The sequence below is a fragment of the Peromyscus maniculatus genome, chromosome 20 (genome assembly GCF_049852395.1).
Source record: "Peromyscus maniculatus bairdii isolate BWxNUB_F1_BW_parent chromosome 20, HU_Pman_BW_mat_3.1, whole genome shotgun sequence".
NCBI lineage: Eukaryota > Metazoa > Chordata > Mammalia > Rodentia > Cricetidae > Peromyscus > Peromyscus maniculatus.
In genome coordinates this window covers 29581686-29725864 of record NC_134871.1, presented here as the reverse complement: position 1 = coordinate 29725864, position 144179 = coordinate 29581686, and the positions used below count along the sequence as shown (strand labels likewise).

General features: G+C 40.4%; 1 protein-coding gene and 2 non-coding genes across 4 annotated transcripts; 1 reads left to right on the top strand and 2 right to left on the bottom strand.

Moving 5' to 3' along the window:
• Window positions 1-28242: 28242 nt before the first annotated feature.
• Sdc2 (syndecan 2) lies at window positions 28243-143851 on the top strand. 2 transcript variants are annotated; one of them, XM_006977623.4, is made up of 5 exons: window positions 28243-28887; window positions 121730-121841; window positions 135739-135872; window positions 140107-140242; window positions 141482-143851. In XM_006977623.4, exons 1-5 carry the CDS (start codon window positions 28828-28830, stop codon window positions 141643-141645), a joined length of 606 nt encoding a protein of 201 aa, XP_006977685.1. In that variant the 5' UTR covers window positions 28243-28827; the 3' UTR covers window positions 141646-143851. The 2 variants fall into 2 exon arrangements, with proteins under 2 accessions (XP_006977685.1, XP_076412068.1); XM_076555953.1 differs by lacking the exon at window positions 28243-28887 and adding an exon at window positions 119475-119571.
• On the bottom strand, window positions 99483-99601 carry LOC121824533 (5S ribosomal RNA). Its single transcript, XR_006066473.1, has one exon. It is a non-coding gene; the product is annotated as a 5S ribosomal RNA (ribosomal RNA).
• LOC121824583 (U6 spliceosomal RNA) lies at window positions 112967-113071 on the bottom strand. The gene has a single exon (XR_006066511.1). It is a non-coding gene; the product is annotated as a U6 spliceosomal RNA (small nuclear RNA).
• Window positions 143852-144179: the final 328 nt, after the last annotated feature.

Sequence of the window (144179 nt, the reverse complement as noted above, 5' to 3'; positions counted from 1 at the left end):
GGAGAACTTACCGACGTCGTAGCCGTTCCTGGCGAACTTACTACCGACGTCACTGTTCCTGAAGAAGAACTTACCGACGTCACCGTTCCTGGAGAACTTACCAACGTCACCGCTCCGTGTGTTGAGTTCTGAATCCTCTTCGACCCCTCACCTGGTGTCCGAAGTTTCCTTCCCGGGTTTCGGCACCAGCTGGTGTCTGAAGTTTCCTTCCCGGGTTTCGGCACCAGTTGCGGTGCATTCCTCGGCCAGCGAGGAAGAACGACCACCACGTGAGGATTCTTCTCAGATCACACTTTATTGAGCGCCTCTTGATTAAGGAAGAGCAGGAGGTGAGGGGCGGCCCGAGGACTAAACTGCAGCTGCTTATATAGGGAATCAGGCAAACGTGCCGTACTGTGATTGGGTCCCGCCAGAATGCTAGCACGGGGAGCCACAGGATAGGCTGAGGACATAAGGCCAATTACCATACTCGTGCATCATAGCCAAATATGGAGTTGTTTACAGCTAGGCTACCAGGAAGCCAACGCCATCTTAGAATGGCAGCTCCCTACATTTGGTTTCTGTTTTTTCTTTTAAATTTGGTTTTGCTTTGGGGGAGGTTGCAAGGGAAGAAGGTAGATGTTGGGGGGAATAGGAGGATGGGGAGATGGGCAGGATCGGGATGCATCATGTGAAAACCACAAAGAATAAATAAAAGTTGAATATGTACATAAAAGAACTGACAAAAACAGTTCAAAAAATCATATATCAAAAGAAAGAAAATGATTCAAATATTAATCATGCTACCTTTCATTTCTGGAGAAAGACTTAAATGTACATTCTGAAAGGTCCATCACAGAGCCCACATGCACACCTAACCCTGGATTCTAAGGCCTGTGTGTGTGTGTGTGTGTGTGTGTGTGTGTGTGTGTGACAGACAGACAGAGACAGAGAGAGACAGAGACAGAGACAGAGAGAGACAGAGACAGAGAGAGAGACAGAGACAGAGAGGATAGCAATAAAAGAACTTAAAATTTTACTTAATATTTTATGATTAATTTAAAAAATAAATAAGAATCAACAAGATAAAGGAGAAAGAAAATAAATAGTAAGGATGAGCAAATGCAAAGTATATTTAAAAATATATAATAAAAAATCTCAAGTTAAAGAAATTTAATAATATGAGTTTTAAAATCCCTCAGGATTCTCATGAAAAAAGAGAGTGAGAGCCAGAGATGAGAGACAGACACAGAAGAGACAGATGCGGGAGAGACAGATTCAAGGGAGACAGACTCGGGAGATAGATGCGGGGGAGACAGCTGCGGGGGAAACAGATGCGGGGGAGACAGACGCGGGGGAGACAGACGCGGGGGAGACAGACGCGGGGGAGACAGACGCGGGGGAGACAGCTGCGGGGGAGACAGCTGCGGGGGAGACAGATGCGGGGGAGACAGACACAGGGGAGACAGCTGCGGGGGAGACAGCTGCAGGGGAGACAGATGAGGGGGAGACAGACGCGGGGGAGACAGCTGCAGGGGAGACAGATGAGGGGGAGACAGACGCGGGGGAGACATGCGGGGGAGACAGATGCAGGGGAGAGAGATGCGGGGGAGACAGATGCAGGGGAGAGAGACTGGGGGAGACAGACTCGGGGGAGACAGACTGGGGGAGACAGACTCGGGGGAGACAGACTGGGGGAGACAGATGCAGAGGAGAGAAATGCAGGTGATATTGACAAGAGACTACTAATCTCTAGAAGTGAAGCTATAGGAAGAAATGTTAAAACCTGGCAGAGAACAGTAATTTTCTGGTAAAATTCAAATATCAAAAATTGACCCCAAAGAAAAACTAAATCTGAATAGACCAATTATGACAAAAGAAGGAACTAGGAAAGCTGTCATTGAAGAGATATCAGGACCAAATGAGTTTATAGAGTGTAAAAGTGGCCTTTTATTGCAACTCAAATTAGTCCAAGATAGAGAGGAAACACTCTCTGGTTGATTTTACATAGTCAACGTAACTTAAGGGCATGTCCTGTTCTAGCAGAAAGAGTTAGGGAAGAGAAATTATCAAGTTCTTGAAAAAAGTGCTCTAAGATCAAACAAATTTTATTCAGGGAACACAGGCGCTAAAAAATATCACCTGGGAACATCAGCACAATCTGTTATATCATCAAACCAAGGGTAAAATCCACAGGACACTGTCAGCAAGCCCTGAAAGGACATCAGTAAAATCAACCAAACTTTCTAATAAAAACACAACATAAACAAACATTTTGATGAAGGGATGACTATACCAAAGCCAAGCACAAACATCATTCTAAAACTATAAACTATGATTCATAAAATCATTTCCATGTAAACCAGGAATTCATTATACAAACTTCTGTTATTAAATAACTGGTCCAGAAGTCCAAGTCCTTTGTATATATATTGTAGCTTTCAGTTTAATACTTTTATGGGATTCTTGAATGTGTAAACAAATGGGTCTCTGATTCTTGTGCTTTCTCTTGGGACTCTTTTATTTTTCTATTGGTTTGTCTTATCCAACTTCTATATGATGGTTTTTCTCTTATCTTCTTTTTTAATGAGAGACAGAAAGGGAGTGGCTCCAGATGGGAGAGAAGGTAGGGAGGAACTGGGAGGAGCAGAGAAAGGGGAAACTGTATTCAGATTATTTTGTATGAGAACATAATCTATGTTTAATTAAAGGGGAAAATAACTGATGCAGATATCAGCAAAGGTTTAAACACCATTTTCAGCTTATGATAAAATTTATACCTAGAAATCCATGAGACTCTATTAGAAAAAAAGTGGGGGCTTCAGTAAAGAGTTTATTAAGATGCTAATATACAAAATAAATATTTACAGATAGATGTTTTTTTCTCTAATCTACAAGTAGATTGTTCAATGAAAATAGAAGTCCTTTATAATGACACAGTAAGTAATAGGGATTTAACAAGAACTTCATATGATCTACAGGAAAACTAATAAACCTGAACTGGGGCTGGGAATACAGCTCATTTGGTAGTGAGCTTAACTTTAATTCCAATTCCTAGCACCACATAAAGCCCACACATGGCAGTGCACACATGCAATCCCAGTAGTTAGAAGACAGTGGAAGAAGACCAGGAATTCAAGGTTATGTTCAACTATATTATGTGTTTGAAGCCTGCTTGGGTTGCATGAGACTGTGTTGGTTTGAGATGACTTAGTATCACAACAATGTTTATTTTTCCAGAACCAATGTATAAATTTAGTACAATTCCAAGTGGGATCCATTTGGTTACTTTAATTGTCTGAAGCACCCTTAGAGCTTATATGAATGAAAAAAGTTTCAAAATAGGAAGGAAGACACAGAATAAAACCAACCTAACTAAACCAAATGAAACAACCTACTAGTGTGTGGTCAGGAAGCACAGGGAGACAGTGATCAAAGGGACACACTATGACATGGGAAAAGATAGTAGATTAGTAGGTGAAATAGAGAATTGGAAATGGTTTCAGAATATATAAGAATTCATGTAAGATGGACCAATGAGATCAATGTCAATAACAGTCCTAGAAAAGCTAAGAAAAAGGTATATTACCTATAGAAAGAGAAAACAGGGAATACAGAAATCTCAGCTTACCAACTCCAGATAGAATAAACCCATGAGAAGATTCTCTGAAGCACTGGCCATCGGGAATCTGTGCATAACCTGAGCTGTCTGTCTTTTCATACTAAGCGTGCTTCCTCTGGGAGGAGAGAAACATCTCTCGCTGGCTGGTATGTGGGGCAAGAAGAAACAACTCTCAGAGTTCCTGGTGGGTGCATGAGAACATCTTGTCATAAAGTGGCCAAGAAACAGCTCATAAACTCAAAAATATTTTTACTTTTCAACTGAACAATCCTACTCTTGGGAATCTGATCCATAGAAAGAAAGTTACCAGTACTTAATGAAATATATGAAAGGTATTCCTGTAACATTGCTCTATTGGTGATGGTGGTGGAGGAACCAATTGGAATCAGAAGCATGGTATGAGGAAAGGGGTGGATCACATAGGAAACACCCTTGCCAAGGAGCCATGAGGAACATGAAAGGAAGTTCTGTCAAGAGACTTGGTGTTCAACAAGATGAGAAAAGCAAGAAAATGTACTCGCTGAAATCCTATTTTTGTAAAACAAGAAAAAAGACATAGAAAAACTTTTGTGTGTTTCATATATGTGAGTGTGTGTCATACAGGGTTAGAGGAGCAGCGAGAAAAAGGGTTAATGTTTCATGCTTGGCTGTTTACAAGGTTTACGGTTTGCCAGGCACTGTTCTGAACCTTTGGGGAGCAGGGATTGAGGGAGCTGTCTTTATTATAAAGAACCGCCCAAGCTTTGTCATTTGTGTTGCTACAAGGAAAAGAACAGAAAAGAGACACTTAACTTCTGACTGAAAGAGTGCAAATAGACATTTTCACTATTTTCCTCCTCTCTTCTTCACCACTTTGCAATACTGAGGGTTTAACCTAGGGCCTCATACAGACTAAGCTAGCTGTGTAGCCGAGAATTGCCATGCTCACTCCTAGTGAGAACAGCACTCACTCTTATTTTTACTTTCTATTTCAAGACAGGGTCTCACTAAGTAGCCCAGGCTGCATTTCACCTTAGTAGCCCAGACTAGACTTGGACTTGTGATCCTCCTGCCTCAGCCTCCCAAGTAGCTTTGCTTACAGATATGCTTCATCATTACCATGCAATGTCAAGGAGGGGATATTTTTAAACAATTTGATTTTTATACCTCTATTTCAAGACTTAGAGTTTTGGAATTTTATACTTTTTCTCTGAGGCCTTATTTAATTTTCAGTTTGCTTGTTATGGTACTTTCATTAAATGATATGGAGTATACTTCTGTTTCCTATTTGCTCCTAATGTCACTCAGTTGTCTATACTTTCAGCTAAACAGAATGGCTTTCTAAGAGCAAATTTTGCAATGACTCAAATTTTTAATGACTAAGTTACATTTAGTGGGTGATTATGGAAGGATTCTTGGAGGTGTGTGACTGGCAGCAGGAATTCAGATATTTGCTAATGGAGATGCTTCTAAACAGATGCTTAAGGGGCACTCACAATAGATTGCAAAGAGGGGTTAGAAGATAGGTTCTTCCAGGTAGAGAAAATAATAACCATATTGACGTTTTTGACAATGGACATGCATTGTAATAACACACTACTGGCATGTATAGAACATTTACCATGTGCTAAGTATTTAGTATTATTAGCTCATATACTCCTCACATTAACCCAAACATAGCCAACTTACAAATGACGAGAAAGAGGCTGTGAAGGGACTCTGGTCATCCTGAACATGGCAAACATGGCTCTGGCAGGCCTTGCCCTTCTCTTCCATTCCCTCTGACTTGCTAAAAACTGTTAGATTACATTCCTAAGGCTAGCCACCAAGATCTATTCCCTTATTTGTCTACTTTTTCTTGCTGACTTGTCAGGAAGTCAGATTATACCTGAAGCTGGGGTGCAGTGTGGGATGTAGCAATGCTGCTCCTCTCCTAGAGAGCCATTATAGCTGAGCTTTGTTCTGCCCCCCACTTATGGAGGCTTCCCAGCAGAGCTCTGCTTCTTTTTCGCTCCTACCCAAGATGTTGCTTCTGCTTAGTTCTGCTAATGGGCAACCCCTGCAGAAATATAGCAATCTCCTCTGGCTCCTGTAAAAAGTTGTTACTTTTTTTCTGCTCAGCCCCTCTAAGGGAATATCACAGAAAAGATGCTTCTGCTCTGAGCTGGTGAAAGATCTTCACCCAAGACTCTTAAGAAAGGGATTTATTTGGGAAAGAGGAGTCCAGAGAGTGCCTGCCACTGCCAGGGTGAAAAAGGACAGTCCACAAGTGAACTGGCAGAAGGGCTTATATATAAGTTCTTCTTAGGGGCAGAGTTTCTCCAGGGAGAAGATTTTCTGCTCAGGGATTGGTTGGTTTTCCTGCTCAGAGATTGATTGGTTTCATTGGTCAGGGATAGAGTTGGCTCTGGTTTTAGGGCCAAACTGTGTTTCTTTCACTGGTCCTTTTTAGCCTCTTGGCTCTAGTTTTAGGGCCAGGGTGTTATTTCTTTCACTGGCTGTGGTTCTAGGGACAAAGTGTGTTTCTTTGCTCTAGTTTCAGGGTCATGGTGTTTAGAGCTGAAGTGTTTCTTTCACTGGCTTTGGTTTCAGGGCCAGGGTGTGTTTCTTTCACTAGCTCTGATTTCAGAGCCAGGGTGGGATTCTTTGGCTAGCACTTTTGCCCTACAGTGAAAAGTGGAATGGGGAACTGGGAAGGTGACTTAGAGAGTAAGAGCACAAGTGTGAGGACCTGACTTTGGATCCCCAGGACCCATGCAAAAAGTTAGGCATGACCACACACATATCTACAACCTCAGATTTAGGGAATGGAGATAAAAGAATATCTGGGGTTGCTAGCCACCAGCCCAGCAGACAAACCATTACCTCCTTGAGTGACAAAGGATAGAGGAGGGAGTCTGATGCTTGGGGTGTGGGAGTATAGGAGAGATTGTGTATCTGCATCTCCCTCACATACATACCCCACAAATAATAATAATAATAAAAGCTGTGAAAATGTCATTCAAACTTTTGTTGCTTAAGTCCGAGGTTTTAACCTCGAAAGAGCATAGCCTGCCATTTCAAGCAAAGAATGATGTATTTATTTTCTTTCTTCCTTTCTCTTTTCTTCTTCTTTCCTTCCTTTTCTTTTCTTTTTTCCTTTTTTTAAAAAAGAGTATCTGAGATACCTAGCTCTACAAGAAAACATTTCTCCCAAGGTAATTCAATAATTATAACCTTTTCTGCTTTAAAATTTGTTCCTCCCAAATCTAAATAATGTTTTTGCACTGATGCAAACCTAATAATTTTAATAGGAGTCTGCCTTTATTTAGCTTGTTCTGGACCTATACATGCCTCATTGATCACTAAATGGCAAGAATTCCATAGTAGCTTGGAATGAAGATAAAGTAGTCACAATTCTGGCTCATTATTTGTTTACAGCAACAGAAGAAACACTCTTCTAATAGCTTTTTTTTTTTTTTAAAGGAAGAGGAATTTGCCAGATAATCTTGAAGATTCTAATGGAAGAAATGGATCTGGGTGGATAAGAAAACACAATGTGTATAAATAATGGGATGCTATTTATCCTTAAGAAGAAGGAACTCTCATTTATTTGTGATGATATATTTGAATCTGGAGAGCCTTCTGTTAAGTGAAAAAGAGGCACAGAAAGCCACTTGCTACACACCCTCACTGATATGTTGAAGCTATCGGTTGAAATCGCAGAGGCAGAATATACATCAGTGGTTACCAGAGGCCAGGGTGGATGTGTGTAGCTAGAGTTTTCCTGCCTTGTCCACAGTCAGGACAAATCTTTGTCACCCGCCAGTCCCACAGCCGCTCAGACCCAACCAAGTAAACACAGAGACTTATATTGCATACAAACGGTATGGCCGTGGCAGGCTTCTTGTTAACTGTTCTTATATCTTAAATTAACCCATTTTTATAAATCTACACCTTGCCACGTGGCTGGTGGCTTACCGGCATCTTTACATGCTGCTCCTCCTGGCCCTGGCTCCAGTATCTCTCCCTCCTTCTTCCTGTTTCCCCAATTCTCCTCTCTTTTTGTCCCGCCTATACTTCCTGCCTGGTCACTGGCCATCAGTGTTTTATTTATATAGAGTGATATCCACAGCAGATGTGAGCCAACTCATTCAAAATTCCAGTTAGACAAGAGGAATAAATTTAAGAGCTCTGCCATAACCATTTTAACTAGAGATAATAATAATTTATTGTATTTTTAAAAATAGCTAAGAATAAAATTTAGGTTTTTTTTTCATCACAAACAATAGATGACTAATTAGTTTGATTTTATCATTCTGCAATATGTGCACATTGCAAAACAATGTCTGTACAACACAACTATTGGGGGATTTATTAAGGCAACTCCACGTAGTTAAAAGGGAGGTTTATTTTAGGGTAACTTACAACAATTAAAAAATAAGTTACATATCTAGGAAAGGTGAAGTGCAGTCCAGCAGTGTTCTCTGGAGAGCTCTGCTCAGTCTGCATCCAGTATCCAGGATCACCAGGAACCAAGAGAGCCAGCACATTGAGATCTTGGGTCTTAAGGGCTCCCGTCTCAGCCCCACCTCCAGGACAAGCCATAAGTAGGCATGACAGTTACCAGAAGCCTCACTGGGGTAGTTCTTGCAGGTCAAAGCTGGAACAGCTACCCACTACATCTCCCCCTTTTATCTAAATAAGAAAGTTCTAACCTAATACAAAACTATATACAATAGGAATGATTATCAAATATTGTCTAGGAAGAATAAAGGATAACGACCTACACAAGATGGAACTACAACCAACACAAACAATATCAAACAAAAGAAACATACTAAAACCCAGAGAAGTATGAAGCATAGGTGAATGGCACTTTACAAAAATCATTCCAAAGGTGTCCTATCCTAAAGAACTAAATCTAATACTTAATATGGTCTAGCTAAGATACAAGAAGATTGTAATTATAACTGTTAGTCTTTGATCCCATCAAAGACCTGAGAAGGAATATAATAGTACCTGAGAAACAGGAAAAGGATGCAAGCAACTTTTGGGAGTCTTGTGAGAGTAGACAGAGACAGCTGGCTGCCTGGACAGTCACCTAAAGTTTCTCAGTATCGTTGGTGCGTTCAAATTGGCTACAGGCCTAGAGTATCTGTCAGACCATTTTACTGTCAGCAGTTGAAGCAAGGGCAGTTCTTTGCCCAGTAGGCTATTTTGTGCCAAGGTGAAGACAAACTTCCAAATGGAAATATCTCAGAAGCCTAACATTCTCTTGTGATCAGATCAGTGCTGCCAGGAGCAATCATGTCTCAAGTCAACAGAATTCCAAGTTATCAAAACATTTAAATGCCATATTCTCTGGATCTATGAAGGGTGTGAAGATTACCTATCCATCTGACATATGTTTCTGTAAGTCTGGAGAACCTAACTAACATAGCTATAGAGATGACAAGAATAGGTGACTATAAATTTGTAAGTCTTATCTACCTAGATATTGTTTTCTTAGAATTGCTTCCTACTGTTTTTTTTTGGGGGGGGGGATGGATAACTCTGTGGGGTTCTGTAAGAAAGCTCAGATAGTTAAGTCTCAGTTGGACTAACTGTAGATTTTACAGCCAGTCTCAGAGTAATGAGTAAGACTGTCTGAAGTTCTGGATACAAGTGTAGTATGATGATGAGTAGTACCATGGCATCATTCTGGACTGGGTAGAGCTGTTGTGGGGCCCCATCTTCCTTCTGGAGACTTCAGAGATTGCTATTGGAAAAACTTAGTTTTGACTGTGAAAAACTTGAATATTATTAATATCAAAATGGAAAGTTTGGATTTAAAGATGACATGACATGTAAGAAAGGATTCAAAAAAAAATCAAGAGTAAACATGGGGAGAATTAGAATCTTGAAGACAGTGGTCTCTTTTTATTGGTTTTCTTCTGTCCCACACCAGAGGTCTCTTCTAATCTGAGACAGAAGAATCTCTCAACCTTTTCTTTTAGCAATATGCTTGGGTTTAGAGAAGGAGTAAGCCAATTCCAACTCCAAAGCCAGCTTGGTATATAATTGAAACAGAACCACAATTTTTCTAGATTTAAAGAGATATCAATGTTAGGCAGTGAGATTTTACCCTGTGTAGTTTGATACCAATAGATTCTTTCTTTCTGCAGTAGATATCTGGATATCCAATTCCTTATGATTTCTGGAAGATGGTTATTTCTATTATACTGGAAAGGCAAAAACAGAACAATATCCCAATCTTTGTTTGTTAAATTTCTCATAAGACTTGTAGAGATGTCACATTGGTGGATGAGTTTTTACTTCTCCTCATCAAGGGGTTTCTCCTGTTCGAATTGAATTTTTATTAACTTTGTTGGTATCCATAGCTTTTCTTCTCCTGCAGAAACAAAAGCAAAACCCCTCCCCCACTGAAGAACGTATCCTGGTTTCTATTCTGAGGTCAACACATCATTGAAATAAACCAGTTGATTTAGCTCAAGTTTTGTCTGTCATCCAATATCTCTCCACAACTGTTTTTCCTTTCTCATCAGCATTGAGAAAATTCAAAGTTAATAAAACATTATGCAACCTATTTGTAGAAGTCATTGTTATCTGTTGCTGTTTATTTAGCATATCTTTTTTTTTTTTTTTTTTTTGGTTTTTCGAGACAGGGTTTCTCTGTGTAGCTTTGCGCCTTTCCTGGGACTCACTTGGTAGTCCAGGCTGGCCTCGAACTCACAGAGATCCACCTGCCTCTGCCTCCCGAGTGCTGGGATTAAAGGCGTGCGTCACCACCGCCCGGCTTAGCATATCTTTTAAAGTTTGGATCTTTCTATGCCTGCTTGGCCTCTGAGATTGTGTGGTATACCTGCAACATTCTTTATATTGTAATAAGCAAAATATCTCATTTTATTGGAGACATATGCTGGGGCATTGTCTGTCTTAATTTGTACAATTATTCCCCTGATGGCCATAACTTCTAATAGGTGTGTAATCACAGACTCAGCCTTTTCAGAACTCATAGAAGTTGCCCACTGAAATCCTGAATAGGTGTCAATGGTATGGTGTACATACTTCAATCTTTCAAATTCTGCAAAATGAAACACATCCATCTGCCAAATTTCATTTCTTTGTATACCTTTTGGATTGCTCCCTGTAGGTAATGGAGTTTGGTTATAGAAGAAACAAGTAGGACATTTTTTTAAAGCAATATCCTTGGCTTGTTGCCAAGTGATGGAGAAATCCTTTTTCAAACCTTTGCTATTTACATGGTGTTTCTTATGAAATTTCTTATGAAATTCTGAGGCTTCTAGCATGTTACCGATTAGTAACTGATCAATCTCATCATTACCTTGTGCTAGAGGTCCTGGCAGACTAATATGGAATCTGATGTGTGTTATATATAGGATGTTCCCTATTTCTGATGATTTCCTTCAATTGTATGAATAATGAAGTTAATTTTGTATTGTCAGGAATAAATTCAGCAGTTTCAATATGTAAAACAACTCTCTCTGCATATTGAGAGTCAGTGACTATATTGAGGGGTTCTGTGAAGTCCATCGGTACCATAAGAATAGCATACAGTTCTGCCTTTTGTACCGAGTTGTATTGACTTTGAACCACTTTACTTAAGTCTCTTGATGTGTATCCTGCTTTCCCTGATTTATTTGCATCAGAATAGAATGTGAGGACTCCAGAAATTGCCTTTTGTCATACAATGTGAGGAAGGACCCATTCAGTCTTCTTTATGAACTCTATTCTCTCGCTTGTCGGATAATGGTTGTTAATCTCTCTCAAATAGTTAATGCATGCTCTCTATCAGTATCTTTCATAGTGAGGAAATTTCCTCATTACTTAAAGGTACTACAATTTCTGCTGGGTCTATTCCTGTCAATGGGAGAAGTCTTAATTCACCTTTTTGAATCAAATCAGAGATCTTTTCTACATAACTCTTTAACTTCTTATTTGGTTTACATGGCAGAAATATCCATCCCAATATAATATCTTCCCTCTGCATCAGAATACTTGTTGGGGAATGTCTGGAGGGAAGAATGACAAGAATGCATTTAAGTCTGGATCTACACGATCCACATGTGCTTCTCGAATTGTCTTTTCTACTAGAGCCAATTTCTTCTCAGGTTCGGCTGATAATTCTCTTGGACTATTTAATTCTTTGTCCCCTTTTAGAGTATTAGCCAAATTTTGTAGTTCATTTTGGGTATTCCTATGATACCCAGTAAGTTGGAAATGCTTCCTAACAATTTTTGAAAATCATTAAGAATCTGTAATTGCTCTCTCCTTAGTTGTACCTTTTGGGGTCTAATTTTTTTGTAGCTCTATCTTATATCCTAAGTAATTAATAGAATCTCCTCTTTGTATTTTTCCAGGAGCAATTTGCAGTCCCAAGAGAAGCAAAACTTTTTTTTTTTTTTACTTCTTCAAACGTGCTTTCTAATGTGCCTAACTTTGGATCAGTTAATAAGATATCATCCATATAATGATAAATTAGGGATTGTGGAAACTCCACATGAATTATCTCTAATGGTTTTTCACAAAGCATTGGCACAGGGTAGGGCTGTTTAACATTCCCCGTGGGAGGACCTTCCATTGATATATCCTGACTGCCTGGGAATTATTATAGTTAGGTACTGTGAAGGCAAATTTTTCTCTATCATTTTCCTGTAAGGGTATGGTAAAGAGACAGTCTTTTAAGTCAATAACTATTATAGGTCATTCTTTGGGTAGCAGAGGGGCAGGAGCAACCCAGTCCCTAGGGAGCCCATAGGCTGAATTACTTCATTAATAGCTCTCAGATCTGTCAGCATTTTCCAATTACCAGTCTTTTTAAAATAACAAATACAGGAGAATTCCAAGGGCTGGTAGAATCTTCAATGTGTTGAGCATTTAACTGCTCTTGAACCAGTTGTTCTAAAGCTTGTAGCTTTTCTTTTGTCAAAGGCCATTTTCCAATCCAGACAAGTTTATTAGTTAGCCATTTTAAAGGTAAGGCTGTTGGTACTTCTGAGAGTTCAACAGCAGTTATGCTCTGTTTATGTACAGCCTGATTGGTTGATGACTGATTTTATAGCATGTTATGATATTATTCCTAGAAACATGCATTGGTTTGTATTCCTTTTCTGAAAGTGTAGGAATTTTAATCTGGGTATTCCACTGTTGTAACAGATCCTGGCGCATGCCTTTAATCCCAGTACTTGGTAGAAGAGCTAAGTAGATCTCTGTGTGGTTAAGGATACAGCCAGCATTGAAGACACACGCCTTTAATCTCAATACCATAGAAGACCTGGAGGGCTGTATATACAGGCAGTGACAAGGCAGTCATGTGGTTGGGTTTACAACCAATGAGAAGGCGGAACAGAAAGTCTATATAAAGACAAACAGACAGGAAGTAGGTCTCTTTCGGAGAGGTCTCTTGGCTTAAGAGGCTAGCTGCAGCAGGCGGGTAAGGCTCTTAGCTCTGATCTCTTGGCTTTCATCTTTGCATTGGCTCTGTGTTTTTTATTTAATAAGATGGTTGGTTACATCTACAGATGATGACAGGATAAGGCATTGTATGAGAGCCATCTAGAGATGTTACAACCTGTATGGTCTTGCCCTCCTGCTTATTAGGTATCCTGTCATGTTTACTGAAAGTTTCTTCAGGGCTTACAAACAAGCACCTAGGGTCTGTTCTGGGGAGTGAACTTCCTCCCTTGCAAAGAATTCCAGATTTCTGATGGAATCAGGTAACTTTTTATGTTCTTCTGAAACACATGATACCATAGATCTTATCAGTTAATGATAATATTTCTTCCATGTAAAGTGTCTGAGTAGCTACAACTTCACCCTGTAGAGTTATTGTTCTGTCCATTAAATATTCATATTTATTATCAATTTTGGATATATATTTATTATTGATGGACTGAAGTTCTTGCATTAAGTTAGCAGATTCCAAACTAAGAAGCCTGTTTTGTAAATCTTTATTACTATCTTATAAATCCTGGTTAGCAGATTCCAGAGAAAGAATCCTTTAATGTAAGCCTTCATTGCTATCTTTTAAAGCCTGTATCAGTCCCAGTAGTGACTCATATTTGTAATTATTAGTAAACCAGTATTTGAATGCTGTTTGAATTATTATGGTAAATGCCAAAATGGTACAGGCCAGATATGCCTTAGCAAGGTTGTATATTTCCAGGAAAACGTCATTCACTGTACAGGCAAAAAAGTTTTTAAATCCTTGTGAGGTAATGTTTTCGGCCATATTGTAAGAATTGCTCAAAATTTGTTAGTCAGTTTCAAGGTGTAAAATTATCAAGTACTCTTACCTGAAATAAAACACTGGCTTGCTTGTCCTACCTTCCTTTCAATGGCTTTTGGGTGTAGTAGCACTTTTCAGCCAGCCGGTGTTGCTAGTGTAGTTCTAAAGCAGGTTTGGCTGAAGGCTTTGGCTGGCAGCAGATGCAGGCAGGAGCCGAGTGTGCATAAGGTCCCTGGAGCTGCAGGGCCTGTAGAGCTCCATGCCGCTCCAAGCCCCTCTCAGCACCTCTGCAGCTGCAGAAGCAGCACCATCAGGGAGCCGGCAGGGGGACTGTGTGGCATCTATTTTAACCAGGTGAGAATGTGGAAGCCTTGGGCGGGGATCCAGTGCAAAGGGGTGGGGGTAAACACCTCACTCACAGTGGGTTTTCACCAGGCTGGGGCTTGCAGGGGGAACTGAGACTGGACTTAACTGCTCCCTTTCTTTGGGAATGGAACCATGGAGGTACTCCCTGGTTGTGTGGAACTCAGTAGGTGGGTGCAGGTGCCCACCAGCTGGGGAGGCAGAAGCAAAGGAAGGGAAGAAACAGTATACAGGCAGGTTAAGGGTTGAATGGGTAAACATTTGGTCCCCAGGTGGTGTGGGAATTTTAAAAGAAACAGGGAAGAAGAGACAAGTAAGTGTGGTAAATGGGGAAAGCGTGCCACAGTAGCCAGAGAGGAGGCTGAGGGTGGAAGCCACCCAGGCCTTTGGGATTTGCCCCGCATTGGGCACCAGATATTGGGGGATTTACTAGGGTAATTCCATGTAGTTAAAAGGGAAGTTTATTTTGGGGTAACTTATAGCAAGCAAAGGGATAGGTTACAGTATCTGGGAGAGGTGAAGTAGTGTTCTCTGGAGAACTCTGCTCGGTCTACATCCAGTGTCCAGAATCACCTGGAACCAAAAAAGCCAGCAGGTACATCTAGATCTCGGGTCTTAAGGGTTCCCGTCTCTAGGCCAGGCCATAGGTAGGCATGATAGTTACTGGAAGCCTCACTGGGGTTAGTACTTACAGGTCAAAGCTGGAACAGCTACCCACTACACACAACTTTATGTATTTTTGTCTTTTTGGCTGTTTTCTTCTGAGCTGAAGTCTCAGTATATTCAAGGCTGCCCTTGAACTTGCAATCCTCCTGCATCAGACTACCCAGTGCTGAGATTACATATGTATGTTGTTGATGTAACCAACCGTCTTATTAAATAAGAAACACAGAAACAATGTAAAAGAGAAAGCCAAGAGGTCAGAGCTCAGAGCTAAAATCTCACCCTTCCTCCTGCTGTGTCCCAGCTTCTCAAAAGAGAGCTATTTCCTTGTATGTCAGTCGTTTCCAAGTCATTCTGCCTTCTCATTGGTTGTAAACCCAAACACGTGACTGCCTCCTCACTGTCTGTATGTACAGCCCTCTAGTGCTGTGGGATGTTCTGTATGTCCTGTGGGAGCCCTTCTTGGGTTCTTTGTGGCGTTACCCAGCAGGTCCGCATAGAGGATGATTAGGACCATGGGCCTGAGTGCAGGTGTCTGAGATGGTCTGCACTTGGCTGTGCTGGGGGATGGTCTGTATGTCAAGTTGTTCTGATTGATCAATAAATAAAACCTGATCGGCTGTGGCTAGGCAGGAAGGATAGGCGGGACTAACAGAGAGGAGAAATAAAAGGACAGGAAGGCAGAAGGACTGACTGCCAGCCGCCGCCATGACCAGCAGCATGTGAAGATGCCGGTAAGCCACCAGCCACGTGGCAAGGTATAGATTTATGGAAATGGACTAATTTAAGCTATAAGCACAGTTAGCAAGAAGCCTGCCACGGCCATACAGTTTGTAAGCAATATAAGTCTCTGTGTTTACTTGGTTGGGTCTGAGCGGCTGTGGGACTGGCGGGTGACAAAGATTTGTCCCTGTGGGCAAGGCGGAAAATTCTAGCAACACTCTAGGTCTTAAAGGCGTATGTCGCCGGGCAGTGGTGGCGCACGCCTTTAATCCCAGCACTCGGGAGGCAGAGCCAGGCGGATCTCTGTGAGTTCGAGGCCAGCCTGAGCTACCAAGTGAGTTCCAGGAAAGGCGCAAAGCTACACAGAGAAACCCTGTCTCGAAAAACCAAAAAAAAAAAAAAAAAAAAAAAAAAAAAAAGGCGTATGTCTCCAATGCTGGCTGTATCCCTGAACACACAGAGATCTATGGGATTAAAGGCGTGTGCCACCACCGCCATGCTCTTTCTATGGCTCTAATAGCTTTGACCCCCGGGCAACTTTATTTAGTAACATACAATCAAAATCACATTTCAGTACAATTAGAATACTACGACAGTATGTCACCATGCCCCACCAACTTTTACTCTAAAAATGTACTAATTCTTTCATGGGTTTAAGAAAATTCATGTGGATTCCCCAAGCCCCCACCATTCCAGCAAGTTCCCAGCCCTGAGTTTGGGCCCTTTTCCCAACTCCAGAAGACCACCTAAGCCATAATGGGTGAGTGACCTGACTAGCAGTGGAACTGTGCCCCTCTCTGGATTCTGTCCCTTGTGATTCTTTACCAGGCCAATGCCATCCCAGCTCATTTATCCCTAGCCCTGCTGCCACTGGGGCCCGACTCCCAATCCCAGCAGACTTTTGCCACCAAGGACAGAACAGACCAGCCAGTACAGGTGAGTGATGCACCTACCAGTGGAACTGCACCCCTCCCTGAATTCTGCACCCAGTGACCAACCCCCACCACCCCAGCTAGTCCCCAACTTCATGGCTGGGCCCTCCCCCCCAACCCCAAAGGACTTCTACCAAGCAGATCCAGGCCACAAAAGCCAGAAATGGGTGAGTGATCTGCCTAGCAGAAGAACTGTACCCCTTCCTGGATTTTTTCCCTGTGTCCCTTCACCAGACCAATGCCATCCTAACTTGTCCATGACCCTGCTGCTTCTGGGCACTGCCCCCAACCCCAGCAGACTTCTTATCATTGAAGTGCAGAACACACTAGCCACAACTGCCTTCACTTGTGGACAAATGTCCCTTCCTCAGAACTCCAGCAGACTCCATAGGCCCAGACACAGGCCAAATCATTTGGACAAACCGAAGTCATAGGCCACATACAGTCCATACCATTCAAAAGAACAGTCCCAGCAGCTATATCAGAGGCCAGACTGGTCCTAGGTACCCCAGAAGAAGACTCAGGCTCTAGCCAAGGTCAGGCAAGATCTAGAGACTCAAGAAAACTTTGGCTTTACCAGAGCACAGATCAAATCAAGGGACCTGAGGACCCCAGTGGAGACATCCTCCTGGACCTGAAGACTCATCAGTCACCAGAACCTTTGGCTATTTAGGCCAGAAAACAGGAAAAGAAACAGAAACCAAGGAACAAAACACCCATCCAACAAAAAGAAGCACAGGAATCAACACCTAGACCTATAATCACCCCAAATCAGATGCCAAATGCCAGTATAAGAACACAATTAATAACAGAAAGGGCAATATGTTATCACCAGAACCCAGCTATTCTATGACAGCAAGACTTGACATTCCAATGATGCAGAAACACAAGAAAATGACCTTAAAAACAACTTTATGAAGATAATAGACATCCTTATAGAGGAAATAGAAAACTCCCTTAAAGAAACAAAGGAAAAGACAACAACAACAACAACAAACTGGAGGAAATAAATAAATCTTGTGGGATGACTCATCCCTAACAGACTTGAGGGCCAGTGGGCACAAAGCAGTAAAAAAGATACTTTCTGAGAGCTAACCTGGGTCTACCTAAGGGTCTTAGCAACAGCAGCTGAGACATGATCTTGAGATGACCCAGACCAATGAGAGACAGCCATGTCACACCAGCATATGCATATTCATCAGACCTCCCCCAGGGAGGGGTGGAGGGTATTTAAGGCTTGCCTCCAACTGAATAAACTGAGCTTGTTTCAACATTCTCCCACAGTCTGTGTCATTGACTCTGAGCCTACTTGGCCCCCTCACCTAAAGGGAACAACAGCACAGGACCTTGCCACAAAAATCTCTCTAAGAATGTCAAGAAAACCAAGAAAAAATACCTAGCAGTTGATGGAAACAAATAAAACCATTCAAGACCTGAAAATGGAAGTAGAAACAATAAAAAAAATCAAAACCACAAACTGAAGGAATTCTGGAAATGAAAAACCTGGGTAAACAAACAGAAACTACAGATACAAGCATCACGAACAGAATACAAGAGATGGAAGACAGAATGTCAGGCATTGAAGATACAATAGAGGAAATAGATTCATCAGTCAAAGAAAATGTAAATCTAAAAAAATTCCTAACATAAAACAGGAAATCTGGGACACTATGAAAAGACCAAACATAAGAACAGTAGGAATAGAAGAAGGAGAAGAATCCCTGCTCAAAGGCCCAGAAATTATATTTAACAAAATCATAGAAGAAAAAATTCCCAACCTAAAGAAGGACATGCCTATAAAGGTATAAGAAGCTACAGAACACCATATAGACTGGACCAGAAAAAAATGTCTCCTCACCACATAATAATCAAAACACTAAACATACACAAAAAAGAAAGAATATTAAAAGCTGCAGTGAAAAAGGGTCAAGTGACATATAAAGATAGACCTATCAGAATTATATCTGACTTCTCAGTGGAGACTCTAAAAGTCAGAAGGGCCTGGGCAGATGTTTTGCAGACTCTAAGAGACCATGGATGCCAGCCTAGACTACTATATCCAGCAAAACTTTCAATCACCATAGATGGAGAAAACAAGTTATTTCATGACAAAGTCAAATTTCATTCATATCTATCCATAAATCCAACTCTATAGATGGCACTATAAGGAAAACTCCAGTCCCAGAAGGTTAGCTACACCCATGAAAACATAGCCAGTAGATAATCCTGTACCAGAGGGAAACACACACACACACACACACACACACACACACACACACACCACCACCACCACCACCAACAACAACAACAACAACAACAAAATATCAAGAATTAACAACACTGGTCATTAATATCTCTCAATATCAACAGAATCAATTCTGAAAAGACTCAGGCTAACAGAATGGATATGAAAACATGATCCATCCTTCTGCTGCATACAGGAAACACACTTCAACAACAAAGACAGTCACGACCACAGAGTAAAAGGTTAGAAAAAGATTTTCCAATCAAATGGCCTAAAGAAGCAAGTTGTGTAGCTATCTTAATAGCTAACAAAATAGACTTCAAACTAAAATTAATCAAAAGAGATGGGGAAGAACATTTCATATTCATTAAAATAAAAATCCACCAAGATAAAATCTCAATTCTGAACATCTATGCCCCAAATACCAGGGCACCCACATTTATTTTATTTTATTTTATTTTTAAAGATTTATTTATTTATTATATATATACAGAAGAGGGCGCCAGATCTCATTACAGATGGTTGTGAGCCACCATGTGGTTGCTGGGAATTGAACTCAGGACCTCTGGAAGGACAGTCAGTGCTCTTAACCTCTGAGCTATCTCTCCAGCCCCGGTACCCACATTTATAAAGGAAACATTACTAAAGCTAAAATCACATCTAGAACCCCACACATTAATTGTTGGAGATTTCAATACCCCACTCTCATCAATGGACAGGTTATCCAGACAGAAACTAAACAGAAAAATAACAGAACAGATGTTATGACTCAAATAGACCTTACATATCTATAGAATATTTCACCCAAACACCAAAGAATATACCTTCTTCGCATCACCTCATGGAACCTTCTCCAAAACTGACCACATATTCGGTCACAAAGCATGTGTTAACAGATACAGAAAAAAAAATCGGAACAACTCCCTGTATCTTATTAGATCACCATGGATTAAAGTTGGAGTTCAACAACAACACAAACTACAGAAAGTCTACAAACTCATGGAAACTGAACAACTCTCAACTGAATTACCATTGGGTCAAGGAAGACATAAGAAAGAAATAAAAGACTTCCTAGAATTCAATGAAAATGAATGCACAACATATCTAAACTTACTGGACACAATGAAAGCAGTGCTAAGAGGAAAGTTCATAGGATGAGGTGTCTTTATAAAAAATTTAGAGAAATTTCGTACTATTGACTTAACAGCATACCTGAAAGCTCTAGAACAAAAAGAATCAAGGACACTTAAGAGGAGTAGACAGCAAGAAAAAATATACTGAAGACTGAAATCAATAAAATAGAAACAAAGAGGTCAATACATATTATCAATGAAACAAAGAGCTGGTTCTTTGAGAAAATCAACAAGCTAGACATACCCCTATCCAAACTAACTAAAAGACAGAGATAGAATGTCCACATTAACAAAATCAGAAATGAAAAGGTGGATATAATAACAGACACTGAGGAAATCCAGACAATCATTATGTCACACTTCAAAAAACTGTATTCCACAAAATTGGAAAATCTAAAAGAAATGGCCAAATTTCTTGATAGATACTACTCATCCAAATTAAAACAAGATCATATAATCAATTTAAACAGATGTATAACCCCTAAGGAAATAGAAACTGTCACTAAAAGTCTCCCAACCAAAAACGCCCAGGGCCAGATGGTTTCAGTGCAGAATTCTATGAGAATTTCAAAGAAGAGCTAGTACCAATACTCCTCAAATTGTTCCACACAATAGAAATAGAAAAAACTGCTGTGGGATGGTATGTATGTCAAATGTGTTGCTCTGATTGGTCAATAAATAAAACACTGATTGGCCAGTAGCCAGGCAGGAAGTATAGGCAGGACTAACAGAGAGGAGAATTGAGAGAACAGGCGGAGGGAGTCACTGCCAGCTGCCGCCATGACAAGCAGCATGTGAAGACGCCAGTAGGCCATGAGCCACATGGCAAGGTATAGATTTATAGAAATGGATTAATTTAAGATGTAAGAACTAGACAGCTAGAAGCCTGAGCCATTAGGCCAAACAGTTTAAATAATATAAGCGTCTGTGTGTTTATTTTATAAGTGGGCTGTCGGACTGCTGGGGCTTGGCGGGACCCGGAGAGAAAACTCTCCAGCTACAAAGAACATTGCCAAATTCTTTTCATGAGGCAACAGTTACTCTCATACTCAAGCCACACAAAGATGCAACAAAGAAAGATAATTACAGACCAATCTCCCTCATGAACATCAATGCAAAAATACTCAATAAAATACTGGCAAACCAAATGCAAGAACACATCAAAAAGATAATCTATCATGATCAAATAGGCTTTATCCCAGAGATGCAGGGATGGTCCAACATATGAAAATCAGTCAATGTAATCCACCATATAAACAAACTGAAAGAAAAACACCACATGATCATCTCATTAGATGCTGAAAAGGCCTTTGACGAAATCTGACACCCCTTCATGCTAAAAGTCTTGGAGAGATCAGGAATACAAGGAACACACCTAAACACAGTAGAAGCTGTAATGCAGCAAGCCGACAGCCAACACTAAATTAAATGGAAAGAAACTCAAAGCAATTCCACTAAAATGAGGAAAAAGACAAGTCTGTCCACTCTCTCCATATCTATTCCGCATAGTATTTGAAGTTCTAGCTAGAGCAATAAAACAACAAAAAAGATGAAAGGGATACATATTAGAAAAGAAGGAGTCAAAGTATCCCTATTTGCAGATGACATGATAGTATAGATAAGTGACCCCAAAAATTCTACAAGAAAATTTCTACAGCTGATAAACACCTTTAGTGAAGTAGCTGGATACAAGATTAACTAAAACAAAACAAAACAAAATAAAAAACCAGTAGCCCTCTTATATACAAGTGACAAAAGGGCTGAGAAAGAAACTAGAAAAACGGTACCCTTTACAATAGCCACAAACAATATAAAATATCTTGGGATAACTCTAACTAAGAAAGTGAAAGACTTGTATGACAAGAAAATCAAATCTTTGAAGAAAGAAATTGGAGAAGTTATCAGAAGATAGAAAGATCTCCCATGCTCATGGATCAATAGGATTAACACAGTAAAAATGGCCATGTTCCCAAAAGCAATCTAGAAATTAAACACAATTTCTGTCAAAATTCCAACACAATTCTTTACAGACCTTTAAAGAACAATACTCAACTTCATATGAAAAACAAAACAGAACAAAACAGTATAGCTAAAAGAATCCCATAAAAAAAAAAAAAACTGCTGGAGGTTCCCTGATCTTAAACTCTACTACAGAGCTATAGTAATAAAAACAGCATTGTATTGGTGTAAAAACAGACACATTGATCAATGGAATTGAATCAAAGACGCAAGCATAAATCCACATACATATGGACACTTGATTTTTGAAAAAGAAGTAAAAAATATACAATGGAGGAAAAAAGCATCTCCAATGAATTGTTCTTGCCTAACTGGATGTCAGCATACAGAAGAATGCGAAGAGATTCATATCTGTCACCCTGTACAAAACTCAAGTCCAGGTGAATCAAAGACCTCAACATAAATCCAGTTACACTGAACCTAATAGAAAAGAAAGTGGAGAACAGCCTTGACACATTGGCACAGGAGACTATTTCCTCAATAGAACAGCAGTAGCAAAGTCACTAAGATTGACAATTAATAAATTAGACCTCATGAAATTGAAAAGCTTCTGTAAGGAAAAAATGGCAGCTTACAGACTGAGAAAAGATCTTCATCAATTCCACATCCAACAGAGGAATGATCTCTAAAATACATAAAGAACTCAAGAAACCAGACATCAAAAAAACCCAAATAATTCAAGTTTAAAATGGGATACAGACCTAAACAGAGAAGTCTCAATAGAAGAATCTTAAATGGCTGAGAAACACTTAAAGAAATGTTCCTCATCCTTACCCATCAGGAAAATGAAACCAAAACAACTCTGAGATTCCATTTCATACCTGTAAAAATGGCTAAGATCAAAATACTAATGACAGCTTATATTAGAGAGGATGTAGAGTAAGGGGAACACTCCTCCATTGCTGGTGGGAGTGCAAACTTGTACGTCCCCTTTGGAAATGAATACGGTGGTTTCTCAGAAAATTGGAAATTAATCTACCTCAAGACCCAGCAATAGCACTCTTGGGCATATACCAAAGGGATGCTTAATCATACCATAAGGACACTTGCTCAGCTATGTTCATAGCAGTGTTATCCATAATAGCCAGAACCTGGAAGCAGCCTATATGCGCTCAACAGAAAAATGGATAAAGACAGTGGTATACACTTACACAATGAAGATTACTCAACTGTTAAAAACAATGTCAGCAAGAAATTTGAAGGCAAATGGATGGAACTAGAAAAAAAAATCATCCCGAATGGTGTAACACAGACTGAGAAAGACCCAGAGAGGTTAGGTAACAAGAAGGACCTAAGGGTGGTGGTGGTGCATGGATCTTCCTGGGAAGGGGAAATAGGGGAGATACACTGGGGGGGACTGGTGGCTGGTACGCATGGGAATTTGAGGGGTCAGGTTAGGGATGGGCGGAGGGGGAGAGTGCCAAGAGAGATGACTGGAAATGGAAGCAAAGACCCCTGGCATCAGTGAATGCATAGATGACTACCATGGGTGTCATCAGGAGAGCCTTCATGCAGTGACTGATGGAGGCAGATTCAGAGCCCCAAGACCAAACACTGGGCCAACTCTGGGAGTCCTGCTGAGGAGAAGGAGGAGGAATTGTAGGAGCCACAGAACATTGGAGGAAAACCCACAGAAACAGCTAGCTTCGTTCATGGGAACTCACAGAGTCTGAACCAGCAACCAGGAAGCCTGCGTGGGACCGACCTAGGCCATCTGCATATATGTGACAGTAATGTAGCTTGGTCTATTTGTGGGACTCTTGGCAATGGGATTAGAGGCTGTTTCTGGTGCTTTGGCTTGCTCTTGGGAACCTATTCCTTATACTGCATTGCCTTGCCCAGCCTGAATACAAGGGCAGAAGTTTGGTTTAATGGCAGCTTGATATGCCATGCTTTGTTGATGCCCATGGGAGTCCTGCTCCTTTCAGAGGAAATACAGAGGAGGGTGGATTGAGGTGGGGCAGTTGGGATGCAAAATTAATTAATCAAAAAAGATAAATACCCCTTTAAAAAGGAAGGAAGGAAGGAAGGAAGAAAAAAGAAAGAAAGAGAGAGAGAAAGAAAGAAAGAAAGAAAGAAAGAAAGAAAGAAAGAAAGAAAGAAAGAAAGAAAGAAAGAAAGAAAGGAAACAGAAAGAAAATTCACTGCAGAGATGACTCAGCGGTTAAGAGCTCTGGCTGCTCTTCCAAGGGACCCAGGTTCAATTCCCAGCACCCACATGACAGTTCACAACTGTCTGTAACCCCAGTTCCAGGAGATTTGGAATCTTCAATGTACATAAAAAATACATAAATCTTAGAGAGAAAAAGAAAATTCACATGCCTACCCGAGAGCACCCTAGCAAGATGGCCACACACTTTTGTTGACTGCCTTTTAAGAACTGTACTATGCTGCTAGGGAAGCAGACTCATTTCCTATCTTATCCTAGGGAAAATTTATGTATTTTACAGTTTCTTGTCTTTCTTGTCTGTTTCACAGTAATGGAAACATGAGTTTTGTTCTATATCGGCACCATGCTGACTTTGTAAAGCTGAAACCAGACAACTTCCCTGGCAAAGGGCTGGTGGAGTGCTAGAAACAGTGGAAAGTTTGATGCTAAAAATGGATTTCATCTGGGTTGCCTGTAGATTTTAGTCACAGCCTCAGCTCACTTGCCATTATTAGCAATGGGTGATTAATAGTTGGCTGACCAGGTTTCCTTTGCTTTCAAGTAGTATTACCTGCCTGTTTCTATCACTTTTCAGGCTGATACTTCCAAATTGATTTCTAGCCTAGATCCATGGTAACATTTCATGGAGCAGCAAATGGGAGAAAAACCAAAAACTTTGAAGTGACATCTTGCTTTTGCAACTTCGTGTACTTGACAGTTCACCTTGGAATGAAGCACCTGTTTGTCCAAGGTCATAATTGACATTAGAAACGCTAGTGACAGAATCCAATGTGCCAGCTTAGATGAAACACTATCTTCAGTGGCATTTGTTTCTATTTTTAAATTTTTGTTTGGTTCTTGGGGCTGGGGAGATGTCTCAGCAGTTAAGAGCACTGGCTGCATGTGCAGAAGACCCCAGGGTAGTTCCTAGGAACCATTTGGTGACTCACAGGCTCCTGTTATTCTAGTCTAGTGGTTTTGATGCCCTCTTTTGTTCTCCTTGGGCACTGCAGGGACATGTCACATACATACATGCATGCAAACAAGATACATACATGTAAATAAAAATATATAAATTAAAAAATTAGTTCAATTACCTTTAATTTTTGATTTCTTCACCTAGTCTCTACATTTTGTTTGTGTTATAGGCTTTCTAATTCTTAATTTTAAACACATTTATTTATGTGTACACCTATACACACATGTGGTAGTCAGAGAACAACTTTTGGGAGCTGATTCTCTTTTTCTATCATGTGGGCTCCAGTGGTAGAACTCAGGTCATCAGTTTTGACAGCAGCTGCCTAAACCTTCTGAACCATATCACTGGTTTTCATTTTATATGTTTTCCTCTGAGATGCCACCACTAGCAAATGCACTTGGAAGACATCCACTGAAGATTTTCAAAGTTCAGCCTGTAAGCTGGAGGTCCTCAGAACATAGAGAGAATTATCTCTGGTCTGCCCACACCTATCTTTTCTGTATCAGCTATACTTCACAAAATTCAACTGAATTTTAGTCTGTATTAATTTTTATAAAAAGTTCACTCAGCAAAATGCAGACATACACCTTCATAATTTCCAGGTTTAGAGACGTGGCTGATGAACATTAGTGGTCATTGGCTCTACCCTTCCCTCATCCTTCCTCTGCATAGGTGACATGGACAGCCAACTCATGTGGAACCAGTTCTTATATTGTCAGATTATCCCTCTCATCCTACTTGTTGATGCCTTTGAAGACAAGATCATGAATAATTAATTATTTATTTTCATGTACTTTATAGTGACTCTCAAAATGGTACCAATTCCCTTATGAGAAAGGCTCAGGCTTGAGTTATTTTCTTCAAAATATAAGTCACAGAGAGTCCAATAAATGCCAAGAGCTTTGGAGTTTGTCTTCAGGGAAGCTGACAGATACATCCCTTCTGTAGATACATCTGCTTATTATTTTTATCACTTCCTGTCCAAGCTGAGTCAGAGCTTCTTGTTAGGGAGATGCTTGATAAACAAAATGAATACATAATCCAATTTTCCTCAAGATAGAAATTACTTTTATAGTTCTTTTCTTCATATTTCTCTTATGTCGGTTATTATTCAGGGTCTTTATCCAGTTTCTCATCAAATTACAGCCTTATCGTAGCTTCCAAATGTTAATTTTTGGAGATGACAGGGGTGTAGATATGTGACCTAGCCTCAAGGGTGAAAAGTAGACTGAGTCCTTTGTGGGGACAGAGGTGATAATTTACATCTCAAAACAGATTTATTTTATTTTTATGTGTCTGTGTGTGTGTGGGGTATGTGTGTGTGAGTGCAGGTGCCTATGGTGGCCAGTGGCTTCAGATCCCCTGGAGTTACAGGCAGTTCTGAGCTTCCCAGTGTGAGTGCTGTGAACCACACCTCTGCAAGAGTGATATGTGCTCCTAACTTCTGAGCTGTTCTGACAAAACGTGTTCACAAAGCTAGAAACCTGGAGCTCACTGCATACCTGCAGGCACCTCAACAGGTTGGAGAGTGTCCTTTCCAGGTGCCTCAGTTGGTCTAAACTTCTTTTAGGCAGCTGGTCTGGTCTCTGAGTCTTCTTGAAACTTTTCTCCTCTGAGAGTCTTTGCAGCGCTGCTCTCTCTTATTCGATGAGGAATCTCAATTTTTACTGCTTTCTCTGGCAGGGAGGGACCTAGTGAACTCAGTCAGTTTTAGGGACTCCCTGAGCTATTTGGAATTGTTTACCTTCCTGCTTGGGGATGCTTCAATCTTGGAGGAAGCTTTTACACACTATTTCTTTACTTTCTTTTTGAACATAGTGTTAATTTTTTTGTGAAACCTCAGAACCTTCCACTGCTCATGGTGTTCTTCAACCACAAAATGTTTGCCTTATGAATAAGTCCGTAGTTGATTCTTCCAGAAGCCAAGCTTACTCTTCCATTTCCCTGTTTCCCCCTTTTGACTGTCAGTATCATAGGCTGTTCATAGTTCTCTGAGCTAGAGTTGATGTCTTAAATTAGGGTTATGATTCTCCTGTTAATTTTTCCTTTGAGATTCATAGCAGTGATTTATCACTAAAACATCCTAACCATCACTTAAGATGTGACCACACAGTTTAGTCTAAGTTCTAAAATGACTATGGCTTCATGGCTGCATCTTTATGCATGGAGTGTCTTAAAGGGGCACAGCTTTTATATGGTATGGCTTGAGCCTTGGAGTAGTATTTCGTAATTTTAATGTATCCCAAATGATAATGAAGTAGTGACCTATTCTGAAAAGTCCCTGGCCTCTAGGAATAGGCTCTGTAAAACAAAATGGATCCATGATTAATTCAGAGGAAAGCAGCGGTGGAAATTAGAAGGGTCTGTACCTGCCTGGTTCTGTAGCACAGCACAGCAGTGAACTGCAAGGCAAAGCCTGATACTTCAGATCAGTCTTCTCCATGCAGGAAATGCATACTCATTATTTTTTTCAAGCCAGAAACGACTTTACCCTTCTCTGAACTTTCCTTTCATCTGCTTTTATCTAGAATCGCTATCTAATTTTTCATCCCTATTTGTTGCTTCCAAATGTAAACACCACTATGTGGAAACTGAGCTTAGATGGTGCCTGAGGGATGAGGGGTGAGTACAAACTGTGAGCAGCAGAAATAGCTTTTAAACCTTTTATGAAGCTGAGCTTTAGAGCTTCATAAAAGCAGTTTCAGACCCTGATTTCTCTGCTTTTTCGGGGCGGGCAGGGGGCCGAGGATAATCTTAACACTCACTTGTTACACCCATTATCATCTTTTCTGGATTGCAATTTTCATGATCTGATGACTTGTGAACACCGTAATTGCTTGAAGAGAATCTATAAACTTTCTCATTTTTCCGACTCTCATCGCTGTTTCTTTCTAGTGACCTAATCCTCACAAGTCAGAAGAGCTCTGACTTCACTGATTTTTCTTCAGAAAATTAAAGCGGAGGGGGAAAAAAAAAGGAAGGGAACAGAGTGACAGAAAGGGGTGGTGGAGAGAGGAGAGGGCGTTCAGAAGGGGAAAGGGGGAGCGAGAAAATGAAAGAGCAGTAAGGTTTGCAGAGGCACGTTCCTGGGGCAGCCACTGTACAGAGTCGCGGGCTCCCACTGGCTGTGGAACCTGCCAATCGTAGTGTAATCCTGTAGGAATTTCTCCCGGGTTTATCCCGGAGTCATTGCCCCTCCTTTCCCCTAGTCGCCAGGAGGAACCCAGAGCTGCAGGCGAGGAAGAGAGGGAAGGTGGGGGCGGAGGAGGCGGAGGCGGAGCAGGACCTGGGAGAGGACACAGAGGGGGTGGGGGGTGGGAATCGGGGGGAGGACCGGGGAGGCGGCGGCGCTCAGAAGGAGGGGCGCAGCAGCCAAGCCACTAGCCCGCCCCGGAGCTCTGTTCTCCAGATACTCCCAGAGCTCAGGCCGCGCGGATCGCGCGTCCCCGCCGTTCTGCATCCCAAACTTCAGCGGCAACCCCCTTTCAAGCCTTCGGCTGCTTCCTTCAATCAGACTGCACTACGACCGGGACACCGAGTGGAAGCACACAGCTGAGCAGGACCAGCCCGGGAAAGCAGCCTCGCAAAGCAGCAACTCCGGGTTGGGAGAGCAGAAGCCAACAAGTGAGAAGGAGCCCGGTTCCCGGGGCGCAGAGCGAAAGCCGGAGCAGGCGTCAGAGGAGACAGCTAGCGCCTGGAATCTGAGCCGGAGCCGAGCTCCCTGCGGCAGCTCAGCTCCGATACTAGGCCCGCTGCACTGTGCTCTGGGCTTCATTTCATCCGGGTTGCGAGCCACGTCTTCGGGGGAATATGCAGCGCGCGTGGATCTTGCTCACCTTGGGCTTGATGGCCTGCGTGTCGGCGGAGACGGTAAGTGGGCCAAGCCAGGGACGCGCGCTGTTTTGGGTGCCCAGGCTGCGAGAGGAGCCAGCGGGTAACTGGGGAGCGCCACCTGGGGGGGGAATCTGCTACCCGTAGACGTGGGGCTGCCTAGAATCTGCTGGGACAAATGAGCTCTCTTTTCCACCGTTTACCCCTGGTCCCTCCTTTTCCCCTCCTGCATCCCCTCTTGAGCTGCTACAGGGAGTTATCTCATGTCTTCGGGGATGGGGGCACAAGAATTGCACCTCAAAGGCTAGTAAAGTCACTCTCAACTTTTCACTCTCGGAATTTTGTGGTGTAGTCCTGGAAGGACAGAGGGCTAAGAGTGGCGGGTCACGAGAGCACCACCACTAAGGGCCGGGAAACTAAGGGCGGGGAAAGGATCCTGTAAGCTCTGAGCGCTGGGCAAGCCCCAGGGACCTAGTTGGAAACTTTAGGGAGGGTCTGTTCCTCGAGATATCAGCCCCCAACCCCAGGCTTTGTGCTTGACTGAATGCAAGTTTAGGGAGACAGGGAGGTATTAAAGAAACTCGAAAGTATGGGGAGAGGAAAGTTTGTAGAAGTTCATTTGTTTGATGCCCCCTGTTGCTGCAGCAAAGCACCCACACGACGTGGAGACGCAGTCGTTGGTCTAGTTGGAGGCTATTGGCCTCGTGGAGCTTTCGGGAACAGGCCAGAGCTTTGGCCTCTGATGTCTTCCATGAATCCTCCGCGTGGAGAGAAGCCCAGGGCTTTAGGGGGAGAGAGGAAATTTTAATCCAATGGCGCCGGAATGTAAAATGGAAAGGTGAGGGTGCTTGTGACATTGCTATGGTCCGCAGAGCCTCTGACTTCTGGGGAATGAAGACTTCTCTCCTGCCACCCTCATGGTCCTGTGGATCTCGTACTCCCGTGAGACTGTCTTCCAGTGCCAGCATCATCCCCTCTTGGTGGCGGTGGGAACTTGATTCTCCTCGGGATTGCGTTTCTGGGGTTGGAGTTTGTTTCTACGCATTGCCCAATGAACGCCCTCTAATGGCAGCTGCTCCCAGGCCAGCGACTAGCGCGGTGGCCCCTACCTGGGCCACTGCAACTGTTTGGGCAGGTGGAAGCCCAAGCACCTTCTATTGGCATGCAGCCCCAGGGCTGCCTTCTCAGTTAGGAAGTGCTACTCTTTCCTTTCCTCTTGTTCTCTGTCACTGCTTTGGCATCTAGTAACTAGTCCAATTTGAATTAATGGAAAGGTCCCTTTGAAAATACTGTGTATCTTTATTGGGCTTGGGATTTTCTCCCTTTTTGGCCCTAGGCGATTAGGGAAACCTTTTGGCATCCAGCAGAAGGTGGACATTTGTGATGGGGCAGGGCAGGGGAAGCTACTGTGGGTCAGAAGGTCGCTGTGTATTGTTTGAGGCTGGAGAACTTAGAATTGGAAACTGGGTATTTAAGCTTTTGGGATGTAAAAGTACAACTCTGAGACTTAGAGGATTTCTCACTGGCAAATGATGTTTAATCCGTGGGAATTAGTCATCCTTCCCAGCTAGTTCTGAACTTTGGCTTGTTGTAAACCAAAAGGGAGCTATTCTGTGTTTATTTCAGAAAAAAAAAATCCATTGCTCATCTGTTGCAAAATAAGGCAAAAGAACAGCTTAATAAATTGATTTCCAGAGCGGTTCCCTATACAACTGCAGAGTTGGAGGACCTTTTATTTCCAGTGCCCTGCTGAAAGACTTGCTAGGAAATGTTCCCATTTGGGGATTCCAGAGAAGAAAAGCCCTTTGGAGTTTCTGTGTGTGTTTGCTAGCTCCTTAAGGTGTGGTGGGGTTTGTTGCCGTTGTTTGTTTTTTCTGAAATATGCTTGTCTCCTCTCCCTGCCAGATTTCCCCTGAAGTCTTTTATCTTTAGGGGCTCTACCATTTTCTCAGTTCAATCCAGAATTGAATCTTTTCCAAGTGAACAGCTTTATTGGAAAGATTATGTTTTGAGCCCTTGAACTGTCATTCAAAGAGTGATTAAATATTTTTAAAATGTCAACTTGAGAATCCTACATAGAGCCTTTGTTGGGCAGTGAGTCAGTCTTTCTCGGTAAAAGCTGTTTCGAAACCCAGACCGGCTAATAGCACATTTACATGGCTTCCCTGTTTCTTATTTGCGTCACCTAGAGCAGCATAAATATACCAAGGCTTGAAAGACATGACTTTTAAAAGTTTAGCTATTATAAAACGTTATTTCCAGCACTTTGTATTTTAATTTGGAATCTGCAATGGTGTCCTGGGATTTAAAAGTAGTGGTTGTCTGGGCTGTAAGACTTTTGGCAAGGAAGGAAAAATGTCGGCAGCCAGTGAGTTCTTTAGATTTATACTTAGCTCAGAGGGGAGAAAAGCTTCTCAGGCACTAGGGTTCAAAACTGTTTGGGGAAAGGACCTAGGGGCCCCTTCCTGAGGATAGAGACAGCAGGGAAGCCTGTTTCTAGTGACCCATTCATGCTTTCCACTGGCCGCTGAGGACTTTCACTGCCGGAAGGACGGTGACTGGGAAGGCCAGCTGAGTGGGGCGGCAGTGACATGCTGCTAGGGTTTCTGTCCATGTTTTACATGATTGTTTATCTTTAGAAATAATACAGTGCAGACTTCTATAAACATATAATTTGAACTGGAAATATGTTTAAGGAAAGGAAGCATTTTGAATTGGTGGAATTTTATAAACATGCTTAGATGTGTGTAAATGAAAAGAAACTGTCAAGTCATATGGGGCCATGTGCTACCTCAAAAGGCATTATGAAAGCCAAGCTCTGGGAAGTTTGCACTAGAAAGGAAATGAAAGTTGAAACACTATAGTTCTTAGCAGTCTTTCTATGAACATATTTTGTCAGTTCTAATGGGGCAAATTACTTGTGCTGGAGAGTTTGACAGAAACAAAGGCTCTTTATCTCTCAGTTCAATATTAGCAGTAGACTGTCATTTAAGAAGGTAGCTCAGAGGATGGGAGTTCAAGCAAGAATTTGAGTATGTCTTTCAACGCTTGCTTATGGGACTTGGTATGCCTTTTTCTTTTCATTAAAAGTGTTAATCAATAAGTAGTACTTTTGCATATTTATGAGATACCCTCTGATATTTTGATTCATGTATGCATTATGTGATGTTCAAATCAAGGTCATATAGCTTGTTCTGGTGTTGTCTGCCATTCAAAGAGCAGCCTACCAGTGGGCTGTGTAACATGATCATTAAAATGGCACCTTGGATAATCATTAGTTGAGAAAGAATTTTAAAAGGTCAGCTAGTTTATCCAAAAGCAAAACTCATTTTTCAAGCCTCCAGAAGACCCCAGCACACGCACACCAGACCTGCCCATAGGTAAGTTGGAGTCTTCTTGGGACTGTCTGTCCGGAGGTTGACTTGGCTGTACAGAGTCCAGCCAGCTCTGTCATTAAGGTTTACAACGAGTCTAGTCAAGCCATTATGCTGTTGGCATGTCTGCTGGTTGTGACCCAGCAGGTCCTGGAAGGAATGCCTCTGAGCAGAAGTTCTCACCAAGCTGTCCTTCCTCCCCTGCCAGAAAATCAAACTACAAGATCTCGCCTGTCATTCTGTCCTTCCCAAGGCAGAAAGAAGGCCTACCATTCATACCTGTGCCAACAATACATTCCAGTATCTGAAAGTCACCTCATTCTTTCATGGAGTAGGAACCAAAACAAAGTCTCAGGACCCGCATCACGAAGACGAGCTTTTACTGAGAACAAAGTCATCCTGTTTGAACTTTTTCGTCTGCCACACCATTTTAATTCTAGTCCCATGGACTAGAGTTTTGAAGAAATCCTTGATTGAGTCGTTCATCATGGTTCCTGTCTGTACCCTGCCTTTACCTCATCAATGTATTAACTCTGCCATTTACTCAGCAGGGAAGTCTCCCTACTAGGTGCTTAGGTGCTGGGATTAAGCCTGCAAATCTTCTGTCTCCTTAGTAGTTGTGTGTTATCCTTGGCCTGCTCTGTGGTATCACTTTGATGATGTCGTCTGTGGTCCAGAAACTACCTTGTGTACTTGTCCCGGCCTGGAGTCTGAATGCCTTGGCCAGATTTGTAAACTGCTCCAGGCTAGTGCCACTTCCTAGTTACTCCTTCCTGGTCACTGTTGTTACCATTCACAGCTGACTTTTAAGCATTCCTCCTTTAAAATTCTGTGCATTAAATCTATGCTTCAATAGCTTTTCATGATTGTTCCAGTCCAACCTCCGGTTTTTGTGCTTCTCTAAGTAGGAAGGCAGACTAACAGAGTCACTGGAAGGACATAAAAATACAGATCTTAGAGGCTTATCTCAAATTTACACAGAGCCTCAGTGAGTGAGTGTGTGTGGTGGGATAATTTGTATCTTTTACAAAGCATCTCTGGTGGTTAATAGTGAGTCAGCTGTTCCTGGGAATCACAGGTTACCCCATCATTATGGACTGCCCTGTATCCCTTCCAGACCTCTCAGGTGTGGCTGGGGGTAAAGCATGAGTGGTTTGGCCTTGGGGGGTCAACAGGTCTGGGTTCCTGTGATGGTGCTTTGTCATTTATTCATTATGTTAGAGCTCACACAGAACACAAAGCTCCAAGCCACTTAACAATACATCTGTATGATAGATTGGATCCCCAAAATGATCTTATATCATGAATGTTGACTATGTTGAGGGTACAATAAAGGTACCCATGAATGGCAAAGAGCTCTAAGTGGTTTTCTTCCTTCCTTTCTCTTGCCTTGTGTTCTTAGCGATGGAATACAGATACAACGCTAAGTGTTCTTTAAGATCGCTTACCCTCCTATGTATCTCACATCAAGATTGGCGCCATTTGAGGGGAGGGGTGGTGCCTATAACTCTGCTCTGCACAGCACTGAGCTCAGGTAGGAGCCAGGACCTGGCAAACCACTGTGGATCCTGAGACTTTCAGCTTGGATGCTGGAGCACTGGGCAGACATGTCTTAATGGGTACTTCTCCTCAGCTCAGTTATGCTCAGCTTACTGATGCTGGAATGCTTGGGGTTCTTGGAGTCCACCAGTTCCATGTGGCCTGGGCCAGTTTGCAGCTTTGTGTGCTTTCTGCTTCAGCTTCATTATCATGGCAGGGAAAGTGAGAAGGTAAACAAGACAGATGCAGAGTCCCACATGTTAGCCAGCCGTGCTCATTTACCCTTGTTCTTGCATTCTTCAGCTTGGTTGAGAGACCAACCAGAGGTGTTAGGTCTCTCTCACATACTGGTGTGAGGCTGGACATGTAGCACAAGGAGGAAAGGTGTCAGTAAATATGGGGACTTGGGATTCAGGAAGGGAATGTTTTCCTCTTTTCAGGGTTGTAAATGTGAGGAAACTCTCCACTTAGCTATCTCAGCTTCAGGTCAATATATATATATATATATATATATATATATATATATATATATATATTAAACACACACACACACACACACACACACACACACACACACACACACACATATATATATATATATATATCACCTTTAATGCCAGTACATGGGAGGCAGACAGGTGTACGTCTTTTGAGTTTGAGGGGCACCTGGTGTACATAGTGAGTTCCAAGCCAGGCATGGGGGATACATAGAGATACCTCGTTTCAGAAACAGAAAATCTCAATAATACTGTGACAATCTGTTTCTAGGACAGATTGAGTTTAGACAAGTATGGGGAAGGTGCTTCTGAACTCAAGGGACAGGATTGAAACAGAATTGTGAATGTCTGTCCTTTCTTGGAATATCTTGAAGACTTGGTAAGACTTGGGGAAGGAGAGACCCTTGCAGTCAAGAGAGATTTTCCATTTCAATCTCTTAGGAACAGAGTGAAGAATGCCCATTCATGACCTCGCCTACCAGCTGAGAAAACTGCCATTAAAGACAGGCTCTCAATTTCCTTTCCTCTGCAGTTGAATTTGTTTTATGGAAAGTGTTACAAAGATGCAGAGATAGTGTGACCTCTACACAGTACTTTGTTGTTGTTTTTTCCTTCCTTCTTGTACAGGTACACTCAATACCGGTAGTACTGATACTGAGCCTGCAACGAATACAGCGGGACTCACAGGAAAATGTCACATGGAACAAAATAGAGAATTATTAAGGGAAAATTACAAAGAGCTACAAAAAGCAAAAGATATAATTTTCCCTTAGAACTGAAAGAAAAATAAAATGAAGGTAAGACATATTCAGACAAGGCCCAAATGGGGCATTGAACACATGTTATTAAGCACTACATCCCCCATGGGTATCTACAAAATGATGGAGCTGAATTAGAGAAACTCAGCCATTAATATTTAGTTCTTTTCTTTTAGAGTATTGTTGGGGAAATGTTAGATTAATCCAATAAATAAGTAATTAAGTCATTGCCATATAAATTCATGAGCTTTTAAATTTTATTTTTAAATTAACAAATCAAAGTTATATATGCTTATTGTGTAAATATATTTTAAAGCAAAACACTTCTGAGTTTATTTTTTGAAGCAAGGAATTCTCTCACATTCCAGAAAGATAAGTTGTTTGTGGTAGCCAACAGTGATCTGTTAGCATGAACACAGCATTCATCACATACTAGGCTTGGCTACATTGCTCTGGTCTGGATATTCATGACCCAGCTTGTAGTGGTTTTCCATATGCTTATAAGCTAATATAATTATAGCATTGTGGCTGGTTGATGGGGTGGGATTCACTTTCATTCTAGATAGAGGTCAGCATGACTCATTGATGACATTTAGGAGACTTTAGGCCTTGATCCAGGTGCCTTCCGCTGCTTCCCTCTTCAGCAGTGGAGTTTGGTCCATATGCTGTAGAGAGCATAAGCAAGAATGAGAATGAGCAGGCTCTTCAGTAGCCTGGCTTGGAGCCGGGACTCTAGAGTTAAGATTAGCCCGGGGTAGAATATATTTACCCTGTAACATTGGGCGTATTTATTATTTTCTGTGCTCATTTTTGTCACCTGTAAAATGAACCATGCTAAAATAGTTTCTTAGGATTTTGGGAGGTGAAATAGATGAACTCTTTTAGTAACTGGCATATGTATGCCCTTTGCCATGTTAGTTATCACTCCTGTTTTTCTGCTTCCTAAGAAGTAGAAGTTTGACATACATACCTCATGAGCTCACGTGATAAGCACTAGCCAAGAGTGGCTCAGAATATTCATAACAGAACTAGCTTTCTGTAGTTAGCTCTTGCTTCCATCTAGGGATAAATCAGCTCTATGCTTACACTGATCCTAAGCTGTTCTTTAAAAGTGAGTGATGTGAGAAAATACATCATTTATTATCTCTCATTGATGAAAGGTTCCTCACAAGGACTGGACACGCACATAAATGTTAAAAGTGAAAAAACCGTTTCTGGTAGTGATTTTACCACTACAGATCTGTTCAGAGGGAATGATCTTAGCTGGGTGAACAATGTTTTTAAATGTGCTCACTGAAGCTCTGCTTACAATAGTTTAAAAAAAAAATGGGAACAGCTGGAGTATATAATAATAATGACTAGATCAATGGCTCCAATGCTCATTAAATCTCATATAGCTGTTAAAAATGTATTTGCAAAATATAACTAAGTTGGGGAACTTTATATAGATTAAAAATTAGGATTTGAAAATTTTTATAGTAAATTGCTGTTTATATTAAGATTATATAGATATGTAATTTTATATATCAATACAGCTATTCATCTACTACACATGGACTTGTGTATGCGATGGAATTGTAGAGAGAATAAGAAACACACATATACATACACACACAGTGCTATAAATTGAGAGTATCAGAGTAAAGTTGATGGATTATATCGATATCCTTATTGTGGTATTTACTATGGTTTTATAAAATGTTATCAGCTAGTGGGCTTGAAAGAATCTTGATGATTATTTGTTACAAGTAGGCATGACTCCTCAAAAAAAAAAAAAAAAAAAAAAAAAAAAAAAAAAAAAAAAAAAAAAAGCTCCAGACCTGGATGGCTTTACTAGTCAGCACTGCAGGCCTTTCAAGGAGCAAGTAATTGTTATCTCAGAGCTTAGTAGAGAATGTTATGACTGGAGGCTGCTCTTTGCCATTGTATGAGGTGAGCACTACCCTATGTCAAAGTCAGGAAGACAAATCTACAGGTCAGTTTCACTGGTGCCAAATTTTAAATAGGTATTGCCATGTTGATTGCAGCCATAATGTTCATTAAAAGAACGGTATGACTCCATATAAGATCTATGCAAGGAATGCTTTGACATCAGGAAAGCAATGCAGTATTAACACTTCAAGGGGGATAGTAGTATGGTCATCTCAACAGATGCAGAAAACCGCCTGATAACAAGCACATAGAAAAGTTTTGAACACTGGTCCTTAAATCTTGGTAAATGGGAGTTTACTATATTAGGGTTAGTACATCTGTGCCAGTGACTTAATTCACTTGACATGTTTAGGAACCGAAAGGCCACTGTTTATGAAGTTGTTAGGCAACAGTCTTGTTGTATGGGTGACAGGTGTGTGGCAGTCCACTAAAGGCAAGGCTGTAACACATTGGTTTAACTCATGTGGAGTTCTAGTTTGAACATTTCCAGTACCTCCTGTACACTTCCCTGAATTCACATGAATGCAGGCGATCGTGTTAAGGCTTTGGAGTTCTGTAAATCACAGTTTGGTCTCTGGTGTCACTGTTCAAAAGCCACAAGATCGAGGGATGTTTCTTACCACTGCCAAGCTTGTTCCTTAATGTAAAACTGAGGCTTATAGTATTTGCTGTTTTGATACTTTGAAGATTAGCTTCAATATTTTGTTGCTTTGAAGATAAGCTTTAATAGCCAACATAAAACTTGACCTATAGCTGGCATTTTAAGCATGTTTGTTTTACTTTTCTTTAAGCTTTATGATTCTGAAATAGTCTCTGATAAAAGTTTATTATATATGTGTATATATGTATATACGTATATGTATATATATATAAATACATATGGACATACCTTGCATTTCTCACTTGCATCTTGTGGCATACACCAAGTGGTGTACCATGGTCACAAATATAGGACCAGCTGTTTGTTTCTTTGGCCAGGGTAGGTGCACTGCTGAGTTGTATTTTTTCTTTCTCTTATCATCACCGCATTTCTGGAGTTACAATTAAAGCACACAGAAAACTTACAAAACAAATGTCATTAAGATAGGAAAGCCAAGAGTAACTCTTGAGATTATAAGTGTAAACTGCTCAAAGAAAGCCAACATTGGATCCTTAAATTGTAAATAGCAATAGAACTAAGTTCACTAATAAATTAAAAATTCATGTCCCACCTCTGACACCATTTATCTAAGAGAGATATTTTGATTTGTTTATATTATGTTTGATTAGATTTTGTAATTATCCTGATTAGTTATTGAATTAAGTTTTATGTTTAATTGGTCTACTAACACTTGACATATATCATTATATACTAGCTCTTGACCAATTTTTCAAACTAAAAATAAATTACTTCTTGGAACTTACTTTCAGTCAGTTCTTATCTACTTTTGGTTACTTATTCTCTTGGATTCTTCCTTTCAATCCTTCTAACAATTAGTGGATGCTGTAGCTGGAATAGTTATCTTTAAAAGATTAATTAATTGGTTAATTTTTGTTTTTCTGAGGCAGAGTCTGACTACGTAGTCCACATTGGCCTGTAACTTTGTGGTCTTCCTACCTGAGCCTCCTTACAGATAATATTATCAGCATGTGTCATCACATCCAGCTGTGTTTTGTTTTTACATGGAGTGTGTGTGTGTGTGTATGTGTGTGTGTGTGTGTGTGTGTGTGTGTGTGTGTGTGTGTGTGTGTGTGTATGCATGTTTATTCCTGGCATGTGTGGAAGTCAGAGGATCACTTAAGGAGAGTTGTTTCTCTCCTTTTACCATATAGGTTCTGAGGATCAAACTCAGGTTGTTAGACTTGGCTGCAATCACTTTTTTCTTGCTGAGCTTTCTCACAGGGCCCTGGATTTGACATTTAGGATGTGATGCATTGACCTAGGTGCCATAGTTAGTGACATGGAGTTAAACATAGAATTCTATGTTTAACCTAGCTTATCTGACCTACTAGTATTTTTTTTTCTTGTCATCAAGCATTTCTTTTATGGCTTCTCCCTGATTCCTGTGTTACTGTTCTGACACACACACATGAAGAGCTAAAACACCAAAAGAGCACGTGTTATGTGCAACATACAGCATCAGTGTGGCTCATGTGCTTTGTGTAACATGAATAATTTAAGGTGATATTTAGCTAGCTTACTCATTTCTAGCAAAATCTGTACTCCAGATAATTCCTTTGCTGGTTCATGAACCTTCTAGCTAGTTGTGGGAGGAAGAGCCAAGACCCCAGGGATTTGGAAGATCCAGATGGATCAGGGACTGAAAGCAAGTTGACTTGGAGGAATACTGTAGAGATAAAAGCTTCCTGGAGATAAGAATCAGGGCTGGATGCAATATCTTGTGAATTAATACTGTATTTTTTTTTCTGATGAGAAAAAGCTGCTATTGTAGGTAGAGAGATAAAGAGCATTCCTTGGATTTTTATACTAAAAATATGTCAGCAGTGTACCAGAAGTGAGTCCAGCATGCCCATGGCCCAGGTGAAGGTTCTCCTTTGCTGAACTGTTTTTGCCAGCATTGGAAGTAGATTGATCTTTTCTTTCAACAGTTTCCTTTTAAAGACTGCTTTCCTAAATTATTGCATCATTTAAGTGTGTTTGTTTCAGTCATTTTCAGAAAAGAAGTTTGTGGGATGATTTTTAAAAAGAATTTCTTGAAGGGCAGTAAAATTAAAGATGGCTATCTCTGTTCTCCTGCTTTGGGGTCAGGATTGTGATAGGACTTTCCATTCTTTATTTGTGACTGTAACCTGACTTCAAGGAAGGGTGACTTGCCAACTTGTAGTCTACACTCCCCGCCCCTGAGTTAGAGCTTCAATTTTTCTGGCTTGCTGCAAAGTCCTGTTGTGATACCATAATCTCTCAAGTGTATAGTGAAAGTTTCAAGTTTCAACTGAACCCATTCAGTTAACGGGTTCAGGCTGGCATAACAAAGTGCCAGTTCCTGCAGTCGCCTGACTAGTCTAATTCTGTCAGCCACTAGGATTCAGAGTTCTTCACCAACATGTAGTATTTTGCTTTGATGAGTTCTGTCTACATGCTTCCCTTTGCTGGTTGGGTCACTAAAATCTATTTGTTTTGGATATTGGAGATTTAATCTGGGACCATGTGAATTACAGGTCCTAACCACTGAGCTGCACCCCAAAGCCTCAGTGGAAATCTCCTCAAATTCTAGGTCTGCAAATTTCTGGATGTGATGTGGGAAGTTCATGTACCTTGTCTATACCTCAGTGTTCACATCTATAAGAAGATTATTCATCACAGTGGCCACCTTCCTGAATTTCTGGCATGGTTCAGAGTCAAACATTTAGAAGACTATCCTGTGTGAAGTTTGCAGTCTCATTGCTTATGATGATTGAAATGAATGGTTCATAAAACACATTCATCAGACAAGAGTGTCCTATGAACAAGAGATGGCGGTGAGGGGTGAGGGTGGGGGTTAGGGAGGAGGCTGTTGCTGACATAAGAATATCAGAGGGAAACTTTTCCCCTTTCTGCTTCCCTCTTCTCTGTATGGCTGTTTTGTTTGGTGGAAGGAGGGAGGGTCTAAACCTTAATAGGATTCTTAACTGGGTGTGGAGGGTTTCATTATAGAGTAGTCTTCTCAACTTGTGGTACACAGTATCACATCTGGAGGTTGCTGGCTCATGCCTGTCATCCCAGCATTCAGGAGGCTGAGGAAAGTAGAAGACTGATGAATTCTGGGCTTGCCTAGGCATCATACTGAGACTCTTATTTCTTTTCATCTACGCCTCACATTCATAAAACTAGAGTCTATAAGGATGGTGCCCAGCTTTTGGTTTTACAGAAACTCCTCAGCTGAGTTTTATCTTCTAGAAGATATGGGAACCTTTGCTTGAGGTGACTTTTTGTCTTCTTTGTCCTAGAAGGTCTTCTGGCAGGCAAGACTTCAAGTTCCAGGAACCTAATGGCTGTGCCAGGCTCCTGCATTTAGGAAGGGCTGGCCCTGTTCTCTTATACCACCTTCTCTTTCCCTCACTGAAATAGGTATCTACTGGATGTACTTTTTGATAATTATTTCCTTGAGTTATGATATATCTGAGAGTTCTTGAGACAAAAGATGACACGTATGGAAATTGATTTTGTCTTTAAAAAAAGGGTATCCTTACAAAATAGAAACTAGGGAGGTGGTTCCATCCACAAACTGTCTTCCTTGCAAGCACAAGGACCGAAGTTTCATCTCCAGCACCCACCTAAAATCAGCCAGACTCTGTGGCATGTACTTGTAATCCTAGCCCTGAGGTCACTGGCTGGCCAGCCTAGCCTAATTGGCCAATTCCAGACCAAAGAGAGACCCTCTCTCAAAACACAAGGTAGATGGCTCCTAAGGTTGTCCTCTGGCTTCCACATGAAGATTCACCCATATATGCACATGCACCTGCATACATATGTGCACATCTGGTGAACACACAAAAAATGGAAACATTCACATTCTTGAGGAAAGCGTTCCCTAGAGGAACAAAGGATGTTTGTCCTCTGTTCTGGAGCAGAAAACATGTTTGGTCAACTCATTAGATTTGCCTGACTTATACTCTTAGTGGAGAACTTGTATGTTTGGTTGACTGGAATAGATTCCAGGATTTGTCTGAACACACTGATCATGTGTTAAGTCTTACAAATGGCATCAAGGTTGTTTTCTTATGGTTCCTGCATTTAAATTCTGCACCATGGACCTGGTTCGAGTTGCTGCCTTCCACACAGTGCTGTTGTTAGCCATTGAAGAATGAAGGGAGGACCTCAGACTGTGCTGGGAACAAGACATCTGACACATCTGAACTGTCTTTAGTTCTCACTTAAGCAAAAAGCAGCAGCCCATTATCGCATCTATTCATAGTTTACTTTGTTCACATATCTAATTTGGGTGCATGTTTGCCCTCATTCAACCCTAAAAACCACAATTTTCCATCTGTTAAATGAAAGAGGGATAACTTTAACTGACACAGAAGGAAAGAAAGACCTTGCATAAAAATTCTGGATCTCTCAAAGCTTTTAAAAATTGTTCTGCAGGATAGCATTAAAATGCTAACCTTTTAGAAACTACTACTCCACATATATCTGTCCTATAGTTGACATGAGTGTTCTGAGAAAGCTGCAATTATGAGCCACTCAGAGTGGCTCAGAGGCTTAGAAACCCAGTAAGTCTATGTATCTAGAATGATATTCTATATTACTGCTTAGTTTTTGGTGATGATAGGGTTAAATGGGCCTTCAAAAAATATCAAGCTCAAGTGTAGCCTAATCTTAGAAGTCAAGTGAGTGGAAATGGGATTTTCCTCTCTCCCTCTCCACTGTGTCTCTGGTAAGTAGGCAAATATCCCAGAGTGTTAAATGTAATTATTATGTAGCAGTGTTTTTCTCAGTAGATATTGAGGCCTATGAGTTCGTACATTCAGCTTTGGGCCACTGGCACTCAGTGTATGTGGACCAGCTACATCTGCCTCAGCTAGGAACTCGTATGAAATGCAGATTTTGTGCCTCCGTCCATACCCACACATCATTCTCCTTACGTCCCATTGGTCTAAATGTAGTCATACGGCCAGAAAGGTGCTGTGTGCTGGGAACCACAAAAATTCCTCTGAAAGATTCTGTTGCAAGCTAGCTTTGGAGAACAGCTGACCCTTGTCTCTCATTGCTGACAGCACAGGCAGTATTAAGTGAGAGCTCCTGGCTGGAGGGCACAGATAGTGGCTTCAATCTTTGAAACAGCTGCCTAAGAGATTGCAGTCCTCAGACTTGGAGACCAGTGCATTTGGACCTTGCTACCCAAAATGTAGACCATCAAGCAGGAGCATCATCTGAGAGCTTGTTAGAAATCTAGAATCTGGAACCCCACTGAGACTTACTGAATTGCAGTTTGCATTTTAACAAGATTTTTAGTGACTCATAAGAGCACACTAGAGTTTGTGGAAAGCGGCTTTACAGAAATAACGAGTTTCCTTTATAGAAGTCAACCCCTAGAATGCCTTTAATTTACAAGTCTGGCGAGGAGGCAGAACATCTGCTTTGACTTCTGCCTGGCAGTCACTCAGGGAGGCAACCAACAAGGAGCAAAGGACAGATTCAGAGCTGCTGCCTAGAAGGACCGGGAGCATTCTGACAGTGGCAGTCTGTCAGCCACTGTGAAGTGAGTGATGGCAGTTCAGATCCTTGCAGGGACACATAATGAAAATTCCACTTTAAAGTGGGCTAATACAAGGGAACTTCTTGGCTCACATAATGGAAGGGTGCAAGTGTGCTGGCTTCAGGTGTCAGAGAATGATGTGATCTCAAGAAACCAGGTTTGATCTCCCTCTCAGCTCATTTTCCCTTTGTTAGTATCACTTCCTGGGAAACAATGGTGCTAACAGCTAGGTTATTAAGAAAAAAGTCTTCAAATATAGTGGCTTAAATGGATTTATTTCTCGTTACATAACAATCCAAAGACTGGCGAGAAATCTCTGCCTTGCTTTTGTTCAACTCTCAGCTGTAAGACCAGGGTGACTGTGTCGCCCTTACAAGTTCCCAGCCAGGAAAGAATCAAAAGAGCCACAGCCTGGAAGTGTAACACATCATTCTCCTCACACCCTATTGGTTGAAATTCAGTCACATATCCGGAACAATACCATGCACAGTGGAGAATGCAATCTTCACACACATGGTCATGTGCCCACTCACACATGAAGAGAATGGGAAACTTTTAGATATTGATGTCCAGGAGAAAACAATCTGGCAATGAGATAGAGTATGGCATCTCTGGGTTAACTCCTGAGCCTTCCCTCAGGAGTTGCAGCAGAGAGAGCCCCCTCTATCTACCAGCTCTCTGTCTACTACTCCAGCAAGAATTCAAAGTTGGTTTCTTGTTGACTCTTCCTTGGCCTGACTTACATGCACCGAGCATGGAACCACATATGGAGAACTCATCACTTGAACCCCATGGATTATAGTAGAAAGTGAATGATTTCCAAATATGGATGGAAAGACTGAGAGGGAATACTGTGGGATGGGTCCCATCTCCTGTTGTCTCCTTCCATCGCCTGTGTTCTGACTTCCCATTACAACTTTCCTCTGTTGTCAAGCCTGATCCTGACTTTAATGAATGAAATGCATGGTGCACATAGCCTCACAATCCCAAGGCTCCATCATGGAGGTGGTTCAGGTGTCCTCACCTTTATGTCTGTGTCTGTTCACTGACACATCAAATAACAAGCTTAGTGCAGAGTGAGTTGTATCTCACACTTAAACAGTTGGCAAGAAACAGAAGTAGAGAACTTGATGTGGGGCCTAAAGTGGACAAAGGGTTTTGCTGTCTCTCAGCATCATCAAGTTGGAACATTTGGAGATTATGGTCCTGTGGGAACAAGTTTATTTGTTGGCCGTATTGGTGTACTTTTTAATTTTATGTCCTTTACTTTAGTGGTTGATAAATTTGAACCTAGATGGAGATAAATCTGTTTGCCTTTGGAAAATGCTTTTCTCAAATACCCTAAATTAAGTGAGTTAAATGTTTAATTCCTACAGATGTATAGAGGCTTAGAGCCAAACAAAGTGTTTTACAAAAACGATTTAAGCTCACTTCCCATCTTTCTCAAACTTTTGTTTGCTTTACTGTGTTTTTTTAGACCTTACTCAGAGAACAAAGGATTAGAAGTGGTTCTAAAACTAAAGCATTAATCTGCAGGAATGATGTAAATAATAAAATTAGACCTATATTCAGCTATAGTGCTTTAATATATACTGTGTAATGCTTTAAAGAAAGAGTTTTGACGTCTGCAGTGATAAAAAGAAATACATAATAGTCAAATAACATGCCATTTCCAAGCCTTTCAACTGAATACTTATTGTCCTTTTAATAAAAATGGGGATTTGGGGCACATCTGATGTAAATGAACTGAAATTTTATTTGCCAGAACTCTGTGTATTACGTTAATAAGATTTACTCCAAACACTGTTGTTGGTTTAATAAATATTAAGGGAACATTTGTGATATGCCTCCTGGCGTTTGCTGTTTTTCTCCTGAGCATTAACTATTCTTGTGAGTCTTTACCAGGCTGCCTTTGTTGTTTCGTGCCTTGAGGTACAAACAGAGACAGAAAACCCGGAGGGTTCAAAGCGTAAACTTTTTACAGATGTGTTTAGTATTCACTGAGTTATATCCTTTTTGTTTATTGAATGAAAAAATATTTTTTCTTAGCATTTTATGCATGTAGAAGGTTTGGTTTTTCTTTTACTAGAAACTTAAAAAACAGTAATAAAAATGACTAGCCAGATGAGATGACTTGCCTGGACATTTTATCTTCCTGGATCTTCCATTCTCTTGGACACTGGTGTGAAGCAGTGGCAGCGACCTCTAAGGAGACTGATTTGGGTTGGACACAAGGAAGAGCTTTCTAAATGGCAGGAAGATGGATAGGCCAACTGGGCAGTGAGGGCTGATGTGGTGTTTGTGGGTGGCTCTTTGTTTTGGGTCTTCAGAGGAGACACTGTCCATCCTCTGGCTGTGCAGACCAGCTCACCTTCCCCAGTTCCTTGTAGCCCTAGAAGATGCTGTTGTTTTTGCAGTTTGAAGTTGGACGCTCAGCAGCTTCACATGCATTTTACTTCGGTTTTTGATGACTAGGTCTGATAGAGGCTAAGAATCTTTTGTTGTCTTTAGTAGAACTGTGGGATTTTAAGATCTACTTATACTAATGCCAAATGTGTGTGGGGGGAACATAACCATTGAAATTTGACATTGCGTTCAAATCATTCTGACAGGCATCTACCATGTGGAGTAGTCAATTTTACTCTTTCATGTGAATACAGAAGCACGATGGGGGAGTGGGGAGTCGGTAAAGCCATCACTCAGAGAGTGTCCTTGATGAGGAGGAAGAAAGAGAGCCCCCAAAGGGGTCAGTCAGAGGCAGTGCAAGCCACATGGGAGTGTATCTGGATGGGCCACCATCCCAACCTCTGAGGCTTGGGGAGGTAGTCTTAGTTTCCCAGGAGCTCATTGTTCCATGTGTTGCCACAAGAACTAGCATTGCTTCTAAGATGCTCATTCTGTGCCATGGGCCATCAAGCTAAGCTTTCTGTATGAGGCTTGACCACTGTGACAAACACAATTGAAATAAGTAAGGGTCAGGGAACTCTAGAGTAGGAACTACTTTTTCTACATGCTTCTTTTCTTCTAATGTACTTGTTTCTACATTTCATTCTTTATTTTTGGTGGCCCAAGGCTGGCTTTTCTGTTATTCACCAGCTTAGACCATTGTCAAATCACACAGCCTCTTTTTTGCTCTTCTGTTGGTCTCTGCAGTCGGATGCCCAAAGGTCATGAAATGGCTCTGCTTGGCATTAAGGAAGTCATCTCCAAGTGCATTAAAGTTCCCTAAAGTCCCAGTGCAGTTTGGCCTTGTGTCCCATTCTCCTCTCTTTCCTTTATAGCCAAGAAGTTGTGACTTAAAATGCAGTAGTTGTTCATGACTAACCACTGCCTTTTCAAGGTGTCTCTTCATGTAGCTCCTCTCAGATAGGATGGAGAGCACTTATAATATGGGGAGTCCAAGTTGGAACAGGAGGTGAAGTTCTCACTGTAGGGGTTAAATGTAGAGATAAGAGTCAACGAAGATGTAAGGGCCAGCTGTCCCCACTGCATGCTGATAACTTCACCAGAGCTCCTTCCACATTTTAAATTCTGAATTTTACCCACTGGGCATAGTCTGGCTCTTTTAGAACTGAATAGTTTTCTTAAATATGAGCGATTGTACATGCAGAAAAGGACTGTATTCTGGGAGCCTCAAGGAGTTGATAAAGCTTCTCTTCTACCCGTTGTGATAGATTTAGGATATTTCCATTAAAAAATTTTCCAAACACCCATGAACTTGATGGCAAGAATTCTTAGAGGCAGAAGAAAACCCAGCTACCTTCAGTCATAGCGTGCACACCAGGCACTGGCTTAGCAGATCCAGCATGCTCTGAAGGTGGCTTGCTCACCGCAGTTCATTATCACACTGCTAAAATGTACACTCATGGTTCCCACCCTCTATTCTGCAATGTCCGAACACACTAATGCTTTAGAGTCACTGCTCTAGGCTAAGAAATACAAAGCTCGGGATGACTTCTGGCAGACCTCACCCTGTGTCAACAATTTTAGTTGCACTTTTAAGATTCTCTACAAAACACAAAATTTGATACAGAGCTAAAACCGAAAACGTTCTTCATGTTACCTGAAAATTATTTATGCCTTGAAGATAGGATATAATTGTCAAATAATATTTTCTGCTCACAGTTGATATGTGTCTACAATGTGTAACAGATCTGTTAAGATATGATTTACTTACCATAAATATTCATCCTTTTAAAATGTTATGTTCAGTGGGTTTTGATATATTTAGAGTTCTGTAAGAACAGTCACCACAATCAAATTCTAGAACATTTTTATTACCCCTCATCACATCCTCATTATCAGTCATATCTTCTACCCACACCAAGTTCTAGGAAACCATAATGTTATCTTGTGTCTATATATTTGTTTATTCTTGTCACTGCAACAGACAGAGATCATTACTGAAAACCACAACCAATCAAAACACAGAGTTGTGGAGCCCAGTCCCAATGGATACATCTAAAACAAAACAACTCCCCACCCCTACCCCCCTGCTCTTAAGGTTTAGAGTACATCACAGAAGAGGGGATGAAAAGATTTTAAGAGCTCAAGGGTCAGGTCAGCCCTGAAAACAAACACACATTATGCAGACTGAACAGGTTATACCTAGAAATATATATGTATATACGTATATGCATGTAACAACAGCTAATGTAAAAAGAGGTCATGAATTTGAAAGAGAGAAAGGAGAGGTTTATAGGAAGCTTGGAGTGAGGAAAGAAAAAAGAGAAATAATGTAACTCCATTAGAATCTCAAAAAGAAAAGAAAAAATAAAAACAAAGAATGAAGAAAAGAAAAAATAAAGTACCCAGGCATGGTAGGCATGTCTGTAATTCCAGCACTTGGGAGGCCAGCCTGAGCAACACAGTGAATTCTAGAGGGTCCTGGGCTGCAGAGTGAGTGAGCCCTGTAAACAACAACAACAGCAGCAAACTAAAAAATAAGTAGCAGACTGATTGGTTTGCTGATAGTTTTATTCTTTTTCTTTTCTCTCAGACATGGGAGGCATTATGGAAGGGTTCATATGGTGGGTCTTGTCCTTTGCCTGTCCCTGCTAATAAATAAGTACTTAGCTAAATGATGAGCTGAAAATAGTCCCACTCATATAATTAGAGAATGTCAATTCTCTAAGCTATTTTATTTTATGGTGTATGAAAGCTTATATTTGTGATCTTTGTTTCCTGGTTACTTTCTTTTCATATTATAAAATACCCGATAAAGAATTGGGAAGGAAATCAACACAACACTTTGCTCTGATTCTTGTTTCTTCTCATGGACATAGTTGAAGGCAGATTGCTTTACTTAGAGAGTTGTTAACTGTGGAAAAGAATCTGTATGTTCTTACAACATGTTTCGATTTTATTCTTGTGGGAATTTAGCACTATGGTATGGGTTTTTAATTGTTGACATCTGGTACCGTAATATAATGATAATAATAATTGGAAATAATGTGGTTCCCCTCCTAAGCTGTTAGCTTTAATGCACTGGATGTTTTTGATCAGAAGTCTGGCAAAGTCTTCGAGTAGAACCATTTGGAGGAGACCCATCCTAATTTTTAGTCAGAATGTGTTCAGACTGTGTCTTGTGATTTGTTACAACGATTTTCATTGTTTGATTTTAATGTTTTCCACATAAAAACACAAAACCAGCCAACACTCAACAACATTTACCTAAATACACTCTCTGTGGAGTCTGTGAACAGAAGCAACGATGTGTTTGTCTTCTCTGAGAGCTGCCAGGCTCTGTGGGGCCACGCATGCATGCCGGCAGAAATCTGCCAGTAACCGGGCCACAGGAGAGGGAAGCAGAACCTGAGGCTGAAGCAGCTTGGTGCTTATCACTTCTGTGGGGGAAGAGCAACTTTCCCGTTCTCCAGATAACTAACTGTCTATAAACCATAAAGGAGATTCACAAAGTTATTTTTCTTCCCTTATTGTCTTTAGTGAAGTCTGCAAATTCTAAAACATAATTTATGAGTGAAACTTATTTTGTATGGGTTCTTAAATCTCCATAATACATTTTTCAAAATGTTTCAAAATTGTAAGTATTCACTAGTGAGTAAGTCTAAAAACGACTGTGCTATTGAAAAGCAACGGAGCTGGGGTGGATAGATAGCTCAGCCCTGAGAGGATGCAGGAGCTGGGGTGGAGAGATGGCCCAGCCCTGAAGAAGATGCAGGAGCTGGGAAGGAGAGATGGCCCAGCCCTGAAGAGGATGCAGGAGCTGGGGTGGAGAGATGGCCCAGCCCTGAAGAGGATGCAGGAGCTGGGATGGAGAGATGGCCCAGCCCTGAAGAGGATACCCTGATTTTCTGAGTCTGGTTCCCAGCACTCAGATCAGGTCTCACAACTACCTGCAACTCCCACTCCAGGATCCATCCACAAGTGGTATACATTATACATTCACACAGACACATAAATATAAATAAAAAGTTAAAGAATAGATATTTAAAAAGTGATTTGGATAGAGATTTGGGAAGCTTAAAAGAAAACTAAATAAGAACATCTAATTATATTGAATTATTAAAAAATAATCTTTTACTTCAGAAGCCTTCTGTCACCAGATTATCTAAATTTATGCTTAATAAGGGAAACTATTTTAAAATCCTTGTGGAGTTTGGATTGTTTGTATGTTTAGTATACAATTAACTATATGAACAAATGAGTAGCCTCTCATGATTTATGCTGGCCCCTAATTTGACAAATTTAGTACATGGTTGTTACTTAGAACTGACTGGTTTTCAAACACACCTTTACTTTTCTCTAGCGACTCCTTGGCACAAGATGAGTTGTGCTAATTATAGTTGATCTAAGAATCCATCCAAGAAAACTTTGTAATGATGACTTTATTTTTAAAATACACATTGCAAATCCCTCTTTCAAATCTACAAGTAGAAAATATTTTGCTAAAGCTAAGTTTTTAGGCGTGTTATGTTTCCAAGAGAACAAAGCTGAATTATTTTCACTTTCAAGTACCATAGGATTGGAATTGAGAAGCATGACAAGGACAAGGGACCTGAGGTTGGGCTTAGGAAGTCGTGTCAGAGCTATAAACCTGGCAGTACTTACAGTGGTCACTCTGGCTATTTGACTCACCTTCACTGTTGTGTGAAATTCTGCCTGTTTTTGTGAACACTGGCATAGAAACAGTTGGAGCAGGGCTTTCACATCCCTGGAGCTCTAGGCACCTTTCCACCTCACACCATTTATATATGATATTCAGTGTGTGGACTGAGCAGGCTGCTGAGAAAGCGAGCAGGCTTCTGTTGAAGTATTTGCATCTGGAGAGGCAGCTTGATAAAGCAAAACAGAGAAATCTGTTGGCATTTTGAGAGTGGAGTCCACAGAAGATGTTGTTTGCAGTGTGCTGAAAACATAAGGTCCCAGCAGCCGGAGCAGGCCTGGTGCCAGGCAATCTCACTTCCCGTGAATAAGGAAGGCTGAGCAGTCCTCCAGGGATTAGCTCCAGCTCAGCAGCTGCTGTCTGAGTCTGATTGTGCACATCCTGCTCTAAGAGGACGGGCATTAACCCTCAGCCCCTGGGGAACCTCAGGGCTGTCTTTTAAACAAAAGACTCTTCCGGGGACAACCAAGGACTAAAGCCAAGACGATATGGAGGGCAAAAGAAGGTAGCTCACTGGGAGGGTGGATCTGAGGGAGCAGCTGAGCAGAAGTGAGGGAGGGCTTGAGGAGCTGAGAAGGGCAGAAGCTCAGAGAAGTTGTGGCTGTCTTAGTCATTTTCCCATTGCTATGAAAAGACAGCAAGACCAAGGAAACTTACAGAAGAACGTGTTTAATGGTTGCTCACAGTTTCAGAGGGTGAGTCTATGACCATCATGATGGGAAGCATGGCAGCAGGCATGCAGACATGGCACTGGGAGAGTAGCTGAGAACTTACACTTGTTCAACAAGCATGAGGCAGTGAACGTGAATTAATTGGGAGTACAATGGGCTTTTGAAATCTCAAACCCCACTCCCTAGTGACACACCTCCTTCAATATTACCATCCTTCCTAGTCCTTCCTAAATAGTTCCCCCAACTGAGTTCCACCATTCAAACATATGAGCCTATTGGGGCCATTCTCATTCACACCACCACAGTGAGATCTGTGTGTCCCCATTTTCCAGTTAGAGCTGATACACATCCCTGAAGTACCACATCTAGCACCACAGATGATCATGTGTATTTTTGAAAACTGAGCTTAGAGAAGAAACTTCCAAAGAAAGCATTTCAGAAACTGGAGAGGTGCCCTTCCAGAAGAACCTGAGTTCAGTTCCCAGCACCTACATTGCAGGGCTCACAATATCCTGTAGCTCTAGCTCTCAGAAATTCAATGCTTCTAGCCTCTATGGGCATGTACACACACATGTGTACATACCTATACACAGATATACATGCAGTTAAAAATAGCAAAAGCATATATTTGAAAAAAAAAAAAAAAGAAGAAGAGCATGGGTGCTGGAAAGATGGCTCAGCAGTGAAGAATATTACCTCTTTTTCCTAAGGATCAAAGTTCATTTCTCAGCATCCACATTGCCACTCACAACTATCTGTAACTCCAGTTCCAGTGCCTTCTTCTGGCCTCCATGGACACTAGGCAGAGAAAATATCCATATGCATAAAATATGTAATTTTTTAAAAAGAAACTATCATGGAATTGCATATTAATCACTTTTGCGGACTATCTAGGCATAATGGAATATTTTTTTAAGTAGCATTTTATCAGTGTCCAAATGACTAGTGAATGGATCATTGTAGTAAGTTCTGTGTATATGTAAAGGCAGAACACATATACTCGAGCAAAGGCTTCTCTGAGAATGATGCTTCTCTAACAGAATGAATTCTCTTGTTTAACTATGGTAGTATGAGGCTCAGGACTGCACTCTGAGAGAAGTTATGGGCTGAAGCCGAGGGAAGGCAGATGGACTTACATTATGTGTTTAAGAATACGTGTGGGGTCGCTGAACCAAGACTGTCCAAGTAACAGAAGTCTTTGTCAGAGAAGATGGCAGACTTGAGTTCTCTAACAATTTGCTCTTATGTCACATCTGGATTGAGTATTGAATGACTCCTATGCTTTGTTGTTTTAACAAGATCCCTAGAATCTTTCCTGTGGGTGATTAGGTTGCTAATTTCATGTAGTAACTAGCACAGTAAATGCAAACCAACCAGTGGATCATGATGCTTTCTCTCTTTTTTGTCCAGTTAAAGGATTGAGATGTTAGGTTAGGGTTTTCAATATTGTTGTGTTGGAGAATATTATTCTAAGGTGTGTTACTTTTGTTTTTATTACATTTGTTTAACTCTGAGAAGTTGTTACTGTGCCTGTCTAAAACACCTGATGGTTTAATAAAGAACTGAACGACCAATAGCGAGGCAGGAGAGAGAAATAGGCGAGGCTGGAAGGCAGAGATGATAAATGGAAGGGGAAATCTGGGAGGAGATAAAAAGGAAGAAGTAGAGAAAGAGGAGGAACCCAGGGGCTGGCCAGCCAGCTACACAGCAAGCCCCAGAGCAAAAGTAAGATTTACAGAAGTAAGAGAACAGGAAAAGCCCAGAGGCAAAATATAGATAGGTTAATTTAAGTTAAGGAAAGCTGTCAAGAAACAAGCCAAGCTAAGGCTGGGAATTGATATTAAGAATAAGCCTCTGTGAGTGGTTTATTTGGGAGCTGGGTGGCAGGCCCCCCAAAAGAGTAAAAAACAAATAACAACATTGTTGACTTAGAGAATTTTAATTAAGTAACAGAACAAACCAACAGGCAACAAGAAGACAAAACCAGGATGGTCTTAGTCACTAAAATTTCATGTGGTTTGGAATATAGTTTTATAGTTCCTGTCTTGTGTTTGTGTGTTTGCTTGTTTGTGTATACCCATATATGCATGTTGTGGAGGCCAGAGGTTGGCATCAGGTGCCTTCCTCAATTGCTTATCTACCTTATTTTTGGAGACAGAGTCTCTCATTGGACCTAGAGTTCACCAATGATTAGACTAGACTACCTGGCCATTGAGTCCCAGGGGTCCTCTTATCTCTGCCTCCTCAGTACTGGGATTATAGGTACCTGCCAGTCATGGCCAGTTTTTAATGTGGGCATAGAGATTAAACTCAGATTCTCATGCTTATATGGAAAGTACTTTACTGACTGAGCTATCTACTGTGGTGATATATTGTGTATCCTAATAAAATTTGCTTGAAGATCAGAGAATAGAACAAGCTGCTAGATTAGACATAGAGGCCAGTCAGTGGTGGCACACACCTTTAATCCCAGCAATAGGAAGGAAGTAATATGCCAGGGCGGATAAAGGTATATAAGGCAGGTGGAGACAGGAGCCAAAACCTTTTCAGGCTGAGGAGTCCTAGAGGTAAGATGTAGCAGTGGCTTATTTCTTTGTCTCTCTGATTTTTCAGCATTTACCCCAATATCTGGCTCTGTTTTTTTCTTTTTTTTTTTTTTAAATTAAAAGACCTATCAGAATTTATGTTACAATCTACTATTTTTGTACTTCTTAATAGTGGGATCCTAAATACTCTGTTCACTTTTAGAGGCTGAGTGTGAGCCCAATGTGCAGTTGTTCTGATGGTCCCTCTATTTTTTCTGCAAAACTGCAAATTAGATGCTACATTTAGGAGGCCTTACTGAAGTGCTACAGAATATCTGTTTTTCTTTGCACGTCTCCTTTTCCCAAGATTTTGGTGACACACATTGGAAAAGTGTCTTCCAGGAGACCTGTCGTTTGAGAAGTGGTTTTATTCAGTCACCTCATCAGAATGTACTTGTGTCCATTGTTTGATTGATTAGGCTTTTGAAGTACCTGTTGCCTGAAAACGAACACAGCAAGTGATGATCTGAGTTCCCCTACTACAGGCTAGAAAAATGTTAGGGCAGAAGCAAAGCTCTGTGTTCTTTCATTGTTCACCTAAGATATAGTTTTGGGTACTTTGGAGAGAGAAAACATCAAAGCAAACAAAGGTAAAAATAACAAACAAGAATGAACCCAAACTAACAACTAAAAACCAATCCTGTTTTTCCTTGTTCCTTTAACTGGTAGTAAGTGTGTCTTCATCCCAAGGATGTGTATTTTTAATGGTTTTATTTTGCTATGAATGGAATCTGAGGGAGAACTTAAGTGGTAGTCTCTGTAGGCAGTTGTTCTAATCTGTGAGATACATACAGTGCATCTTTTGGCGAATCTGTTTGGACTGCTGAAGCAGAGGAAGTAGCTTATTGATCTGTGATGGATATTTGAAGTCATTATTAAGCTGTGCCATTGGACCTTTAAAGAGCAAAATGAGCAGATTAAGGATGTAAGATATCAGGTAAGTCCTGTGTGTGAACTGCTTCTAAACTGGTGACATTAGGTCGCAAATACCACCAGGGGGTGGTTTATCTAGGAACTGGCATGTCTGTCCTTAGAGTAGCTTTGCACAAATGAAATGTGTTCCCACCTGCTGTTCTCTCCTGTGGTTGGCATTTTCCCCTTTCACTGTTTGGCACTCAACATCTGGCTAGAAATGTGTCCTCATTTCCCAAGACAGTGGATTATGTGGTTCTTCAAGGAAAATTTCTCTAAGGAGTACTGAACTCAGTTGTTCCATCCTTAGTAGTTCCCATTACAGTGATAAACCTTAGAGGTTAAAATCTCTTTACACATCATTTTACTCATCCCTTCCAAAATGTATGTGATGGATTATCTGGCATCTAAAATCTTGCACTTTTTGGAATCTCCCTTTTAGATGATTTGGTAGTTTTTTTGTTCAAGCTCAACCACATTAGCAGGAAGTTGAGACAGTTGGCTTAGAGAAGTCCCTTTTGAATGACTCACAGCAGGGGATCTGTCCCCTGTTGTTACAACATATTTGGAAGCATCACTTAGTGACATTCTTGGGAGTTGATCTTGCCCCCAAGCTGACTTTTTCAGGGGATTCCTGGATACTTTTGGAGAGAAGCCTTCATTCTTAGCATTCTGGGAGAGATTTATATCTGTAAGCTGGATAAAAATATGTGAAAAGGTGATTAGTTTAATTGGCCTACAATTATAATTATTCAGTAGGAGGTAACTGTGGGATTGCTATTATAGCTCTGAATACCTGCTGGGAAGGGGAGGAAAGAGTCATTGAAAACAGCAATATTCTAAAATTTTAATAATAACAAATTGTCCCGTCACTTAAAGGATAGAGAAATTCTTAACAGCTTCGTATACCAATTCATCTGAAAATGAGGTGGACTTTTTGTTCAAAGGTAACTGGGAAACTTTTCAAATGTTTTCTTTTCCCTTGGCATACTTGGTGTGAAACAAGTTTTAGGGAGAGGTAAACTCTCAGTGTGTTTATACTTGAAGATAGTTTCCCATGGTTGGGGAGACTATCAGAATGGCCACGGGAGTGGTGTTGTTTTGGCTTCTTTCAAAAAAGAACCCCAGTCCTTGTAATATTGTAAAGTGGAATATTTTTCTTTCACATCAAAGGGCAGGGAATGTGCTACAGACAGTGAGCTAAGAAGTAGGGAGCTGACATTACAATCCTTGTGTTGGGAAACTATGTGAGGAATGCCATAGTTCAATGGACCAGAGACCCTGAAGTGAATCCAGGTGCCTGTGTGGTGCTAAGTTGTCTCACAATGAAATGACTGCAGCCAGATGAACCCCAAATAAAACTGATGGCTTTATTGAACATTCTTTTCATTCAATTTAAGTTTCTAGTGTGCACACATATCACTCTGGCGATGTCATCATAAATGGCCAACCTCTGTTTGGGGGAAGCTGCTGTGAACTCTCTACACAGCTCTGCTTTGATTTCTGCTCACATCTGTTAAGCATGTGAGATATGCATGCGAATACTCTCTCTCTCTCTCTCTCTCTCTCTCTCTCTCTCTCTCTCTCTCTCTCTCACACACACACACACACACACACACACACACACACACACACAGGGTACCTTGACAACTGGCAAAAAAGACTCAATGAAAACTACTCAAAACTAATTTCAGTTGATGCACCAATTACCAATTTAGGATAACAGCTTCTCTCGTTTCAGATGCTGAAGTTGTGGCTTCTTTAACTGTGCTTGATGAAAGTTGCATTAAGAAGTCTCCATGGCAGAGCACTGGGGTTCTTTGTCTTGCTTCATCCACTCTTGCCTATGGTTAATGATTGCAGGGTGTCTGGGAATAATGGGTCTGCTCTGCAAGGCTTGTTATCAACAAGCTTTGGTGATATTTAAATGTCATTCCTCCAGCCTCTCTTGCCTCACCATTAGGAGTCTAGAGTGCTGCTATGCCACACCTAGTAGATAGTGCAGGCTTCACTGGGCTTTAATGAGACCTAATGTAGTGTCATTTGTGCAGCTCAGGGGTGTTTTCATTTTTTTGTGGTTGTTGGTTTTTTTTTTTTCTTTCTGTTTTGAAAACATGTAATGTCTGAAGAACTTCTAATGTTAGTCTTCTCTCTCTCTCTCTCTCTCTCTCTCTCTCTCTCTCTCTCTCTCTCTCTCTCTCTCTTTTTGTAAATTTTGTTTTGTTTATAAGATGGTATCACATTTAACCCAGACTGGCCCTGAACTCAGGGTGTAGTCAAGATTGACCTTGAACTCATGTTCATCCCACCTCTACCTCCCAAATGAAGGGATTTCAGGCATGAACCACCATGCCTGGCTGTTCAAGTGGCATCCTTTGATTACACTAGAATCCGAATAAGATGAGATATTTAACAGGTAACCTGGATTTCCATATGAGCTTGGAGGACGCCAGAGAACTTGAATCTCTACACTTCAAGTCCTCTTGCTGACCCTTCCTCCTGCATTTCCTCATCAGACTTAAGCCTCCAAGTGTTCACAGATCCCCGTTCTAATCCTCATGGTGTGATCTGTCGTATCTTTTGTTAGTCTAGATTCAAAGGCTTCAAGATTTGTGGCCAATGAATGATGATCCTAGGGCAGAGATAACACTGCTTTGTCTTGACCACCCTAGGGAAGTACTGCTCCTTGACTATAGATGTTCCCTTTGGGTTTTGCAGCTGTTTTTATTCCTTCTCCCCTCCCCGAATTCAGTTAGAGTTGTGGACCTCCTCTCTTTAGCACTGGAGTGGTGTACCTAATTCTCTGAGTGTTCCTTATAAGAATGTACTTTGGTGTGTGTGTGTGAGGGGTAAAGCCATACACCACCCTGTTTCCCTGTCTTGTACATCTCCATCCTCATTTGATTGCTCTTGTTGAACAACTATTTAGGGCTAAGGGAGAGGGCTCTTGTCCTGGAAGCTAGGATCCAGGTATAGTTTTTCTGATCTCTGTCTTCTCTTACAAGCTCTTTGGTGACAAAACGTTCTTCAAACTGGTCAGCATCCAAACAAGTCAACTAATCTTGGCCAAGAAGGAAGCTGGTGCATGAAGTGTTTGAGAACTTACTTAGGACCTCTCTTACAAAGTCAACAACCCCCCACTCCCATCCCCCCACCCCCTGCTTTGTTCCTGAGCACTTTCAAAACCTTGATTTGTAGAATCCTTCTACAAATATATTGCTTGGGTCTGAGTTTCACCATATGTGAAATATCAGTGTAAGACCCTCACATATACAAAGGGGATGGTGTTGAGAAGAACAAGCGTCTCCAGGACAAAGGCAGGCACAAAGAAAGCCCTTTGTACACACTGCCAGAGTGGGACTTCATGCAGCCTGTGGACTAGGTGTCACTGACCTCATTTCATGGATGTGAATAATCAAAGTTGGACATCTGGGCTGTAGTTTAAGCATCATATAACATAGATAATCATGGCTTTTGGATATGTCTCAAGCATGTTTTGCCTTGTAGTTCTTTCCTGATATTTTGGTTCCATAGGCTCCTCCTGTGGCTGTGCTTGTTATAGGTCTATGAAATAGTAATTCTGTGAATATGTACTAATTATTCGTTACTGGCTTTATACGCAGAAATCTTTAAAGATATACAATTGTTTTTAGGTTTTACAGACAATAAAGCATCCCCAAATCATCATTTCCAAGATTCCTACAGATAACCAAATGGATATTCAAGTATCTTGTCCAAATGAAATCGTATTTGTATATAACAATAGTAATTACATGTACATCTCCTCACATACTTCAGAAAATCTTTTGATTATGTAAAATTACTTATAAGCAATAATTTATAGTAATAGTGTATAAATGCTGCATGAATAGTTATTATACGATATTGTTTAAGGCATGGCAAGAACAAAGTATACTTGTTCAATTTATATTATTTTGTTTTAGAATATGTTTTTATCTGTAGTTTGTTCAGAAGGATGCAACAAATTAGAAGCTTACAAGTTTGCAGCACAGACATGATCTCCTTAAAAAGCAATTTCACAGACCTTTTAGTTACTGTAGAACAGTGTATTTCTTGTTGTGAAGTATAGTACCAGTAAATGCATAGCCAAACATCTTACAATTACGCAGATTTCTTCTCTGTTTTCTGTGAAATTTAAAATGGTTTACCAGATGTCTTTTCTTTGGCAAGCTGGGGAAAACAGAGAAATATCTTTCCTGTGTTCTATGAATGCCAACATGGAGCATTCCTACTGGGGATATTACAGTAGGAAAAGGCTCTTTATTCTTCCTGAGAATTTTTCTTGAGGACCTTCATAAGCACTTGGTATACTTACCAAGACTAGGGGTGCATCAGGCATTATCTGTTAACATGGTAAGGAGATCATGCCCAAGGACAGGTTTGTAAGTTTCTGGATTATTTGAAGCCCCACCACTCCCAACAGTGGGGTAATATTGTCATTTAAACCAACACAGGGGATTTGCTCTCCATTGCCACAAACCCTTGATACTGCCCTAGAACAGGTATTACAGGAAACTCCTGACAGTTCTTCCTGACACTGGGGCACTGAACCCTCATGTCTCAGTTTCCTAACCATAGTCACTGGTGTGGTATGCCCAAGATTCCCCCTCAGCCAAGGGGGAGATTCCAGGCAGGTCACCCCCAGCCAAAAGTTGCTGTTTGTTTCTCCTAATATGCTGTGAAAATAATGTCACAAATCATACCCAGTGCATAAAACAATGCTTGTAGTCAATTGTTTTATTCTAAAATCTAAAAATGAAGTAAAAGCTATATGGGAGAGGAGATAATTTCCAATATAATAGACCATGGATCCTTCCTACAACATCAGAAGCATGTGAAAAATAAGTGAAGAAAATACATTAAAACCTTGTCTGTAATGATTTTTGGTGATTGACCTATGGATAATTTCTCATTTCATATTTATAGTCTATATCTTTAAATTTCCACATGTGAAGATGTGTTCAATTTCAAATAAGAAAAACTTAACTAAAAGCAACCAAATTACCAGTTTGGTGGCTCACACCTGCAAACCTAGGACTTTGAAGGATGAGGCAAAAGGACTGTTAGGAATTGGTTGTCAGGCTGAGTCACATCACACATTGTAGGCCAACCTGGGTTACAGAGTAATAACCTGCCTCAAAACAAACCATAACAACAACAAAACCAACCAGATCTACACTTGTAACCGCTATCCTTATATTCCAAAAAAATTTTTGGAATAAGTGATCATTGCGTCTGTTAGAGTTAAGAATCTAAGAAACACACACACACACACACACACACACACACACACACACACCAAACCCATGGCCATTATTTATAGACCCTGAGGCATTAGCCTCCCAGGGCTCTTTCTCTGTGCTTCTTTCCAAGGCTGTTGAAGGTTTAAGAGGCACCTTTTGAGCAGGAGGCAAAAGCTTATTTGGGGTTACTGGCACCAGATGCCTTCTGTTTCCTTCCTAAATGCTTTCTTCTCTTTTTGGGGGATTGTTGAATGATTACTTCTTCCTTTGTTATTCTCAGTCTCTTGTGTGTGTATAGTTAGATGTCCCCTGTGGCCACTTAGCTAAGTGATGGAGGCTCTGTTTTTAACTTGTCCCTCTTATGCCAGCCTATCTAGTTCCTGGCTCATTATGGTTTGCCCTCTTCTCATTACCTGCTTCACACTTATTTACATCTTTCTTCTAATGAGATGCCTAGAACTTTCCAACCTATTAGTTTAACGCAGATTTTTTTTAAGGTGGCCTTTTTTTTCTTGATCTCTGTTGCTTTTGCCCCACTTTTTGATAAAACACCTTATTTTCTTGGTCTTCTGAAAAGAGTTTTCATTGATTTTTAACATCTTAATCCTTTGAAGTGTGATTGTGGACCTCCGGGGGCACAAGCAAGTAGTGTGCACTACTTACCTCATGCTTTATACAGTTGATCTGGTGGAAAAACCATGAGGTAGGGGGAGGTGGTTTGTTGAAATGCTGTGCTTCTGCTTAAACACAAATCTGTAGTGATTAAAAGCTAGGCTGACATGTCACACAATAATTACTAGTAAACATCAATTTACTACAATTATGTTACTATTAAAACTCTTAAACACCAGGCTGTGGTGGTGCATGCGTTTAATCCCAGAGTTCGGGAGGCAGAGGCAGGCAAATCTCTGTGAGTTTGAGGTCAGCCTGGTCCTATCCACAGACTGATTTCCAGGAGAGCCAGGGCTAAACAAAGAAACCCTGTCTTGAAAAAAACAAAACCAACCAACCAACCAAACAAAACCTCAGAAAAACAAAACAATGTTAAACATAGATTTTTTTATTTTTATTTATATACTATGTAAAAATTTATTTAGAGAGTAGGTAAAAAATAAAATATTAATAGAAATTTCCAACTAGTAGAGTACTAGTAAGTAGTATTGTAATTAAATAAAAAAATTGTAAAGTACTGTTACTTTTTCAATGTCATTGTAATCTGAAGCACTGCAGCAATGTTTTGAGTGCTTGGTTCTTACAAAGCATGATGTGCTTCATTACAGAAGATAGAACCACATAGTTGGCTGTGGGTGGTACCTTGAGAAGACTCGAAATCACAGCAACAAAATGTCACAGGTAGTATGGACTAATCTGAAGTGTGATCCTAATTAGTTTTAACAATAAAAATCCAGACTCAGATACAGAGGGTGAAAGCTGAAGTATCAGAGAAGCAGAGCAGCAGCCACTAAAGACTTCTTACCTCTACAAATCCTCAGACCAAATGGGACCTGAGATCTTGTCTCCACCCACCTTTTATTCCTGTCTCTACCTCCCTAGTGCTGGGATTAAAGGCATGAGTCTCCCAAGTGCTGGGTTCAAAGGTGTAAGCCTTGCAAGTGCTGGGTTTAAAGGTATGAGCCACCACAGCCTGGCCTCTGTGGTTAGGTTAACTAGTGGCTAGCTCCGCCCTCTGATCTCCAGGGAAGCTTTGTCGAAACACAAACAAAATATCACACAACACTAATACAATGGCTTCTGACCATTTTATATCATATGGCACGCTGGTAAGGGTTGCAGGATACTGTGGAAAGAAATGGCTCGTTTAAGCCAGAAGCAATGTGCTGGGAACTTCCATCATGGACCCTGGGCAGTTGTCCTGTGTGCAGATAGGCATCAGAATGAGCACAGTGGGGCTAGGGCCACTTTCTCTTGAGAAACTGTGTTCTAACCTAACTCTCAATTTATAAATGAAGCACATTTTTTTCTTTTCTGCATCAAGATTAAGAGATGTAAAGCAGTTCATCCAAGGTCACACAGTGACTTATTGATACTATTATATATAGAGTTTGAGCATTTTAGATATTGAAGTCTAATATATACTTCTCTTTTACAAAGGATGCCTTGTGATGTTGTTCTAGGATACCAAGGACCTTTCAAGAGGTGTGTCCTCCTATAAGGCTTCTTTCTTTGATACAGCTGAGAGGAAGATAAGGGTAGTAAATACTAGATATGTTTCTTGGAAAACCCCAAAACTGATATAAAGGTTGCTTAAAAACCCATGTTTTAATGTAGAAGTAACCAACCATCTTATTAAATAAGAAACGCAGAGCCAATACAGAGATAAAAGCCAAGAGTTCAGAGCAATAGCTAAGAGCTAAAACCTTACCCTTCACTATCATGGTGGTCCTACCTCTCTGAAAGAGACCTACTTCCTGTGTGTCTGTCTTTAAAAAGACTTTCTGTTTTGCCTCCTCATTGGTTGTAAACCCAACCACATGACTGCCTCGTCACTGCCTGTCTGTACAGACCTCCAGGTCTTCTGTGGTTGGTATTGAGATTAAAGGTATGTGTCTTCAATGCTGGCTGTATCCTTGAACACACAGAGATCTACCTAGCTCTGCCTACCAAGTGCTGGGATTAAAGGTGTGCGCCACCACTGCCCAGCTTCTGTGATGGCTTGCTATTAGCTCTGAACCCCGGACAACTTTATTTATTAACATACAAATAAAATCACATTTCAGTACAAATAAAATATCACCATAGTGATGTCTCAGCAGTTAATTGTGTGTAGATTCTCTGAGTTCATAGTGTGTAGATGCTCTGAGTTCTGTTCCTAGTACCATGTCTGGTGGCTCAAAACCACCTGTAAGTCTAGCTCTAGGGGATCCAGTGCTCTCATCTGGCCTTTGTGGGCACCCACACTCATGTGCAATACTCACACATGGCAATAGGCATTCGCATAATTAAAAACAATAAATACATTTTTAAAGTCATTTTAAAACTTAAGGTTATGAACACTCCCTTCTAAGGCTTGGGAAACATCACAGAAGAAGGAGCCAGAAAAATGTAAAAGCTAGAAAGAAGATAGGGAGGTCTGGGAAATGCTATTTTCTGAGCACTGCACAGCTCAGTGCACATTATCTCATGACATTTAAGGCTGCCTGTAGTGGGCTTGCACAAGACTGGACTCCATCAACAGTAAGTTGTGAATCTAGGCAAGGAGTCATAGGACCCAACCCCTCCTTGTTGGCTACTGATATAGTCTAGCGAGAAGGAGCTATTGGCTTCATTTTTGTAGCCACTGATGTACCACAAGGCTCTAACAGGTATTTCCAAACCCATGGTCACACAGATGACCCTGGTAAAACTTAGTGGGTCACAAAACAAAAAGACAAGAATGTGTAAAAGAGGTTTGAAGGAAGGAGGTGGGGTGGGGGAGGGATAATACAAGTGGGAGGGCCAGAAGAGAGAGTGAAAGGAATCAAAATGAATTACATGCATGTATGAAACTGTCAAAGAACAAGTTTAATAAACGTTACAAAATCTGGTAAAAAAAAATCTCTAAGACTATATAACTATATAACCAAATGTAGTCTAATATATGTAAAAACAGCCAAACCACTTTGTTTTGTTTTATTTTTTTATTATTAAGAAATTTTCTATTCACTTTACATACCAACCACAGATCCCCTCCTCTTCCTCTTCCCTACCCCCAGCCTTCCCCCCCAACCCATGCCTCATCTTCATATTTTCCAAGTCAAGATCTCCCATGGGGAGTCAGCAGAGCCTGGCACACTCAGCTGAGGCAGGTCCAAGCCCCTTCCCCCTGCACCAACGCTGTGCAAGGTGTCACACCCTAGCACTGGGCTCTAAAAAGCCTTCCCATGCACCAGGGACAGATCCTGATCCCTTTGCCTGGGGGCTCTCCAAACAGTTCAAGCTAAACAACTGTCTCCCATATTCAGGGGGCCACCTTGGACTATTGGCAATGGTTGAGAGGGTGCCTAGACTGGTCTACTCTGGTGACCGGACTAGTGAATACCCTAACTGTCATCATAGAGCCTTCATCCAGTGACTGATGGAAGCAGATGCAGAGATCCACAACTGGGTCCCAGGCAGAGCTCCAGGAATTGAATCAGTGAGAGAGAGAAGGGATTCTGTGGGCAGAGGATGTAGAGATCATGATGGGAAAACATGCAGAGATGACCAGCCACACTGGTGGAAACCAATAAACTGTGGACTAATAGCTGTGGAGCCCCCATAGGACTAGACTAGGCCAAAGCACTGTAAATACACAAACTAAGAGCATACCCAGTGTATAAAAATCTACCTTAGCAGTTGTTTCACTTGTCCAAATTCACGTTGGGTGTGCAGACACACGCCTGTAATCCCAGGTATACAGAGGTAGATGCAGGAGGGTCTCAAGTTTCAGGCCAACATGTGCTTTATAGTCTTGCCTGGAACAAAAGAAGCAAAACACCGAAGCAAAATGGGGGAAAAGGATGTTTATTACTTGTTGATTATTGAAGTTCTTTAGGGATACTAAGAAACCATGGGTATGTCACATGGTTTTTAAGCCATTTAAAAACTTTCTGCTTACTTTAAAACTCTTTTCAATCTCCTGACTTGATGCACTTATTTGATTGTAGTTCTTCTTGGTTCACCCTTATACAGGCTCATGTGTGTGCCAGCCAATGTGCACATGGGAACAGGATGTCTCATTTCAGTTCCTTCTGAGAACCACAAACTCCAAACTCCATGTTCCCACTCAGGACAGCTTAGTCTTAAGGTAGACGTTACAGACTAGCATTGGCCACCATTAGCAGCAAGGCATCCTTGGGGATAGTCCTTAATCATCTTTGTTTCCACTTTTCTCACCTGGAAAATGAGGTGTAATACCACTAACCTGTAAGGGATGTCCCACTGCAGAAATTAGTTAATCAGTGAAAAGTCTTAAGGATAACATCTGGCACACATAAATAGGTACAATAAATAAATACAGCAAACAGGAGCTAGTCCCATTGCTATTGATTTTAATGGCCATGCTGGATTGCCATTAAGTGGGAGTCAGTAAGGGACCTCCATTTATAGCCAGTACCTACTCTACTATACAGCCTCACATCTCTGCCTATTGTGTTTTTATTTTTTCCACGTTGGGAAGAAAAGAACCACTTCATAGGACATTGGTACTCCCTCTTTTAGTTAGCATTATTTCCAGTTACAGTTTTGGAGGAATGTTGAGAAGAAGAAAAGGGGGGTAAAGATCACAACTTTTGGCTTTTCTGGAACTTGATATGATGGTCACCCAGACAACACCACACTTGCTCAATATGCTCTCTACCCTTGTCTGAGTGAGAGATTGGAGGTGGGATTCAGAGACACTGAGCGTCCTGGGCCCTGCCTTTTGACTGTCCCATATTCTTAGGCTGGAGCTATCCTTTGGAGGTCCTCGAGGCTGCTGCATTTAACATAGGTTGTGACCCATAAATCATAGATCTGTTTTCACTTTTCTAACTTCAACTTTGCAGAAGTGACTTTTAATGATTTTTAATTAATTAATTAATTAATTTGAGAATATAATCTTGAATCTATGTTCGTTTCAGTGTACCGTCTTTCCAACCCAACTTTCGTAGTACTGGAGTTCCGTGGGTGTGCCACCAGGTCTGGCAGAAGTAATGCTGCTATAATGCACACTTTGGCAGTTTCTTGTTGCCACTTGAGGCTATTTCTTGCTAATGTCTCACTCAGTTTCTGCTACTGTTTCCCAAGCTCTGTTACCTATACCCTTCTCCCCTACAAATGTTTTAGCTCCTTTCAAATTACTTTGGTTCCTTTAATCTTATGTATGTGTGCACATACCTTTGATGTGAGTACTTGTGTGTGTGGTACACTGTCCTGTGCGTGTGTGGGAAGGTCATAAGTCAGCAGCAGGTAGCATCCTCTACCATGCTCCACCTTATTTTCTAAATCAGGGTCTCTCATTGAACCTAGACCTCCCCATTTCAGCTCAACTATCTGGCCGACCTCCAGGCTCTGTCTGTCTCTGCCTCCCCAGTGTTGGGGTCCAGCATGCTAAGCTTTTACTTGTGTCCAGGAGATCTGAACTCAAGCTCTCATGCTTGTGCAGCAAGTGTGCAGTTTATCACTTGAACCTCTTCCCATCCTCAGTTTTGTTTCCCCACTTCCATCACATCCTCTATCCTTTCTCTAATGGCTTAGCCCTTTGTTGTTTTCTACCATAAATAGTGTTGGCAGGTAAAACAGAATGCTCAGTTAAAATGTATCTGTTTTTAAATTTTATTTAGTTAGTTAATTTAGATTAAGTGTATCCCAGGCATTCTTTGGGATATAAGCTAAAGTGTTTGTTGTTTTCAGAAATTCAAATTTACCCAGACACCTTTTATTTTTGTATCTGAGTCTAGTTATCCTATGAATATCTATACCAGTTACTTTATTAAGGCTTTTCTCCCCCAGAGCAGCATGTGTTTGCCTTCAGGACAACAAGATGAATAACAGAAGATGCCTAGTTCCTTCCTAAGGCCATGTTTTGACTAACTTGAAAATGCCTGCCAGTCAGGAGAGTCTTGACAAACTAGAGGGATTTCTGGGACTTAAGGATATAGGATGTGCATAAGCCTCAATTTAGGAGATCACATGACAAATGTAAGGAGTCTGTGTGTCATTCACAGAAGTAGGAGATACCTAACAGATTTTTGTTCTCATGCTTTGCACCTCAGCTCAAACTGTAGAAAATCCTTGCCTTCTTTCCATAAGTCACAATCCTAATGATATGGTGTTCCCTGAACAGAGCAGGAAGTCTGTCTGCATTGAAGGATGTGTGGATGAGATAGACTATGAAAAAACAGCCATACCAGTTAAGAATTACATTAGGCAGGTTTATGAATCATAAAAATGGTATTTTTTGTGGGGCTCAAAGGCATGATACTGAAGGAACAACCAAAGAGGGATGATTTGTGTCTGTCAGCCTTCTAACATGTATGGACATACACTACTCAGATGGTACTGCCTTTCCCTGACAGGGATTTAATTTATGGGTGGGAAATTTGAAAATAGGATGGCTTATCTTAGTTTTTCCTTTTTTCTTCTTTTTATTTCTTTCCCACTCCAAGACAGAAATAGGTTTGCCATAGCTCTGCATAGAAACAGTCAAGTGAAGGCTGGTCATGATATGACCACAGCCAGGTTTAGTCACATTTCTTAAGAAGCTTACAGATTTGGTCATCACCACATTGAGTGTCTTCTGTGAGCTGGGAAGGGCTTTGCATCTTAGGTACTTGGGATGTAGCAGTGAATGGGCCAGATACATTCTGTGCTCTGTGTAGTTTGTGCTCTGTCACATAGCTATTTGAGAAATATAAAGACAGTTCAGAGAGGAAGGCGCACTGGCCTCTAGGATCCCCTTAGGATTCTTTGCCTCTGTGTCCATTAGAGATAGTCAGCTTTTGACAAGAATTCTGGATACCTGGCAGAAATCTGCATTGTTGGAAAAACAAATCAGACTTTTAGGTGCCTCCTCAGAGTCTTCAGTCTGATCTGACAGCAGCCAACTTCAGTAATACCATCAATCAGTCAACTAGTTCATCTCTTTGTATTATAATGAAGGCATGGCCCAGCATGTGCTAGAATGTCTCTTTACACTGGTGACTCATGCCCATAATCCTAGTACTTTGTAGACTGAGTCATGAGGATCTCCAATTAAAGGCCAGATTGGGTTACACAGTGAAACTCTGTCGAAGGAAGGAAAGAAAGAAGAAAGGGGGGGAGGGAAAGAGGGAGGGGGGGAGGGAGGGAGGAAGGGAGGGAGGGAGGGAGGGAGAGGAGTAGGGGTGTCTCCTGATTGGTGCCTTGTCATACCTTTGTGAGTTTTTTAGTTAGGGTTTCTATTACTGTGAAAAGACACCATGACAAAGGCAACTCTTATAAAAGAAAACATTTAATTGGGGGTGGCTTATAGGTTTAGAGCTTTAGTCCATTGTCATCATGGTGAGACACAATAGCATGCAGGTAGACATGGTGCTGGAGATGGAGCTGAGAGTTCTACAACTTGATTCACAGGCAACAGAAGCAACTGTGTGTCACACTGAGTGTAGCTTGAGCAAAGGAGACCTCAAAGCCCATCCCCACAGTGACATACTTCCTCCAACAAGGCCACACATCCTAATAATGCCACTCCCTATTTTCTTTTAAACCATCACAGTGGGTATTATTATGAAAAAGTAGTAGGACTTGATTTATCTTAATGACAGCTTGATCAATTTTAGGAGACTAAGGAGATTATACCATATTAGTAAGGTTTATAGCTTTTCTCCTCACCAAAAGAATTTATAAATAAATACAGGGGGAAATAGAAGGCAAAATAGGGAGAAAACTATTGATTGAGAAGGTACACTCTTTCACATTTTTAAGACAATGGGGGACCCTTCCTTATTCTGAAGCCCCTTGAGATTTGGACACTTACCTGTGTAGAACATGAGACTTCTTGAGTTGCTTGAGGTCCTTTAGTCTGAAGCTCACAGAATTCAATGTATTCATAACCAGACCTATCTCTAATTCTCAGAAAAAATTCAAAGTAGCATACTTAAGAAACAAATGAACACAGTGGGAATATTCTGTGGGTATGGCAGGGTTCTCCATCAGAGGAAACAGGCAGCAATGAGAGCAGAAAAACTGCATGCAAGTCAAACAAAGTTAGTAGCCTTTCCTCTGAGAACTTACTTTGGATATTTTGGTTATTATTTTATTGGTTGTAAACACTATTCTAAAGAGCCCTGTATTTTATGTTGGTGTCACTCGCGTTTAGGAAAAGGGAGATCATCTTTCCACTCAGTAGGCGGTTATGCTCTTAACTGTCAGTTTCCTCTTCTTTACAAGAGACTCTGACTTCAGGCCTGATTGGGTTCTGAACATTTCTGTGTTTATGTTTTCTGTTATGTATTATGGCTTCTGAAAGGGACTCCCTCACACCAGGGGCTCCATCCTGGCACACTCAAACACTGGTTTTCACAAACAGATTCTTTATTAAGCAGGAAAGAAGTTAAAGTGACTGCTCTCTGACTCAGGAAGAAAACAGCAGCAAATGACCTTGCAGGTGTAATTCTAAGGGGAGAAAAGGGGAGTCTGTGTTAGAATGGACTAGGATGCACTGGTAAAGGAGATAAGGGACAGACAGAAGGGGAAGGGGACACGGGAAAGGGGGAAGGGATATTTGTCCTGGAACTGCCTCTAGATAAAGAGAAGACACATCATACAAAGGTAAGTGGTGGTTAATAAAGGTAAAGGAGGAAACTCCGTGGTAGGATGAGGTGTTTAATTTTAATTGGGCATCTTAGTTACATGAACCAAAGGGAGCCTCTGATTGCTGGACCTTGATACTTCAATAGCTGGATCTTGGTAGTCAGCCTCAGGAAGAGGAAGTGGCCAAATAAGGGACTAGAGCTTGGTGGCTAGCTTTAGGATATAATCTAACTTTTTTTTCTTTTTTAAGCAAAGTAGAGGGAATAGGGAGAAGGGCAAGGCCTGCCAGAGCCATGTTAAGCCACGTTCAAGCAGGGCCAGAGTCCCTTCACCTTTCATTCCCAGAAATGTATTTCAGACTATAACAAAATGGGTACAGGAATATATCAAAAATGTAAATGCAGGTTTTTTAAAAAACAAAACAAAAAAACAAGTATTTACCAACATTTCAAACCAAAGATACTACAGGTAAAATGATATTTTGCTATAAATTCTACTTTTGAATATTTTTTTCTAACTAGGTTGAATTGACTGAAATGTTTATGATTCCAATGCTAAATCTCCCTAAGACGGATAAAGTTTTTTTCTATTATTTAAAAAAATCTTCAAATTGTGTTGTTGTTTTTAATAGAGTTATTTGCTTCAACTTCTAAAGTATGTGAATTGATAGACATGAGTTCCTTAATTGCTAAAAGTTGAAGGATGGGCAGTTTCCATGGCAACTTCTTCAGTCACTATGCTTTTATATTTTAGAAGGATCTTCATTGCTGAGGCTGTGAAAGCAGCATTAAGAATTCAATCAAATCTTTGCCATGTGAAAAGCAATTGCTAGAGAGATTCATTTGCCCTAAGCATCATTTTTTTTTTTTTTTTTTTTTTTTTAAGCAGCTGGCTGAGTCTATAGTTTTTCAGCTGGGTCAGCCCTGCTAACCCATTGACCAAGACATTATCTTTGTACCCTGACCTTAAAGGAGATGATTGACATTTACTTTTTTGACATCCTTATGAGAATTATATGGGAGGCAGTTACAAAATAAGCTGTTTTTAGTTGATGCCTGTATTAGCATGTATTCTTTTAAAGTGCCTATTTGAAAATTCTCTATGTTCTTCACATAGTAAACAAATAATTTATTTTGGCCAAAAGACAAAGTCCATACTGTAGTCATTTTCTGGTTTTCCTTTTGAGTTTAAGAGGACAAAGCAAGACTTGTCACTACCTTGCCATAACCAGTGATGAGCATGGAATTTTGCCTAATGCCACATGAACCATTGGATTCTCTGCAGAAAGTGACATTAAAAGAAGGTCTTTTATCTCCCATGTTTTCCGATATGAAACACATCTCAGCATGGAAAAGAAAACATTAAAATGTTCTCTTCAAACGCTTTAGTGCTTACTTTTCCTTACTGATCTTCTCAACTAGATTTATGTTTTGTGGGGTTGCCCACATGGTAAAATCTTTACATATTTGTGAGCTCACATTATAATGACTTATTACCTGGTTGAATTTGAAACTTTTAAAAGTTTTTATTAAGATGGAAAGAGCAACATTAGTCTTTGCTTTCTGATAGTGCTTAAGCAAATCAACATGTATTAAGGATAGTCAGTGCATGCCTGGCACTGTGCAGCAGGAAGCAAAGGAATTATAGGAAATGACCCTGCTCCATTTAAGATGCGTGGTCTGTTTCCTTACTATTAATCCATGTTTTAAAAGCAATATAAAGTACATTTAACTAAGTTTTTACTTTATACCCCATCTTCTTTCATTCCCCCCACTTTTATTTTTTACTTTGTTAAATAGCTTTGGCACGGTTTATACTATAAACTTTATAGCTTTTGCTGGTCATTCCTGGCCTCAGGATTTCCAGTTTTTGAAAATGTCATTTCTGGAACAAGGTACAATTTATCCATGTTCTATTCTCAGGACACCATAGGACATAACTAAGCAGAAGTAGTTCTGATCAATGAATCTGGATGAGAAAAATGGGTCATAATGATACAAGATGTACTCTTAAAGCAGGTCTGTTACATTCAAGTCCATTGAGATAATTACATCAAGTGCCCAAGAAGTTCCAAGGACTACTAAGAAAAAAGAAAAAAAAATTTTCTTTTTATAATTTTCATTTCATAATTTAACCATAGTTTCTGTTATGAAAATTGCTTATAATTATGCTTTTAGATGCTGTCATATTTGAATGAGAATGTCCCCCATAGGCTCTTGCATTTGAATACTTGACCTCCAGTTGGTGGCACTTTCTGGGGAGGCTTAGGAGAGGTGTTGCTGGAGGAAGTCTATCACTGGGGGTCTGACTTTGAGGTCTCAAAGCCCCTTGCCATCCAGTTTGAGATTTAAGATGTGTCCTTCAGCTTTTACTCCAGTCCCCATGCCTACCTGTGGCCATGCTTCTGTGATGGTAAAGGACATGCGCCCTCTGATACTATAAACCCAAACAAACCTTCCTTCTCTAAGCTGCCTTGGAAGTGGTGTTTTGTCACAGCAACAGAAAAGTAACTAATATGGATCTACATTCAGAATCTTAAGATGGGAGAAAGGAAAAGAGAAACTCTCATCGGCTCAGCCTTGACAAGTGGAAAAGGTCAGACACTTTCAACTGGGCGTTTCCTAGGTTCACCTACCCCTTTCTGGGAGGTCACTCTTGTGGAGAGAGTGGTCCCTAGAGCTACTCCATCACCTTATAAACACATTTCTTTTTCAAACTTCTGTGGCTCATCAAAACTTAAGATTCAGTGCTGTTTATTTTATCTTTCCAGCAGTGATTTTCTTTTTCCAGATGAAGAGTTGTCCTCTTGGCCTTCAGTGAAGAAAGTTGTACAGCAGCACTGAAATGGAGGCATTCAAATACAAGCTGAGAAAAAGCAAACCAGTTTATCAGAAAAGTCTCAGCCCACATAGGCCAAAGGGATCATTGAGTTCTCCATTTTCCTTGATGGAAGAATATAGAGGACAGCCTTGGGGAATCATTTTCTTACCTGCTTTTGGTTTTTTGATTTCCAATTCATCTCTCTTTCTGTAGGAAATATCAAATATTTACTCCAGTACAAGAAAAAGCTTTGAAATGTCCCTCTCATGGAACATTGAATGTGAGTGTGTTCCTGTCTTTGAAGTATAGTTATTTCATTGATTCAAAATGCACTTACCATGGGTAAACAAAACGTGCTGAACACACAGAGTAGAGCAGGTAGATGTGATGGTGTACCCCTCTGATCCCAGCACTCAGGAGTCTGAGTCACAAGGATTTTGAATTAAAGGCCTTTCTGCCTATGCAGTAAGGCATTGTCAAAAAAATTTTTTTTAAGAAAAGAAAAATTGACATTCACTACCACTGAGGTAAAATTGAAGAACATTATACTAATTGAAAGAAGCCAGAGAAGGGAAGCCCGGAAACTTATTATATGAGGTATCTAGAATAGTTACATTTACAGAAAACTTGTTATGTGAGGTACCTAGAATAGTTACATTTATAGAAATAGAAGATTCAGTGGGGGATTCAGGGACTGGGAGAAGAGAACCGAAAGTTCCTGTTTGATGGTTTTACAAGTTTCAGTGTAGCAAGATGAAGAAAGTCCATAATATAGATTCGATGGTGGTTGTACAACAGTATGGATGTCCATCATGCTACTGAACTCTACCAAAGCACAGCGTCCTGTGAATGAACCTATCCTTTTCCAGCATGACTTCTGCTCTTTTCCAAATCCAACACAGCCCTTCCATCTTGGCCAGTTCTTCTACATGCTTCATGTCTTGTGCGTGTACCTCTTGTTTTACAGTCCACATCATTTTCCATCTTGGAATCGAAATTCAATGAGGTTGTGGGCTCTGCACTTTAACCTTTGCAGCACCAGCACAGCAAACCATACTCAATAAATGTTTTGGGTAAGGAGGAGGCTCTGAAGTTGGAAGCTGACATGGCTAATGCCTTTTTAATTGAAGGTTATTAATGTCTCTTCAATGGTGAAGGATGGTGTGCTGTTTACAGCAGAGAATGAATAAGAGCTCAAGAGTTTTTCTGGTGGTCCTAAAGAATTCTGTCAGATTATTGCCCTGTATACCTGACTTAGCATTGCAGAGAGATGAGAAGTGGGGGCAGGCAGCATCCATTGAAGAGACAAGGATGTGGTTTCAAGGGAGACTCCATTGCTCGAGTAAATGTATTCACTGAATAAATTTCTTCTCTTCCTCTGTACAGAAAGTTTCCTTTCTGCCTAGAATAATAGTGAGAATGATGATCATATTCCTAATTTTTAATACATGTTCGCCTGCGTTAATTATTAATTACCCCCTTTTCATTCTATAGAGTGTTCTTTGAATGGTAATGTTCTGTTATGGTAATTTTATTACTATAAAAATCATAAGTAGGACTGTGTAGAGAGAATCAGTTATATGAAGAGGTAGAGGAAAGACAAAGGGTAAGCTAGGCTGGTAGATTCAAATGGAATTGGGAAAGAACTATGTAGTCTGGCATGTTGGATAGTTTTGGGGTGGAAAGATAGACTTTTGTTTATTAAAAGTCAAAAAAGATTTGACTTTTAATTATGCTAATCTAATATGCCAAGTGCTTAGACTGCCCAGAATTAAGGAAAGACTTTTAATTAGTAGCAGTGTAGTTCAGACTAACAGACCAATATGTTTAGAGAATGCTACAGACGTTTTTATAGCTCAGAAACAAATTAATTGGAACATACAGATTTGTGTACACATCTTTTATTTTCTTCTTGTATTTTCACTTTTATGTCAGTTTGCATTCTTGTGAGGCGGAGTTTTGCTGGGTAGACCAGGCTGACCCTCAGACTTGTGGCCGTCTTTTCCCTTGGAACTATAGGCATGGCCCACCATTCCCAGATGAATTTTTTTTTGTAACTATGGAAACCAACTTGGCTTATTAAAATTCTGTTTGATAGTGTATTTGAGTTAGATAATTGTACAGTAGAAATTCAGTACTGATTAATATTATCTAGTAGGTAATGCTAGGAGAAGCCAGGTTGGATCATAAAATTTACATATATATGTATATGTATATATATATGTGTGTATGTATATATATATGTATGTATATATATATATATATATGGAATATCAAGCAATAGGAACAAAATGAGTGTTTTAAAATCAAGTATCACTTAGAGGATGTTTATGATAAAAGTTTCAGTTTAAACCAATTTGAGCTATGTGCTGGCTAGTCTTATGTTGACTTGAAACACAAACTAGAGTTATCTGAAAGGAGGGAACATTAATTGAGAAAATGCCTTTATAAGATCTAATTATAAGGCATTTTCTTAATTAGTTATTGATGAGAGAGGGCCCAGATCATTGTGGGTGGTGCCATCCCTAGGCTGGTGGTCCTGGTTCCTGTACGGAAGCAGGCTGAGCAAGCCAGTAAACAGCACCCCTCCATGGTCTCCACATCAGCTTCTGCCTCCAGGTTTCTTCCCTGTTTGAGTTCCAGTCCTGACTTCCTTTGATGATGAACAGCAATATGGGAAGTGTAAGCCAAATAAACTCTTCATTTTTAAACTTGCTTTTTGGTCATGGCATTTCATCACAATAATAGAAACCCTAACTAGGGCAGGCTAATTTTATATGAAGGTATTATATCAGTTGAAATAAATGGAAAGACAAGATACAGGGTCTTTCACTGTTAATCCGCTCAGTAGTGGTTCACTTTTTTTCCACTCCATTGTCCTTGCAGCAGAGACCCTTTAGTTTGTCCTGTTTTAATCACAACAATGTTTATGTATTTATGTGTATGAGTGGGTATTAGATATGTGTATAAAGTTATATGTGTTTTAAAAGTAAATATAAAGTATTTTCAAAAGTTACCCAACAACACTGCACTGTGTTTTGAAACACTTTATGATTTTAAAAAGAACAATCCATCTCAAGAGATCCACAGAGCTTTTTCAGGGTGAGGAAGAAACAGATTTACTCTAGGTATAACTGGAAGGATGAAATTGGACTTAAAGTCAGGTCTTTAACTTTCTCCTTTGTATTCTAGGCTTGAGACTGCTTCTTAAACCTCTTCACAGTATATTCAGAAAGAATTGGGTTTTTTTTTAGACGTTCTTTACTATTTAATTTTACTTTGGGTTTATGCCACACTTGTCCTTTTTAGAAGAGGAAGAACCAAGGTTCTTTTGGGTCCATTCAATGTGGTTACTCATCTTCAGTGCATACTTACTGGTGTAAAATTCTGACTATCTTAGAGGTGAACCAGAGAAGTGAAGGATGCCTTCCTGCTACATTCCTTGGGTTACCACTCTTCAGAACCCTTCTTGCCGACTACCTTCTCCACCTTAACCTCCACTTGAAAGCCGTTGACTCACCCTAAAGAACAAACCCGAATGCTTCTCTGTCACTGGTGCTTCCTCCATCTACTGTGGTAACTGCTCTTTTTTCTCCTGCAACATTTCAGATTTCTCCTTTGGCCCTTATTACCTACTGCTTTACACAGTGTTTGTTTGCCTTTCTTCTATTTCTCCTACACAACCCTGTGAGCTCCTCAAGGGCAGGAGTTCCCTCATTCATTTTGATGTTTCTGCTATATTTAGCGCAGTACAACAACCCTAGGAAATTCTGTGCCTTTTTATGAATTTCCTTAGTAAGTGACTAGGTTTAGAGATAGTTACACACACTCAACAGAGAAAAGGCAACTAGAGATTTTTTGGTTTTTCAAGATAGGGTTTCTCTGTGTAGCTTTGGTGCCTGTCCTGGATCTCGCTCTATAGACCAGGCTGGCCTTGAACTCACAGAGATCCGCCTGGCTCTACCTCCCGAGTGCTGGGATTAAAGGCATGCACCACCACTGCCAGGCTTACAACTGTAGATTTTTAAAGCATGTGGATGTTACAGAGAACCTTATGTTAGTGTAATTATCGCCTGGTTGTGCATAATTAAGAAACATAATTGCATATATATATTTTTTGCAGTTAGTTATTGTGCATTATTTGATGACTGTGCTACATTTTATGGACCTACCCTTTCATGACATCACGTAGGTGATTTTGAGTATGTTCCTGTGAAGAGGTGCAGAGGTGGGTTCCTTCTAGAAGCTCAGTGATCTGTCTCCTTGTGTTTTCAGTATATCCTGATGGTCTGAGTTGGAGCACAGCTGACTAGCTTTGTTCCTGTGACTTCTGTGTTAGCTGAGACGGGTTTTACTATTGCAACTCTGCTCTGCTTACGATGCAGTTCTGGAACTATCTTAGTGTGTGTTTTGTTGTTTTAAGTAGCGAAGTCTTCGGTGGCTTGTGAGAGTTCTACTTGTGTAATCTCTGTTTACTGAATGTTGACATGTACATTTTACCGCCAGTTCTCTCAGTCCTATAGCTTTTAGCCTGTCTCATGACTTCTCCCCTCCTGCCCCCATTACCAAAGACATTCTGATGTCGCGACTCAGACAAAAATTAACCAAGAGAGACATCAGAATAGAACACTATCCGGGAATAAAGGAGTTTGATGTAGGCCTTTTGAAAATCTAAGATGTAGGCAGACAGAAGGGAGATGGTTCTTTCACAGAAGTGAGAAACAGAACAAAGGCCAAAACAAGGATGAAAACTTATCATTCAAAAGGAGTGTGGCAACAGACTCATAACCACCCGTTCCAGTGGAAGTCTGATTTCTGTAGCGCTGTGAGTGCCTTAGAGCCCAGGAAGCTAGGCAGTCCTTCACATACCTGCTTCTCCCTACATGAAATTCTGTCCACTGAGGATATATCCAGGAATCTGCATCTCTAGCAGACATCTAAGTGAGCTCGGAATGATGGAATCCTGCTTTAGGGAACCACTGTGGCTCAGGTGGCAGAGCCCATACTTCTGCAGCTCTGGGAGCTTGCAGTGGAGTCTTCAGATTTAAGAGGAGAAGGCTATGCTATCTCTGGAAGATTCCTTCCGGGCTGCTGAGGAATCATCAGAGGCTACCATGTGGGAGGGGAGTAGCAAGCAGAAATTCAAGGTAGAACTTTTCCAGGGCTGAAGATATGGACAGCTAAGAACTGCTGAGAAATTCCAAAGAACTTTTCTTATTCTTCTTTTTTACATTTGTCATTCATTAAAATGTTTTTAGAAAGACAAGCTTTTAAATCCATTCTTCCAAAGTTCTTATAAAAGAGCCTCAAAGATATTTCAAGTAACCTCAGGTCAGAGATTGAGCCCGCAGAGGGGTTTGACTTGGGATCCATGAACCCTAAATGTACTGGAGGCCATTGAACCAGTTCCCCGAAATAGTAGAATGGCGCAGACATTTGTTTTATGGGGAGAGGAATTGTAGCCTTGACCTCATCCTCAAAGATACCCTCACTGAGATTTGTCAAAGAATACAGAGCTATTGGGAGTTGTAGTTGGGGAAGGAATGGCTGTCTGTCTTGTAGAAAATGTTCCATTTGTTTCTCTGTGGGTGGGCCGCCATCATTAATAATTGGGAAAGAGGAAGAGAAAAAGAAGCATTTTGTGGCATATATGATAATTTTTTTTATTCCTTGTGCAGCTCTTTCAGTGATTTTGGCTGAAGTACAAAGAGATAGCAATTTTAGCAGCAAAGAGGTGAATTACTATCAGGTTTGGCACTGAGGGGAAAAAGCTGGTGTGAGAAGCAGGATCATGTGTGAAAGGGTTCCTCAAGTGTTTCATGATAAAGATTCATCAGAACAGTTAGCCCTCTAACCAGGCTACAGTCTCTGGCTTCTGATTCCTTTGTGGAATTAAAAATGCTTTTAGGCAGAGGCACTAAACAAGCCTTTTGTTTGGATTTCCATATATAGATTTATGGACCTGGTGAGCATCCTGCTGTGAACTCCCTCTGCCGATGGCAACCATCACAATGAACAAAGCTTTTCTGAATTGGCACTTCCACGAACCCTTGTAGGCTGCGATATTGGGTGTGACAATTTTTAAAAGCCACTGTGCTAGAATGAAAACAGGCCATTTCTAAATGGTCTATTGATTTGCAAAACCTCTTTGTGTCAGACTGAATAGTCTCATATCTGAGTTGTGGGGGGAGATGCTGACCACTTTCAATTTATTATTATGTCTTGAAGCTTTGGGCGGACATTTCAGTGGTGGTGCATACCTCCTGTGGAAAGTCTGCTTGCACCTCAAGCCTTAGCCATACATGTGAAAATCCAATTCATTATTTTACATGATAAAAGACTTCTAAAGTTCCACTACAATGTGAGTCACCATGATTGTGGATTTCGAAAGCCTAATTATGACTCAAGCTCACCCATAAACTTGTAGAACACCTTCCCACCGATGCTCTGTACTGGACTATTTTGGGGAGGAGTTTTTAGGTGGCTTTTATGTTAGGCCAGTAGGGATAATGTTCAATCTTAGAGTGGTTGTGAGTTCTCCATAAGAATTATAAATTGAAGAGGGTAGAGACAGTTCAGTGGTTAAGAGCACTCGCTGCTCTTCCAGAGGACCTGAGTTCAGTTCTTGACACCTAGGTCAGGCAGCTCACAACCACCTGTAACTCTAGCTCTGGGCACCTTGTGGCCTCTTGTCTTAATATCTTTTCTGATGAGGGCTGAGTCCTGTGTTTTTCACACCTTTAAGATAGGTGGTTTTGTTGTTGTTGTTGTTTCTTGTGATTTCCAATTATAAAAATAGTTATTATACATAATAAAGGTGGTTGTAGTATCTGCTGCATGACAGATGTCCCCCCCCAAATGAGGACTGTCAAGGAAAAAGACAGGTCTGACAATCACAAATACTTTCTGCTGCAGATACACAGTGTGATCCATCTTGTCAGAGGAGTTATATTTTTTGTCTTCAGGCTGGAGTGTGTACTGGGGCCATTTTTTTTAACTTGTTTTTAATCTATACTTTATGACATGACTGTGGTACCACCTTTTAGTGAAAGGTATGGAGATCCTGGAAGTGACTATAGCCAGACACAGAGTCGGAGTCTAGTTTAAACTGTCAGTTTTAACGGCGAAAATGAAGTTGGCCGTACACATGAAAGAAGTGCAGGCTTGGGAGTGGTGCACGTTACTGGCTTGATGTCAAGTAGTGCCACAGGTGGAGATCCGTGAAAGCTTTGGCCCCGTTTCTGTATGTGGAACAGGATGGCCTAGCATATCTTAGCAAGCAGTGCACACAGGGAGTAGATGTGGCGCTTAATGGGGCATCACAGCATAATACTGTGTGGTGTAAACTTTCCTCTCACCAGCATTTCAGCAAACTGAACTGAAAGCTGCCCAAGATCCTCTTGTCTCCCGTATTGCTATACAAACTGTGTCTGTCCGAAGCGTGTCTTGAGCAGCTGAAGCACAGGATTCCGGACATGGTGCTCAACAGAAGAACCTCTGCACTAAAGCTGAGGAGACATCTTGTTAGGAAAATATAAAAAAGCTGTTGTTTAAAATCAATTTTGACTATTTACAAATTTCCCTCCTCCATGTTTTCCTCCACAGGTCTTGGCTTAGAGAAAACAAAATAAATCATTTTTATTTTTTCTTACATGTCTGACTTTTGAATTGGACACAGAGGAAATGAAAAAAGGCTAAGAATGGAGTAGCAGAAACCTCATCATGTAGGTAGCTCTGGAAAATGAAGTCTTTGTCTCTGAGAATTGTGTGTAGACATTAGTAAATGGTGCAGCACGTGAAGCCCTCAGTGGCCCCAGCGCTCTGCGGAAGGGCACGTACACAGCTGATGGACAGATAGAAGCAGTTGTCCTCCACCTGATAGGCTAATGGCAGCTAATAATTTGAGGAATGTTTCTTAATTGCCCATTTGTTTCCATTGTTTGTTTAGGGAAGCGTCACCAGATTGTTACCGTGGTGTCTCCCATCAAAGGAAATTCAGTATTAACAGACTTAATATCAATTTCTGGTCTGATGGCAGAATATGTTTGCTTCTCTTTAAAATATGATTTTATTTCGAAATTCAGTGAATAATATTGAGGTATTGATGTTGTAAATTTAATTAGCATATTTAAAACATGCTATTTCTGCAGAAATGTAGTGGCGTGTGCCTTTTTTCACAGACAGACTGGAATTCAACAACCTTTCTAACTCCTCAGTTTTAAGTGTTGAACCTGAAACCTGGGCTTGGAAATAGACTCTTGGAATTTTGGGGTCTCCATGATTCTATAGAGCAGTCCCAAACACAGGGAGCTTCTCTAGGATAGGAGTGGCTCTGCTTCTCAGAAAATCGAAACTCAAAAAGCTTGTCAGAGATCTCAGATTTATAACTAACTGTGTTGTTAAATATAAAAATTAAGCATGGGGGGGGGGGGAATAGGTGTCTGTTCCTAGCTCTTTGAGGTTTTGAGAATAATTATGTTCCAAACACTTATACGGAATATTTAGTCATTTTCAGAGGGAGACAAATTATATTCCAAAATTGAATGGTTGATGGTATTTTCATGATTGATGCAACACTTTTCAAAGATATTATGAAATAGGGGCTTTGATACTCTCCAACAGGTATGTCACCTGCTCAATGGCATGGTCTAATTCCTATGTATGCACAGGTCCCCAGAGTCCTTGAGAAATAACTTAGTAAGAGTTCCCAAGAACCAACCTCTGTTCTCTAGGAACGTTGCATCAGAAAAAAAAATTTTAAAGGTCTAGTTGAAGTACATGCAATTATTCTTTTTTTAAAAAAAGGAACAGTTTATGGGTAGTGGTCCATACCATTCTGTGAGCGTTCTCCCCACAGCCTCCTACACAGGTCTCACCCATGAAATAACAACAGTCAAGTGGCTTCCTACTGATTGTTGTTCTGAGGTATTTTCTAGGTTCTGGATTATTGGCCCTTGGTTTCTTCTGCAGTGTCTATCTATGATCATCTGTCTGGTGAGACCTGCAGGTGTTCCCAGGGCAAGAGATACCTCAAGAGGGATCTGCCTCCTGCTTACACAAGTTCCCACTGGCAATGACAATGAGCAGAGCTACCAGAATAGTAGGTGGCTTTCTCCAGGGAACCTTGCCTGATTCAACATTGTGACTCAGGAGAGGGTGTCTCTCTCCCACACCTACCTTAGTTAGATGGCTTACACACAGAGTTCATGTCACTGTTTCCAGGGGTTGCATCACATTCCTCCTAGAAGTCCCACAAAATCTACCCACTAAATGTGAGCGAAAGAGAGTCTGTTCATGCTTGTAATTTTCCTAGTCAAGGCCCATAGTTTTTGGTCTGCATGTATGTGGTGTGGATGTGTGTGTGGTTGCATATATGCTGGGGATGGGGCAAAGGAGTTTATATAAATAACCTTAGGTGTTATTCCTCAGGAGCTTTCCACACTGTTCTTTTAGATAAGCTTTTCCACCAACCTGGAGTTTAGCCAGTCATGTAGGCTGGCTGGCGAGCAAGCCTCATGGATTCTCCCATCTCTACCTCCCCAGAACTACAAAATAATTCAATTATTTGACCAAGTCTTGAGAGTGGTGGGCCCAGGAATAACCCAGGTAGCTGCAGGTCCCCTATCTTAATGATCTTAATAATCATACCTCTGTCACCAAGTGTAAGATGATTTCAGAGTGGTTCATTTGGATTCTGATGGGCTTTTCCAGAGATTGCACTTGATTCTAAGTGTGGGCAGGTTATTTTGTAAACACTTGTAAGTGATTCACCAAGAAGACTTTATGAGCACAGCACACTAGGCAGACCTCAGGACTGGGCCATCTCCTTGCTCCCTCTGCTTCCTCTACTCTGGACTTAGATGACATGTTCTCTTGTGCCCATTTCCTTTTTCCTGGAATAGATTTTCTCAGATATCTCTCTTTCTAATCTTTTCTTCCTCCTTCCTATTTTCTGAAATGAGAACAGCCAGTTTCTTGTTGGGCATAGTGTATGGAGCTGCAAGACTCAGGGACTCAAAATTTATGCTGCCTCCCTAAAGTGCTTGAAGACCTCTTGGTTTGGCCCAAACAGCTACTCTCATTGTTCTGCAGTAGAATCAGGGGCACATGAATGAGGCTGGCTTTTAATAGGATGCTACTATGTTCTCTATGGACTTAGCCAGAAGCCCTGATTTGTCCAGATCTTATTCAGTCTCACCTCCAGGTCAAATAAGGTATGAAATACTGATTCTAATATCTAATATAAAAATATAACTTGTTTTCATTCTGAACTCCATCTTCAGACTATGTTCTGTCCAGAGGCCTGGAATGGTGTTTATCCGTTTGTCTTGATATATGAAAATTCTTGAATCATATCTTGTTATTGATCTTGGCAGAAGTGAGTTTCAAAGTTAAGAGAGCAACAAGTGGTGTCATGTTGTCATGCGTTTGGCTACATTTTGCCCAACCACTGAGAGAAGGGATTTTTAGCCAGCTATGATTTATTACCATGAGGTCAATTTGCACTTTACCTTAAAAAAAAGTGACCTTTGAGACAAGCTGACTGTGTCAGTTGTTTAAACCAAGAACTAAATCTGTGGACAAGTCTTACATTTGACTTATATATATTAAACTTTGGACTCTCCATTGACTTAAAAAAACAAACAAACAAACAAACAAACAAAAAACCATGAACAATTGTACTGCAAATCTTGGAGAAGTTCCCGAGTTCCAACTAAAGCACAAGCAACACTGTGGGGAAAATGGTCAGCTTACTCAGTTACGCCCCTTGTAAAAGTTTCTTCTTCTTACTGTAAAGTTAGGTGCTTTACTTCAAACTTTGAGCCTGAATGGGACATGGGTTTGTGGGGGTTGTCACTGACTGGTGGCTTGTGACAGTTTTCTGTATTTTGAAGGCCTGGCTTTGTTGGTTTTTGTTGTTGTTGTTTGTATTTTATTTTTTTTTAAACTCCTTGTTCTTTGGAAGGTATACCACTGTTTATTGTTATTTGTTACTTTACATATAAAGCGATATCCCTCCCACCATACCTCCCCTCATGTTCGGCCATTAGGAATGTCAAGATTCCCTTGGGCTCTTGGAACATCTTGCTAAAAGAGTAATGTTTCTCTGATTCATTAATCTTCTAAGGGTTTTCTGGTATTGAGTGAAGAAGAATTGTAGGTATTTCAGGAATTCTCGAATGACTGTTTCATAATCAGCCCAGTGAAAAGAAAACTCATTTTAGGCATGGGGTAATACAAGTTGCAATTTTTAACAGTGATACAAAAATATGAACCATTATTTTTTACATTGATGAAAAAAATTGCAAAAAAGGTATAAAATTTGCTTTCATTGTGTTTAAAAGAGGGGTATGATGCCGGGCGGTGGTGGCGCACGCCTTTAATCCCAGCACTCGGGAGGCAGAGCCAGGCGGATCTCTGTGAGTTCGAGGCCAGCCTGGGCTACCAAGTGAGTTCCAGGACAGGCGCAAAGCTACACAGAGAAACCCTGTCTCAAAAAAAAAAAAAAAAAAAAAAAAAAAAAAAAAAAAGAGGGGTATGATTGGGAATATAACTAAGACAGTATCTCTATTGTTCCTAATTTCAGAAAAATCTTAATTGCCAGCATGTCATTTTGATAGCTGATCTCAGAATACATACTTTGTCCATGCAAGTTGTATACTGTTTTATTTTTATTTTACAATTTTTCTCAGATAATAACTCACTTATTGTAAGAATAATTGGCCCATGTTATGCTTTATAAAGCAAACATTAGCATTAAAATGATGCTGCCTAATGAGTTATCACTGTGCCTCTGTTTAATACTTCAGCAGCCTCCTCTCAGGGAGAGAGAAGGGTAGTGGGCTTGTAGAACTGGCTACAAGATACTGGCATCAATATCAGAGCATTTTCCTCGTTTTGCTCAATTTTGCTTTTTTTTTTTTTGGCACAAAGAACTACACACACCAATAATAGAGTAGATAATATAGCTATTTATCTCCTTTTAAAAACTCACAGTGCCATTCTCTCTCATTACTTTATTACTTGACATTAAAATGTTGGCTAGATGGTAAGAGCCACTGCTCTTCTGCATCTTGGTAGTTTTACTTGTGATCCTCCTGCTTCCGCCTCCTTCAGCAAATCCTACCGGCGTGAGCCGCCGCCGCCACCACCACCACCGGCTCATCTTGGTAGTTTTATATGAAGATTCTTAGTCTGGCTGGCTCTGAGCTCTCTCAGTAATAAGGTAATTAGCTTATGACAGGCAACCCTGGATTTATGCCTGGACTATTTTTTCTGAGGAAGTTTATATGATTGCTTTAAATGCAAGATTATGTCTTATGGAAGTGTAAATGCATTTGTTATTTTATAGCCTGCCATTTTAAAATTAATTAATTAATTAATTAGTTATTATTGAAAATACATTCTTTTCTCATGCAGTACATTCCAGCCACAGTTTCTCCTCCCTCTTCTCCTCCTAGACCCCCACCCCCACTTCTCCTCTCCCTTCTGTCTCTCTTCAGAAAAGAGCAGGCTTGAGAGAGACAACAATCAAACATGACAAAACTACATACAATAAGACAAGGAAGAAGCCTTCACACTGAGGCTGAACAAGGCAATCCAACAGGAAGAAAAGTGTCAAAGACACACCCGCTCCCACAGATGGTCCCACAAAAATACCAAGCTAACAGCCATGACAGAGAACCTGGTGCAGACCCCTGCAGGCCCCATGCTTGGCTCTTCAATGTCTGTGAGCCCAGTGTGCACCCTGCTTAGTTGATTCAGTGGGTCATGGTTAGAGCCTGCCAATTGTAAAGTTATAATGCAGATTACCTTTTAATAAAAAAAAACTTAAGTTTTGTCAATCTTATTCTTTTCACACTTTTAAAGTATTGGTATATACTTTTAAAAGCTATATTTCTTTGGACACATTTTTAAAAATATGGCTTTGAGTTTTAAAAGGAAAAGAGTAAGTTTTAAACAGGTTTGTATTCTGACATTTGGTTTTTCAAGTTGATGGTATTATGATGATGTTCATTCTCTGAATAGTTTATCTTTATAATGCAGTTTTTTATCCTTTATCTTTTCATTCACCCCATTTGTACTTTGGCATAGGAGTCTACATGAATAGGATGGGGACCAGATCCCCAGCATCCATTAACAGTTGAACTGGCACCTAGGTCTCATGTTTTGGTCATCCATGCCCTATGATTTTCTTAATTTTTATGAAAAGATAAAGAGAGATCTTGACCTGGGCTACAGGTCTGGCTGTGCCTGCTTGCCTGTTCTCTCCCCAAAATTCCTGCCATGGGTAGAACAGGCTAGTGAGTTAATGTGTGTTTCTCCCGTGCTCAGCTTCTTCCCTCCAGTGGCTTTTGTGGAATGAATTATTTCTGCATACAGTCATTTTTCCTTCCTTTGTTTTTTCCTCCCTTACTTTTTGTGGCTAAGGCTAATTATCCTTTAGGATGATGTATGTATATGTGAAAGCCTTTCAACCGTCCTTCAGTCTTCCCACTGTGGCTCTCATAGTTCTCTCCCTCCTCGAAAGCACTTTTTTTTACAGTTGACTTTCTGTGTCAGTTGGCTTTCTCTCCTGTTAATCTGAGCTCTGATTTAACAAGCTCCTTGCCTAGTTTTCAACTTACCATGTTACTAGTCCCTAGCATACTGCTTGACACATAAGAGGCACCTATACATCTTGATGGATGGATGGATGGATGGATAGATGGATGGATGGATGGATGGATGGGAGAATAAATAAATGAATGATGCAAAGATGCAATGATTGTACAGATTTTGTTTTGCTTCCTTTCTCAGAACATTATAAAATGGGGAGATTATGTCATAAAGGTGACTGATATGGTTAGGTTCAGACACATTAGAAGCCCCTTGTTTTGTTTACTTCCAGCTCCAGTAGGTTGATATTTGTGGAGTGTGAGACAGTGTGTGACCTGTTGTACCTCTGCCATTTTCTTTATTTTTCTATCTCAGCATTTGAGCATGTTTACCAAGCATGAAAGTGCAGCTACCAGATGGATGAGCATAGATACCAATATGAGAAGAACCACAGGACCATTTCTGTGCCACTGATAGCGTATGAACTAGTCCAGAGCTCATGTTTTTCCCCTTTGATAGGTAATACTTAATGGTTTTGAACATTTTCAAAATAGTAGGTCCCTGCTACATTGTTCTATGTAAAAGATAGCCTTCAAATGTAATGGCATTTCCATACCCATCCTCCTCCTTTGCTCACATCTCATACCCTTTTATTGGCACTGCAAGTTGGAATGTACATATAAATCCACATATTTAGAAACTCTTTCACAGCTGGGTGTGGAGGCACAAACCTTTCCAGTCTTTGGAGGCAGTGTGAGTTTGAGGCCAGCCTGTTGTACATAGTGAGTTCCAGGACGGCCAGGGCCTCTCTGCATAGAGACCCTGTCTCAAAAATAACAACAGCAACAGCAGCAAAGCAAAACACCCCAGCCAATCTAAATAAGTAAATAAAAAATAAGAACTCTTTTACCTGGTGCAGGCAAGATTTGAGACAGTGTTTTGGGGTTTTTATTGTTGTTTTTGTTTTGTTTCTGGTTTAAAGAATGAATTGTTTAACTTACTGAAAGCTGTACTTTTGCACTTCTTAAGCTTGGTGTGAAATGAGAGTTTGGAGTCGAGTTTCAGAATACATATACAATATGCAAATGTATATGTATTTGAGAATACATATGTAATATGCAAATATGCACGGTGTGCCCAAAAGTCAGAGTGGACTAAAAAATGTATGGCTTGGATTATTTTTGTAATGATACTGCATATTTCTTACTGGTGTGTGTGTGTGTGTGTGTGTGTGTGTGTGTGTGTGTGACATTTTGAGAAATTATCCACACACTTGCTCTGTTAGAAAGAAATTAAACATGGAACTTATTCCTCTAGTATTTATAAAGACCTCCTCCACACACCTTTTAAAGAATAATTTAAAGATTTTATCAATTAACTGTTTTTGCCATGTGTCTAGATACTTTGCCCCCCTCTTCTGACTTTTGTCTATTCAATGACCTGTCCTAAACCCCAGCACGCAGGAGCTGTGGTGTGTGGTAGAATGCCAAGTTCAGGATTGTTTAGTAGGGATGGAAGAAATACACAAGTACACAGAGCTGATGCTGAGAACAGATGTTAGGATGTCTCCATTCAGTGTGCTTTGTATGGAAAACCTGTAATTGCTTTGCATGAGAAGTCAGAGGAGTTCTAATTGCAGGAACCTACTTGAGAGAGACATTCATTCTGTTCTTGGTGGTTGGGAAGATTACAAGTGTCGAGTGGGCATGTGTCATTTAGGGGTCAACCTTGCTACTTCTCTGGTGGGCGAAGACAGGCCAAGTTGAAAGGAAATGGGTTCGCCTTCATTCTTGGCAAGGACAAAGGGATTTGGGATTCTCTCTCAAGACTGGGACAATGAAGACTGATTAAGCAAAGGATGAGGCTTTTGGTGGGTTTGTGGTAAACAGCCTTCACTGACAGGTGTGTCCTTGTGTAGGCATGTGTGTGAGTTGTCCTCAATTTTGCCTTTGACATTCAAGAGTATAACAATGAAGAATTTCTACATTTCACTTCCTGAGACTGCCTTGGGGTTCTGTGACTAAGTTTCTGATACCCAGTGAGTACCCAGCAACACTGCTGAGCAAATGAGTGAATGGGATTTTGATATGTGGTGAGTCTATGTAAATCAATATGCACTTTTTTGGCATGACTTGTTTTGCCCAATTCTGATCATTGTGACTATAGTAGTAAACTAATTGTTTATGTTTGAGAAACACTTCAATGAAAGGCTCAAATCAGACACTGGTTTGTTTTTTTAGTTATTGTTGTTGTTATAGTGGGCGGTAAGCACATGGAAGTCTGAGGAACTTTCATGATTCTCTTCCATCGTGATGAAGCAGGAACGCTTTTGTTTCTGCCACTGTGCGACACACTCCAGACCAGCTGGCCCTTGAACTTCCAGGTGACCCCACCCCCACTTCTCTGCAGGAGTCTTAGAACTACAGATGTACAAGGACTTTTGTGGTTTGGACTCAGGTCTTCAGGCTTTTACAGAAAGAACTTGACACACTGAGCCATATTGCTGGCCCTTGGACTCTAATTCAAAAAGTTACACTTAATTCCCAGATTTTTTTGTCTTATTTTTGAACTGTTTTTACATGACTTAACTTGGATTAAAAAGTACATTTAGTCCCACAAATTTGAGGCTAAGCTATCTGTCTGTACTTCTGACACAAGGGAATGAGGTAGACTATGATGGCAAGAGAGGAAGATCAAGACGAGGAGATGAAGAAGGAGGTGACACGAGGTGGAGTTTAAACAATTTAGCTAGATGCGAGGAAGAAGGAATGACTCCAGAATCCCCACTTGCTTGGACATGGTGATGTTGCATGTGGAGTGGAGAAGAGAGAATGTTGTCTGTTAAAGATGTGGGAAGCTAAGTAGAACTGTGAGGCTAGGCAGCCGTTAGGGTTTTATCAAGGAGGGCCTTTGAAGCCACTGCAGATTGCAGAGAGAAGAAGAAAAATGAAGCTTCGAGATCAAGCAGGCTCTCTGGTAAAGTTAGTCTAATTTGCTGTTTGGGGAGCCACACGCCAGGTATTGTTTTCAGTATGTTTTACCTTCCTGCTTTATCGGCAAAAAGGGAATTTCTGGTAATGATTTAGTGATTAAAACTAGGTATTACATTCATGTCTTGGTTTTGATGTGTCACTGGGTTCCAGAGTGTGAGTTTTATAATCCTAATTCTGCAGGAAAAGAGATGTTGAACTCCAGAGTACACCAGCAGATTCTACCCATGTCAAACCCAGCCCAGGAGTACCTGAGAGACTTTTCTTTTCTAGGGTTATTGAACAGCCGATTGTGAAAGGAATTAAAAACACATGGGTGAAGAAACACCAGGCCAGATGTTAGTGTCTGAGGTGATGCTTCTCCATAAAAATGACAATATCAGAAATATATTTTCTCTTTAAAATTTCCATTGATTTTTTAACAGGTTTATGGAGATGTCTTTTATATACCATATGGCATATCTACTTAAGAAATGCACAGTGTACATTTAACCAGTTTATAGTGCATTTGGTCTTGTGCAAACGTCATCACAATCTGTTTTGAGCTTTTCCCCACCTTTCTAAAGCTACATCCATTAGCATGACTTCCTCATCTCCCCACAATTTCTCCCTTTTGCCCCGTCCTGTCATTTAATGTAATGCATGATCTGTAGTCCATACAGTCTCTACAATGTCAGGAGATGAAACCCGTGACCTTGAGAGAGATAATAACTTACCACACTGAAAATCGAAGCCCTGCATATTGGTAGGAAAAAAGCCAGACAGCTTGAGCTGTGTACTCTCCAGTCTTCAGTATGTCCTTTCTCTATGTATCTAGCACATGCTTGCTCAAGCTTGGGAAATGGGAAGTTGTTAGTGCATCTTAGTCACATAGAGAAGGCATGAAGATTTGTGGCCCTCAAAGACAGAATAAGAAAGAAGCTGAAATACCTTTCATATTGGAGCAATACCCTTTGGGACTGTATCTTTTTGAACATATATATATATATATATATATATATATATATATATATATATATATATATATATATATATATATCAGATTCCTAATGTCCTCCAGGAAACTGGGAGAATTCAAGGCAGCTTACTGTTCAGGGTAGGTGGTATAGCTTTGAGTGAGTATATTCTCCAGATACTCATACACTACACGATACCATTGTTTATTTCATAGTTGTTAGATGGCATGGCAGTATAATATCAAAGATTCAGCAGGGATGTCCATACCATGTCTAAAAAGCAAATTTCATCCTTACCAAACTCATTTTTCCAGTTAGTTGTTGTATCAGTTACATTCTGTTACTGTGATAAAGCAATGATCAAAAATAACTTAGGGACAAAAGAGTTTATCTGGCTTCTACATTTTGATCATAGTCTATGGTTGAGGAAAGCCAAGGCAGGAACTTAAACAGGGCAGAACCTGGAGGCAGGAACTAGAGCAGAGACCACAGAAGATGCTGATGCTGCCACTGGCTTGCTTTCATGGCTTGCTCAGGAACATCTACCCAGAGGTGGTACCATCCACAGTGGGCCAGACGCTCCCACATCATTAGTAATAAAAAAAAAAATGCCCCACAGATTTACTATAGGCTGCTCTCATGAGGCCTTTTCTCAACTAAGGCTCCCACTTCCCAAGATGACGGTAACTTATGTGACATGGACAAAAACTAACCAAGTCACTTACTTGTCTTAATTTAGATGTCCCAGTGGTGGCTGCATTCAGCTAAGAACATATCCCAGAGGGCCAGTAAAGAGGAACAGGACAGAATGAAAGCCACATAAATACTGGTTCATAAGAGCTTGGTGGGTGCACCCTCTGGGTAACAGGACAGGCCACTTGCTATACTGCCTTTGTATAACTGTCCTTCATCACATATGTCTTCTGCAAGTATTTTTCTCAGTCTGCCATGCTTTCTCATTCTCTCAGCAATGTCAAGGTACATTTGCTGAGTACAAGGTCTTAATTCGAAAGAGATGGTCTTATCAATTATTTCTTCTATGAACCATGGCTTCTGATGTTGTACCTCAAATATATATTCATGGTTATTTACATTTTCTCCTATGCTGATCTTCTGGAGTTTGACAGTTTTACCATTTATATGTAGGTCTATGGTCCATTTGAATTAATTTATGTTAAAGATGTAAGACTTGGATCTCTTTGTGTATATGGAGTGCATGGCCAGCTGTCCCAGTTGTTGAAAAGATTTTTCTCCATTGTCTTGCTTTTGCTTCTTTGTCAAAGATCAGGTGATTATGTATATGTAGGCCTATTTCTGGGTATAGTCACCTATAGTTACTTGAACCTGGACAAAGTGACATCATTCCTGGGATTGCTTTTCTTGCTTATCCCTGGCAGGATTTCTTTCTTTCTTTCACAGAGATCTGCCTGCCTCTGCCTCCCGAGTGCTGGGATTAAAGGTGTGCACCACCACTGCCTGGTCCCTGGCAGGATTTCTAAAGGCCATGGTCCGCCAGGAGTCAGGATGACAGGGAGCTCTGGAGGATACCCCTATGGGTTCCACATAAACAATTAAAACTGGTCATCTTCACCTTCAATGCTTCACACTGGTGAAACCTAAACTAAACTTTGGCTTGTTTTCAAGCAACGCAAATGATCATATACTGCACCTAAACCTTTACATTCTTCTCTGTATCCACAGGCTAGTCTAAGTCTTATATTTTCCATTTGGAGACTTAGATGGCTCTCCTGGTCAAGCCAGGGTGAATATAACAATAGGTTAGAGACTACGGGAGAGGGTATTGATTTACTGTGGAGTTCTGTCTCTTCCTCCTCCCCCTCCCTTCTCCTCGCCTGTTCCTCTTCCTTGGCACTTCACGTAACCTATTTGTTGGCTTCAGACTATAATTTCAATACAAGTCACCCTCAATTTGTTTGTATGGCTCTGCCGTTTCTCTCCAGTTCCTACCCCAATTTTTTAACCTCATGGTAAATATTTTTACTTGACACCCACTATCACCCAGACAACAACTAATTGTCAGTCTTCCTTCAAATCTATCTTTTCCTGATTCTTCTATAAACAGCACCAGTGGAGTGTCTCTGTGGCCTGGGTTTGATGAAGGTTCTAGTTCTAAAATGTCATAAATCCCTCTCATATTTGTGGTCCATTGTCTTGATCTGGCCCTCTTTATTGATACCCTTTATCTAGTTTCCTTAGCCCTTCCTAACTCATCCTTAAAGCAATCTATAAAATTTTTGAGAACTCTTAGTATCTAGCCTACACTCAGTGTCCTCAATTCCCTGACATTTGTCTAACTTGAATCTTTTCATGGACATCCTTTCATACCATTTGCTACCCAACCTGGGTGCTTTCCTCATCCCCCTACTTCCTACAGATAACTTTCCTACTTTCGTTTTTTCACTCTTGGATTTTAAACCAGATGTCCTCAAACTCAAGTGTGCAACAGACTCACTTTAGCACAAGAAGAATGCAGCTCCCTGTAGCAATTCCAATAATTTTTGATTTGGTGGCTTTGAGGTGGCTTTTGGGGAGTTATATTCATGGCAAGAGTTCAGGTGCTGGTGCTGCTAATAATAATAATAATAATAATAATAATAATAATAATAATAATACAGAAACCTCATCGTGAGAACCAGTCTTCCAAGCATGACTCAAAGGTGGTATAGAAGGATTATGGTTCTTATGTAGTACATTTTGGTTAAAATGTGTATCCAATTCACAAGGATGCTGTTACTAAAATATTCCCTCAAAGCCCATGTGTCAGCCCCAGCTAAGCACTGCTGGGAACTGATGGATACATTAAGAGGTGGGTCTATGGAAACAGTCACCAAGACAATATCTTTGAAGGAGATTTTTGGGACACTGCTCTTCTCTCCTTGCTTCCAAACCTTCATGAGGTAACAGCTTGCTCTAATTCCTGGTCTTCTTCACCACAGGTCCAGAAGCAGTGCAGCCAAACTGACCACAAGTTGAAACCTCCAAAGCTATGAGCCAAAACCAATCTTCTCTCTTTTAGAGCTGATTTATGTCAGTCTTCGTTGCTGTGATGGAGAGCTGACACAGAGGCCACTGCTTACTCAGAGCCCTGCAGCAAATTGTACTGGAAGTGGATCATAAATTTAAATACACAACACTTCTATTCTACTCTAGCCCACAGACCCTTTTTCTGTAAATGTGCTGTTGACTTGAGGGCTATATTTTGTGTCTCTCTATATATATGTTAGGTGAGGAGAGTTGTCTTATTTAGTTCTGGGCCTCTTATAGCTGCACGGTCATTACAGACCAACAGATAGCAGTTAACTTCTAGTTTCCAATCTATGGTCTTATGTCCTAGAGATAGTTTTGCCAAGCTATGTCAGCTTCTTGGTAATTCCTTTTGTTCCCAAGGTAATGCAATCTTGCAACTCCATGGCTTGGAAGTTACATCCTGTAACAAATGCAGATGCCTTCACTAGTACTCATGGGAAGATTTTACATTTTGCATTTAATCACTAGCTGATAGAGATGATTTTTTGTATCTGTCGAAATGAGTGTGTCAGTTGTCTGTACTATTAGTGGTGGAAGAGAAAGTGGTGGTTTGAAAGGTGTGGTGGCCATGGGTACATGGGCTGTAGGCTTAGGCAGAAGCCATCAGGGATGTTTTCACCTATCTTTGCAAGATATTTTTGATGGTGAATTCAATTTTAGCAGATCATTTGAAGCTTTTATGAGAAGGTGATGAATAAGCTAACAGGTTTTTCACTTTTCTTTGTGGTTACATTTTGCTGATCTATTCTACAGCTCCTTGAGCAGCCACGTGTTTGTTGCATGTGGTGTTGCCTCACTTGGAAGGACCCCTGCTGAATGGAGCTTCTTTTGTGAAGGGCTTGAAGATGAAAGTGTAAAGAGCTTTGGGACTGGTAAAAAACAAAACAAAACAAAACAAACAAACTGAGATGTCCCTTATACACCTCTGGACTTTGGACTGTCTGATCTAAAGTAGTACTTTCTGAGGAAATGCCTTGAGCTACTAAGAACTTTTCTGAGGCCCATCTTCAAATTCTCATGTAATAGAGTCTGTCCTGTCTTGCCCTTGGTTAGGAGACTTGGACTTTGAGATCACAGAGAAAAGTTAATTATCTACTGTTGTATATTAGTCGATCTCAAGCTTTGACTCTTCCCATAGCCTTTGATAAGTTAACAGTGGGTTATCCCTTTCTGTCAGGAACATTTTACCCTAAAAATTGTGTGTTGGAGAAAAGAAAGTAATTTGGGGAAAAATACAGTAGTTTAAGTTTTGAATATAAGAGATATTTCAATTACACATTCTGTCCTTACATGAGAGTAACGATAGATACATCATTATTTCTGAAACTTGTTTTGGAAATGGAATGTCTATTTTGATCTCATATGATAGAGATAGGTTGTATTTTCCAGTTAATAAAAAATTAAAATATCGAGATAATTTTAGAGGTAAACATTTTATTTGCAATAGTCTAATTTGACCTCTTGTGTTGTGAGTGAATACTGTTAAGTCTTGGAAAACATAGTCATCAATGAAACTATCCTGAATATGACTTCTTTGATTCAGAAGACATTTCAGGGCCTTAGAGGATCATACTGAAAAGTATTGTCCTTGTTTGTCTGCATCATAGAAATGAATTCAAGTTGAATCTTAGCTTAATAGGGTTTCTGATAAACAGTGTTTGACAGCTATAGATCCTAACATGATATGCAAGTGTAGTCTTGTAGGATACAGATGAGGCAGGACCTATGAGATGAGGGAGCAGAAAGTCAAAATTCTGGGAGGCCAGTGACAGCTTCATCAGTGAATGCTGTGTTGAATGTGTTGCCCTTGTGGTGCTATCTTGCTTTGTTACACCATTAGTTAGACTGTGAAACACTGAGTACCTTCCAAAGAGGTAGAAAGGTGCAAAGGTGACTGCCATAGAGAAATCAAACCCAGTTAGAATGTAGCAATGCTTCTCTTGAAGCCTGAGAGAGTTGAAGACCTAGAGGTAGGCAATCAAGTAGCCTGTGAAACTGAGAACTTCTAAAGAATTCTGTGATCAGTCAGCAGAGCTGAGTTGTGACACATTAGAGATTCACCCTTAGTGCAAAGGGCAGAAGTCATGCCTCATGAGTTATGTGCCTTGAGTCTGTCTTCTGCCTTTCCTCTTATACAGTTGCTTTAGCTGTATGAATATGGATAGTACCTGAGACTCTCAGTCCATCAGCTAGTTGCTGGTGATGACCATTGCCTGATCTACCTTCCCTGGGCTCAGGGAGCATTAACTGACATGATAGGGAAGACTTACAGAGAGTGAATAGCAGATGGAGATACATGATGACTGCTCATGATTGTTGCCCTTGATGGCTAAATTCATCCTTGGCTTCTTTGATGGTCTCCTAAGAAATGGGAACTGGTCATTTAAATGTACAATTCACAAAGAGTGTTGGAGTTGACTTTGATAAACTTATGAATTTAACCCTTAGATCCTCTCATGGCTTTTATGTATTGACTATCTAAGAGCATTTAATTCATCCCCCCCCAAAAAAAATAGAGTTATAAAGCCATCAGTGGTATCATAGCTCTGAAAACAGACACTGTGGTTCATTCGTTAAGTTGATAAAGAGTATGGTGCAATGTTTTAACTTGCTCTCCTCACGTAACTGGAAAAACAGTAAAATGTGAAGCATAGCAGATTTTGATTGTATATAATATACTTTATATATGTATATATATTAAATACATACACTCTCATGCTTACTAATTTTTGTGATATATAAATAGCAAGTATATATACTACCATTTTTTTTGCTAGTGTTTTTGGAAACACCAGATCTATTTTTTTAACATATTTTTCAATAACTTTTTCCATCATTTTAAGCATTACTGTTCAGGAAAAAGTGTGTTTCTGTGTACACGTTTGTATATGTATGTTCAAATATATCATCCATATTTTCCAAAGCTCACATGTAACTGTTTATCAGTAAGCTCTCAAGGGTATAACAATTTCTATTCAAATGTAATCAAGAATTCAAATCAAGAATTTTGGTAACAAAAAGACAGGGATGAATTACCAGTTGACTGTGGTCTGAAGAGATAATGACATTTTCTTTTAGGGCTTAAACCTTGTCATCTTCTGCCTTCTTTAATCTGATGAACAATTCACAGGGGCAATTTCCTTGCCTTGGATATGTTTTCATGAACTTATTTTTATTACTAAAACCTTCACATCATGAGGCATGGAGGGGAGGTCATGTCTGTTGAACATCCAGTGCTCACCCACACTATTCAGTGTCTTCTGTGCCTGTGGTTCTGATAACTGCTATAGAAGGTCGGTAGTGAGTGGTGTATCCACCTTTTAGAAAAGAAAACTATGCAGTGCTGCTCTCACTCCCAGTCAGGTCTGATTCACACAGAGGGTCTGTGTTTTCCCCCCATGTCTTCCTTATTTAGACTGAATTCCTGGCTCTTTACCTAGTGTAAGGCCCTAAAAAGTATTCTTGTGTTTTTAGTGTCAATAAACTTAAAATGTTTGCCTCATTCTTGTTTGCTTTGAGTTAAAAAGTGTGAAACCTGAGCCTCATTAACTCAGTATCTCAATCAAAGCCTGAGGGTCATTCCTCACTCCCTCCAAAGTTCTTATAGTAATTAACCTTGGCACACCAATTGTGCTGGATAAAAGTTAAATATGCTCTATAATGAGTGACACTATTGGCCAGCCCAAAGAGCAGGTGTAAATGAAAAAGGCATTGATCTGAATGAATGTCTTTTATATTTTATCTGTCAGAGAACCTATTAAACTGTCCAATTGTTAAGGTGGGTCTCTGGTAAAGGCTAAGAAAGCTAGGTCTGTTTGCTACATGGACTGTGGTATATGTGGGTCAAGGAAGTTCACTTGCTTATCTAAGGGAAAGCCTGGAGTTGGGCACTCTTTCTAGGCATGTTAGGTTCATAAATAGAAATAATGTCATAATGTTAGAGCCTACACCATCCTTGCTTGCACTTGTAAGTCTATAGAATGAAAACTGATGAGAAACTAAATGAGTGTGTATGTGTTGAAGTCAGGAGCTGCTTAGCATGTTCATGACTAGGACAGTGGTTCAGGCTACAGTGTTGGAGCTGTGGGTATTTATTCTTAGGAGAGAAAACAGAAAGTACATTTATTGCATTGTGACAGGGCAACATCTATGTGGGAATTCTCCATCTATTTGAGGTAGAGAGGCAAAGTCAGAGTAGATGCAAGAAAGTGTGGAGATTAATGAAAAGTGATTAACTGTCAATGAGAAGTTCCATGTGGTTGGTGCTTGGAATGGAGTCGTAGAATGTTCTTTCACACTCACTCACCCTTCCTTCTTGCTATGTTCTCAGTCTAGATGTCCTTTCCTCTATGAAAAACCTTGCCTGTCTCATATCTACCTAAGTTAATTCTTCTTCTGTGGGGTTCTATAATGTCTTCCTCATGATTATACCTGACTGGTGTCTGTCTGTCTACCTGAACAAAAGCTGAGAACAAGGGCCATGCAGACACAGTGCCTCATACTTACCAAGGACTAAATGCTTACTAAATAAATTAAAATGAGGCCATAAAAGTTGTAGTCTAATTGTAAGACCTCTGTTATAATGTTTTAGATATTTATTGAGTGCTTATTATGAGTTAAATGCTCTACAAACCTTCTGGTGGGTATTAACTCATTTAATTTTTCCAACAACACATACAACAGGTATTCACTCTTACTGTTCCACTTCATAGAGAAAGAGTAGAGATGCGAAGTTGAGTGTCTCCTCAAAGGTTGTCTTTTTTCTCCTTGCTCTCGCTTATCCAGTTAGAGTGTTAGTTTGGCTCCCAGAGGCAGTTGAGTGGTGCCTGTCAAAGGGGTGCAGGAGTGGGAGTGAGGGCTGAGCATGAGTGCCCTCTGGGGAGAAAGTACTGGCATATGGGTGGACTGTGCCAAGGGGACAAGCACCTGAACCAATATGAAATCACTCCTGAAATAGCAATAGTAAAACATATTACTGTGATTTATCAGTCCAGCACATTCTGAGCACTTACAAAGTACCAGGCACTGGTCAAAGTGCTTCTACATTTTAGTTGATTTAATGTTTTTGGCAACCCTAGGTGATAACCCCCAACCACTTTCATTTATGTTCTGTAAATAGGACCCTGAGTTTCAGGGAAGTTCTGCAGGTCACAGTGACAAAGTGAGGCATTTCAGTGACCCTAAGGTGACAACTTGATTTTCCTGTTCTAAGGAGATAACATGGGATTATGAAAAAAAGGACATCTTGAGTGATGGTTCTATCCAGATAATATAAGATCATTGTGGCATTTGGAGACAGATCTTTGCATTTCCAACAGTAGTTACTTTTAAAATATTTATCTAGAGAGTTTTATATGACCATATTTCAGTTCACGTATGCTTGTATAGAGCAAGAAACAGACAAACAAAGCCAGATCTGCCCCATGCTCTTGGGAACTTATATTCTGGTGCATTGGAAAGTATTTAAACATGGAACAGAATATAATTTAAATTGTAAAAAGGCAGATGAAGTAAATAAGATGCTACAACTTGTCATTGTGAGAGCCACTCATGACATGTGTCAACTGAGTACTTGATAGGTGGTCAGGCCACACTATAAAATGCTGCAAGCATAAAACACATGCATGCTGGGATTTGAAAACTTTAGTATGGAAAAAAAACATATCAAATATTTTCATTAGATGTTACAGAGCTGAGGATACACTAAGTGATAGAGTGATTGCCTAACGTGTATGAGGTTCTGAATTTGACTCCAGAATAAGAAAACAACTTTTGTTCTTGTTATATTTTCTACTTATATTGTAAAACATTCTTTTATATTTTAGATTAAATAGAATATATCATACCTTGAGTAGTCCTACCCTGAAAATCAGAAATACATCAAAATCTCAGTGTGTTTGTGGTAGGTATGATGCTACTGATGTAAAATCCAGCACTATAAAGTTTCTGTAAAGTAATTTTACATGCAAAAATTACTAAAAGCATTATGTGACTTGACCTCCAGGCTATGTGCACAAGATATACATAAGACATAAAAGAATTTAGTCTTTAGACTTGGGTCTTGTCCCTAAGATATGTATATAGAATGCAAGTCTGTATACATACAAATTGTATATATAAATATATATACACAAAGATATATACATATGTGTGTGTCTGTGTGTGTGTGTGTCTGTGTGTGTATCTTCAAAAAATTGAAAACACATTCTAAAATCTGAAGCACTTCTCATCACAAGCATTTTCGAAAACATACACTCAATCTATGTCAAAATGAATGTTAAGCTAGACAAACTAGACACAAAAGGATAAATGTTTACTGCACTTATGAGGTACCTGCTGCAATCAGATTCATGGAGAAGGTGTAGAGGGCCTGGGGAAGGGACAGTGGGGAGTTACTGATAAGTGGATGCAGGGTCATTTCAGTTTAAGATGACAAAAAAAAGCCTAGAGATAAAAGTGCTGCTGGATACATAAGGTGACTGTACATAATGGCATTGAACTATGTACTGAAAACTGGGTTGATAATATTTGTTATGTGTATTTCACCACAGCTTTTAAGAGCTTCACCTGTGAACTATACATTTTAAAAAATATGTTTTACTACTAGAAAATTTAAAATGTTATAGATGATTAGGGTTGTGTTCCTTTTAGGCTTTCCTGGGAGAGAGATTGAAGGAAAAGTCTAAGGCAGAGGAAGGCGGGGGCAAGACCCTAGGGTGGTATCAAGTTCGTATGTGTGGGGAGATGGAATGGATTAGGTTGCAGGGAGTAGGACCATGAAGTTTGTATGCTACTCTTCTCCGTAAAACTTGAGACTAGAAGCCAAGCAGCAGGAGAAAAAAAAAAAGGAGTTTTTAGAAGAGCAGGATGGCTCAGGAGTGAGAGTGCCTGCTTTGTAAGCCTGACACCAGAATTTGATCCCAGCGCCCACAGTGGAGAAGAGAACTAACCCCTGCTCTCTGGATCACCACATGTATGCTGTGGTGCACATGCTCTCTGTCTCTCTCTGTCTCTGTCTCTGTCTCTGTCTCTGTCTCTCTCTCTCTCTCTCTCTCACACATGCACAAACACTCACACTTACATGTGCACACATAAATTATATTAAACATTTTTTTAAAATTTTTTTTTAAGGCTACAGCACCTGGTATTCCCAGGCGGTCTCCCATCCAAGTACTAACCAGGCCCGACCCTGCTTAGCTTCCGAGATCAGACAAGATCGGGCGCGTTCAGGGTGGTATGGCCGTAGACTATATTAAACATTTTTTAAAGTATTTTTATTAAGACATTTTCTATTCATTTTACATACCAACCACAGATCCCCTCCCCTCCCTCCTCCCACTCTTCAGCCTTCATCCTCGAATCTCAGCCCCCATTCCTACCTCCCCTGAAGCAAGGACTCCCATGGGGGAGTCAGTAGAACCTGATACACTCAGATGAGGCAGGTCCAAGCCCCTTCCCCTGCACCAAGGCTGTGTAAGTTGTCCCACCATAGGCAGTGGGCTCCAAAAAGCCTATTTATGTCCTAGGGATGGATCTTGATCCATCTGCCAGGGGCCCCTTAAGCAGATCAAGCTACATAACTGTTTCACCTATGCAGAGGGCCTATTCCAGTCCTATGGAGGCGCCACAGCTATTGGTCCACAGTTTATGAGTTCCCACTAGTTTGGTTTGGTTGACTGTGTAGGTTTCCCCATCATGCTCTTGATGCCCTTTGTTCATAGAATCCCTCTTCTCTCTCTTCCACTGGACTCCTAGAGCTTGGCCTGGTGCTTGGCTGAGGATCTCTGCATCTGCTTCCATCATTTATTGGATGAAGGCTGTATCATGACAGCTAGGGTATTCATTAATCTGATTACTGGGGTAAGGTAGTTCAGGCACCCTCGTTGCTATAGCTAGTAGTCTAAGGTGGGGTCATCCTTTGTAGATTTCTGGGAATTTCACAGCACTTAGTTTCTCCCTATCCCCATGATGTCTCCCTCTATCATGGTCTTTCATTGTTCTTCCACTCCGTCCCTGTTCCAGCTTGACCATCCTGTTCCTTTATGTTCTCATCCCCTATCCCTTACCCTCCATTGTCCCCCAACCCTCAGTCTACTCATGGAGATCTCATTCATTTCCCTTCCCAGGGTGATCCATGTATCACTCTTGGGGTTCTTCTTAGCTAGCCTCTCCAGAGCTGTGGGTTGTAGTCTGGTTATCTTTTGCCTTTCATCTAATAGCCATTAAACATTTTTAAGTTTAAAACAAAAAATGGGAATTTTCCTATAGTTAACACAAAATGGTGACTTTATTACCTACAAAATGACAGTTTCATCTGATACTGTTGTAGTTTGGAGATAATGACGGTTTCCAAATTGATCTGTTCAGACTGCATGTGGACTTTACTGATCTCTGCTTAAGTATCCTTGGTGGCTGGCTCCTGGACAGCCCTGTGTCCTGCTGCTTGCATAAGACAATGCTATATAATAGATCTGCCATGAAATGGAAGACAGTCTCACTGTCACAAACTAAAACTTCCACAAATAATAAGAACTTAGAAGGCCTTACCTTGAGTCTTTTCACTGTGGTCAAGCCCTGTCTTAGCACGTTGGAGCATGGAGCCCAGAGAGAGAGATGAGTAGTATTGGCACTCTTGGATCCCAACTCAGTCAAGTTCACTAGGGCAGTCATTATTATTGTGCAGGTAAAATTTTCCTTCTGGAAAGGTCTTGGCTCAGGACAAGAAAATTGAAGGGTTGACTTTCTCAGGAGGAAGGGTTGTTAGACATGAAGATTGGAGTTTGTTTAGTCTCCTATTAAAGGCCATCCACGCTGGCTCTAATATTTCAAAATCTTTCTTTTTTAAACTTTTTTTGGTATTATTTTTTATTAAGAATTTTTCATTCATTTTACACACCAATCAAAGATTCCCCCTCTTCCCTCTTCCCACCCCCCTCAGCCTTCCCTTGCAACTCATCCTCCACTCCCTCCCACAAGAAGGCAAGGCCTCCCATGTGGAGGTACATTCAGTAGAGGCAAGTTCAAGTCCTTCCCGCTGCTTCAAGGCTTCACGAGGTGTCCCATCATAGGTAGTGGGCTCCACAAAAACCCACTAATGCACCAGAGATGGATTCTGATCCTACCACCAGAGGCCCTCCCAAGCAGATCAAGCTACACAATTGTCTCGCCATGCAAAGGGCCTAGTCCAATCCCATGTAGGCTCCACAGCCATTGATTCAACTTTCTTGAGTTCCCTCTAGTTTGGTTTGGTTGTCCCTGCAGGTTTCCCCATCATGATCCTAATGCACTTGCTCATAGAATCCCTCTTCTCTCACTTTGACTGGCTCTGTTTAGTGATTGGATGTGGATTTCTTCATCTATTTCCATCAGTCATTGGAGACAAGTTCTGTGATAACAGTTAGTGTAGTCACCAGTCTGATCTCTGGGGCAAGCCAGTTCAGTTCAGGCATGCTCTCCACTATTGCTAGTAGCCCAGGCTGGGGTCATCTTTGAGGATTCCTGACAACTTCCCTAGCACCAGGTTTCTCTCTATCCCCATGATATCACCCTCTATCATGGTATCTCTTTCATTGCATTCCCCCTCCCTCCCTGTTCCAGTTCAACTGTTCCATTCCCTTATGCTCTCATCCACTATCCTCTACTCTCTATTGCCCACCCCTCACCCCCAGTTTACTCATGGAGATCTCATGTATTTCCCCTTCCCAAGGCGGTCCATGCATCCCTTTTTGTGTCTTCCTTGTTAGTTAGCTTCTCTGGAGTTGTGGGTTGTTGCCTGATTACCCTTTGCTTTATATCTAGTATCCACTTATGAGTGGGTACATACACATGCCGGTAGGATTTACTGAAGGAGGCAGAGGCAGGAGGATCATGAGTTTGAGGCCAGCCTGGGCTACACATTTTAAAATCTTTCATAGCATGAAAATATGTTCTTGCTTTGGAAATATCTCTGGCTTTGTACTCAGGCTCTTTGAGTCTAGCAGTGATAGCAGGTCCTCCTTCATTCTAGTTTTTTTTTTTTTTTTTTAAAGATGTTCTGTGTTATATTTGAACTTCACTGTCACACGGTTCAAGTGTCATCTCTGGTTCTGGGAAGTGGAGAGATGACTGCAGGATGCCTCGGGCTATATTGAATTTTCAAGTTCACAGGACACTTTGTGCTCCACTGGAATTCCTGGGCATTGCCTCATATCCTAGCTGTGTAAATTAATTTACTAAAAACAGCAAATATTTAGTCTTTTGCATGTCATGTAACTATTGGCATATGAGCCACATTCTAGAAATTGTGATACGCTTTCTAGAAGACTTCTCAACTCTGCACACACAATGGGCCATTTCTCTAGGATCATAGTTGTGTCATCTAAGTTCATGGCAAAGGGGCCATTCATAAACCAATGAGAACATTACTCAAATGATTTCTAACCTTAAGGAACTTTGCATATTGATGGGCAGGTTTCTATTTGTTTTTGTTTTGTGGGGGTGGATTTGACCACAGCCTCAGAACATTTCTTTATTGACTTTGAGTCTTGATCACTTTGTTTGTTTTGCTGAGTTCATGTCAGGATCATCAGGATCCTTCTGGCCACCTGGCTTAGTTCCAAGTAGTTCCTTTCCATATGACACCTTGCCTGTCTGCCCAAGAAAGCAAGTGCAGCCTCACACATAGAAGGAACTGTTTGCATGGTGTCCTTTGAAGTTGTCTTTATTAACTACTTCATACACTTCCTCTCTTTAGCCTTCCTATGAAATTTTGGAGGCAGACATTACTGTTTTCTCATTTTATAGATAGATTCCAGTACAGGTTTATTGGTTTCAGATTGGATTCCTCTTCCCTACATATCCCATGTTGATTTTTCTTTTGAAAGTGGCCAGAAGACCTTCAAGAACCCAACCATTTAAGCTGAGAAAGTAATTCTCTGTCAATTGTTATTTCCAAGTTTCATTTCAGTAACTCCTGTTGGCTTGTCCCACAGTCCCATTCCTCAGCTGCACATAGTAGGCACTCAGCAGATACATGAATCAGCTCTTGGCTTAAGTGCATAGTGGTGGCCAGCATCTTTAGCCTATTTGAGTCCTTAAAGTCTCCAGTTTGGAGAGGGCACAGCATAGGTCCTTTGGGTTAATAGCACAGCCATCAGGACAATGGGGGAGAGAAATAACACTGTCACCACAAATTGCTTGCTTTATCCATAACAAGAAAGCCTCCCTGTGGTTTCCTGAATTTGGACTGGCTGCAGCAGCCTCTGGCTCAAGAGAAATTTGTCTAGAGCTGCTGTGACATGTGTGTTCTGCATTTAAACTGTAGTTGCCTCCTAAGAACTCCCCACAAAAGCATCTTGGCTTGTCCCACAGGTGACAACCAGGTAAGAGTGTGTTATCTATGGTTACTAGGAACTAAACCTCTACTAGCTGAAAACCAAGCCAGGTTTGCTGTCTGTCCAGCTCGGGGATCTTACTCCATCATGATAGAATGACACATCTTACCATGGTCGTCTCATAGCTACCAACTGATGGTTTTGAGGCTCCAGTTTACACTCCCTCTTTTATGGGAAGCACAGCTGACACCTCTCTTTATTTTGTGACTAGTTTTTTGGAAACTTGGATTATGGAAAAATGTGTTACATTACATGTATGTTCCAAACAATCATAAAGCCAAGATTTTCTCTTTTATGAACATGGAGTGGAGGGGGAGGGATTTGCTTTACTACTGTAAGATACCAAGCTTTCTATATTTCCCGAGTGTCTGGCTCTGCTTCTAAATTAGCTCTCACATATACAGGGATGCCTGGAAAAGAGCCACAAGATGCACCCATTAGAAAATGCTTGGGGACTGGGTCGATAGCTCACTCTGTAAAGTTTGACAGGCAAGCACAAGAATCTGTGTTCCATGCTGAGCCATGGTAGTGTAAGCCTTTAATCCCAGCACTTGGGAGGCAGAGGCAGGTGGATCTCTGTGAGTTTGAGGCCAGCCTAGTCTACAAAGCAAGTTCCAGAACAGCTAGGGCTATTACACAGAGAAACCCTGAGTGGAAAAACCGAACCAAACAAAAAACCCAAATAAACAAACAAAAAGGAATTTGTGTTCCACCATAGCACTTAGGCAAAAATTCAGGTATGGTGGTATATATTTTTAATCCAGGCACAGGAAAGTCAGAGATATGAGGATCCTGCACAGTTGCCAGCTACCCTACCCTAATTAATGAGCCCTGGGTCCCAGAGAGACTCAAAATATCAAGTTGGACAGATCTTGAAAAATGACACTCACCCATAGTTGACTTTCAGCCTCCACACATAAATGGCATACATATGCATGTACACCTATGTACACATAAATACATGCACAAATAAAATAAAAAAATAAAAAGAATGCTCTAACTGGGGAAATGGGCTTCATTTTCTAAGGCTAAGGTTACTCTCTTATTATTTATTTTAGTCAACTTTATACTGAAGTATAACAGAAAAATATACAAATCCAAAGTGTGCAGCTTGAATTTCAAATTGTCTTTTAAATGTATCAATATGCAATATAAAAATAATTTAGATATTGATGCTATCAGCCATTTCTTATTAACTAAATTGAGGGCTTGGTGGAGAAGGAGAGAAGTTTTGAATGATGCTTTCTTGTTATTTTTCCTTTTGCTGCTGGCAGTTGAACCTGGAGTCTTGTGTGTGTTAAGCATGCATTTTCTCACTGGGCTGCACTGCACCTGAATTCTGCTCTCTTGACATAACCATGCAATGATTTCTCCATGGTCACTTGTTTGAAAAGGTGAAGGTTTCTTTTCTTGGTGATAATATCTGAGCCATTCACAGCCTGTATTTTCTTTTCCTTTTTTTTAAACCTCCAATTCTATTACTTTAGCCTTGGAATAAATATAAGAATTCCATCACAGCTACACACGTATAAAAAATGGTCCTGTTCTGTGACTCTGATATGTTTGTCCAGTGAAAAGGTACCAAATAATTGGTTGCATGTCATTCTGATAAGCAAATTCCCTCTCTTGATTGATTCTATATTCTCCCTTTTGAAGACTCCTTTTACCTTTAAGCTTTCCTCCTTAATGCTTGTTTTTCTGTTGCTATAAAGAAATACCCGCCGGGCGGTGGTGGCGCACGCCTTTAATCCCAGCACTCGGGAGGCAGAGCCAGGCGGATCTCTGTGAGTTCGAGGCCAGCCTGGACTACCAAGTGAGCTCCAGGAAAGGCGCAAAGCTACGCAGAGAAACCCTGTCTCAAAAAAACAAAAAAAAAACAAAAAAAAAAAAAAAAAAAAAAGAAATACCCAATGAAGGATAATTTTATAGAGAAGAAAAGAGGCTTATTTGACTCACAGTTTCAAAAGCATGGTGCTATCAGCAGCTGAGAGCTGGTGAGAACTCACCATAGATAACACTACAGTGGCCAGAGTATTGTGTGTCAGGGAGGGGTCATATCACTAGACAGGAAGCCAGAGCACACAAGTTGCTTTTTACAACAATCTGCTTGTGAAGAGTCCAAGGCTTCCACAAAGGCTTCTTCAATCCCATTGGTGGGAAGCTCTTCCCATGACCTAAAGATTTCCTGCTCGGCTTGGAAGGTACTTATAGCAAGCCCCATAATCTGAGCTTTATCTCCAGGACCCACATAGTGAAAGGAGAGAACCAACTCTTGCAAGTTTTTGTTTGACTTCCACATGTATGCTGTGGCACATATGTACCCCACCCCACAAGAAATAAGTAAATACATCTAATAATTTTAAAACAAAACCAACCAACAAATAAAAAATAGATTCTATCACCTTTCACATAGCTCATGCACTCTCAGGACAAACCACCTCCTAACCATTATATTTCTCTTTCTATCCTTAACAAAGCTTGTTCCATTTAGTATGTGATGATCTGTTGACAGGCACGTTTTCTCAAGGACAATAATCTGATAACCACACCACCCTTCATATGAGTCCCAACCACCTACAAGCTGGCATAATTCTTAGTGAAATTCAGCTTACTCTTCTAACTGGTATGAAAATTGTGAAAAAATTTTCAACTGGGATTGTCCCCTATCTCCACTTTTTTGCTTATAAATTCTCAAATGTATAGAACAATTAAAATAACAGATAATATCCTATATCTAAATTCAATAATAGGAGATACATTATCATAATATATATATATATATATATATATATATATATATATATATATATATATATATATATATCTTGGTGGTTCCATCAGTAGGAAGTAAGAGGATACTGTTCCCATGAAGACTTTAGTAGTCCCCCAATGAGTAAGGCCTAAAAAGTTAATGCTTCAACAATATTGTCTAATATGTAGCTCACAGTCAGATTTTCCAGTTGTCCTCAAAATGTCTTTTCTAGTTTTTTTTAATGTGATCTAATGGATCTTTTATATTCTGAAATTAACTTAATACATCAGAGACTGTTCATGTAGTTGTGATGGCCAAGTGGATGGATCAGTGGCAACTATTTGTGTAAGATATATAGGCAAATGAGCTGTATTTATAGTCCAGGCTACACTTTCCCATTGATTGATAGCAGTTTCTTCTCCTCTTGAGGTACCAGCAGTGCTGTCCAGAAGAATTGAATAAGAATGAATAGAAAACACTCACCACACTTATGAATGGACCACTTGAAAACATGCTGAAGTCTGAGAGCATGCATCTATTTGCTGATGTCAGTTGAGTTTGGTGCCATGAAGTGAAGATAGCTGAGTACCCAGATGTTTGCTGACTAGAAAGCATCTCTTCTGTGCTGATTTCTTAAGAAAACACATGTTTACTGTAGTAGGGACCATAACCCAGATCATAGCTCAGAATATGTGGGAGGTCCAAGGAGTTCTCTAGGAATTTGGCTTTGTGATAAATTAATAGACTTAATTTTGGGCACCATTTTACGTTTATAGAATAATTGAGTAGATAGTACACAATACTTCTCTTACCTTCTGTTTAGTTTAATTTCTGTCTTTATGATAAAATATCTTGGCAAAAATAACTTAGGGGAGAAAAAGTTCATTTTGGAACAATTCCCAGTTTACAGTCCATCACAGCAGGGAAGTCAAGGTCGTAGGAACTGAAAACAGCAAGTCACATCATCTGCAGTAGTCAGGAGCAGAAAGAAGTGGGTGTGCCTGCTTGCTTGCTTGTGCTGAGCTCAGTTTCTTCACTCATACAGTTCAGGACACTGTGTCTAGGGAATGGTGCTACCCACATCCATTAACTCAATCAAGACAATCCCTGACAGACATGTCCACTGGCCAAACAATACAGTGTAGACACTGCTTCATCGAGACTCTCTTTCCAGGTGTTCAGAACTGTGTTAAGTTGACAACTAAAGCTAACCATCAAACACCCCTTCCCCATTTTATATACTAATACATCTTATGTTAGTGAGGTGCATTTTTTGTAATCAGTGAACCAGTACTAAGACATTATTATTAACTGTAATCCAGAATTGATGTTAAGGTTGATTCTTCACATTGCAGTATTCTGTGGATTTTGATAACATCATACTGCCATGTGTCCATTATGGGATAATGCAGGATACTTCAGTACCCTAAAGCCCAATACACTGTACCTATTTATCTCCCTCTTTTTTAATGTTGATTCCCTGGTAACTACTGATGTTTTTAACGTATTTATAGTTCTGCCTTTTCCAAAATATCTTGAAATAGAATTCATACAATATGTAGCCTTACCATATTGGCTTCTTTTATTAAGCAAAATACAAGTCATACTTCCTCCATGTTTCTTGATAGCTCATTTGTGTTTATTGCTGAGTAATATTCCAGTGTCCTGATATACCCATTTGTGTATCCATTCACATAAAATGTGAATTTTAAAATTTTAAAATGTGTGTGTGTGTGTGTGTGTGTGTACACCTGCACATGCATGTGGTAGTACATGTGTGGAGGTCAGATGGCAAACTGTGGTGTCTATTCTCTCTTCCACTACATGGGTCCTGGAGATCTAACTCAAGTCTTTAGTCCTGGCAGCGGCACCTTTGCCCACTGAACTGTGTCACTAGCCCTTACTGTTGTGTTTCACAATAGAATGCTTCTGTACATAACAGTCGTTGGATCAGTAGTCATTAAATGACCTCGTTAGGGAGTCGGGGGTAGCCAGGGCAGTTAAGTTGTTAGGCACTGACTGCTGCAAATATACAGTTAAGCAGCTTATCCAAGAGGAGACGCTTAGCCTGGCAGTGCGGACGGCTTTTGAGGGCCCAGGCTTGCTTTTTCGGTTTTCCAAGACAGGGTTTCTCTGTAGTTTTGGTGCCTGTCCTGTAGTGTCAGTCTGTAGACCACACTGGCCTTGAACTCACAGAGATCCTCCTGGCTCTGCCCCCTGAGTGCTAGGACTAAAGGCGTGTGCCACCACTGTCAGGCTGAGGGCCCAGGCTTTTAAGCATCATCTCAAATCTCCCTAGAAATGCATTGTTCAGTAACACCAGCTACCAGCCACTTGTTAATAATTAATTATTAATTATTAGTACTAATTAATTAAGTTAATTCATAAATTAATTAAAAGTAAATAAAAAAGAGTGCCTCAGTTGCACTGGCTACCTCCCTGCTGCTCCATAGCACTCCGTGGCTGGTGGCTACCATTTTGAACAACACAGATGCAGAAATTTCCTTCACTGCAGAAACTTTCAGTGGCTAACCCTGATTCACATAAAAGCATTCCAGCTGGAGGATGGGACTGGAATTAGTTGACCAAGCTGATTCTGGCTTCTCTAATGCTTTAGCTCTTTTGTGCAACTGCCACTTTACAATAGAAGAGATGAAGCCGAGAGATTTGTTTGCTGGGGGAAAAATGTTGCTTAAAATGACTTGCTGGGGATAAAAAGGCTGTCCCGGCCAGTGAAGCTGTGAAATACCCCATGACAGCCGCAGGATGCTGGGCTTGATAGCAGTCTGGGCTCTTGATCAGCTAGTGTTAAGGAGTCTTATAGATCTCCCAACTCTTGCTAATGTAGTTGGGTGAAAAACAAAGGCTTTCTCTAATTTGAGGGGATGGGATATGTGTGGAGAGGGAATTCAACTATTCAAGTGAAAACTGTGAGTTCATGCCCATCCCTTCCATAAACTCCTATGGCCACTGCATGCCAGGAATGTGAAGCTTGAATGAATAGTGGACATGTGCCACAGAAATTGTAGCTAGCTGCCTTGAAATTGAAATTACTGTTATTTGGGAGCAAAGCAAATAGCAGTTAAGATTTTCCCTTTTTGCCAGCTCTTTGGATGTGGTCAGTTCTAATTCCATTCCTATGGTGGGTGTAACACTGATGCACAGTATTGCCGGCTGTCACTCCATGTAGATTTCAGTTTTCTGTTCATTTTATATATGGCATTTTAATAAAGTGTTCAGTTTTTCCTTTGAAACAAAATTGCCAATAACATTGTATTAAATTGTGTTTTTCCTTGGTATCTAATCTGGATATTTGCTGTTGATATTGGTGATAGGTTTTAGTATGATTTTAGATGCAAATGCTAAATTACACTGTCTGTACATTGCAACTTTAAATATTGACTTCTTGCCTTTTGAAATGCCTGAATTTCTAAAAGACGTAGTATGAAAAGGTAAACTTAACAGAATAACATATCTACTATAATTCCTGTGAAAAGACTTAACATATTCTGTTATTTGGAGGTTCAGTCAGGGTGTGACCACTTGGAAACATAACTGTCTATAAATACAGACCTAGAATTGACAATTTTCTCTAAAAATAGGCACAGAGAAAGTAGTATATTATCTTGCAAGTTGAGAATTTGAAATGCCAGATCTCGAATGAAGAATTTTCATTCAGTCTTTAGGTCACTATTGCCTGCTAAACAACTGTTACAAGAGTAGCCAAAGTTTAATCAGTATTTAATAATTTTTGAGCTTGTTCAACTGACTTTACAAAAAAAAAAAAAAAAAAAAAGAACACTCTGTGAACAAAAGACAGAGTATTAGATGGGTTTGGGTTGTCATGTATGCTGTGGTGTGTGTGTGTGTGTGTGTGTGTGTGTGTGTGTAATTTAGGTAATGTTTCATGTTATTGAAGTCTAGAAGAACTGTTTATGGTTTCTCAGCATTAAATTGTTTTCTTAAAAGCTAGGAAAGGGGAAAGAATCAATATTAAGGCTTTTGGAATAGCAGCTTTTTTACGGCATCCCCCACCCATCCAGAACAATTAATTACAGCTACTTTTATACAGGATCTAAAGAGGAACAATCTCTATTAAAAACAGCATTCTTTGGGCAGAGCTTGAGCAGTTCCAAATGGGTTTCCATGGGGGCTGCCCTGCAATGTGACCACTGGGAGAAACTGTGGCCATTGCCAGTGGGACAGGGCCATCTAGGCAGGAGAAAGGCACTTAGGTGAGGAGTGCCTGGCATGCATGCCAGAGAGGTTGTCCTGGCAGCTGCACTCATTCAGCCACATTCTTCAGCCTCAAAAGCAGGAGGGGCAGAGGCAGTTGCTTTTGTACAGGCGACAGCACACAAGGTTAAGCTGCAAGAAGGGGAGTCAGAGGATGTGCTTGCTCCAGAGCACTGGGCAGAGCTGAGGGCTTCCAATCCCAGCTGGGGACAGTGGTGAAGGATTGCTCTACATCCTTCAGGTCTTCCGCTGTTGTCCTGAGGCCTTTGGGGAGTGGACACATCTTCATTTGGTATTTCACACATGGGCACTGTGACCTCGCTAGTCAGGAACACACTGATCTGCACCAGCTCTATTTCTGCACTAATTGCATTCCCTGGATAATAAGATGAAACTGAGTAGGGGTCATTCATTAAAAAAGAAAATAATAATAATTTTTTAGGTTTTGGGGTTTTGTGGTGTCCTTGCTGTTTTGACAGGTTCACTCTGTGTAGCCCAGGCTGGCCTCTAACTTCTGACTCTTCTGCCTCAGCTCTCCCCACTGCTGGCATTACAATTGTTTGTCATCATGTCTGCCCGATGAACGTTTTTATACATATTCAGCCACAAGCTGCCTTACAGAATGGGATGGTCTTTTACTTTGGACACACTGAAGATTCTGGTGAGAGTGGGATATTTAGAGAGTGGCTGACTTTTGTATCATCATATTTAGTGAGCACTCTTGGGTACTGGATCATTGTGGAAGAAAACCTTTGGTATGACTTCCTATAAAAGCTGGTGGAATCAGCTGGTAACTTTTGTTGGTCTGGGACAAAATTGGAGAAAGAATTCTTTGAGTTTCTGGAATGATAAGATGGATGTATATAACTCATCAACATTTGCTTGTGTTAATCTCTCATATTTTTTACAAACAAATGTTTTCTTTGTAATGAATTGGTGTTTATGAACATGCATTCTAACCACTACTTTTAATAATTACTAGTGAACTACCATACATTATCCTTCTCTGAGGCAAAAAGTAATGAAATATGCTACTTTTTAAAAAACACTTTCCTTTATGTGATTCTTAAATATTTTTAATAAAGCACATAATTTTATCATCTTGTAGCCTTGTTTTTTTTTTTTTTTTTTTACCTCCTTTATCCTCTACAACTGCATAGCATAGGTTATGTGATCTTGTGAAGAGACTGTCAGGGTGTCTTCTTAAACAGATCGAAGTTCTGATGGAAGCAGATCAGAAAGGTGCAGCCAGACTCCCAGGGTTGCCTTTCTGAGATTTGTGGTCTTTGGCCAGCATGTCAGTATGCACAGCTATGAAATGTTCCTTGTTGGTGAAAAAAATATTATTGTCCATGGTTTTATTGTTCCCATCATTTTTCAAGATTATGAATATGTTCTTCAGATAAAGAGCACAGACCACAACCTGGCACAACAGGATGGCATTCATTCCACCCCTTCTCTATCTCTGTTAACTTTTACTTATTTATTGAGAAGTTCATGTATGTATACAATGTGTTTGATCAAATCAACTGCCCAGTCCCTCCCCAAGTCTCCCATAATCCTGCACCACTTCTCCCTCCCAATTTCATGGGCTTCTTTTTTTATTTTATTTAATTCACTGAGTCTGTTCAGTGCTACAAGTGTGTATGTGGGACAGGGCCATCTGCTGGAACATGGACAACTTGTTAGGGGACATATCCTTTAAGAAAACTGCTTCTTCCTCCACAGTAGCCTTCACCTGGCAATAGCTTCTCCCCTCCCCCATTCATGTGGGAGCTTTTGACTGGTTTGATCTTTTACAGGTCTGTGTATGTAGCCACTGTGAGTTCCTATGTCTAATAGCTGTCTGGAGAACAGATTCTCAGTAGTTCTCTGCAGCCTCTGATTCTTAAAATCTTTCTGTCTCCTCTTTCATGGTGATCCCTGAGCCTTGGGAAAAGGGTGAATGACAAAGTTCTCACATTTGGGGCTGTGCACTCTATAAGTTCTTATTCTCCGTGCTCTGACTAGTTGTAAGCCTCTGTAGTAATCAGCTTTTCCTCTTGTGAGGATTGCTTTCCAAAAACTTTTTGCTTTGGGATAGCCCAGTTCATGTGGCTGTCAGTTCATCCCGTGAGAGGCAAGTCTGTGTGATAGGGAGCTCTTCCTCCGTGTCACATAGCAGTTTGGGAGGCTCTCCTCATATGGTCTGTGCTGGACTTCAGCCTGAGTCCTGCAAGATTTCTTTTGGTCAGAACACTTGTAAGAATGATACAAAATACAGACTGTCTCCTGAGTTTGTATGTCATCTTTGCACAGGGGCTGTGCTGAAATTGTCTGCATCGTATCAGTTTTAATATGTGCTGTCAAACTGAACACTGGGTTCCACAGTAGACTCAGCTTAAAATCTCTCCCTGGTTTCTCTATCAAGGAAACCACTTCTTTAAAAGCTGTTCGGACCTCCTCATTTGTTTTATCTGACTAAAGTTTGGTCAAGAACACTTCCTTTCTGTAATGAGAAGTCACACAGAGGTTTGGGCTGAGTCTGGGGAGGTTATCAGAAGATAAGTCATCAATCCCTTGGGCACATACAACTGTGCTTTCTGCTAGATGCTCATGGCTGTCATTCAGAACAGCTGTTTCCCTTCTACCTGTAAAAGCACTGTTCTTATCTAACTTTTGGATTTATTGCTTATGTTTAAGCTTTATTGCCTTTGTTACATTGTAAATGTGTTGATTTAGATTTTTTTCTAAGTGTTTTTTTTTTTTTTTCCTCTTCTGGGTGTTAGTGTGTTTTAAGTCTTTACTATAAATGACTAGTTGCAAAGACTGTCTTCTGTAAACAACTCCTCCCCCCAAGATGATCCAGTCTTGGAGTCAACTCAAGCTCCCCTGTGATCAGCAGAAGTGGCTCCAGTTGCAGGTAACATCTGTGTCACAGCAAGGATCCTGAAAGCCAGGAGCAGGTCAGACACTGGATAGCTAGCTGGCATCTGAGATCTACAGGTGTCAGGATATTACACTCAGGTCCTAGAGTCAGGTTAGAAGTCAGCTTGTTATCTGGGGAACCAAGTAACTTATCCGTAAGTTGAAGTGAATTTTTCTGCCTGAGGTGACAAGGAGCAGGAAGTAGCTAAAGCAAATTGGCAGTTAGTTCCTGGACTGCTGTCTGTTTTATTAGATTCATTGCCTTTATGACCTTAAATGAAATGGATCAGGAGTGGTCTGAGAACTCTTCTGTGATCCTGGCACACTTTCCATGATGCTGTCTGCAGATTCTTTTATGTGTTCTTGTGTGTGCATGCATACTTATGGGGGTGTGCATTTATGTATAGTCATTCCTTAGAAGCCTCCACCCTGTTTGTTTGTTTTGTTTTATTGAGACAGAGTTTCTCTGTGTTGGCCTGGCTGCCCTGGAACTTGCTCTGTAGACCATGCTGACCTCTTAACTCAGAGATTTGCCTACCTCTGTCTCCTGAGTGTTGGGATTACAGGCATTGTATCAAGTATGGAGATGACCTCTCTAGGGTATAGTTGTGGGAAAGGTTTTATTTTAGATATGAGGGAGAGTACTGCCAGAGGCATCTAGAAGAGTCCAAAGTAGGGAGAGAAAGTATTATACTCAACATGGCCAGCAGACTGAACCAGGCCATGGCAGGAAATAGAGGGGGAAGAATGAGAGAGGAAGATAGGAGATGAAGATAACATAGAGAGAGCAAAGAGAGGAAAGCCGAAGAAGACCAAGAGAGCGCATGGCTAAAATGGAAAGGTTATATAGGAATTTGGAGCTGGAGTTTAGGGTAGGGGTGGGGTGAGAAGAGCCACAGGTACTGATTGAGCCTGGAGACCATCACTCTCTTTGGTATGGTAATAGGCACCACAGTTAGCCATCTGTCATGGCAGTAGACACCACTGTCATTCTTACACTTAAAATATTTCTTTCTATGATAATTTTTGAGAGAAGACCTATGTGCTCTAGTAGTAAAAGTTTTCAAACTTCCCTTCCTTTTCTCTCCCCATCTCTCTCCTCCCTCCCTCTATTTCCCCCTCTCCCCTCCTACTTTCTCTCTTCTTTCTTTTCTTTCCTTCTCCCTACCCCCCATTTTTTTGTTAGAAATGGAGACTCACCATGTAGCCCAGACAAGCATTGAGTTCATGGTTCTCTTGCCCTTTCCTGGGACCACACACTCCACTTTGAAGCTCCTTAAAACCGAGGGTGATTTCTGAAGGTTCTGAGCCTCTGTTAGTTAGCACTGTTTAGACAGCACAGGATTCTTCGTACAGCAGCAATGGGTGCTGTACTTTGCTTCAATATTGATTGAAGCATCAATCTGACCTTTGAAGTCAAGGTCATTTCCATTGTTCTGTCCCATAGGCTTCCCATGGCATTCTGTCATCCCTGATTTGGGTGGAGAATGCACATGAACCTAAAATTGTAGGTGTTGAAAAACTCCTTAGAATGGGTTATTAATCTAAACCGGAGCATGTTGGCTTCCTGTGCTTGGCTTAGAATCTGTTCTATGATGATAGTTTTTACAAAACACTTATGAATAAGAAATAAACTCCAAATATCTTTCCCCCATCTCCTGCCAAACTATACCAGGAAACAGTATCTCATTACTTCTGTTAGGATTTATTAATACTGACCTTGAATCTTTAAGGTTCGTCTCACAATGCTTCTATTTTTATCGTAGTCTAAACTGTGGTCATATGGATATCAAAATAAATACTGGAATATTCTAGCTTGGGAAGGGGAGAGGCAGCAATACTTACAATAACATATCTACAAACATCCCGCTTTCCTCTGCTATTCCAAAAAAGGAAAAAGGCAGGAGGTGGAGAACATCTGCAAGTAATGGACATTTTCCTTTTGTGTGTCATGCATATTCATCATAACCCACTCGCCACCAGGCACTGCTTACTGTGCATTGCTTTGGAGATCCCTGTTTCTGTTGCCGACAAATTTGACTCAACACAAAGGGTGCTCCCTTCTTCCCTGGCTTGGGACTCTGAAGACAGCACTACAAATAGAAGTATGGCTTGCAGTGTATTCTGTTCGTGTTTTTCTTTCATCGCTTGGTCACCTTTTCTGTTGTGGTTGTTAACAAAGAAAAAGACTCTTATTTTGTTTAGTATGAGCAATAAGCCAACTTATTTCAGGAAAGTGTGTGTGTGTGTGTGTGTGTGTGTGTGTGTGTGTGTGTGTGTGGTGTAGTGTTGGGGATTGAACCCAGGACCTTACACATGCTAGGCAAGTGGTCTATCAATGAGCTACTTCCTTAGCCCCAGAAGGATACTTTTAAAAAGCAAATATATTATTAAGATTTATAAACCAATGCTTTCAAAATTCAGCAGTTACAGAAGGGCAATAAGTGAAAATTGTCTCCAGATGGAATATTTTGCTTTTAATAGATTTCCTCTGTAATTACCACAAAGCAGGAGCTGTGTCAAGAATTTAGGTGCAGAGGTTTAGATGTCTTTCTTACTTGGTTCCTTCAGTTAAATGTTCGCCATCATAAAAATGTGGCCTGTGAAAACCAACATATTATGTTCATAAGGTTTGGAGAATAGTATGCCAGGGATATGGCCGTCAGCAAATGAATGAACATATTCTTACTTAATAGTATGTATGATCAAGGCTACTCATTGTCACCAGGTTCTAGATTAAAGAGATATGAGACTGGGGAACAGATATCCCATGTTGTGTATTCTGATGCATGGGATGGAGGGGGTGGGGAAGAAGGTGGCTTCAGATCATCTGGACCCAAAGTCTGACATGTTACTTTAAATTAGTCCAACAACCTAGGTATTGGGCCAGGCATTATTTCAGTAGAATCAATAAACAACACAGTTGGAAGCCAAATAGATTTTAGTGCCATATACACTGCATCGATGCAGTAAGGCACTTTTTTGAAAGCATTGAATCATAAATTCTAGTTAGTGTTCGTGAGCCACACAACACCCTGGCAGGGTATTTTGGTTTAGATAAAGGGTGTGTGTGTTGATTGTTGCACCGAACACTGTATTAAAGCACACTTTTATGTGAGAATTTTTGCTTAGGAAGTCTGACTGCTCTTGACTGGATGCAGTTCTTTGTCAAATGGAGAGAAGTATCCACAGTCAGTATCAAGCACTAATTCAGGGTTAGTTTTTAAAAGCTATTTTCAGCCATTTACACTTTTTTCTAAGACTAGCACTTTGCTGGCTCATTAGAGACATTTAGGGTTTTTGTTGTTGTTGTTTTTGTGGATGAGAAAACTAGGACACTTACTATGCATCACTTTCTTAGCAAGTTAATTTCTTTCTTTCCTTACCCCCTTCCTTCTTTTGATGTCATTTTGAGACAGACTCACTGTGTAGCCCAGTATGGCCTGAAACTTGTTTTGCCAACCAAACTGACCTTAAATTCTGATCCTCCTGTCCCAGCCTCCTAGGTGCTGGGATTACATGGGTGAGCACCATCAGCGCTAGCTCATTGGAGGTATTCTTAATGAGTTGGGGCATGGGTATCTTTCCCAAGTCTTCCTCACAGTTTGGGGTAACTCTAGCACACACTTCTATAAAGGCAAGAAGGTGTTGATCTATTTTTCCCAGATGTGATGTCAACTTGGTCGTCTTTAAGAGGCCTAAAGAGTCAACCTGTCCCTGTCGGAAAAGTGGCTTCTCTATGTTGAATGTACTTGTCGTGCTGCCTCCCAGAGCACACAGATGGTAGGCAAGGGAGAGGGCGCAGAAGACACTGACGTGGGTTCCACCACTGAGCTACACCCTCAACCAAGCTGTTTATTATTGTAAAAATATTTTTGTTAAAATACAGAATCAAATATTTTTCATATAATACTTTGCTCATGTTGTCTCTTCCACTAGCCTTCCCCTTCCTCCACACTCTTATTATCCAGTCAGGCACACGCAAATACATGCATACACACAAACACACACCACTGAGCTTTCTGTGTAACTAAGAACCTGTATTATTTGACATAGTTCTGTAGTATGAGTTTCTTAAGTATAGGATTTAAGAATTTCTTTCCTATGAAACTTCGCCTTTGACCTTGCCTTTTTCTATGAACAGCTCAGATGTAAGTATATGTAGGAAAACAGTGTAAGTCTGGAAAGCCGTTAGATAGTATCCAGGTCTCTGTAAACAAACCCTTAAAAATGAGTGCTCATAAATATCCATGAGCATGTTCTTCTGTCATACCCACTACAATAAAGTACAAGAGTATCTTTGTCCAAAGCTAGGCAGAGAGTTCTTTCTGTTTCATTTTAAAGATGAAGATATTTCTCAAAATTAATGAAAGGTGGTTGGCAATTGCGGCTCTAAGCAACCTTATTCTCCATGAGGGGAATTGGATCGGTAGGATGGTAGACAGAGAAGGAACTGTTGAGCCAGTTCCTCCTGGCTCAACCTGTAGCAGGTTTCTTCTTCATGCTACTTCCTTGCTTTCCACAGCTTCTTTTCTGAATCAGTATTCACATCTGCAGCAGCCAAGAGAGGGAAGGTCTGAAAGGCCTGCTCTGTTGTTCTTTGAACCCTATTAGCCAACAGCATAAGCTCTGCCTCAAGCCATGGCAAGAGCCAAATTAAACAGCCTGCATATGAAATCCTGCAGTCTGCTCCATGGCTAGTCTCTGTGCCTTTCCTCTCAGTTACTTCACCCAGTCACTCTGTACCACTGAGCCACTGAAGGTGTGCAGAGCATATACTGTCAAGGAGAGTGGATGTTAGGCTAGGTGGAAAATCGGTAGCTGAGAGTTCCCCTGTTCATGGCCTTAGAGAGATGCACATCACCAAGTCTTAAGGGAATGCTGGTGCATAATTTATTAGCCTTTTCAAGCATTTAAATTGCAAAATCCTTTACCAACACAGGGTGTGACATCTTCAGAAATGACATTTGCCTTGTTTGGAACAGTGTTTCAGGGGGAATGGGACAATGGGGAATTCATATAATATTATCTGCTGCAAGTGAAAAGGACCCTGCTTACTCTTAAAGTGTATTTTATAGAAGGATGTGGCTGGTCCCCACTGTGTTCTCAGCATTCCTGAAATCTGACGGGGGCGGGGGGGGGGATTTTAATTTGATATCAAAGTTACTTGTACCCAAGAATGATGGAAAAACAAATGATTTTGGCTGCCTCCGAACACATTAGACATCTGGGCAACTGTGGGGGTCCCCAAACCTATGTTCCAGTTCAGGACACCATCTGTGGAAGGCCAGCTCCCACCTTTTACAAGTTTCCTATGAGGAAGAGAGAGGAATAAGGAATTTGTAGATAGAAAGATAGAGGAGATGAGACAGACAGAACACAAGATATCATTGGGAGGACCTGGATCAAAATCCACCAGCCCCTTCTGTCTCTTCAGTATGGCTTTTTATAACAATGCCAAGGGGCATTGTTAGCATACCTCACGGCCAAGTGCAGACCCTTCCAAACACCTGGTAACCACGCACGCACGCACGCACGCACGCACGTACGCACGCATGCGCACACACACACATGGTCAAGCCATCCCCTTATGCAGCCCTGCTGGGTAAAGCAAGCTCAGATCTCACTAGGAAACCTCTGTGGACTCCCACAGGCAACCCTGAGCCATCCTGGTGCTGCAGGACTGAAGCACTTCAAACAGATCTCTCTAGGTGTTCCCTGGCCCTGTCTCAAGTCCTATAGTAATCTAGACCCCCCGTCACCTCTTAAGCCAGTGGCTTATCATAATACACATCATGCTTGAAATGTGATGTTGCTGGGATTCTCTGGGAGAATCCCACCTACCAGCCATTGTGACAGAGTGCTGTTCCAGACATCTGGATCATCTAACAACTAGAAACTTGGTTGCTACGTAAGAATGAAGTACCTCAGTATTAACCCTGCCATGTCTGGTAAATAGAGTGAAGTACCTCAGTATTACCACTGCTGTGTCTGGTACATAGGAATGAAGTAACTCAGTATTACCACTGCCATGTCTGGTACATAAGAATGAAGTAACTCAGTATTAGCACTGCCATGCTAGATTTCTTTGAGAGAGAGAGAGCAAAGAGAAAAATAAAGTGCATTCGATGTTAAGAAAAGAAAAACTGGTTTCTAAAATCTTTTTCTTACTTTTATGACCCTGGGTCACCTAAGTAGAAGCAGTGCAAGGAAGTATGCGGCAGGCTATCTCACAGGCTTGAATTCATCTTTAACTATAAGGATCCTAGAGGTCTTGGGGTGTATGTTATTGAAACCTGAGTCAAAGGTGGCTTGAGCCAGTGTGATTTAGTAATCTCAGTTGACAAATATTTATTGAGCACACATGCACTTTGAGCTGGACAAAAAACAAGGTCACACAGGTTACTCAAGACCTATATCAACACATTGTTGTCAACCAGAGGCAAGGAGAATACATATGATCCAATTAAAAATAACAGTAATCCTCTATCTTAACTGGTACATGAGTTACAACGTCAAAAACAAGTTCATGACTAGGGGACATACAAGAAAATGGAGTCAGTTGCATGGAGCTACAGCATGCAGGAGTCCCCATTTAGTTTGCAAGCTTTAAGAATCAAAGTGTGGAATGATCAGAGGCTTGGAAACTGGTATTTTGTAGAACTGCCTCAGGTTACATAGGGATGCTCTAACGGTGTGGCAGGAAAGCTCCAAAACATTCTTGGCTAGAGTGGAAGGGGTATTACTCATGCCTGCAAACCAACCTGCTAGAACCCAAATTCCTAAGGGCTTGTCCTCTGAATCTGTCAGTGTGATAGCTCAGACAAAGTGATTCACATCCTTTTTTGTTCATTGGCATCAAGGCCCGTGGAGAATGTGGGCTCACATTTAAAATCCTCCTGCCTCTCCAACCAGACCCTAAAACTTGAGAGGATAGAGTGCTGCTGTTGAGAGCCCATGGCTGCTAGTCTTCCCAGGAAGGTTCACTAGTATTGACTGCTAAAACCAAGTTTGATTTTTAGTAGAAATCTAATTGAAACCAACATAGTAAGGAAAACATTTTTTATAATTACTGTGAGAGACAAACATTCAATGTGATCATTAAAAAGGATAATAATAGATACTGCTTGTTCCCAAGTCAAACTTTGTTTAGAAGCTACTAGTCTGAGATACTAGTGGTAAAATATCAATTTACTAAAACCATTTTAAAAAGTTCCATCTCTGCTCTGTCTGCAGTTCATGCAAGTTACTCCTTTGGCAGAATTAGATGCATTTTAATAGTAACCTCTTATTGAAAAGCTGAGAAGCTGTGGAACTGAGATATTTGGTGATTGGATCCCTCTCCACATTAAGCCTGTGATTTTCTATCACCAAGTGCCAGTAATACAGGAAAAAGTTTTCTTGTGGGTTTATCTGTGTTTGTCATTAAACTTTGCTAAGCCAGCAAGCCTAAAAAGTGGACTTACGACAGGCTCTTGCCCTTGGCAGATGAGCCCCACAGGCCCCGCTCCACTTAGGTTGCCTTGCCTGGCGTCAGTGTGGGTCTGGTCTGCACAGAAATCTCTGGACTACCCTGACAGCTGGGGAGCACTCATCTGTAGTGAGAAGGCCAAGCATGGCCAAACCTGTGAATGTCTTGCGTGTCTTGATGGGTCCCTATGTGATTATTTAGCCTAGTGTCATAATACCTTGCTTTATGTTTCCAAGAAAGTCTTAAATGATTTGAGTGTTCTGTAGCTTAGCTTTCTCCTTCAAGGAATCTCATTTGTGATAGAAAGAATGTCTCAGATGGTTTATTAACTTGGGACAAGAGATACTCAGGCAAGTTTAGTGGAGCGGAATGAATTAAGCCTATGTCAGAACCTGGATATCTGTTACAAGATTAGGCCACATGAGCTTCCTTGGGGGCATGAGTGTGTGTGTGGTCAGCCCCTGATTTCATATAAGTTGCTAAGGCATAGTGCATAAGGGATGGCTAGACAAGAGGATTCAGAGCACAGCAGTAGGGGTTCAAGTCTTCAGTGCAGCATGTGCAAAGCTTGAACAGTAGACAAAGCAGAGCCTTTTTGTATTCTGACTATCTTGAATCACTTGTCTTTCTTTTCTCAGAGAGCAGAGCTGACATCTGATAAGGACATGTACCTTGACAACAGCTCCACAGAAGAAGCCTCTGGAGCATATCCTATTGATGACGATGACTATTCTTCTGCCTCTGGCTCAGGTAAATCTGCCTGGTGGATATCATTCTCTATGCCTGAGCATGCACATATTGCTGTGCCTTCTTCCATGACATGCACAGCATGTGTCATAGTCATGAAAAGTTTTGGAGTGCAAATTCTCATTCCTTATAACTTAAGCTATGAGATCTTGGCAATTTAAGTCTCAGTTTCCTCATTTACAAAATGGAAATATATATTTATTATATATATATATATAATATGTACATTATATATATTCAAATGTCTATATTTATAAATAAATATTTCCATGTATTTACCACATAAAGCTTTTGTAGGGATTAAAGAAGTTAAGATGTTAGCCTTAAACCTTTAAGAAATCCTGCAAATATCAGTCTCATAAAATGCCTGCTGTATTAAGTTAATATTATACTCAAAAACTAAAACTTACAGGCTTTTACTTGTATTGCTCATAAGTTGGAGGCACAGTGTAGCAGCCGGGTACTATAAAGGCAGCATTATATGTTTGACTTCTTTGGTGTATTAGTTATCTGTTGCTTCTCCAAAGTTGCCTAACAAATCATCCTAACACTCAATAGCTTGTAGCAATAGGCATTTGTTTAATTCATTATTCTGCATGTTTGCCATTTATCGCTGGCTCCTCACATGTTTGCAGCTGAAGCTTGGCTGATTTTGACTTAGCTCTGTTATGTGTCTGGGAAAACTGAGCAGACTTGGCCTTAGTCCACATGGCCCTTCATTCTCCAGGTGGCCAACCATTTTTTCACAGAGTGAAGCAGAAATCTAATCCTAGACTTATAGCTTGGCACAGAATTGTGTGTGTGTGCGTGCATGCGTGCGTGCGTGCATGCGTGCGTGCGTGCGTGCACGTGTGTGTTTGTATGTGTGTGTGTATGTATGTGTTTGTGTGTGTGTGTATGTATGTGTTTGTGTGTGTGTATGGTGCAATGCTAGGAGTTGAAGCCAGTATTTAACTTTATTATTCCTGTGACCAAGTTCCTGACAGAAGCGTCACAAGAAAGGAAGGATCTCTTGTGTCTTGTGGTTTTAGAGAGTTTGTTTGGGCCCATGTACTTAGTGGAGCATGGCAATTGGAATATGTAATGGAGGAGGCCCTTCACTTCATAATTGACAGGAAGCAGATAATGTAGAAGGCAATGATGACTATGTATAACTTCCCAAGGCAAGCCCTGTTACCACTATCCTCTGTCTTCTAACGTTTCTACTACCTTGCAAAATAGCACCACTAGGTAGGGACCAGGTTTCCAATACATGAGTCTGTGGGGGCACAGTTCATATTCAAACCATGACACCCAGGGCCCATGTTTGCAAACCACTGAGCAATGTTCCCAGCCCCAAGCTGTGTCTCTTAATGGAGGGAGCTATCATCACATTGCAGAGAATGCAGGTACAAGGGGGAGTAAATAAGCCTGGACATTTTCCCTAGTATATGTTACCTGGAAATGTTTTACCTGTGCCGGGAATGGCTCCCAAGAAGCTGAGAAAAAGGAAGAGCTAAGCATGGAGTCAGTATAAACCAGAAATGTCTGGCTGGTAGCATGTAAGAAAGTCTTAGTAAGACCTTTTTTTTTTTCTTAAAGTATCTATTACAGATTAGATTTAACTATGCTAACAGTTATTATGCTGAATATAAATGTGTGACAATGAGGTTGGCCTAGGTTTCAGAAGGCCCTAGAACAAACAAAAGTCAATTGTGCCTGGTGAAGAGCTAGATTTATTGTAACATGAATCTTAAAAGGTCTTATAATAATAATAAAAAAAAAACCCAGAACCAGATATTGGGATGAAAGCTGAGAGATCAGAGAAGCAGAACAGCCAGCCACTAGCTTACCTCTACGAAATCTTCAATCTCAAGAGAGTGAGTTCCTGTTTCTTCATGCCTTATATACCTTTCTGTGTCCTGTCATATTACTTCCTGGGATTAAGTTGTGTGTGTCACCACTGCCTGGTTCTGTTTCTCTCATGTAGCCCAGTGTGGCCTTGAACTCACAGAGATCCAGACAGCTCTCTGCCTCCCGAATGATTAGATTAAAGGTGTGTGCCACCACTGCCTGACTTCTATGTCTAATTTAGTGGCTGACTCTGTCCTCTGATCCCCAGGTAAGCTTTATTGGGGTACACAATATATCACCACATTTCCCTCTTTTTTGTCTAAAATAATAAAAGGTTATAACTAATATAAGAAGAACTATATACAATAAGTACAATAAGTATTTTGAATATATACAGGCAAGAATTACATTAACAATGCCCAATCTATTAACATTTGACAAATTCAGAGAAAATACTCCATTATTTATCTTATTTTAGTGAGTCCAAAATGTTGTACCTAATTCACTTTCTATCCTAACTTTATTACCAACCAAAAATACTTCTTGTTGTCATTCAAACTTATACACCTTACACCTTTTTAGTGAGTTCTTTTTTGAATTTGTTAATGAGGAAAACTATAACTATCTAATCTTCAACCCCCTCAGGGACCCAAGAAGGAAATAATATTAACTGAGTAAGCAGGAAGTGCAAACAAGTGACATCCAAAAAATGTGAGAAATGACAGAAACAGCTGGCTGCCTGGACAGTCACCCAAGGTTCTTCTGCAATGTTAGGGCATCCATCCATCTTCAGCCTACAGGCCTAGCATACCTGACAGACTTTTCTGTGAAGCAGGATTTTCTGAAGGGCTGTCCTACTTTGTTTTGGCAAGGTGCAGCAGTCCTTTTTTTGTGTCCTGCTTGTCCATTTTGGACAGCATACTGTCAGCATTGATGTAAGGTCACTTTCTTACCCAGTGGCTAACTTTGCCACAAGGAAAGTAAACTCCATATGTAGTTTCTTCAATGCCTATCATCTTCTCTGAAGTAAATTGGTGCTGTGAGGAGCAGACATGTCTCATAGTCATAAGAAAAGAAAAAAAAAAAACACTATGTTATTAAAACATCTTAAATGCTATATTCTATAGATCTCTGAAGTGTTTGAAGATGACCTGTCTATCTAAAATATATTTCTGTTTAACCTTGAAAACATACCTAATATGACTACAAGCTTGATTGTAATGACTATTAACTTGCATTTTTTATATCCTGATTAGTTGGTAATAATAACTTTTAAGGACTAGCAATTTGCATTACATTGTTAAATGAACTATATAGGTACAATACATTGAATCAGATTAGAAATATTTGTACAGTATTTTCTAACAAAATCAATCTCAAATTTGTATCAATATACATAATTTGCATACAATATACAAAAACCCAATCCAATGTAAAATATTTAAAACTAGTAGTTGCTTTTTAAAAGTAGATTCAATAATCTACTTTTTTTTTTTTTTTTGGTTTTTCAAGACAGGGTTTCTCTTTGTAGCTTTGCACCTTTCCTGGAACTCACTTGGTAGCCCAGGCTGGCCTCGAACTCACAGAGATCTGCCTGCCTCTGCCTCCAGAGTGCTGGGATTAAAGGTGTGCGCCACCGCCGCTGCCGCCACTACCGCCACCACCACCCAAGCAATAATCTACTTTCTTATCTTACATCTATATCCTCCCCTTTTTCTTTTCAGAGTAGATTCAATAATCTACCCTTTTATCGTATTATTTCTATATCTTTCTTTTTTAAGAGTAGATTCAATGATCTACCTTTTACCTATATCCTTTTTTTTCTTTTTTTTTGAAACAAGAACCCCAATCTAATCTCCTTGTTTAGCATTTTTTTCTGACCACTATCAATTAACAACTTGTAACCAACCACCCTAAACAATGACAATTATCCATAACCCACTAAGAGACCAAAAACCATCCACCCCACCTCTTGGGAATGTGGGTGCAATTTTCTTAAAATTACTTCCTACTGTCTGGGGGTGACAGCATCTTTAGGGGATCCTGAAAAGAAAAATTTTGGGGTTAATTGTCAAGTCCTGGGAGAGGTAGCTGTATCATTTGTTGTCTAGTCTCTGCATAATGCAAAAGTGCAGGGCTTGTCTCAAGTCCTTGATGGAGTAGTCTTTGAGGCTGGATCATCTCAGCTAGCTATCTCGAAATTGTCCTGAGCAGTTTATAGTCCAAAGCTGATCTTTGGGTGGTGTTTGTTATCTTAGTGGTATTATCATCATCCTGATAGAATCATCATTGTAGGGCCCCATCATCTTTTTGGAGACTTCAAAGTTGTTGTTAGGCATGGTCATGGTTCCCTGAAAAAAACTGATAGAGACTCAAACCCAAAATCATGTACAGGAGCTATATTTAGCCTTTTTTTCTAGAATTAGTCCTCTATGTAACCATTAACATCATGACAAAAGTTTAAAATGTCTATCATCTATCTATCTATCTATCTATCTATCTATCTATCTATCTATCTATCTATCTCTATCATCTATCTATCATCTATCTATCTATCATCTATCTATCTATATCTTATAAATTTTGATATAAAGTTCATACATTCAGAAAAGTTTTCAAGAGTCAAAATAAAACCAAAGAATTATGAGATTAGTGACAATATAATAGTCTCTTAATTTGGATTTTTCTTCTGTCCCGTATCAGGTGGCTCTTCTGACATGATACAGAGATTTTGCATTTTCTTTTAACAAGCATACTTGGGTTTAGAGAAGGAGAGAGCCATGCTCCAACTCCAAAGCCAGCTTTAATTTTTAATTGAACTGGGACTATATAAAAACTATTTTCATTATATGTTTATAGAGAATAGCAGAAATAAACATTTAGGAAGACTTATGAAATTTTATCCTGTTAGATATGTGATATACCAATAGGCCAATTTACGCTTTTTTTGGGGGGGAGCATTTTTTTCTGGATGATTTGTCCTTTTTCTTCAGATGTCTCATTTGTCCAGTGTTCTTCAGATTCCTTAGCCTTCCTTCTCCTGAAAGACAAAACCCTTCCCCAACCCTAACTTTGAGGAGGTTCCCTTTCTAATCTTTATCAATTTTGATTTATGGTTTCTCCTTAAGATTTTGTCTTATTTTCTATAGCTGTTCTATTACTCCAAGCAGTATGGTTTTTTACAATAGACTTTAGGTTCTTTAATTGCTCTAAGAAGAGGTTTCTTCTATGATGGCAGGAAAAGACTGAACCGAATTTGTCATGGGGGCCTGTGAGAGGCCCCTCAGGGAGTTTCCTGATGGCAAAGGCAAAGGATTCCCTTGTCTGTCCCTTGGTGATCTTTTATTATCCAATGTTTGCCTTTACCACACCATCTGCATAATCCAGAAGAGAGGGGCGTTCTATTGTCATTGTTACTTGAAAACGCATTGTTTCTAGGAACGCCCTGTTTACAGTCCCTTTTTAGGTGACCTTATTTACCACAACTGAAACACCTGACATTACTATTTTCCTTCAAACCTCTAGAAATCACCTCTACTATCCAATTGTCATCATGGTCATGAGATTCAAAATTAATTGTATCTCAGATCCATTCCTCCAAGGGTGCTGATCTTGCCTTTAATGGCCTGATTATTCTTTTGTATTGTGCATTAGCATTTCAAAAGCCAGAGATTCAATTTTTATCTGTCTAGCTTCTGAATTTGGTATCATTTTACTGCTGAAGACAGCCTTTGTAAGAAATCAGTAAAGGTTTCTTTGGGGCCCTGTATAATTTTTGTAAATGACTCAATTTTCTTTCCTACTTCAATTCTGTCCCAAGCATTCAAGGCTGCCATTCAGCATAAAATTAAGGTGTGGTCATCATATAAAGATTGTCTTTGTATATCAGCATAATTGCCTTCTCCAAGAAGTTGATCTTGGGAAATTTCTATACCTCTAGTCCTACATCATTGTTCAATGGTCTGAGTCTCATCTTTCCCCTAGGTCCTCCATTGTAACTGGCGACCAACCTTTAAGACTGCTAAAACCAGATCTTTCCAGTCTTGAGGGATAATTCTATTACAAGTTGACTAGGAGTTTAACATTGCTTCGTGAATGGAGAATGCATACCATATGACACTATAGCTTCTTGACTCTCCTCAAATCTTACATTTCCACAGGAGTCCAGTCAGCTCTTACACAGCCTTGTTGACATCTATCATTTGGCAGTTCCTGTAGGTGACTGGATAGATTAAGGTTGGCTGTTTGAAACCCCTAGGTTGTTTCTCTGAAACCTTATAATGCAATGCTGAGATTGGTTCTCCTTTAAATTCCTCTGTCTGGGTCTGAATTTCTCTTTGATCTGTTTTAACAAGTTTTTCTAAAATTTTTATCTTGGCACTCATATTAACCAACTTTTTAAATGATAAAACAGAAATGATCAAACAAATAATATTTATAATTGGCATTACATCTATCCCATCAACATTAATTATCCTCTCATTTAGTTGTTACATTTTCAGAACACCTAATATGTTATCAAACAGAGACCAAACACCCTCCATTATAAAAATGCTTCCCATTTTTTTTAATGTGGGAAAAATTATCTTTTAACTAATTTCTCCCTTTATGAAATCATAATTGACTCACCAACACTGTCGACTGAGTAGAACAGTAGAAGCCCAAGCAGGTTTCAGGGCAGCTTTCTAGTGTGGTAGCAACCCAAAATGGGGTTCCAGGGAGAGCCCACAACCCACCAGGGGAGAAGAAGTGAAAGATCCAGCCATCTAGATCCAGCTGGTTAGGGACTCTGTCTGTCCCATGTGGGATAGAGACTCCTGCTGCATGCAGCTCAGGACTGAACTGGGGCCTGCAAGGCCACAGGCAAGTGGCTTTTCTGTGAATTTGTTCCACAAATGTTGGGTGCCAGATGTAACACTAATCTTAAAAGTTCTTATAGTAAAAAACCCAGAACCAGATATTGGGATGAAAGCTGAGAGATCAGAGAAGCAGAACAGCCAGCCACTAGCTTACCTCTATAAAATCCTCAGTCTCAAAAGAGTGATTTCCTGTTTTGTCATGCCTTATATACCTTTCCGTGTCCTCTCATATTTCTTCCTGAGATTAATGGTGTGTGTCACCACTGCCTGGTTCTGTTTCTCTCATGTAGCCCAGTGTGGCCTTGAACTCACAGAGATCCAGACAGACCTCTGCCTCCTGAGTGATAGGATTAAGGGTGTGTGCCATCACTGCCTGACTTCTCTGTCTAATTTAGTGGCTGGCTTTGTGCTCTGATCCCCAAGTAAGTTTTGTTGGGGTACTCAATATATCACAACAACTTACAAGAATGTTTGAGTTTGAAAATGACCAATCTGAAATGACAAGAGGCAATAGCTGACCTAGGAACAACAAGGTTCCACCCTATCCTGCTGTAAAAAATAGCTCTAGTTATTCAAGGGAGTGTGATCATCTCACACATGCAGAGCGAGTGTGAAAGAGTTGCTCTCTGCAGCCACAATACTATTAATATTTTTCATGGCCCTTGTTTTGTTTAGCACCTCAAAAGTCCCTTCTAACTGTCATTTCAAAATGTCCTCAGAAATAATAAATATGGGTCTTTCTGGTCCCCGTTTCTTCACAGAGCTTATGATCCAGGGTTGTTGTGGATCTGTAGAGGTTGTACAACTCCCAAGATTGTGTTTACTTTTAGTGTATGGGAATCAGGGGCACAATGCTCACATGCCTCCCAACCTCATCCAGTTAGTTGGAGTGGCATATTTGAAGCCTTGAACCCACTCATCAAATGAACTAGATGGAGATAAGGCTTAACTGTGGGCAAATTTCTTCAGTCACAGATCTAGCTTTAGGCAGATTTTTGTGTAAAAAACAGAAAAGGCATTGATCTTAACTTTAGGAACTATGCTGAGCTGTGTTGTAGACATTGTTTTACAACTTAAAGGCAGTATTGTATGTAGGTAAAATTTGTGAAGCACTTTGTGCTGGGCAATGCTCTATTCTATCTAACAACCCTGTGATAAAGATATCCCAATTCTGTTATCATTTCCACTTTCACATGATAAAATCCAAGGAGCTTGCTTTTATCCCATGCAGTAAGGTTGTCAGAAAGTAATGGAGCAGGGACAGGGATCAGGAAGTGGGGCCTGAGAGAAAGGGTTATCTTTCAGTCCCTCATTGTTTTACCTCTTGTGTGTTCCACCATTAAGAGGCTTTGCCTCGCAGATGCTGAGTCCCAGCTGGAAACACTTATATCCTCAGTGTTCTGTCCAATGTGCCCCCTGGACTAGTTCCTCTCATGCTATCCAGTAGGAAAGCAAATGGCCTGGAACAGAATGTCTGAAGGCCCAGAGAGGGCATCCAGCAAGGGGAAGAGAACCCTCATTATATAAATATGGATTCTGAATGGGAACAACAAACAGAGCCTTCCCAAGCATTTGTTACGTGCTACTCCAAGGCCTGAACTCCTGAAACACGTGGAGAAAAAGATGTTTCCTGTCCTCAAGAGAGCAATAATCCATTAAGAGAAATCTAGAAATAAAAATTAATCATTATAATACCATGTGTTTTGTGACATCAGAAGGTACTATCCAACATAAATAAATAATAGATTTCTGGTTAAAGACGACAAATTGAACAAAAAACTGCCACATTCAAGATAAAGTGATATTAAAAGAATAAGACATGACCTCACCAGAAAAGTGAGACAGTAACTCTGACAAAAGCCACAAAGGCTAGAAGCCCATGGGCATACAGTACCAGTCTTAGCAGACATGAGGAGTCTGAACTGGCCAACACTGGCCAGCACAACACAGCAAAAGGCCACATATGCCCAGAAATAATGGTGTAAATGGAGGGTGAAAGTGGTGCTGCTCTCAGGGTGAATAGTTGAAAATCCCCTCAAGAAACCAGTAGACTCTTCCCTCCATCATAAACCAAGAGACTCATACTCTGACCCCAGAGTAGAACTACAGATTTGGTTATCAAAAGTAAAGCATGGTATTGATCCAAGAGACTTACTTCCAAAACAATATAGGCTATTGCTGTTCTTCTTGGTTGTCCTCAGAAGTTTAAGGTAAATTCTCTTGCTAAAAGCACCATGCGTTTCAGACACAAAACTCAGAGGATTTGAGCCTCAAAATCAGGAGCTAACAGAAGGAAAAAAGCAAACAGAAAAACAAATTCCAAGAGGTGAGAAGAGGTTTTAATGGTGAAACAATAACGGGACACCATAAAACAGGAGTGTTCATGGGAGTGGAACTCTGTAGCAGGAATCTTAAAGAATCTTATTAATAAAATCAAACCTGAGGCCAGTTATTGGGGTGAATATTGGAAGATCAGAGAGACAGAACAAGCCACAGCTACCTCACCTCGCCAGTTCCTCAGCTGATCCTGTTTCCTCAGACTGGAAAGTCTTTAAGGTCTCATCCAGAATGAAACTCAGCTGAACTGCTGCTCGAAAGCCTGAAAGCTTAACCAGACAAATGCTTCTAGTTTCTGGTCCTCATGCCTTATATACCTTTCTGCTTTCTACCACCACTCCCTGGTATTAAAAGCTCGCTTTCTGGTATTAAAGGCGTGTGTCACCATGCCTGGCTGTTTCCAGTGTGGCCATGAACTCACAGAGATCCAGAGGGATCTCTGCCTCTGGAATGCTAGGATTAAAGGTGTGAGTGCCACCATTTTCTAGCATTTGTATCTAGTGGCTGTTCTGTCCCTGACCCCAGATAAGTTTATTAGGGTACACAATATTTTGAGGAACACAATACCACCACAGAACTCCATTGTTAGAAATGAAAAACTTGTTGGAAAATGAAGATACAAAAGATAGTTTATCCATCCAGCAGGCAAAAAAGAAAAAAAAAAAAAAAGCCCCTACCTACTTAACGTGAGGACAGACATCATTCATTCTAGGAACACTTCAGTGAAAAAACAAGTGACAGTGCTTTCTGTGTTAGGGAGACACTTCTCTTTATTCCTTTACCCATCTGTGTTTCCAAATTTCATCTATGAAAATATTTTATTTGTAATATGTGTCCTAAATCTTGGTCCATTTGGGGGTACTATAACAAAATACTCTGGAGTGGGTAGCTTAAAAAAAGTGTAAGTATCTTGGTCACAGTTGTGTAGGATGGGAAGTCAAAGATGAAGGCACCAGCAGATGTGATAGGTGGGAGTGTTTGCCCTTTGCTTCGAAGGCTATACCATCTTGCTGCATTTTTTTTTTTTGATAGACTAGGCAAACTGCTTCCCACTGGCTTCTTTTATAAGGTGCTAATTCATTCACTAGAGCAGACAAAACCCTCAATACCCAATCACCTCCTTAAAAGTCCCTTCCTTTTAATAGTATTATGTTGGAGACAATGTTTCCAGTTATGAACTTAGGTTGGGGTGTAAGGAGAAAGCATTGTTATTACACAGAAAGTGGAAGGAAGAGAGGGGAAATGCATTGGGAGCTCTGAAACATCTCTGTGATGAGAAGACCAGAGAAGGATGAAACTGATGCTGGCATTGTAGTGTGTGAGGGGAAGTGGAGATGGGCTCTCTCTGTTGGGGCTGTTTCAGGCTGGAGGTCAGAGCCTGGAGAAAGGTTATCAAGGGAGTGCCCTGGCTTCTGGTAGACAAGACAGTCCATCTTTTCATTTATGATAATGTAAGCAGAGGCTGGAATGGATCTGCATCTTTCTCTGACTTCTAAAATGCTCATTTGAGGGCATCTTCTCCTTGACAGATCTCTCTCTTCCTTAGCTTCTTCCCGCTCCTAGTTGGGTGATACATGTTCAGAATCTTTTGGAACAAGGGGAGGAGGGGTCTTGAAAGCCCTTAACTGAAACTTATCATTCCTCATTGAGATTTTGTTCTTATTAAGAAAATGATTCATTGAAAAAAAAAAAAGACTCATTGTAGTAACAAATCAAGTAACAAATGTCAAACTATGATGCATAATTAGGTAGGCTACTATGAAAGAGCCATGTATTTTTGGAGCTGTCATTATTAATGGCTTACATAATATTTTACATGTACAGTTTACCTCTAAATATTATCACATCTGTGATTGATGCATCTTCATGTACCCCATAATGACATTTTGGCTAGCAATGAACTGAATATATGATGATGATCTCCCAATGTTGTATCAGGAGCTGAAAAATTCCTATCAGCTGATGACATCATACTAATTATGTTGTTATAGTTCAGCCTATCACTTATGTTCATGGTGACATGAGCATACACAAACCAGCCAGTCATGTACAAGTGCAGCAATATACTTAGCTATAGTATGTAATCCTTGACAACGATAATAAACAGCATGCTACTGGTGTTTGTACTTGATATTTGATGTTGAATATTATATTCCTTATCATTATTTTACAGTGTCCTCCTACTTATAAGATATATATCATAAAACATTCTGCAGTTGCACAAACAGCAGTTGTGTACATACACACTCGCCAAGTCTCTTAATTACACTGTTTTCTCTTTTATTGGTTTCTTTTCGTTCTGCTAGGAATCAAACCCAGGATCTTACGCCTAATCCCACTGAGCCACATCCCAGCCCTCTTGTGCTTGATGTGTGTCTGTGTGTGTCTGAGGGTGTTACATATTTACACATGTAGCTAGTGTGTAGTGAACCTTTTCTCTTAGTCTAAGCACATATGCGGTGATGTTTCCACAAGGAAATCAACATTATTGCCTTGCAACCCCATTGTTAAGTGACACATTACTCTGTGTGCATATTTAAGAGAAAATTATCCACTTCATGTCACAGGTAAAAATTTTGGACTCAGTGTAGTAAATTCCAGACCCAGAAGTAGGTGGATTAGGGATTTTTTTTTAATGCCAAATCCTATATTTTCCCAATGTATTCTGCCGTTTTTTACTTATAACAACAGGTATACATATTCTGAAGCTAAAGGAGACAGCTGGTAATATTAAAAGGCCAGACCTGGCTGTGTGCTATTTCTGTATTAGCTCTTCCTTTCAAGAATGCTTCTTACTATATGGAGATGATTCTGTGAGAAATGCTCTCATGATTTAGTTTGAGGAACTTAGAGGTATCCATTCAGTCTCATCAGAGGAAGCAGATTAGTTTTTGTTAGGTTGAGTCTGTTTTTATTTTTTTTGTACAAATTCAACAGATGATTAACTTAAAAGCAGTGTTACATTTGCATGTCAGAAATTCTCAAGTGTAGAAAGCCAGTGGTTAGTCACCATGTTAGTTATTGTGCTCATCAATGTGACCAAACCTGACAGAAACAAGTTAAAGGAATAATGGTTTGTTTTGCTTATGGTTTCAGAGGATCACAGAGCGGGAGGCATGACAAGGTGGCTTGGTCTGTGGTGGTGGGAGCATGTGGCATTTGGTTCCATCTGGAAATGTAGAGCAGCACCTTCAAAGGCTTGTCCCTAACAGCCTATGCTCTTCAATTAGACCATGTCCCAAATATTCCACAGCCTCCCAAGCAGTGCCCTCAGCTGGAGAAAAGTACATAAAGTATGAATCTGTGGGGGACATTTCAGATTTAAATCTCAGTTGTCAATGAATACATACCATAAGCTCAGAGCTTATAGTGTCCTAGATACTATTGGGCATTCAAGGAGCAAAGTAAATGTCATGTCTTGGCCTTCTGGAATTTCCAGTATAGGAGGAATTGTTAAACAATAATCACACACACACACACACACACACACACACACACACACACACAATTGAAATCTTTTTAGAAGGGGAAGGTTAAAATTGAGCCATAAAGAATACTTGTTATCTGCTATTTTGAGGGAGGAGGATAGATATGCCTGATTATAACAGGCAGGAAAGTAGGAGACAATTAGCAAGTTGTAATCTCTCAAAGAAATAGTATTTATCAAGGAGATGGAAGGTGACGGTGTCCAATGGTGATAGGAATGTGTTAGTCAGGTTTCTGTTACTATAACAACATATCTGAGATTAGCAATTTAAACAAGAGGAAAAATTATTTTGGCTCACAGTTTTGGCCATTTAGTCCATGGCTGATTGACCTGTTACATTTGGGCCAATAGCTGGGCAGAGCATCATGCTTGGAGTGCCTTATGGTGGTTAATTAATAAAAGAGAAACAGGTAAGGGGTCATAGTCACAGTATCCTCTTCAAGGGACTGGTCCTTAATGACTAATCTTTCTGGAGACCACCTTTTAAAACAGTTGTTCTCAACCTGTGGGTTGTGACCCCCTTGTGGTTACATATCAGATATTTATATTATGATTCGTAACAGTATCAAAATTATAGTTATGAAGTAGCAATAAAATAATTTATGGTTGGGGGTCACTACAACATAAGAAACTGTATTAAAGGGTTGCAGCATTAGGAAGTGTGAGAACCACTGTTTTAAAGGTTTCACTATCTTCTACTAGCACTGTGACTTGATGGCCAGTCTAGCACATGGCTTTTGGGTATTTATCCAACCAACACAAGAAGGGCTGATTGAGTACCACTTAAAAGAAAGCCATTGGATATGCCAACATGGAAGACATTGATGATCTTAACAAAAAGTATCAATAGTGGCTGACAGGGCCAATCCAAGTGAGAGGAACAGGCAGAGTAGAGGACATGGAGAGGACAGGAGCTGATGAAGGACCTACCATCTTTGGGAAAGTTGGCTGTAAAACCTAAGAGAGGCCAGAGTCTTGCCATGAGATAAGCAGTCAATTGAAAGACAGTTTAGTCTTTTCATGCTTTGATTGGTTCTGGTTTTTGAGATGGCATGTTTCAACACTGACAACAATATCATTTGTAGCAGAAATGATTGAATACCTAAGAGAAACAGGGTTACTGGGAAAGGGTTCAGGGTGATAACACAGGGAAAAAAAACAAAACAAACAAACAAAAAAAAAACCAAAACAACAACAACAAAAAAACTGCCATGCTACCCAGAGCCCCTGCAAACTCACTGCAAAACAGGTCTGTTTGTGCTAAAAGCTTAAGGACTGGGCATCTTGAAAGCGTATTCTGAATCAATATACAGTGGCATTGCCTGATAATGTATGTATATGTGTCATGAGTCACATGCTCAGCTCATCTTCACTTCTTTCCTAGGAGCTGATGAAGACATAGAGAGTTCAGAGCTGACAACATCCCGACTGATTCCAAAGATCTCGTTCACTAGTGCTGCCCCCAAAGTGGAAACCATGACGCTGAAGACACAAAGCATTACGCCTGCTCAGACCAAGGTGCACTTGCTTGGCATTGCATTAGCATGTACTTGGGAATACTCCTTTCTTTTGACTACACAGAGCAGTTCTTTTGAGAGGCCCCACTTGAAATTATATAGGGGCAAACAGTCCTTCTATCCTATTGCTGGAGATGGCTCTTTGCTCTTTAACAACATGTTCCGGTTGACATGCTTACTATTCTTACCACCGAGGCCTGTCTTCCTTATGAATATACTGTTTTTTAACATGATGCTCTTCCTTATGGAACTTCGTTAGCCTAGTTATGAAGCAAACTCTATTTAGCTTAAATCAGATTTTTTTCCCTCATGTCAAAAAACATGGTGAACTTTAGATCCACTGGAATAGGTTAAGGACTGAGGCCCCAGGCCTTGTCTTAAGGTCTCAGTGAGTGTCTAGGTCCACTGTAGGTGCTGCACAAATGGTTCTGCTGTAAGGTACACGTGGACCTGGTACACCTGCACCTGTATTTATTTGTCGTGAGAGCTTATTAATAAGAATGAGATAGTTGGACTTAGAACAGAACGAAACTACTAGCTAATGAAAACACTGAATTTATGCATTTTACCTTGTTAGCATTATATTGTACTTAACTAGCCATCTACAAATAGGTAAGCTATTTGATATGGAAACTACATATTAGAGTCCAGTGAAGGCCTAAGCATTGAATCCTGGATCTAGTCAATTTTTTGAATCATTAGGAAGACTAGATGTGATTATATGTAGCAGGCACCTGAGGCCTGGTAAGCATTGTATAAACACTAGTTGAATTTGGTGCAGCAGAAGAGTTCAAGCCAGATCACCAAGTGAGCATGTGTAATAATTTAGTGGTAGACTTTACACACTTCAGGGATGGCATGCTGCTTATGAAAACTTAGCAACACAAGCATCCCATTTTTCAGTTCACCCATCTGTTCATTTAGAAATAAGATAATGTCATGCTCTTGCAGCATGTAGGTTTGGGAAGGCTGTTTCCTGAAGGCAGTGACAGGTGTTGTGGGGTAAGAAGCATCCCTCTGCTGGCAGGAACACAGGCAGGCTTTTCTTACCTGTGGAGTACCCTGTTCCTCCTCTTCTTGGTTCTCCCACTCATGGAACCTTGAAATCATTACACAAATGGGTGGCTCCCTGTAGACATGCAGTAGCCAAGAGCTCAGCGCTTTGTGGATTAACACACCCCTCTCTGGGCTCACGGAGCCTTGGTACTATTGTCAGCAGCCAGGAAACAGGAAGGCAAGGAGATATGTTGTGAGGACTAGGACAGGCATACCTAGTATTTTTCTGGGAGCTGTTCCATTGGTTTCTAAGTTGAGTGAATTAAAGAAATGAAGAGGGAAGAAATGAAAAGTAGCAGGTGCTGTTGATGGTAGGATGGGTAATATGTCAGAGCATGTATGGCAGTTAGCTTGTATGCCTGTGGGAAGATTGCCTTGGTCTCTACAACAGTTTTACTTGACCTCTTCTCTTGCATGTTTTCAACTCTGTGGCTATTAAAACTCAATATCTTGGAGTCAGATACACTCTAGGGAAAGTTTTGGCTTTCAATCCTTAAGAGTTTTATCCCAAACAAACTCCAGTTTGAAACAGATTTCTGGACTACTGACAAGTATGGATTGAAAATTGATTTAAGTTCGTAAAATTTAATCCTACAAAGTAAATGAATCAGTTTTTGTTAACAAATTTCTGGTTTAGAAATTAGAGATCCCTGAACATTTTAGTGCAAATATTTCTATTTTTAGTTGTATTTAATGTAGCATCAAGAATTCACCCATTTGTGGGAGGTTTATTCAGTGTGTGTCAAATACCATTCTAGATGATGATAATGAAGATATTGATCCTAACTAATAATAATAACAATGTAATTTTCTGTTCATAGTTGCATGGCTGCCTCTAAGGTTTCATTAATAAAGATTCTGCTTTTGAATAGGCATTGCTGTCACAGGTACAGACATTCTGTCTAGTCTGCTGTGCATCTATGCGACTCAAGAGTGAAAAGAGCCCTTCCTTGTTTTGGTGGGGCCTAGTCTTTTCCCCACCACACTTTCACAGCCTCGAGACAGCCAGACATGGATTCAATAAACATTCAATTGGCTTCATTTAATTATCTGTGCTCCCTTTTTCATAATTCCAGTTTGCACAGACATTTATGTGAGAGGCATTTCAGATTAGCTCTGTACTGGGTTGTAGTTTCTCCATTGTAGAGCCTGTGCTTCTTCTGTTCAGCTGAGTATTTCAATTTAAAAATGATTGCACCATCTGGAGCACCTTGAGGCGTGTGTACTAACTGACCACTCTTCTAAGTGCCAATTCTGTGGAGAGCATTCTAGATCATCCCTCCAATGAATTTTTTTTGTCCCCTTCTTATTCAGAAGTTGAATTAAAGTGAACTTAACAAATCAACTCTTAAATGACTTTAGAGGTGAAACTAACAAGAGGGAAGCCATATGGCTTGTCTTAATAATGGAGCAAAGATGCTAAGGACTACATAAACTTGGGGGTCTAAGTTTCAGTGTCTTTCTCATTTCCTGCAGCATTCACTCACCTCTTTTCCTGGATATACGTGATTATCCACCTGCTTGATTTTTCTCTTCCCTTTCCTAATTTCTAACAGCATAACAACCAAAGCAATGCTAATGAGATGTGAAGCTTGTGCTTCCTTGATGAGGACTCAGATTAGCCATTCTCTGATCTGCCTGCCCTACCAGGCAGCCAGTTGACGATGGAATTCCATAAGAAGAAAATGGAGAGAACCAGCAAAATACTGCCAATAGGCTTCTCTCCTTTGCTTTACTTGGACACAAAAGGACTTGGGAGGACCTTCCATGGTTTCTTTTATACTCAGACAGAAAACAGAGAAACCTGGATTTGTATTTATGCAGTAATAAAAATGATAATTTATGGAAATCATGGCCACTTAATATTTATGCAGGACAGGCTTTCTTGTAGCTTGGAAAAGAAAATGACACTATCACATATTATTACTGTGTTTGATGGAAACCTCATGTGTTGTGATCACTGAGATGGGGACCCACTGATCCCCATTGACCACTAGAGTTCAAATGAATCCCCCTTGTCTGGTTTGTGGTCCTTCCGAGATATAAAGATGACTTTGAGGCAGTCTAAGAAAACGAACCCTTTTCTTAGTTCTTTTGCCATCTTGACTGGGATGAGTTCCAGCCTTCAAAAAGCAACTGAATGACACATGGCATATTACTCTGGTGAAGACTGGATATTTTTAGGAAGAATTAGAATAGGTTTGGCTAGAGAGGAGGCTCATTGTCTACTGACTTTATAGCTTAAGAGGGTTGACAGTGTTTTCCCAACAATAGTGTTAGCAATGAGAAAGGACTTCACCTGATAGAGACCAGACAGCTCATTAGAACCTAACTGCTCTAAATCAGAGGTTCTTGAGCCACACTTTTATCTGAGGGATTTTTTTTTTATGATTTGTCTATTTATTTTATATACAGAATTCTGCCTGCATGTGTCCCTGCAGGCCAGAAGAGGGCACCAGATCTCATTACAGATGGTTGTGAGCCACCATGTGGTTGCTAGGAATTGAACTCAGGACCTCTGGGAAGATCAGTCAGTGCTCTGAACCGCTGAGGACAGCAGAGCAATTGAACAAAATCTCTACTCAAAAGATGTGTGTGTGTGTGTGTGTGTGTGTGTGTGTGTGTGTGTGTGTGTGTGTAGAGAGAGAGAGAGAGAGAGAGAGGAAGAGAGAGAGAGAGAGAGAGAGAGAGAGAGAGAGAGAGAGAGAGAGAGAGAGAGATGGGCTGCCTCATTGGCCTAGAAGTCACTTAGGAAGCTAGCCAGAGCCTTAGGATTCTACCATGCCCCAAACCAGTGTTTTCATGTGGCTTCTAGGAGTCAAAGTGAGGTTTCCATGCTTGTAAAGCAAGCAAGCACTTTATGGACAGAGCCATCTTCCCAGTCCAGAAAGTAAAGATTCTAAGAATTGTCAACTAAAATAACTATGCACATCATTCTTAAATTATGACCTCATTAACTACCTATCTTTGCTCCCATGATACCAAAAACACAAGCTACATGGGTCCAAATGGGGCCTCACCCATGGGCATATAAACATCATACAAATTATTATTCCTATTATTTACTAAACTTGTTTTTAAAGATAAAGGAAATTAAGGATATACTTATTATTATTACTTATTCTTCCTAGCAATTCTTTGAAGAGTGATATTAATGTTTTCTTTCTTCTCCACATCAGTCACCTGAAGAAATTGACAAGGAAGAAGTCGGCATTTCTGAGGCAGAAGAGAAGCTGGGCCCTGCTGTAAAAAGTACAGATGTGTATACAGAGAAGCATTCAGACAATCTGTTTAAACGGACTGAAGTCCTAGCAGGTGAGTTGCCAGCAGGGTCAAGTGCAAAGGAACTTAAAGACACCTCACTGGGAAAGGTGGCATATAATGGCCATCATAAAGCATGTTGCCAGCCTCCTGGAAGCCGTTATTTCATAACGACACATGAGGTTAGGACTACTCTGTCCATTTTCTGTTAACTCCTCCAGCCTCTCCCTCAGCCAGCCATTGATACGAGACTGAAGTGGGAGGCCGGTCCAGGTTACAGTCCATCATGGCGAGGATGTCAAAGTGGCAGGTGCTTGAAGTAGTAAGAGTGATTAGACCCAGAACTGTTGGATGGGGGCAAGGTAGGAGATGCCAGTCAGAGGGTTATGTTCCAGGTCATCCCTGGAGTTCAAAACCAACTTTAGAGGAGGAAAAAGCACAAATGTTACCCACATGATAAGAATGCTGCCTCTAATTGAAAGTCATCTGGTGAAAGTACAGGTTGAGCATCACTGATCTGAGAGTCTAGAATATTCCAAACATCCAAAGCTTTTTAAATCCTGACATGATGCCACAAGTGGGAAGAGGCACTTCCTGAGCTCAGCATGGGTTACACCCAAAACACAGGCACACTACACAAACTTAGATTTATGAATAGAATTATTTTTCAAATTGTATGCATTTTCCCTTGGGCAATGTGTACAGAGTTTCTGTGAAAACAAATGAATTCCATGTTGAAACTTGGACCTGATATCTCATTCCTCATATGTAAATATTCAAAAATCTGAAAAAGTTCATACACCAAAACACTCCTGGTCCCAGAAATTTCTGATAAGAGAAATACACTGAAGTCTGTATTGATACTTGTTTTGAAGGAGAAGATTAGCAAGATTTAACAATACCTAATTTGTGTGAGGGTCTCCTCAAATTCAAGAATAGAAAGATATTTGCATGCTTTTTGGTATTTATTCTTCAATCTTTTGACTCTGTTATATGATGTTTTGTCCTTTCGTTGTGATTAGAAGTATACACTGTGAAACACAAGCACTGAACGCAAGTATTTGAAAGTGCAGGATTAGTTAAGGTTGCAGCTGGATTTTTCTTATGGAGGATTTTGGGTTGATATTATATACCTTTATGAGGAATGGCATTATTGAATCCAGATCATTCTTTTTAAAACATGGGTTCCCAAATTAAACCTTTTATAAAAATGTCAGTAGATTGGAACTGACCAAACTAATCCTGAAAACCTCGAGCCTGTGTGAAGGACCTCTTCCCTTTGGCTTGTTTCAGCTGTCATCGCTGGTGGGGTGATCGGCTTTCTCTTCGCCATTTTCCTTATTTTGCTGTTGGTGTACCGCATGAGGAAGAAAGACGAAGGAAGCTATGACCTTGGGGAGCGCAAGCCATCCAGCGCAGCTTACCAGAAGGCACCTACTAAGGAGTTTTATGCATAAAGCTCCCACTTAGTGTCTCTATTTGGGAGATCACTGAACTTTTCAAAATAAAGCTTTGGCATAGAATAATGAAGATCTTTGTTATTTGTTCTGTTCATTACAGAGCCACACTGGCCCTTTAATGATAAAAATCCCATTGTATTTAAAACTTTTCATGTATTTCTTTAGAATGACTTAAAAAGTAAAAATTTAACATCTGCAGTGTTCTGTGAATAGCAGTGGCAAAATATTATGTTATGAAAACCCTTGACATTCATGGAATTGGGTTGAACATCTATGTGCAAATACAAAATGATTGTGTTTGTCCTCTGGTTCAAAGACGACTGCGGTTCCCCTCATCAGCATGTCTCCGATTGACCTTACCAAGTTGGTCTTTGTTAATTTATCTCTTGTCCCTCTTCTCTGCCCTCCCTTTTTGTCCCCTTCCTTAAAAACAAAACCTTATGCCTTTTGTAGCTGTCACGGTGCAATTTGTCTTTGAATGATTACAATAATGGTAATTTAGTGTATATGTGATTTTTCTTCAAATATGTAAACCTACTTTATGTACTTTTTTAAATGTCAGACTATCCATTTTACACTTGCTTTACTTTTCATTGCCTGTAGCTTCAGGCAGATTTGCAACAGCAAATTAATGTGTAAAATTGGATTATTACTACGAAGCTGTTTAGTCCTAGCAATCTATAATCAGATCTTCTTTTGGGAGGATTTGACATGAGTAACTGACAAGCCTCAGTAAACCCAAAGATGCTAACAGTATTTTGAGAAGTTGCTGCAGATTCCTTGGCCACTGTGCTTGTTAATTTCTTGCAATTTGAAGGTACGAGGAAGTTTAAAGGAAAAAAAAAGATCAGTTTTTGTTCTTAATAGTGTGTTTAAGTTGTAAACATCTTTTTAAGCCTTTGAAGTGCCTATGATTCTATGTAACCTGTTGCAGACTGGTGTTAATGAGTATATATAACAGTTTAAAAAACAGCTGGTATTTTATAAGCACAGACAATTCTAATGATAACTTTTGTAGTCTTATGAATAGACATAAATTGTAATTTGGGAACAAACAAACTACTGAATAAATCATGTGGCCTAATATTGAAAATGTCACTGTTATAAATTTTGTACATTTTTATCAAATGTACATCTCCCCTTTGCTATGACTGACCGTCTGCTCTCAACAATGATGTGGGTTTGATTTCTGAGTATTCCATGGTGTCTGTAAGTCAAGACCAAAGAGCCCAACAGCAAGGCTGTTTATAATCAGAGTCACCTCTGAATTGTCCAGAGGAAATGTGTGTATCGTCCTGCATGTGTTTGGGTACAAGATAGGAAGGGTGCCAGGGATTTCAAGGTTTGCCACCTTTATAGCATAGCTACTGACAATATTGGGAAAGATGCCTTCTTTTGCAATTTACTTTTAAAAGTATAAATTCCAAAGAAGTGAAGGGACCTTTCTGGAAGTAGTTATCTGGGGCTCAGTCCTATAGTTCCATTTATCTGTCAAAGCTCCCCAGGAGATTGGTAGAAGAACTCCTGTGTGGATCACTACAGCCAGTCCATGGGGCTGGAGGGAATGGTAGGGAGGCTCTGGGTGATAAATAACAGTCTTGCTACTTAGGATGGATGTTTCTAGGAAAGTCATGCCAGAGGAGGAGCTGGAGGGATGGGGGTACCCTGGCTGGGTACTCACTGTACAAAGCATTTTTTGGTTCTGTTCTATTTTCTATTTTACCATTAATTTTATTTTTAAACTGTGAGCCATGGAAGTAGAAAGAAGACAGCAAGAACTGCAACTTTTCCAGCATAAAGTTCACTTTCAATAATGTTTGACTCCTTTGTTTGAGAACCTTCCCTGGACTTGCCACAGAACTCATTCAAACAAAACTAAAGTAACACTTGGAATAGTGTTGTATCTGAATTCTTAATGGCCTTAATTCCCAAATTCCTGTCCAATTACAGATGAAATTCACCTTGTTTAGGATGATTAAAAGGAAATGATGGGCCCTTCCAAAGCTGCACAATGCCCCTCAATTACAGGGCTAAGAATGTAGTGGGTATACCTCTAACTGTGCAAAACAGCGCAATTCTATTTGTAGAATAACTTGCTTGGGATATCTGTGCCAGGAAAAGAATTTTCTGGCAAATATTTTGTCACTGCTGTAAAGCAAATTTGTAAAAGTGCCAAAATAAAGTCTGTCATGCCGAAAGTAAATCATTGTATAGACTCACATCCAGTTTCCTGTATGCTTTCTGCTTAGGTGTTTTTTTGTTTTGTTTTGTTTTTTTAATTTTTAAGAAACAGTAAATAGTAGTCATTAGAGTTCAGGAAAATTTTGGTAAACTATAAAAATTAAGGCCGGTGTGGTAGTTCCTGTTTTCTTAACCACCTGTGAATGAGCTCCCTTGTGTAAGTATTGCTTTTTGTTTGAGAGACTTGCAGTGTTTACACTGCCTGTTTTCAGCACATGGCAGGGGATGAGAAGAGCACATTAAAAAAAAAAAGAAAAGAAAACTTTTAGTTACTGCTAAAAAGTACCCAA

Bases quoted from the DNA above. Each gene is read 5' to 3' on its own strand.
- Sdc2 (XM_006977623.4), top strand. From the start codon at position 28,828: ATGCAGCGCGCGTGGATCTTGCTCACCTTGGGCTTGATGGCCTGCGTG. The intron at 121,842-135,738 runs GTAAATCTGCCT...CTTCTTTCCTAG, and splicing joins TTCTTCTGCCTCTGGCTCAG to GAGCTGATGAAGACATAGAG. The intron at 135,873-140,106 runs GTGCACTTGCTT...TCTCCACATCAG, and splicing joins TTACGCCTGCTCAGACCAAG to TCACCTGAAGAAATTGACAA.